General features: G+C 33.8%; 11 protein-coding genes, 4 long non-coding RNA genes, 1 other non-coding gene and 2 pseudogenes across 21 annotated transcripts in view; 8 read left to right on the top strand and 10 right to left on the bottom strand.

The window, feature by feature from the left end:
- Positions 1–3,367, bottom strand: part of LOC142527667 (Golgi SNAP receptor complex member 1-2-like) — a 3,798-nt gene extending 431 nt beyond the window's left edge. The window contains exons 1-5 of the mRNA XM_075632547.1: positions 3,048–3,367; positions 1,450–1,646; positions 826–915; positions 669–740; positions 1–29 (exon numbers count right to left, since the gene is read on the bottom strand). The exon at positions 1–29 is cut by the window's left edge and continues 101 nt beyond it. Of these exons, the coding sequence (XP_075488662.1) occupies positions 1–29; positions 669–740; positions 826–915; positions 1,450–1,646; positions 3,048–3,168 (509 nt within the window). The 5' untranslated portion in view covers positions 3,169–3,367. The remainder of the gene's footprint in view (positions 30–668; positions 741–825; positions 916–1,449; positions 1,647–3,047) is intronic.
- A 2,862-nt stretch (positions 3,368–6,229) lies between these two features.
- On the bottom strand, positions 6,230–8,843 carry LOC142527964 (pectinesterase 2-like). Its single transcript, XM_075632971.1, has 2 exons — positions 7,888–8,843; positions 6,230–7,081 (listed from the first exon to the last, which is right to left on the bottom strand). The coding sequence occupies exons 1-2, from the start codon at positions 8,747–8,749 to the stop codon at positions 6,393–6,395; spliced, it is 1,551 nt and encodes a 516-aa protein (XP_075489086.1). The 5' UTR covers positions 8,750–8,843; the 3' UTR covers positions 6,230–6,392.
- A 4,217-nt stretch (positions 8,844–13,060) lies between these two features.
- Positions 13,061–16,085, bottom strand: LOC142527691 (pectinesterase 2-like). Its single transcript, XM_075632582.1, has 2 exons — positions 15,184–16,085; positions 13,061–13,860 (listed from the first exon to the last, which is right to left on the bottom strand). The coding sequence occupies exons 1-2, from the start codon at positions 16,043–16,045 to the stop codon at positions 13,172–13,174; spliced, it is 1,551 nt and encodes a 516-aa protein (XP_075488697.1). The 5' UTR covers positions 16,046–16,085; the 3' UTR covers positions 13,061–13,171.
- A 9,533-nt stretch (positions 16,086–25,618) lies between these two features.
- LOC142527179 (uncharacterized) lies at positions 25,619–27,362 on the top strand. Of its 2 annotated transcripts, XR_012815411.1 has the most exons (3): positions 25,628–25,942; positions 26,744–26,784; positions 26,970–27,362. It is a non-coding gene; the product is annotated as an uncharacterized LOC142527179 (long non-coding RNA). The 2 variants fall into 2 exon arrangements; XR_012815412.1 differs by lacking the exon at positions 26,744–26,784 and having other exon boundaries at positions 25,619–25,942.
- A 597-nt stretch (positions 27,363–27,959) lies between these two features.
- Positions 27,960–28,938, top strand: LOC142526085 (3-phosphoshikimate 1-carboxyvinyltransferase 2-like; annotated as a pseudogene).
- Positions 28,939–31,377: 2,439 nt separating this feature from the next.
- LOC142527593 (UDP-glucuronate 4-epimerase 3-like) lies at positions 31,378–33,337 on the top strand. The gene has a single exon (XM_075632438.1). It carries the CDS (start codon positions 31,740–31,742, stop codon positions 33,036–33,038), a length of 1,299 nt encoding a protein of 432 aa, XP_075488553.1. The 5' UTR covers positions 31,378–31,739; the 3' UTR covers positions 33,039–33,337.
- A 1,809-nt stretch (positions 33,338–35,146) lies between these two features.
- On the bottom strand, positions 35,147–38,244 carry LOC142527521 (uncharacterized). Of its 2 annotated transcripts, none has more exons than XM_075632349.1 (7): positions 38,129–38,244; positions 37,080–37,446; positions 36,840–37,006; positions 36,683–36,763; positions 36,486–36,561; positions 36,309–36,401; positions 35,147–35,773 (listed from the first exon to the last, which is right to left on the bottom strand). In XM_075632349.1, exons 2-7 carry the CDS (start codon positions 37,429–37,431, stop codon positions 35,610–35,612), a joined length of 933 nt encoding a protein of 310 aa, XP_075488464.1. In that variant the 5' UTR covers positions 37,432–37,446; positions 38,129–38,244; the 3' UTR covers positions 35,147–35,609. The 2 variants fall into 2 exon arrangements, with proteins under 2 accessions (XP_075488464.1, XP_075488465.1); XM_075632350.1 differs by lacking the exon at positions 38,129–38,244 and adding an exon at positions 37,866–38,113.
- A 512-nt stretch (positions 38,245–38,756) lies between these two features.
- Positions 38,757–42,130, bottom strand: LOC142527578 (putative protein S-acyltransferase 14; annotated as a pseudogene).
- A 5,148-nt stretch (positions 42,131–47,278) lies between these two features.
- Positions 47,279–57,173, top strand: LOC142527848 (protein transport Sec1a-like). The gene is made up of 21 exons (XM_075632824.1): positions 47,279–47,455; positions 47,981–48,039; positions 49,662–49,743; positions 50,089–50,167; positions 51,229–51,279; positions 51,388–51,484; positions 51,593–51,625; positions 51,866–51,994; positions 52,495–52,686; positions 52,777–52,860; positions 52,930–53,028; positions 53,147–53,217; positions 53,717–53,813; positions 54,046–54,171; positions 54,261–54,356; positions 54,759–54,875; positions 55,002–55,079; positions 55,694–55,908; positions 56,066–56,156; positions 56,266–56,355; positions 56,861–57,173. The coding sequence occupies exons 1-21, from the start codon at positions 47,383–47,385 to the stop codon at positions 56,912–56,914; spliced, it is 2,013 nt and encodes a 670-aa protein (XP_075488939.1). The 5' UTR covers positions 47,279–47,382; the 3' UTR covers positions 56,915–57,173.
- A 460-nt stretch (positions 57,174–57,633) lies between these two features.
- On the bottom strand, positions 57,634–57,706 carry TRNAK-CUU (transfer RNA lysine (anticodon CUU)). Its single transcript has one exon. It is a non-coding gene; the product is annotated as a tRNA-Lys (tRNA).
- Positions 57,707–59,101: 1,395 nt separating this feature from the next.
- Positions 59,102–59,838, top strand: LOC142527800 (uncharacterized). Its single transcript, XR_012815533.1, has 2 exons — positions 59,102–59,178; positions 59,267–59,838. It is a non-coding gene; the product is annotated as an uncharacterized LOC142527800 (long non-coding RNA).
- LOC142527799 (proteasome subunit beta type-1-like) lies at positions 59,523–62,627 on the bottom strand. Its single transcript, XM_075632740.1, has 7 exons — positions 62,433–62,627; positions 62,239–62,346; positions 61,054–61,135; positions 60,667–60,796; positions 60,433–60,575; positions 60,258–60,344; positions 59,523–59,874 (listed from the first exon to the last, which is right to left on the bottom strand). Exons 1-7 carry the CDS (start codon positions 62,477–62,479, stop codon positions 59,800–59,802), a joined length of 672 nt encoding a protein of 223 aa, XP_075488855.1. The 5' UTR covers positions 62,480–62,627; the 3' UTR covers positions 59,523–59,799.
- A 13,617-nt stretch (positions 62,628–76,244) lies between these two features.
- LOC142527249 (protein DOWNY MILDEW RESISTANCE 6-like) lies at positions 76,245–79,757 on the top strand. Of its 2 annotated transcripts, none has more exons than XM_075631992.1 (5): positions 76,245–76,382; positions 77,041–77,366; positions 77,508–77,755; positions 78,319–78,643; positions 79,300–79,757. In XM_075631992.1, exons 2-5 carry the CDS (start codon positions 77,172–77,174, stop codon positions 79,540–79,542), a joined length of 1,011 nt encoding a protein of 336 aa, XP_075488107.1. In that variant the 5' UTR covers positions 76,245–76,382; positions 77,041–77,171; the 3' UTR covers positions 79,543–79,757. The 2 variants fall into 2 exon arrangements, with proteins under 2 accessions (XP_075488107.1, XP_075488106.1); XM_075631991.1 differs by having other exon boundaries at positions 76,251–76,386.
- A 5,077-nt stretch (positions 79,758–84,834) lies between these two features.
- Positions 84,835–86,942, bottom strand: LOC142527033 (uncharacterized). 2 transcript variants are annotated; one of them, XR_012815382.1, is made up of 5 exons: positions 86,730–86,942; positions 86,272–86,636; positions 86,102–86,176; positions 85,710–85,968; positions 84,835–85,430 (listed from the first exon to the last, which is right to left on the bottom strand). It is a non-coding gene; the product is annotated as an uncharacterized LOC142527033 (long non-coding RNA). The 2 variants fall into 2 exon arrangements; XR_012815381.1 differs by having other exon boundaries at positions 86,102–86,636.
- Positions 86,943–95,705: 8,763 nt separating this feature from the next.
- Positions 95,706–97,426, bottom strand: LOC142527034 (uncharacterized). Of its 2 annotated transcripts, XR_012815384.1 has the most exons (6): positions 97,334–97,426; positions 97,009–97,212; positions 96,643–96,782; positions 96,137–96,346; positions 95,927–96,077; positions 95,706–95,835 (listed from the first exon to the last, which is right to left on the bottom strand). It is a non-coding gene; the product is annotated as an uncharacterized LOC142527034 (long non-coding RNA). The 2 variants fall into 2 exon arrangements; XR_012815383.1 differs by having other exon boundaries at positions 95,721–96,077.
- Positions 97,427–98,363: 937 nt separating this feature from the next.
- Positions 98,364–100,039, top strand: LOC142528040 (uncharacterized). Its single transcript, XM_075633081.1, has 2 exons — positions 98,364–99,735; positions 99,906–100,039. The coding sequence occupies exons 1-2, from the start codon at positions 98,553–98,555 to the stop codon at positions 99,938–99,940; spliced, it is 1,218 nt and encodes a 405-aa protein (XP_075489196.1). The 5' UTR covers positions 98,364–98,552; the 3' UTR covers positions 99,941–100,039.
- A 5,234-nt stretch (positions 100,040–105,273) lies between these two features.
- On the bottom strand, positions 105,274–106,074 carry LOC142527795 (LOB domain-containing protein 19-like). Its single transcript, XM_075632735.1, has 2 exons — positions 105,754–106,074; positions 105,274–105,657 (listed from the first exon to the last, which is right to left on the bottom strand). The coding sequence occupies exons 1-2, from the start codon at positions 106,072–106,074 to the stop codon at positions 105,355–105,357; spliced, it is 624 nt and encodes a 207-aa protein (XP_075488850.1). The 3' UTR covers positions 105,274–105,354.
- A 17,602-nt stretch (positions 106,075–123,676) lies between these two features.
- On the top strand, positions 123,677–126,436 carry LOC142527364 (LOB domain-containing protein 30-like). Its single transcript, XM_075632141.1, has 2 exons — positions 123,677–124,138; positions 125,821–126,436. The coding sequence occupies exons 1-2, from the start codon at positions 123,788–123,790 to the stop codon at positions 126,223–126,225; spliced, it is 756 nt and encodes a 251-aa protein (XP_075488256.1). The 5' UTR covers positions 123,677–123,787; the 3' UTR covers positions 126,226–126,436.
- The last annotated feature ends 17,743 nt before the right edge of the window (positions 126,437–144,179 follow it).

Genomic DNA, 144,179 nt, shown 5'->3' with positions numbered 1-144,179 from the left:
GCTTGAGCTTGGTTAATCACATCATCTATCTGTAAGGGGGTAATGAAGAGTGTTTACGGGATAAAAGATGCATAGCCACGAGAAGCTGCAAAACTTACATAAAACCATGCAATTACAAAAAAAAAAAGGTAAACAAGGATTGTGATTTCAATCTTACAAAATCAGTCTTGCTAATAAAGAAAATAAAGAGTGGAGCATCGCGATTACTTACAAAAGAATTTTGAACTGCATAAAAAAGTGTAAATAATGTTTAATGCTATTATGCCTGATTCCGTCATGTAACAGTGCATTTGATTAAAAACAGTTCTATTGACAACAAGTTGGACAAAACCACGAGAATACACATCAATATATGGTAAGCTGCCAGCTCATGAAGTTATAATGCTGGTTGGCACTATTTCCATCCCAAATCAGAACAAAAGAGTTGGGCTTTCAAATGAAGAAAAGCATAAGAAGTCACTCCCAGATTAAAAAAAATGTAAAAACTCTTTGGTAAACTAATAGGTTCCCACAATGACATGGAATCCATAGCTGGCACTTGGTATATTAGCCTTCTATCAATGGTATAATTTGAATGATTACATCATCAACCTTGTTCGCTTGCCAATTCACACATTCTTCTGTGATATTTATCAAGACACTCTAGTCAATGAGCCTATAAGTCTTACATGAGATATGCTTCCATCTATGGCAGCTCTCTCCCGCAGTAACTGCATTCTTGGAGAATCGGTGTCATATGCCTGCACATAGTTAGCATTTAGCAAGAAGAGCACCAAGAAATTTTTGTTTTTTGTTTTACTCATAATTAGAATTTAATGCTCTCACCTTGTAGTCACTGATATCATCGTGGGCAAAACTAAGAAGCTCCACATGTTCCCTCGTCGAGTTAATATTTCCCTTGATGCGCCTAAATTCCTATATTAGTATTAGAAGTCAACTTAACCACGATAACAGATAAAAAAGATAGACCGCAAACAATACAAAAACTAACACAAGAAAAGCACACAAGGAAACATTTTGAAAAACCCAAGACACGATGGAAAAACAAAAGCCAAAAGGTCTGAAACACCTACACCAATTTTTTCAATCATTAGATTGTTTCTAATAACACATATAATCAAAAAGAGTGAATCAAAGAAGAGAAGAACAAAAGGTTTATACTTATCGCTCATGCAAGCAAATTTAAATTTTAAAGAAATGTCGCAACTTGCAAGTTAACGTGATCGAAACTTGAGAGTCAGCATTAACATCAAAACCTAGTTCCGTTTTTACCTTCATAGATGATATAATGAATAAAGTGGACAAATTTTTTGCTTGAGCTGTTCTATTGTTTTTCATTGTTTTGGTGGATAAGGAAATATAATTGAACTAAGAAACAAAATTTTCTGGCTTCTTCATCTGTGCAAGTAATAACATATTAGAAAAAAGATCATGAATCAAGTAAATAACCTGGGTAAAATCTTGTAGTATGTCTCTGTGTCTTGCTAGCTTTTGAGTAACTGAAGCAGTAGGCACAGCAGATGCAGCACATCGACTCATGGAATCATATATATCCTGTAGCTTCTCAAGTGATGACTGAATCTCCATTTCCACAGATTTCAAAGACCTGCTAGAACCAAGAGTTGGTGAACTGGGGTCGACATAGCCTGGAAAACATTACATCTCAAATACATGAGCACCCAAGTGAAAGTCATAAAATAAAACCAAAGGATTTATCAAGTTATCAATATTTCCAGACTATCCCAGGAGAGAGACCTTGCAATCATAACAATAATTTTATTTATAATGAAGGAAGAATGTTGGAATGTTTACTCGAATTATACTGCATGACCTGAAGCACTGTATAGATTACAAACTAACACAATATGATTTCAACAAATACTATAAAATAAATTGTGGTGGATGCCGAAGAACAACTGCTATAAGACCTGTTCAGAGATATTAATTATTAATATCATGATGTTCCTTACAAAACTTGACTTTTTAACCCAATTCACCTCAAGCAGGCTAAAGTATACTGAATGCCATGTCACTTGCTTTCTCGGATGTCTGCATAATATGGAGATAAAAGCATACAATGATCTGGTTCAAAAATGGGAACTCATTAGAAATACAGAGACAGAGTAGATTGTTGGTTTTCATCTTCAATCAGGCACATGCCAAAAGAACCAAAGACTGAGGTTGCACTTGGATGGAGGAAATTGAAAATATGGATTTAAAATCCATTTGATTGCTTGGATGAGTTCATGTTAAATATATTTCAAATCTACCACTTCCTTAATATATGTAAATGCAATGGTGATTGTGATGGATTTAAAAGTCGTTCAAGATGAGTGTAATTTCAAATCCCTCCCCAAAGAAATCTCTCCTTCCAACTCAAAACCTCTCATCCATGCGCAACCTAACCGATGATATGTCATATGAATAAACTGCAAAGATCCATATGCATGTGCCTTTTCTCAGAAGTATTTTCTCTAATTTTTGTAAATATGAGATTATAGAGAAAAACAACAAAACCCAACAACTAAACACGAAGCCTCCAGCACAAGATTCCTCTTCATATAAATCTCTTCCATCCAACTAGTTACAGCACATGTATAAAACAAAAGCGAGTTAGAGTATCAACACGGAGTTATTCAGATATTGATCCATGTTCTGCATGCTTCTGAGTCGATTAATAAGCCAAATTGTGGCATTATCGATACACACCACTCAAGTGACAAGACTCCTATTCACAAACTAATCAAAAAGTATATGACAAGTTTCACAATTAACTTCCAAATTATCCCTGAAAAATTGTTTAAAGCACTAATCACTCCCAATTACATCCAAAATTTACACGAAAAGCCATCCTAAAACAGCAACCAAAGCTTCTACACCTAAAATATAAAATATTGTCCCAAAATTAAAATAAAAATACAGGTTTTACAACAATAAACTTCTCATCATCATTGGCAAATATCGGTGCAGAGTAAAATTGCAAGAACGATGGATAAATAAAATGAGCATCACACCAAAATAATTGCTGGTGCAGACAAAATCAGTACCTCCTTGGGTCAACCGAGAGCCGAGCTTCGCATAGGAAGAGAGCTTCACATCGAGATCGCCTTCAAGTTTTCGCGCCTCTTTGCGGAGCTCTTCCCATCCCAACTCCTGCAACACGTCCATAATTGGATCCGCGGCAATCCAGATCTATACGGATCCGCCTCGCCTCGTTTCCCAACAGCTCCTCCACCTCACTCCTGTCCTGATTGCGATCCGAATCCGTCAGTTATTACAGTTGGATTCGCGGGATCCGATGATTCGGTGCTGCAATTGCTTTTTAAACACTCGAATCCGACACTCCTCCATTTCGGGAAACGCCTAGTCAGAATCGATCGGGTTTCTATTTTTGTGGGCTCAAATAACTGGGCCTTTTGGTTTATTTTTTGACAGTGAGCCCAAGGTTGTATATTCTAGATCAAACAATTTCAGTGAGGGTACACTAATAATCTCACGATATAATAATAAAATCTTATGATATAATTACTATTAATATCGTTCTACGGTATGTTGGTTATATTTTTAGCATTATTTTTTCGGTGACACCATTGAAATTGGTTGATATGTTTACGTTCACTGATTTGTATGATTTATCGGGTTTAGGCGTAAAATAATTTGATAAATTGTATTTTAATATAATGATATGTCGTTTACTTGATACATGGATCACTTTCATTATTATTATTTTTACTCGATGGAAAACAATGTATATATGTACGTCATAACTAACGGATAGTGGTTTCTTATATATAATATGGGACAAAATGAAAATGTCAAATTTTGTGAAAAGTAGCAATAGAATCATGTATGTTCCATTGCTAATTAGTAATATCGAGTAACTTTTTGTCTCATTCCTACTATTAGGCATCGTTCGGCATGCCTAATAACGGGTACTAAGAACACTTATCCGGGCACATTTTATCCTAACGAGGGTTTAGTTCGACTTATATAAAAGCTCTAAAATAGATCTAATGAGTATTATTGTATTGACCGTAATAATTGTCTGTCTTAAATAAAGCAATCGAAATGTGATATTTGAGCTGCTATGCGGTTTAAAATATTTGAAGTCTACCGTTGACACCAGCTATATCTTTTGATATAACATCAATTGTATGTTGGATGTCTAATTATGACATGTCTCACGTGAGTTAGACTTAAATTTTAATTTTGACATGACATCAGAGCTCAGACTCGTCATTATATGTTGGATGTCTAATTATGGGTCACCCGTTAATATCTTGTAAATTTCACGTTATATTTGTTCATTCTTGAACATAAGATGATATGTTTGATGTTTTACATCGATTGTATTTAATTTTATAAAAAGTTGTATATATAGATTTAGATAATCATCTCTCTTGAATTAATTTATGTGCAACTGAACAAGTTATAAGTTTGTACAAGTAAGAAGAGTCCTCGTATACACGACTCACAAACACTTCATGAATCTAAAAAAATTGTATAATTAGCTGGTTGATCAGAATTGTTTCCATTCCGTTGACGCGGTTTCCACTTAATGGTTAAGTTAAAGTCTAGGGATGCTAATTAGTACGTAATTAGCATAAGTATGGATCGTAATTAAGTAGTGTTGTACCATGCACCATATATTAATGGAGAAATCTTGTGCCAGCAAACCGCCGCCATGCAGCCAAAAGTCAAAAATGCATTTAATATACGATTTATTTCACTTTAATTGGACGAAATTTATAGGCTATTTATATTTTATATAAAAACTCATATGAAATCGTATTATAATTATCAATTTTGTGAGATAAATATTTAATTAGATTCGATTTATGAAAAAATATTTTTATTATTTGTAAATATTCTTTCATATCTTGTATCTTGAGGTTTGACGATCACTACAAGAAAAAAGGTCTTTTAAAACTGTTTTTAAAGCCCCTGTTGTTAAATGGTGCGCTCAAAGACAACGATTTTTTTCGGTTGTTGTAGCTACAATTTGCGACGGTTTATGAGACAACCGTCGCCTACAAACTTAGCGACGGATTTATGTAAAACCATCGCTATTTAGCGACAGATTAAGAAACCGGCGCCTACAAATGTAGCGACGGAATTAAGAAATCGTCGCTAAAATTACCAACAATTTGTTCATGAATTCCGTCGCTACCTTAGCGACGGGTACATCATGATTTCTGTCGCTAATATTTTCGGTAAAATAAAAAAATTTACTTTTAATAATTTAATAAATCTAAAAAAACTTACAATATTACTATGAAAACATAATTCCTACCAAAAATCAAAGAAAAAATTTACATTAAATCGAAACTAAAATCGTGTAAAAGAGAAAAATTTTAAGTGTTGTGAAGTGGTAAAATTGTGTAAGAGAGAAATTTTAAGTGTTGTGAGATGGAGGTAAGAAAATGGATTGAAAGAGGCTGTATTTATAGAAACTTTCGTGATGTTTATTTGTTTAAACCGTCGCAAATAGCGACGGTTAATGACAACACCGTCGCTAATTATGGCGGTTTTTTCAAAATTTAAATTTGCGACGGTTTGTCTTACGGCCGTCGCTATATTTAGCGACGATAAAACTATAACCGTCGCTAATATTAGCGACGAATGTAAGCCAAACCGTCACAATTTTGAAATAACGACGGTTTAGATTAAACTGTCGCCAAATTTAGCGATGGTTTTTGCTGAACCGTCGCTAAATATGTCTAAAAACATGCTAATAGAGCTCAAAGACAACAGTTCTATAAAACCGTTGTCATTGACCCTAAAAACCGTTGTCTTTTGCTTAAAAAACGCTCTACGACAACGGTTTTAACTAAAACCGTTGTTAAAAAGCGTTGTTGTAAAGGTGTTGTTGATTGCAAAATTTCTTGTAGTGGATGATTATCGATCTTATATGAATAATCTCATATTTTAGGAAAAGATGTATGTGGCTGTCGATGAATGTGTAATGGAAAAATGACTAGGTTCATAATGTTGATCTTTTAAATTCCATGTTTGATAAAGATAAAATTGCAGACAAGATTTGAAGAATATACATACGAAAATACTGCATATATCGTACTGTGAATTTGTCAGTTTGGTTGTGTGAAATGTGTTACCGTTTAGGTTGTGTGAATGGAGATATCCAAGAGAAAACAATCTCCATTGTTGAATAGAGTTCGATCAAAGTGAAGTCAAAGTCGATTGGTGTTCGCGAATATCTTCAAATGAGAAAAGGATTTTTATGTTGAATAAGTCACACAACCCGCCGGGTCAATTATGCGACTATCCCATTACAAATATCACATGCAGTGCAATCGCAGATCATCAATTTATTTCCTAAAATATTAGCGAAACTAAATCAAACGGAAAGCAACTATAAAATGTAACAAATATTAAAGACCCGAAGTGAATGGCACCCCAGTACCAGGTAACCAAGAATTCCCCGCAATAAAACTCCCAACGGTAAATTGAGATGCCACGGTCGCGCTAGTAATCACATGGTAACCCCCCCATTTCACCCGGTTCGCTGTAGATGAACCCGGACCCGTGTTCGCATACTCTCCGTAGTACAAAGTATCCAACGCGAAGTTCCCGTCCCACGGCAACCAACCTGCAGGGTCAATGAGACTATCCAAGAAAGTCTCCATGAACACCGTCCGAGAGTATTGTTGCCAGGGACGACCCAAATACGTCTGCACAGAGCTTTGCACTGGTTTAAGGTCCGAAGCAGCGGTGACCTGACATTTTTGGATGGACATCCCGGTGTTTTGGTTTGGATCACTCCGAGCCTGAGCTGTGATGGTATTTATCCTGTTTGGGGGATATCTTGGGTATAAATTGCAATTTTGGAACACTACGGCCGAGTTGCCGAATATAAAGTCCACGGTGCCATATACGTTGCATTCCTTGTAAAATTGTCGCTCGGAGTGGACATAGAGCGTGTCTTGATAGCCCTCGAAACTACATTCGTAGAATACGGAGAGGTCGGAACCGGACCGAAGTGCGACTGCTTGGTGGTTGCTGGCTCCGGCAGTGTTTCTGACTGTGATTCCTCGGGCGATGAAGCCAGCACCAATAACAGCTGCAAATTATTATAATTTGAAATTTTTATTAAAAAAGTAATCAATTAATAATCAATTAATTATTCATATCGCCATTTATCGATCGAAGTTAGGAACAACTTGACTCATTAGATGAGATAATAATGATTTATAATATGATAGATGATAATTAAATTGATCGATATGGAGAATTGGAATTTGAACCAAACACTGTATGAAAATAAGATAATAAGTAGTATCCTTCTTACAAATGACGAGGAGAGGAGTTCTTGGTTGTTACGTTATACACAAAAACTCTTGTAAAATCGTCTCACAACTCAATTTTGTAAGACATAAATCTTATTAATCTAATCCGTGAAAAAATATTTCTTTTCTCGAAAAATCTTATGGATATAAATCCGTTCTCACATAAATCATATTCCATGTTATATATGTGTGGAGAGATGATTTTTCCAACTAATTTAAATCAATAATTATATTAATTGATTTTTTCAATCTTTTTTTTTTGACCAAGAATATTAACTATTGGAGTGGAATGCGTTAAATTCCTTTAAACATTATAGGAACTCAAGAAATTGTAAAATAAGATTCAAAGTATCATTTAATTTTCTCAAAAAAAGTTTGATTTATATATCCATTTCGAAACTCATTTGAGTAAAGATCCACTGATTGTTTTTTATTTTTAATTAAAAGGATACAAAGTTATCAGTTCAATTCGATTAAATAAATATAACAATATATATAGTCTATTACTATACCAAATTTAATATGTGACTTACATATATGATATATATTTATCAAAACAAACATGACACTTGTGACTTACCGACAGTGGGCGAGTTGAAAGTGGTGCTCCCTCCTCCGACACTCCTACTTCCGGTGATGATCGTCTTTCCAATCCCATCCCCATACAGCATAATATTCTCTAAACCATTTCCAATATTCACATTTTCGTTATAAGTACCCTGCTTCACATATATCACGTATCTTCCACTTCCAGCCCAATTTCCAGCCGCAGAAATCGCCTCACCCACTGTCTTGTAGTCGCCAGAACCATCTTGAGCAACCACCACGTTTGCCTGAGGATTGGAGGCCTGCAGCAACTTCCGGTCACCAGGCTTCATCCAACCCGGGAAGCCTTTTTTATAACTCGGCTGCTGAAACCCTCCACCGACATTATTCAAGGCTAGCGTGTTGCTAAGCAACATACTAACGTTGTTCGAGATCAACGGGAGAACAAAATCCGTGACACCAAGTTCTACAAAGCCAGTTCTGCACGTATCGAGATTCGTCAGAGCGGTGCTGAGCCAAGTTTGCACATCATCAGAACTGCACTTCACGTTTGGATCAATAGTCTGGTTGAGCTTACGTATTGTGCTATGGTATAACTCGACGCAATCGGCCCAAGCAGTCTTTTCTCGTTTGTTGCGGCATTTTGGACCGAGCGATTTCAGGTTGTCTTGCGCAGCCATGCAGCGGTCTAGGGCGAGTTCTTTGGACAGTTTGAAGAAATCGGATTTGGATTTGATGGCTTTGTTAGGGTACTTGTGTGAAAAGTGGTATTCACAGGGTTGTGGATATGGAGTTTTGCTGCACCACGATTTGATTGTAGAATTATGGTGAATTGAAATGACTTGTGTGAAGAATAAAAACACAAAAAATTTGGTGATTTGAGATTTTGGTGCCATGGTTAGTTATTCAGTTTGGTGCAAGTTATTTTTATGTGATGGTTGGTTTATATAGGGATATAAGAACTTTGAAGCAAGTGGCATTTGTAGAAATGTTATGTTCTCTTGTCCATTAATAAAATCAACTGAGCAAGAAACATTTCAGGGAAAAAAAATGTACGGTGGGTGCTTATATTTATAATTAGGTGATACAACGCGTATTAATTGACGGAGTTCGCATTTTTATGGATAACAATTGTGAATAAACCTAGTGGAGAAGTATATATTCGGGTCGTGCTGCTTCATTTATCTCTTCTTTTTTTTTTTTTTTTTTCAGATTGCTTTTAATTTGACCAACATGATTTTATTTTATCCAAATGATGTGCCACATGGGAGAATCGGTGTCAAATAAACTATATTCGATAATTTTGTGGTTTTAGAGAAAAAAAAAAGAACCCAAAAAAATTCAATTTATTGTATGAAATCAAAAAAATTGACAAGTTACATGACTAAAACTCAAAACATGTCAACTTATGGGAAGAAAATTGCAATTTTCCCTCAAAGAAAATAAATTTTTTAAATGAGTAATTCATTAGAAGTACAACTTTTTTCTTCTTCTGTATATTCAAATTTATAGTGCATTCCATGTATTCGTTTAAACTAGACTTGGAGCATTTTTTAGTGTGCAAGACGGTATATTAATTAATTGTGCATCATTGTTTCATCCAACATTTGGATCGAGTTCTACAAATGATTAAACTTATAAATAATTATGTTATCTATATATTTTATGTAATATCATTCAATCCCAGAGCCAAAATGATGCCTGATATAGAGGTCGTAGCCATCAAAATTTAGAGTTTTCTCTTTCTGCGTTGTTTTATTCGGGGTGTGTATAATAATACACACGTATCGATAAATCATCTAGCATTTAGATCAAGTTCTATAATTGAATAAAATTAAAAATCATTATGTCATCCATATACTAATCCAATCCCGGAGCTAGAATGATGCATAATATATAGGTAGTACTCGTCAAAATTTAGAATTTTCTCTTTTTGTGTTGTTTTATTCTATGTGTGTATATAATAATATACATGTATCGATAAAGCATTCAACATTTAGATCAAGTTCGAAAAATGATTAAAATTAAAAATCATATATTATGTTATCCATATATTATAAGTAATATCATTAAATTACGGGGCCAAAATGATGCCTAATATAGAGGCCTTTATTCATCAAAATTTAGAATTTTCTCTTTCTGTGTTGTTTTATTCCTTGTGTGTATATAATAATATACATTTATCGATAAAAGAGTATGATATATAATTGTATCAATTGAGAAAAAATAATATTAAATTTAATTTACGTTCTAATTTGAGTTCCTAATTAGTGCGTTACTATATTTAAATTTCACAAAAACTTTTGTGAGACGATATCACGAGTTAATTTTATGACATTATATATTATCATGAAATATTGATATACGTGTACTGCAATAAATGATCACTTCAATTATTGTTTGCATTGATTATATCAATTCATTTAATTCAATTTTGAATAAGTGCAACATTCAGTATCACTCGTGAGATAAATCATTTAAAATTATATTTGGTGCTTAAACTCTGATTAATTTGTTGATATGATCTACAAGCATATGAAAACAACAAAGATTTCAGTTTACAATATATTTTTCATTACCAAGAGGCTACAATTTTTTTCCATATATTTTAAAAAATATCATTAATTTTTGGTATATTAACTGCCTATGAAATGTTATTATTATTATATATCTTAGTAGAACTTTATTATATGTATCTTAATAAAAGTTTAATATAAATATTTTTAATATTTTCAAAAATTAAATAAATTTATTAATCTAAATAATTGACAAAAAAAATTAATTTTAAAATAAATATTTATTTATTATTTAAAATTTTGATAAACAAATAATATATGATTTTTTAAATAATTTTTTTATTTTTTATTTATTAATAACAGTTTCACTTAAACAAAATAAATAAGTCAATTTAATGACAGAATATTGTTATCATCATTTGAGTGTTATCTCAAATGACATAAATATTTTGATATGATAACTTTTTATAATACTATTTAAAATTTAAATATATTCATTATATTATATTAATTATTTTAAATAATTATTCAAATATTAATACTTACTAATTGTAATCGTTAATTATATAAAACACACTCCGTGCATCGCACGGGTGAAATGCTAGTTTACTATTATAACTTAGCTTTAATAATTTCACATCCCCATTTAAATTTGTAATGAATTCATCAATGTATACCAAACATACCAAATCCACATAGCTAGGGCTTAGATCTTTCCCCAATCTAAAATTCATTATCTCGCCTTTTAACACGATAAAGTATAAACTGATCAGAGTTCATTTCGATATAGATTAATTGTTTTTGGAAAGAAAAATTTAACCAAACAATTGTGCTGATGTCTGGAAGAAGAAGTTCATTTATTTTTTATTTTTTGAAAACAATAATTATGGTTTTAAAATCCTATAGTTTTAAATCACAAGCATAAATAATCATATTTGTCGGAATTCTCATCTCCATACTATTATATTTTCATATTTCTTACTTATTTAACGATTACAGCCAATAAATTCAAAATATAATTTATTAATTGAAAATAATAACATAATTCAATTTTAAAACTATTAAAAATTTATATGGAATGAGTTATCTAATATAGAAAGAATAACACTGTTGTCGATAATTTTTGAATTATATTAATCTAAAATTTTCAAGTTCATAAATTACATGTAAGTAATAATGATTTAATTAATCATTTTTTCATTCTAAAATTCTATTTACGTAGCTTATTAATATTGTTTTATACATAAATTGCACCGATTACGTTTTTAGAAGGCATGTAAATATCAAAGCTTAAAAGGTGCAGTCGTAATTAGGTATTGAATATAATTAATTGTGTGTATTATAATAAGGTTGAAGGCATAGAGTTGGCTACTAACCAAAATCTGTTGCGGCACCATGTCCCGGTTAGCGAATCTTGTTCCCTGTGTAGTTTTCCCATGGACTCGACCTGCCACACATTATTCTTCTGTGCTGCAATAAAACACATGTGGAAGAAATCGCCTTTTGCATATATTCTTAGAGGAGCTACTCAAACCAGCACCCTTGATATATGCATGTGGTTGAAACAACAATTATCCAAGGAGGAGTTTGAGAATCTTGCGGTACACACGTGGGGCATCTGGAAAGAGAAACAGAATTTTATCCATGGAGATAGGAGCAAACCAATGGCTGAAAATATATGCTGGAGTTCCACAATGCTTTGTGAGTTCCGGAAGACTCGGAAATTAGTAAATTAAAATTGCTAATCAGTCGGTGGTGGCTAATTCTGAAATAAAGTGGACACCGCTAGGTAGATGCACCCTAAAGATGAATGTGGATGCAGCATTCAATGAGGATAAGCAACAGTACAGCGCTGGGGGATGATTCGGGACTCAATAGGCCGTTTGTTGCTAGCATTTGGAAAAAAAATCAATCAACCATTATCGGTATTGCGTGGTGAGCTTTTAGCAATATGGGAAGGAATCAAGCTTCTTTATGAAAAAGATTTCAAGATGTTCAAGTGGAATCAGACTCTCTGTTAGCAATGCAAGCAGTCACAGTCCATCAGGAGGATCTCAGCTACATTGGTTCTTGTGCGGCAGATATCAGAGCTCGAATTCAGGCACCTATTATCTCTGAATTAAGTCATGTTCGACGATCAGCTAATAAAGTAGCTCATTTTTTGGCTCATTTTGTTTTTTCTTCTCCCCCATCCTTTGTGTGGATGAATGGAGAATTTCTATCTTGGTTGGTTAATCTTGTAATTGATGATTCTTTGTAATAAAATTACGAGTTTTACCGTAAAAAAAAAAAAAGCGAATAACTTTCTTTCTTTTTAATTTTACAAGAAATCATATGAATAAACAAAGACACAAATAAAAAAAATTATAGTAATTAAACATTACAAGAAAGCCCATGTGGAGATAATCGCAAAGCCCATGTGGAGAATCATCATATTGAAAATATTTGATTTAAATTTTAAATAATAAAGAATTCCACACATATTTATGTAGAGATGTCAAAATTGGTTATACTCGTCGGGCAGATTTGTGTTACCATATAAAATAAGTGGGTTGATTGAAATTTTCTAACATGTCAAACTGGTTTTTACATGTATAATTTTATGATTGGTGTCATCCAACGTATCGTTAGTCATATTAAATTGATCATCGCCTGCTACGATCAAATAATATAAAGTTAAAGAAAATTAAATTCTTTATAATAATGCATTTTATTAAAATTCAAGAATACAATTGACTACAAATTTTGTGAAATAAAGAATCATAGAAACAACAATGTCGTCAAAATATATATGATAAATATTTAAAGACCAGAAGTGAATGGCACATTAGTCCCCGGCAACCAAGAGTTCCCAGCAATCAAATTCCCGACGGTGAATTTAGATGCCTCAGTCGCACTAGTGATCACGTGATAACCCTTCCATTTGATTCGATTGGCAGTGGATGAACCCGAACCCGTATTCGCATACTCTCCATAATACAAGGTATCCAAGGCAAAGTTCCCGTTCCACGGCATCCAACCCGCTGGGTCGATCAAACTGTCCAAGGAAGTCTTCATGAACACCGTGCGCGAGTATTTCTGCCACGGACGTCCCAAATAAGTCTTTACGGAGCTTTGAACCGGTTTAAGTTCTGAAGAAGCCGTGACCTGACAATTATGGATGGATATCCCGGTGTTTTGGTTCGGGTCGGTCCGACCTTGAGCCGTCACGGTATTTATCTTGTTCGGGGGTTTTCTTGGGTATAAGTTGCAATCTTGGAGTACCACAGCAGCGTTACCAAATATGAAGTCCACTGTTCCATATATGTCACATTCTTTATAAAACTGTCGTTCAGAGTGAACATAGAGTGTGTCTTGGTAGCCCTCGAAACCGCATTGATAGAATACAGAGAGATCCGACCCGGATCGGAGGGCGACCGCCTGGTGGTTTCCGGCTCCCGCAGTGTTTCTAAAGGTGATTCCTCGAGCAATAAATCCATCACCAGTGACAGCTGCCGATTAATATACCATAAAATTTTAAATTAAATTAAGTATTTTAACTCTAATAACATAATTAGCTAGCTAGTTCGAAGATATATATTTTTATTTTTAAATTTCAAAGGAGTTTGACAATGTATATTATTGATGGAGTATGTTGGTTAACTTGTACATATTATATTGGTCTTCTACTTGGGCAATATGTCTTCGTGTTACACAACTTACAAGGGGTATAGTTGGCTAATTGTCCACATGTAATTGTACTTTTTAACGAATCCTATTTCGAAGTCAGGTATTGTTATATTTTTTTAAATCCCGTCTGCATCATCAATACTTTTAAATGTATATCAAAGTCAATGCATACAAAAGCTGCCGCATTCTTCTTATATTCCATATATTGTCATCCATTTCCACGGATGACTCCAACCTGGCTATTTCCTTCCAATTTAAAATGTTTCTATAATTGATGCCAAATATTTATTAAGAAATATATATATAGAATCCACCCTCCGTATTATAAAATATAGATATAGTCATGTTACGTACATTTCCTTTAAAAATATATAAAATAGAGGAGACGAAATCTTAGTGATCATGTTCATCTAGATGTAAGAGATCTTTTTTTTTCTTCCTTTTAATTTAAATTATTAAGTAACTCTTTCAACCTTTTTACTTGACCAAGAAATTAAAGATTAGACTACGAACGTATATATGTTAATATCTAATTAATTCCCTTAAATACAAGGTACTAAGAACGTATATATATGTTAATATTAAAGCTCTGTTTGATAAGCATTTATAAAATGTTTTTACATAAATATTTTTCAAAAAATTATTGAATAACTCTTTCAACCTTTTTACTTGACCAAGAAATTAAAGATCAGACTAAAAACGTATGTATGTTAATATCTAATTAACTCCCTTCAATACAAGGTATTAAGAACGTATATATGTTAATATTAATGCTCTGTTTGATAAGCATTTATAAAATGTTTTTACATAAATATTTTTTAAAAAAAATTATAAAAAAAGTTTAAAAGTAGTTTTAAGAAAAAAAATATGTTTGGACAACTATTCTATAAAAATGTTTTCATAATTCAAAAAATTATAAAACAAAAAACAAAAAACACATCTCACTTATTCTTTACAAAGTATAGTTGGTGAACATGTTTTTTAAAAATATTTTTATATATTTTTTACAAAAATCTTGTCTGAACACATATTTTAATTTTTACATTTATAAAATACTAGGAAGGTTTTTAAAGTATTTGTAAACTCAAATTCGATTAATTAATTCATACGAGTAAATGGGATGCAAAATTAGTTATTGAACTTACCAACGGTGGCCGAGTTGAAGGTGGTGGTCCCTCCTCCGACGCTCTTACTGCCAGTGATGATCGTCTTCCCGATCCCATCCCCTAACAACATGATGTTCTTAAGTTTATTTCCAATATTCACATTTTCTGTATAAGTACCTTGCTTCACATATATCACATATCTTCCACTTCCGGACCCTTTTCCCGCCGCAGAAATGGCCTCGCCCACCGTCTTGTAGTTGCCAGAACCATCTTTAGCCACCACAACATTTGCCTTCGGGTTGGATGCCTGTAGCAACTTCCGGTCGCCAGTCCTCAACCATTTGGGGAACCCTTTTTTGTAATTCGGCTGCTGAAACCCTCCGCCGACATTATTCAACGCTAGTGTGTTACTGAGTAGCATGCTAACGTTGTTTGACATCATAGGAAAAACATAGTCGGCGACACCAAGCTCTACGAACCCGGCTCGGCATGTCTCGAGATTCGTCATGGCCGTGCTGAGCCATGTCTGGACATCATCAGGAGAGCATTTCACGTTTGGATCAACAGTCTGGTTGATTTTAAGTATGGTGCTCTCGTACAGTTCTACACAGTCAGCCCAAGCAGCCTTTTCGTGCTGGTTACGGCACTTTGTGCCGAGGGGTAGTAGGTTGTTTCGCGCAAGGGAGCAGCGGTCTAGGGCGAGTTCTTTCGACAGTTTGAAGAAGTCGGATTTGGATCTGATGGTTTTGTATTTGGGGTTGTGTGAAAAGAAGTATTCACACGGTTGCGGATGTGGTGTTTGGCTGCACCAAGATTTTATTGCTGAATCAGGGTCTACAGAAATGGATGATGAAATGAAGATAGAGAGAAGAAGAACGGTGAATAGGGTTTTTGATGCCATTGCTAGCTATGTTTTGTTTAGTTTCTTCCAGTAATGGGTGGTTTATATAGAGAGGAGGGATAGAACAACTTTGGAGTTGTTGGTATCGGATAAATGATTTTTGCTCGAAAATATATTATATGGTAAAACACATACAACTTTGACCAAAAAAATAAAGAAATTTTGAGTTATAAATTTATTAAAATATATTGACTTGCATGCATCATACACCAAAATCACAACACAGGGATTCACGTAAAAGCGGAAAAAAAAAACCCCTCCATTCGTAAAAAAATAATAATATTTGAAATTTTATCCTTTCGGATTAATATTGATTATCAGCACTTACTAACGTCATTTTTCAACTCTTTGTAAATGCAATGCTAAGGTTAATTCAGACCGTCGCACGTTGGCGTGAAGACATATGCTAAGACTCCAATCTTTTCTTTTCTTTTTTCAAATTGTTATATTTCTAAAAAAACTTCAATTATTTTTATTTAAGTGATCATTATTTCAAAAGGAACTAACAAAATTTATTTCTAATTTGGTTATGAAGAAAAACATTTTTTTCTAATTTCTATTAATTTATCGATTCTAGTATATTTGGTGTGGAGTTTTTGTCTAAATATTATGTCTTGTTCCTCAAAATACAAAACCCACGACTATAGCATGTTAATTCACGAGTCGTTCTTGTTGTTCTCGACTGTTTTAATTCTTGATAAGATTTTTATCATGCAATTGGGCAGCCGAAATAGTATCACGTAATTATTTGTATGAAGGTTGACTTGAAAAAAGAAATAAGGAATGGCGTGCACGAAACGCGCATTTGAAATATTCTCATTTTAAATTATTGAATTAATAACAAGTTTTTTATTTAATAGTATGAACATATTGCTGAACACACACATATGTACATGTTAAGATTGGACTTGGACCTAACTCAAATCTAAAATGTTAGCTCAAAAAGAGATTGTCCAAATGCATATATGGAATTCTAGGGATTTTATTCAACTAGAACGTGAAGTTTACAAGTGGTCCGACTATAACCAGAATGGGTTGACTTAAATATGTGCAATCCAATATAGAACAGTGAAACTTGAACTTTGCTATCCTATTAAAATTGGACTTAAACTCAACTCAACTCAACTCAACTCAAAAGCTAGTTCGGGAGATAATTGTCAAAATTCATATATGTGATTTCCAAATATTTTATCGACAACTAACAATATACATAGTCGATCAATACGAAAGTTTTAAATATCATTTGATTGGCTATTTTCACATAACACAGACGATTTTTTTAAAAATTGTGCTCGAATTTATTAACCAATATTCCATTAATTAATTCTGTACAGTTGAGTAGCTGGATCCTTTCGTCGAAGAAAACAGAGAATTTTATGGAATCGCTGTCCAAATCGTATACGTAATCCAACCAATTTTATTCTTCATTTCTCGTCTAAACTATGGATTTATGACAAATATAACCATAGAATCGTCTTATTTTTTAGTTTAATTCGTCCCAATTCAACTTTGTTGAAAAACGCGAGACAGGGGGAAAATACATATTTAAGGAGAACGACCCTCACCCTTCGTTACTTGGTTCAATTCATTCTAGATCCCTAGCTAACTCATCTCTACATTATACTTATATGTGACTTTTCATTAGTTTCTTTTTCTTTTTTTTGCCTAATTTGGGGACGTAGATTATGACGTATGGAACATATATAGATTAATTAGCTCACCAAGTCGAGACTTTTTTCCATTTCACTAACGCAGCAAACCACATAAATTAAGTTAAATTAGGTCTCATTAATAGTGAGTCCGCAGCATAATGTTTACTTTTTTATATATAAAAAACGTTCATGCCCTTAAATTTGGTAATAAGTTTATTTTGAGACGATCTCACGGATGTTTATCTCCAAGACGGATTAATCATATTCATATTTATAATAATAAGTAATATTTTTCATATAAAAAATAATATTTTTTCATGGATGACACAAAATGGAGATCTGGCTTATAAAATTAATTCGTAAAACCGTCTCATAAAAATGTTTATGTAATTTTGCATACCATTTTTGTCAATAATACGTTTCCATTGATTTGTAAATTTATAATAAGTAGAAGAATGCCACTTGTAAAGTTTTTGTTCCGTTTCTTTTAAAAGTGCCACGAAAATGGAGCAAGATGGACACGCATATGGTGGACATTAGAGAGTATGAGCCAACTACACGAGTGTCTCGTTTTGAACTTAATTTTTATAAAAAATTAAGTTTTGTATATACTTTCAAAAATATATATATAAATTTTAGTCTTCCCTTTACAGAGTATCTATCCTTTGGTATAAAAAAATATATGTGATCTCTATCTATCTTTGACCTTTGTATCTTTATCCTATCTTTATTTATTTTGCAATTTTAATTTTTTCTTATGAAATTTTGATATGACGTTAGATATGTTATTAATATCTAGTGTCATGTCAACATTTCTACGAGAAAATGACTAAGTTTACAAAAACTAGAAATGACAACTAAGTTTGAAAGTTGATTACGTAAATGACCAAAATTACAATGAGATCAACTGACAAGATATGTATAATTTTTAATTGTTGATTAGAAGTATGTTTGTTATAATATTTCTTTTACACTAAGTTTTGTTGATTGACAAATAAAAATATCGAGTTGTTTCTACATTCAACCGCTTATTATTTGTAATTACAAGTTTTCTGACTGTTGGATGAAGTTTAACCTCTCAAGAAACTAAAGGTGCATATCATCTGTTCTCTGACCATGCACAAGCATAACCATTATAGTCTAACCTTAATGGTCAGAAATGAACAAATCAGATTGGATACTGGAATTCAAGTCGTTCAATATATATCAGTTCAAGTATGATTATATAGTATCCTAACAACTCCCGAATGACAAAAAAAATTTCTAAATCGTCTCTGGTCTTATCAACTTTTCCAAAAGACGTGAGCTAAAAGTCGCAAAAGCAAAGAAATATTAAATGAGCATTTAATGTTATGCACGCTTACAGAAAGCGAAAAAGTCATTCTGTCGGGTAATAGTCCAGATGATCATTGAAAATCATTTTCGATCGTTGGAGCTTTTCAATAATAAATATACGGATTCTAGATTGAATAAACAAAGAGTTGAATCAAAATTATAAGTTTACATATTTCAAGTATTCTAAGCACACTAATGAAATCATACTTCAAGCTGCTCATTTATCAAATGCATATCATAACATATCATATCTTTCCAGAATCTTTTTGTGTTATCCTAATAAATCAAGTCGTTCAAGCTAACGTTTGGTTACTGTGTTTTGGTCTGGTGAACCGATGGCCATTCTTAAACACACATATATTGGAAAGTGGTCATTAAGAGTTTCAATTTAGTCAACGACAAGTCCTAGTTGAAGTGTGTTGTTACAATAAGTTGTAAAACCAATTTTTTTAGTGGATTTCTCCTAAATGGAAAAAGACGTGACATAAGAGTGTTTATTTCCAAACATTCATAAATATCTTTTTCACTTGCTTTACACACTTTACATTATTGCCAAACTTGAATTTAATCGTTACATGTTAACTGTTGTTTGCTTTGAATATATACCTTATCACTGGTCAAACCGGACCATTTTCGCATTAATTATTTTTAGTGGTCCAGTAAAACTAGTCGTTCAAGAATATTTGTCTTAACAACCTAAAACCTGATAGAACAGCTCGCTTTTAGGAAAATTTATTTTAAAAAAAGTTTATTTATCACTATAAAAATAAATCCAGATCCGTGGAATTCATATATTGAAATATTTCTGTCCTCCAGTTAAAAGGCTATTGGAAATAATTGGGGTCAATGGAAAAAATCCAGATTCGTGGAATTCGTATATTGGAATATTTCTGTCCTCCAGTTAAAAGGCTATTGGAAATAACTTGGATCGCGTTGACCGAGTCTTATTTTTATATCCATGTTCATATTACTTTTACCATGGTGATAAATTTTTGCATGAGCATGTTATTAAAGTTCTAAAATTCTAAGATTTTAAAGGTTTAAATCCTATTTTTTTATTGAATAAACATATAAATACAAAAAATAAAATTGGACAACTTTCGAATAAGGAACCGGATACGATTTATTGTCTGCAAGAATCCAATTCGGAAGAGTCAAAACCCGATACGACAGAAATATGATTAACGTTTCAAGGCTTATGAAATTCACAATTTCAACCTCTTCCAACTTTTTATAAAATTCAAGCCATAATTTTTATCCACGTAAATCGAATCATGTATCAAATATTGCGAATATAACGCCTAAACTATCATTATCCTTTGACATCCTAAGCTTCCAATTAGTAACATCCGAAGGTTAATTGAGGCTTATACTCTTAAAGGTTTAATTGCTTTTAGTTTTTTGTTTTCTTTTGAAAATTATATTTTGGTTGTCTGAATAATAACAAATAGTTTAAAAATTGACTTGACGGGGCACGATCTAAATTAAAGGTTTTGTACAATATTAATCGGTCATGCCATCGGAATTTACTCGCAGTATCTAGATAAATTTGACACACGGTGTAAGAGCCAAAAATTAAAGGATCCCACTTTTGTATAAATTTTGCATTTCTTAAAGATTAAAAATTGTGACATGCATGACCGATATTTAATGTAGAAAATATATGTTGAATGCTTAAAAAATATAACCGAAGAATTGATATATTTTCCGTTTTCCATTAATTATGCTGCATATATATATATGCATCACTAACACAATAATTTCGAAGGCATGCAATGTGCGTAACATTTAATTTCTGGCAAAATCTTCAAGTTTGACAAAATATATGCACTGAAATTGTAAGGACCGTGTATCGTATTATCGTAAATCCTATGGTGATTATCGATAATTCATGAATTTGTTATGTGATTATATATATCATGATAATGAAGTGAGAAAATAAATGTTGATATTGAAAAATCGTACTAGATATTGATTAATTAACAGAATTGAAGTTGTAAGAGCTCGAGTGAAGAAGCCGGACGCCGATACAATACAAGACCAATAGTTGGGACAGAACATCTGGCGCCCGAGCGGTAGAAGATGACCGCCCGAGCGCCAGTGCACCACAAGTTGGGTAATTGTACAGAGCGTATGGCGCCTGAGCGGTATAAAATGACCGCCCGAGCGCCAGTGTAGAATAAACTAGTGCTCGGACAGAACGTTCCGCGCCCGAGCGGTAGTTTTTGACCGCCCGAGCGCGGTGCAAGTGATACTCGAGGACAGAATGTCTCGCGCTCGGGCTGCGAGAATTCTACCGCCCGAGCGCGAATGCGGTGGAGATAAGAATAAGTTTTCTTCGTCATTTCTTTCAGCAACTTCGAGAGATAAGTTGGAAAATTGGTTTCTTTCGTACGAAATCACTTCGAAACGTTATCCAAACGCGAAACAAATTATATATTCGGAATATTCGCGTCGAGAGCTTCCTTTTGAGGTAAATTTTTCTAGTTTCAGCAGCTCTAAATATTAAAGTGCTGGAATATCATGTAATTGAAGTCGAGATTCCTATATGTTGTAGAATAACCAACAAGAAACTCATATTCGAAGTCGAAATTGAATTATATTATGATTTCGATTTGATATGAATTTTCAAAGTTTCAAAATATATTTGAAACTTATATTGATGATTTTGAATGATGTTATTGATTGGAATGAATATGTTATTGATGTAGATAGATTATTATACTGATATCTTCAAGCTACATCAACTCGAATGAAAAATTGAGGTATGTTGCGACCGGGTAACATACGACAGGTATCTGTATCATATGATATATGTTTGATTGATTTGATTGAGAAGATGTGTCTATATGCCTTATGTGATGACTTGGTGTGGCATACATGACATTATGATTGGAATATCGATGTATAAAATAAATATTTTGTTAACACACATCGGTTGATGCATACATCGATACATGACATGCACGTTGAGCTATGATCCTTGGATACCCTGATATGATTTGATTAGATTCTGGGGTTTGTGAACACAATGCTATGTTTGGTATTACATGACCCTTAAAGCATAGTCATTTGTGGCCCCGACGATTGATTGAGATTTGGGATTTGATGGCGCTTTGTCGATGCTATCATACGAGTATCCCTGATTGAGGCCGGTGTGCCAGCTTGAGCATTGATTTGATAGCGATTCGTTTGATCCTGACATGTGCTCAGTGGATGGGCATTTGACCTGATACCTCCACGACATACATGCATTGCATATCATATATCATCGTTTAGATATTTGTTGTATATATGATGGTTGTTCCATACGGAGCTTTGCTCACCCCCAAGGGGGGCTGTTGTTGTCTTTGTGTGTGGACAATGGCAGGTACTCCAGGATATCAGGAGACCAGAGATGGTGCTTCTGGAGGGAGTCACTGTTGAGTTGAGGTTTTATGCTTTGTTTCCCAGTATATATGTATACGTATCTATATACCGGGGCATGTCCCGAGGATATGAGTTGTTTGTATGTGATTTGGAATTGATTACGTGTGGGCATATTTTATGATATGAGATACAATACTATTTTTAGTATTCAAATAAAATGTTTTGAGCTCATTGTAAAGAAAATTTAAACTCGTTTTTCCGCTGTAATTAATTAACCCTAATCAGATTGTGTTGTAATAACGATTAGTAGCTAAGGACTCCTACAGAAATTGTCACGAACAGCTAAAATACAAGCAGATATCTTAATTTATATCATCAATGTTTTTCCTTGCTAAAACCATGCACGTTGAAGCAACAACACTTGTATAAATATATAAGTGGGGACTGGGGTGACTTTATGCCACTCTGTCCATTTGGGTGTTGGGAAAAATAGTCATATATTTGCATATTTTATTTACTTTGATTTGATTTGAAAAGTTTAACTGTTTAAGTTTCTTTAAAAAGAAAAGGAAGAAAGAAAAATATCAGTTCTGAGTTGAGATCTAGGAATAAACATCAAATCTAATTAAAAGACTAAAACCAATATGACCCAATAAATTTGGAATCACTCGAGTTTATCTGTCCCAATAATCGGAATTGTTTTTAATCCAAATCAAATTCTATTATCCATGTATAGAAATAAGAGAGGCACATCTCTTCACAATTAAAGGTTTCCACGACCACGTTTCATTAGAAATTCTCTATGTTTTGGTTTTGATGGAAGGATTTCAAATCCATTGATTTCGATTATAATTTTATTGTTAACTTGAAATGATAGACTAAATTTTAAATTTAAATATTGTTTAATTACACCTTAGTTATATAAAGTAGAATAGATTTCAAATGATATTATTATTGAGTGAATTTGAAATTCATTTTAATTAACATGAAGTACTATATAAATATGAAATTTGTATATTTGAGGTAGAGAAACAATGATATTTTTTAGATGGTGTAAAAGCCACTTAAATCAAGATCAGTCTAGTTATTTCATTTTTATAATTTATGTTTTCATGGTTTACATTTCTGCATTTCATTTACATTTTAATTGTATTGTAAATACATTTATATGACTTATCATATAGAATGGTTTTGAAAATATTTATACTATGAGACTTGTTGTTTACGATTATGTGATTGTTAAATAACGTCGGTGTCAATATGACTCGATCTCGGGTCTTGACAAACGCACTCAAACATTGCTCGTCATGTGAAAAGATTTGTGGCACAATAGCTCACTATTCAAAACTAACAATATTTGTTTGCCTTTGTTACCCATGGCTAAAACCACATACATCTCACAAACAAGAATCTCGGTCCAAACTGTGTGTTTATAGGATCGCCATCTGCAGCGGATGCTCTTCAATCAATGCCAAGCAAAGTTTCGACCATTTTACCTGGCACGAATCTACCTGAACCGACCCATCAAAACACTTCTCAACTTAATCCACAAAATACCCTTCAAATGACCACCCGATCCAAAACTAAAATCCAGAACCAAATTAATCATAAAAAATGCACAAACATACAACATGTGACAACAAAGGTCACTAGTGTTTTTTAAGCAAATTGACCCGTTTTCTAAGTTTTTATTTTTAAAAAAGATACTCATATTTTTTCATATAATAAAATTTTTAAATACTCGATATATCACCAAATAAATTTAAACTTTATAAGATTTAAATGTTATATGTGATACGTGCCCATCCAATTGTTGTTCACAAGTTTCAAGAAAAAAAGGTCTCAATGCGACGTTTTTTTTCCGATTATGCGGAATTGATGGATGCAATTGAATAAAGTTTTTGAGGCATTTATTATTACAGATCGAGGGATATAAAAATTAAATTGCCGAGTAAACTGGAAAAGCAATCGTAGGAGTATATTGTCGAGAGATATCTCACGACTCAATATTTTTAAGATGAATCGATTTAATTTTTAACCCGCAAAGTGCCCCTGCCACCTACTCACTCCACTACTACTCTTCTTCAACCTAATCTTTCTGGAAAATATAGAGTTGAATCGAAAATCCTGTTTGGTGATACCTCCGGAGATGCTCGGATTACGCGTATTGGATGATCCCATATTATGGATCAGGTTATAAGAAGTTTTTGGTCAATCCGATAATAGTCGGGCAAATGAATGCCCGAGACATCATCCTCCGGGTTACCAGAAGCCCGGGCTTCCAGACGAGTTCCCAGGTGATGGTTCTCTACCCGGGATACTTCGATAATAGCACCTCACTCGAGTTCACAAGTATGAGATAACTTATCTTGGTAATCATTAGTGTCAGAATCGCATGGATTTGACAAAGCAAAATGGATAGTTTGGCTTGTCAGAAAATAAGCTATGAGCTAGTTATCTTGCCATAATTAGTAAGTTGGCACTGAAAATAAGGTCATCATTGACTTTCTTTGTATAAATATCAGGTTTGTTTAAACATTAAGGCATTGATTCACATATATCTTGCCAACATCATTTATTTTCTAGAATATACACCATTTATGCATCATTTCTATTTGCTACATGCCTTTTTCTTCATTCATCGGCTGACTTTAGCATCCTAGTGGTCACGTCGGATATTTCTCCTGCGCCCATTCACGTGGTTATCTTCGTATTTGCAGGACTACACCAGTTTTTCTCAGGAGAAAAACCATCGGTTAGGACACATCCTTAATTATTTTTATAACCCGATCCGGTGAAATTGTGGACAAATCTTACACCCACTTTTACCTAGTCGCATCAATGTTAAATATACTTCTTCAAATAATTTCACCAACTTGTACGCCAATCGCAGGAAAACCTTTTTCATTTTCCCAGTTGCAGCCCATCAAAGATATCTCTGACACTGTTAAGTTACCGGGATCCAAATCGTTTTCTAACCGTATTTTACTAATTGCAGCTCTATCTGAGGTAATGTTCCGTGTTATTAATGATGTAATTGCCATCGTCTTTTTTTTTTTTGACGTCCATGTCTTTCTATTGTGATTGTTTAAGATCGTACAATTTTTTACTTTACATGGATATCTCTTGTTAAAATTGTTGCAGTGTGTGCCAGATTTAAGTTCTTTTATTAAAGTAGATTAATGTTTGAATAATATTAAGAAATTAACAGATAAATATTTTTATCCTCTGCAATGTGAAGCACATAGACACCTTATAAAGTTGATCCTGAAATTCTTGGTTCTAGCCTCTAGGGTGTCCAATATCTAAAAGTTAAGAGAGGGAGTGCTTGAACTTCCATTCGATCGATTGGCTCGCCCAGAGAATCTGGATATTACATCACTGTTTTTTTTAAAAAAATATTTTCAGATTTGTACTTGATGGGGTTCCTCGTATGAGAGAGAGGCCAATAGGCGATCTGGTGACAGGGCTTAAACAGCTTGGTGCGGAAGTTGATTGCTTCCTTGGAACAAACTGCCCCCCGATTCTTGTTGTTGCAAAGGTTGGTCTTCCTGGAGGAAAGGCGAGGCCTTCTTTCTTTCATTTATAGAACTCTTATGGCATAAATTCCATACTACATCAAGTTAAGATAACTCTCAACTACTTGCAGGTATCCTGTTTTATATAGAATTTTGTTTTCAAGAAACCTCCATGAAAATGGAATTTAATCACCTTAATTCAAAATATCACAAACCTTCTTGGAAATGCAGATTAAAAAAAAAAGATATTTTGTACATGAAATTTACATTTAAATGTTTAATCAACTTTGAATGGAAGAAAGAGGAAGTCTGATATTATTTTCTTCAGTTCAGAAGTACATATCAGTGAGATTCTTTTTTTTCTTGCCGAGCCCTGTCAACCAAAGCTTTTCCATTTTGTGATTATAGTATCACTCATTTAGCAGAGAAAAACACAAGGTAGTTGCTGAGATTGGAGTTTGTGGGCATCGTCTTTTAAGATGTAATCTACTCACAAGATCATCGATCTTGTGTTTCCAGCTTTGCTTTTAGCTTCTCTATGGTTCCTTCGCAAGAGTCTATCATTTATTTGTTATTGCATTTTAGTTAGAAGAAACATACTTGGAGGAGGATGCATTGCGACAGAACACTGGATTAAATATGCATCATAGTCTTATGGAGTGTTTGCAATAACTTCTGGTTTTAAATAGGTGACTACATTTATAGATTATATAAAAGAGAGGAAAAATCAATAGTTATTGATTGGGAAAAAAATTGAAAAGCTGAAATAATAAGTGGATAGTGTTTGATAAATAAATGATTATAATACTAACTTTTTACCAAAGTCATCTTCGTAGAAGTAGAGCCAGAATTTCATCAGCTTTTGGTTTCTGATCCATCAAGCAGAAGTCAACATATGATTTGCGCTTAAAAAACACTCAAAAGTGTTTTTTTCAAGACAAAAGCCAATAATAAACTTTTTTAGTGATTGCAAACACTCCAGAGTAAATCTGATTCTAGATTACATCTATTGACTATTTGCATTCCTTTTTTCAATCTTTCTTTGGGCAGGTGTAGCTCTCTGGGTCAATCAGTAGCCAATACTTAACTACTCTACTCATGGCAGCTCCATTGGGTCTAGTCGATGTGGAAATTGAAATCATCGACAAACTAATTTTTGTTCCTTACATGGGGAGATGACCCTTAAGTTGATGGAAAGGTTCGGTGTCTCTGTAGAGCACATTGATGACTGGGCCTGATTTTTGGTTGGAGGAGGCCAAATGTACAAGTCCGTCCCTCTATACTAATGTTTTTAAAGTTTAAGGAAACTTCTTTCTGTGGAATATAAAGGATGATTATTCGTTAGGTGATTAGGTCTCCAGGAAACGTGTATGTTGAAGGTGATGCCTCAAGCGCTAGTTCCTTCTTGGCTGGTGCTGCTGTTACTGGTAGAATTGTTGGTCATCTAGATAATATGAAAATAAATATATAAATGCAAACTAACAAGATAATTAATAAAGATTAATCATCATATTAATGCTAATAGGGATGCTCCTTGCACTCCTCTTTGGTTGTAGCACTTAATCCGCTCCCGAGGCCACTGCTACCATTCTCCCGTGGAGGCCGGCGGGCGGCGACAAACAGTGTGTGGTAGGTTAGTGGTTGATAGTGAGAAGGAGTGAGAACCAAAAGTTTAAAAAAAGAAAGTGGGGTGAGAACCGTGCCGCCTCGACCGCGTATCCACCGCCGTATAGTTTGACCGCCTAAAACAGTCGTCTCATGCGTAGTTGGCGCGGTCGAGGGCCGCCTACAGTCTAGACAACTGCCTCGACCGTCATTTAAAACACTGAATTCTCAAGTGACTTCCGTTGTACAATAGACTATATTATTAGAATTGATATATTTTTTAAATGGTATAGCAACCCAAAATGCCATATTTAAATCAATCATGTAGGCAGCTACATAGGACACGAAGGGCAACTGTTGCAATCAAGTTACCCCTTCTACCTATATCTCCAAGTTACAACTGAATCTAATATATGACCTTGGTTCTAATATCAAATGGAGGACCGTGCATATACAGCTGTACCAAAAATCGTGTTGGATGGCAACAATAGAATTTAAACATGTATATCGTACAGTAGCTCTAATATCATGCTTCTATTACTGTGCTATATAGACATAATATATTCGATTCTCAGTTAGCATTTTGTGAATGATGGGATGAATTTCAAACTGTTTCGACTTTTCATCAACTCCTCTCTTGTTTTACATATATTTTCTTCTTTAAAGGGACGTAAAATTTGCGGAGGTCCTCGAAAAAATGGGATCTGAAGTTACTTGGATGGAGAACAGTGTCACTGTTAAAGGTCCTCCGTGTTATTTTTCCGGAAGGAAGCATCTACGCACCATTGATAATTAACATCAATAAAATGCTAGATGTTGCCACGATTCTTGCTGTGGTAGCCCTTTTTGCTGATGGGACGACTACCGTAAGAGATGGTATTATAGCGTTTTTACTGAATTGTACTCTTCTTTTGAAACAACTTGAACATTTACCAATCCATTTGCAGTGGCAAGCTGGGGAGGGTCAGTCAAAGAGACTGAACGAATGATCGCCATATGAACAGAACTCAAAAAAGTTTGTTTCCACCGGTTATCCCTTCATTTTTTTTCAAGATTTTGAGCCACATCAACTGTATAAATACTACATTTTAATTTAAAAATTCATATATATATTTTAAAATCATCAGCCGTAAATTTTTACTCTAAATCAGTTGGGAGCAACAGTGGAAGAAGGGCCAGATTACTGTGTAATGACTCCTCCATTGAAATTAAACGTTACAGCCATCGACACATGTGATGATCAATGGCCACGGCCTTTTCACTTGCTGCCTGTGCTGATGATCCTGTTACTATTCGAGATCCAGGTTGCACTCCAAATACGTTCTCTGATTATTTCGGTCTCTCTGATTTTACCCAGAACCGAGCGGCATTTCTATGTTCACAACCGATAACACCTTATTATGAAGAGATTTAATTTCCAAATATAAGTTTTATAAAATTTTAATTTTAGAACAAAATTGCCTTTAAAAAAAGAAAAAAAATATATCATGTGTGAAATTTATCTTTTCTAAAACGTTTGGTATAAAGTATTAAAATATTAATTTTGACAAACCTCATAATTTGATAAAAAAAAAAATAAATAAATAAATAAGCATATATAGATGTGTTTGTGTGTAAATCAACTAAATAATTTTTTATTTTTTGAAAGAACGGTTCTTTTGTGAAACAGACTCACAAACTATTTTTATGAGATGAGTTAATTCGATCAATAACTAAACAAAAATAATATTTTTCATGAATCAGATACAATGAATTTTTTGTATATTTAACCTCAGCGAGGAAATGTGAATTCTTTTCACTTGGATTCACTAGACTTTTGTGTCCCCTTGAGCTAGAACTCAAATTAGACCTTTATTCCACCACCTACAACTACAACTACACCCCATGACCCCACCAGAAAGTTAAGGTACAAAATAACGAAGGAATCGTGAAAAGTGTCACTTGTCAATGTGATTAGGTGTGCATACAAAATAACTATATTATGATATTTTGTGTATAATTAGTTGAAACGTGTAATTCTTTTGTGCTTTCGAACTTTAGTATACTTACAAGTTTTCTGGTCCAATTTAAGGTGTGGCACATTTATTTGAAACTTCCTATGCTTGAAAGTCAAGTAAATTGATGCAAACGTAGATAGGAGTTTCATAGAAGCAAAGTACCTATGGACTTTTTATATTATTATTATTATTATTATTATTATTATTACTATAGTAGCCAACTTACTTTGAATACCAAAAAAACAAGAAATCAAATATGATGACCACACCGAACCAATATATTTTCGTAAGATGTAAAAACGAGAAATCGAGTGTAATACTAAATGAGTTATCACAAACAATTTGAGTTTGAATATGATGGTTTTAGAGCAATTTATCTTTATCGAAAATATCTAGGTATATTTTTCGATTTCATATCTAGAAACATGTGAAATATCTCCTTTATTGCAATTACAATAACAATTTAGCCACAAATTTAACCATCCCTGGCTGGCGTGATCCTTATTTATTTGTACAATGCAACAAGATATGAATCATAGTTATAATTTTATGATTTTTAAAGTATTTTTAAATTAATAAAAAAACAATAAATAATAATAAAGTAGACACTTCATCTCGTGTGAAGAGCCTCCGTGCGACCCACCATCTGTTTCCGCGTGCCAGATCCTCGCATCATCGGCCGCCATTGTACATGGCCTAATAGATGAAGAGTCTTATACAATCATCTTGCTATCATGGTTGATTTTTTGTTACACGGATATCACGAATTTTTATCTATGAGATGGGTCAACACTACCGATATTCACAATAAAATATAATACTCTTGGCATAAAAAAAAGTACTATTTTTTCATGAATGATCCAAATAAGATATCAGTCTCACAAAATACGATCCGTGAGATCGTCTCACACAAGTTTTTGTCAATCATAAAAATAAAATGACACAATGTCATCAATAATTTAAACAATCAATAAAAGAATTATTACGAAAACACCAAAAATATTTAAAAAGAATAAAATATCATCATAGTTATAAATATCCTAGTTAAAAAATTAATTTAATTAGTTATATAAAAAGAAATTTATAAGCGATTCTCTTTCTAGTGTGCGTGTGTGTATTTATATGCACGTATCTTGTCCATAGCATTATTAATATTGTTGTATAAAAGAATTACTAGTATTTATGGATCGGAAGGCCTAAATTTAAAGCCCTCTTCACTATTATTAAATAATAATAATCCTTTCACTTCCAAGTGTTTTTGGGAAAATATTATATTTAAGAAAATAAAAAATACAATTTGAATTCATGATTTTGTTTTTTTAGTGGAAATTGATGATTCTGGTCTACACAAAAATGTAAATAATTAAGAGTAGGTCTGACGATCTCGCGAATCTTTATCTGTGAGGCATGTCAATCATATCGATATTCACCATAAAAAGTAACATTCTTAACATAAAAAGTAATACTTTTTCATGGATGACTCAAATAAGAGATTTGTCTCACAAAATACAATATGTGAGAACGTCTCACACAAGTTTTTGCCAACAATTAAAGAAGGAAAATGATAACTAATTAATGGAGTAACTCACTAATCATGGTAATCTAATTTAACCAATTAATTAATGAATTACTTTCATATTGACTATTAACTATTATTATTATTATTATTATAATCCTCGTTACGAAAAGTCCACTCTTCCCTTAATCTCGTTTATATTTTCTTGAACATTATTATTTGTTTCCTCCATTAATCATTTTTTATTTAGTGTTTGATTATCTTATTGTTTATTTATTTATGTTTACGATGATAGTAAAATGGTAACTAAATAAAAACAGATAATTACACACCGACCCACAAATCTTTACACACTCTCCGATCGTCCATTTTTACTGGATTCACCAAGTTTCAAATCTTTATTCAACTGCAAAAATGACACCAGAGGCAAATGTGGAAGACCTCCATTATCAAAGGTTTGAAATTTTCACTCCTAGCAAGTAAACCAAGATTCCCTACCAATAAAGCATACAACTTCTCCACACCATTCTTTCAGGGGTTGTAATCCTCGATCTTCAACCCGGCATTTTATCAAACTTGAAGGAGGAAACAAAAAAAAAATCAAGTCTTTATTCAATTTGTTTCAATAAAATCAGGGGATAGGCTGCAAAAAAGGGAAGTTATAAATCTGCAGATTTTTTTGGTTGTTGGATTGCGTTGCAGATGAAGCACATTGACAGTGCCCCTTCCACACCAGGAAAGTTGAAGTCTTCGTATAACAAAGTGAGGCTTCATTCTTCTGTAGCCAAGCTCACATTATGGTCTTTCGTGTTTGTAGGATTGATCTTTTTATTCTTCTTTAGATCATCCTCTTCTTCATCATCAGCCACTATATTCTCAGATCTCTCAAGAAGATCCCTTAGAACAGGTTCTTATTATGGAGGCCCCGAATTCGAAAAAAGGGTCAGGGCCTCGGCTAAAATCAGGACCAAAAACGGGATTTCGGTGTTAGTTACAGGGGCTGCAGGCTTTGTGGGCACTCATGTCTCCTCCGCCCTTAAGCGGCGGGGCGACGGTGTTTTGGGGTTAGATAATTTCAATGGTTATTATGATATATCGCTTAAAAGGGCTAGACAAGCTCTTTTGGAGCGTTCCGGGGTGTACGTTGTGGAGGGTGATATTAATGATGTATCTTTGTTGAATAAGCTTTTTGACACTGTCCCTTTTACTCATGTCATGCATTTAGCCGCTCAGGCCGGTGTTAGATATGCCATGGAGAATCCTAGCTCATATGTGCGTAGCAATGTTGCCGGCCTGGTTAGCGTTCTTGAGGTTTGCAAGAATGCCAACCCTCAGCCGGCAATCGTGTGGGCTTCAAGTAGTTCTGTATATGGATTGAATACTAAGGTCCCATTTTCTGAGAGTGATAGAACTGACCGACCTGCGAGTCTGTATGCAGCGACTAAGAAGGCCGGTGAAGAGATTGTGCATATTTACAATCACATATATGGGCTGTCAATTACCGGATTGAGATTCTTTACGGTTTATGGACCATGGGGTAGGCCAGATATGGCTTACTTCTTTTTCACAAAAGATATTTTAAAGGGGAAGTCCATTCCAGTATTCGAGGGTGCTGATCATGGCACAGTAGCGAGGGATTTTACATACATCGATGACATTGTTAGGGGTTGTTTGGCTGCTTTAGATACTTCGGGGAAGAGCACTGGCAGCGGCGGTAAGAAGAAAGGGCCGGCTCAACTACGGGTGTACAATTTGGGTAACACGTCTCCCGTGCCAGTTTCTGATCTTGTGAGTATTTTGGAGAGATTGCTTAAAGTTAAGGCGAAGAGGTTGGTTATGAAGTTACCAAGGAATGGTGACGTGCAATTTACACATGCCAACATAAGCTTGGCCCAAAAAGAGCTTGGATATAAGCCCGTAACAGATTTGCAGACAGGGTTGAAGAAATTTGTTCGATGGTACCTCAGCTATTACGTTGATGGGAAGAAGAGTGCTCAGTAACACAATTCTTTCGACTGTCTGGAGGATCACTCGATTCTTGATTCTTACTATTGCTTCAGCTTACCCCTGTGTGTCACCCATTATCTTGTTTCCCCGAATCTTGATTGTGCGTATAAGGAGAAGGTAAGTATCCCACAAATCTTGAATTGGGTGGTTTGCTGCATCAAAGAATGGATCGACTTTTTTGAGTCGTGGGATTTTAACTTGCGTATTTTTATCATCATATTGTACAATTATTGACTGAACGATTTGCTGATTCATGATCATGTTTTCATCTTATTAAATTAAATTTGAATTAATAGTTTGGCTACGACTCTCCGGCGTGTCAGCTTAGTTATCCTCATCAAGCCACTTGCGTTATGTCTAGCTTCCCAACTGGTAGACGTTTCCTTTTCCCCCATATCAATGAAGAAGGGACGACATGTTCAACTATTTATTCTTCAATACAAGCTCTATGTAGTTCAAGAAACAGATTTGGCATTCTGACTTTTGGCTCGTGTCACTGTGGCAAACATTTGGAGGCTCTGAATTGCATACTTGGGTTATCAATCTAGAATATCATTCACTTGCATGCTTCGTTACTTCTTTAGCATTAATATGTATCATCCTTGTTTATTGTTTGAGAAACACCATTTGTATTCGACCCTCTGTTTCCCATTAATTGTGGATGATGTTTGTTCTTATTTAGTACCGAAACGAGTCACACGGAGTTGATCACAACTTAACAAGGGATTCTCTAATCAGCACTTGGCTTAAAAGTTTTTGAGAACTTAGTGATCATGTAAGGAAGCTGTTTTTTGGCGGAATCTAGTTAGAGCTGTGACCATTTTAACACTTGTTTACTGCGGTAATCGTAAAGGAGATCGATCATGAGATTCTTCCGGAATCGTGCTGTGCAGTTGGTTTTGGAAGCATATCCTTGTAGCTCAAGGCGGCGAAAGGTATAGAGTAATTGAAGATGGCTGTGAAATGAACACCTAAAAATTCCCTTTTTCTACTACAAATCAAAGTTTTCCATGATTATTTCGATATGATTATACCAAATAATCTTATATTGATCGCAAAAGAAAAATGAAATGCACAAAAACCATTGATGAGTATTTGACATAATTTTCTCTTAGAGACTAAAGTCTGCTTGTTCAAAAAATATATATAACAAAAAGATTAAAACGTTAAAACTGTTAAAAGAAATAAAATTCTCAAAAAATTTCACAATAATATTGACGCTTATATATTTTAGTAATGTAAATTGTTAAATTTTGTTTTTATTCAATATCTTTGATTTTTTTTGTTTTGATATTTTTTTTTATTAAATCTACTATATTCACCGAATGTTTTATTTAACATCAATGCTCTACTACTTAACTGACACGAATAAAACTTATATTACACATTAAAATATACATAAACAAAAAATAAGTATAAACGACAAATTTTTTTTTCTAATTTTTAAGTATTGAATATTGTTTATAGAATTTTAATGTGGATAATATGACTTTTCTTCTCGTCACATGTATTACATATGAGAGAATTAACGACAAATAAATTATATTCACTATATTTAGTAGTTTCAAATTAAAAAAGAACAAAAAAATTCAATTTAATGTATCAGATTATAACAAATTACATTATTAAAACTCAAAACAAAACAACTTTCAGGACTAATTTCAAATCAAGCTAACTTACGAGACTAAAACTACAGTTTTGGCTAATTGGATAAAGTAAATTAAAACTAAAATTGATTATCAACACATTTGGGGACCTTCTAAAAAATGCCTCATAAAAATATAAATATATTGGATGTAGTGATGTCATTAGAGTGAAAAACAGCATGGCATAATAGCTCTTGAACAGATGGCCCAGCCTGCCATCTGGAAGGACGACGTTAGCGACAATAAAACCATTAACCACATCAGATGCATTTGGTTAAAATTGCATAAACCTCTCCACTTTAAGGAAAATTGCCTTTGGCTACACATGTCAGTGACTCAGAAGGACACTTGGCTTTTGAAATTTCCAATGATTTCAAGACGCTGAAATAACGAGCAAGCATACAGATAACAGACTAAAGTAAAAAACACGACCCAACTGTGAATTGCAATTGGTAGTATCCGGTCAAGGTAAATTAGCTTGCAATATTTATCGGTGCATTAAGTGCAATATTCATGGAATGTTTATCTCATATCATATCATAAATTATGTGCCCTTGGAGTGGTACCCCTCAATTTACAGTACACTTCTCAAACATCAGAAGATGGAGAAATTTCAAGTTATCCTTAAAGCACTATCCCCGACGATGCATCTAAAGGTGCCCTTGGAGTGGTACCCCAGGGATATCATCTCATTTCCCCAGAAGATGCTACACCAGTATGAAATAGATTGGGGAGTGAACTAGTAATGAAGGGTTGCTACATTGAAGGGTAGAAGGAAAAGACGGATGCTACACCAATAAAACTTTGCCTCTATAAATGAGTATTTCGAGGTGATCATGCTGCTGGTACTGAAATCAGAACAACACAAATTTGCTTTTATAAACTTATAGCCAATCGAACATGTACATGGGAGATGATTTTATTCAATATTAATGGTGAAAACTTTTTTGGGCCTCGCCCTAGAAGACTGGACTTGGAAGTTGTGATCAAAACTTTGTTCACCGTTGCTTTCATAATGCCCTTTGAATGGATCAAGAAATCCTCCCCAAGTCGCCTTCGGACCATGCTGGTTACCACTAGTCCCTAGATTGGATCAAAATGTTGCAAGATTGAGTTCATTTAAAACTGGTATTAAGTTTGCCACGGTAGCAGCCAAAACAGAATTTCAAAGTTAGCAAACATAACCATTTCTCAGAAAAGGGAGAAGAAAGGAAGCATTTCCCGCCCTGCTTGACAAAATTGCACTAGTATAGCACACAATCATATCATAGCTTAAAGACCCTTAGTTTCAAGTTAAAATATTACAACTATATCAAGACTCTGGAAGCCTAGACCCTACCGTAATGCTTATTTCATTTCAAGGGAACTGAAACAACAGTAATATCAAACAAGGTTGTCCGAAACCAATTGAAACAGATCAACTTCTGCTAGTCATTATAAAATATATTGATGGTCTTCAGGGAATTATCAATCCCAAAAATACAAAAGGTAGTTATATTTGCAACTTTCGCCATGGCTTTGTCACTCATAAATTGACTGGCGGGATCACATAAGCTTGATTTCAAGTTAAGTTCATATACTACTCCGACCGAGAAGAAGTAAAGAAAACTGATCTAACCTGTACCCCCAAGGAAATCAAATCCATCATTACTACCATGCAAATTCCTCTCAGCATCGTCTTTCCATGCTTGTTCAAAGCCAGCAAGCTCGTCTGAAATAAGGTAAAAAATGATTTCTCACAAAATAAGGAAAAGGGAAACTCTGTGTATTGCCTATAATTTTCCAACAGACATACCTTGATTTAAGTTGTGCAGTGTCTGTATCTTCTCCACCTTACCATCTGAATCAAGTGTCCGTGTGATTGAATGCCCCTATCAGGAAAACATACTCTATTGTCAACAAAAGGAAAAACTTAAAAGAATAAATATAAAATTTTCAATATACTTAATCTTCCACGCTCTCATCAAGAAGCAAGCATTAACTCATCGGCACCTTGTTATTAATTCCCCTTGAAATCCTATGTGTGGCAAGACCAGTTGTTCGATCAGCTTGTTTGATCTCTTCCACTGTTACCTGTTTGATAAATAAATACAATATCAAAACAAGAAACTTGACGGCTTACTAATCGGAAAGGGATCAAACTACTTACTCCATCATTTCCTATCCTACGGGTGGTCATTGCGGTGCTATACTCTCCATTTATACCACCATAAGTCACCCTCTGGAAGCTGACACTCTGAGTGCGGGGTTGAGTTTCTAGTTTGTCACGACGACCGATCTTTTGTGAGACGTGTTTGCCGTTGCTTTTTTCATGGTCTGTCGGATTGGATATCTTATTCTAAGCAAACATATTCCACATGAAATGATAGAAGAAATAGAAATATTTTACCATTGACTTGATCCTCTGGATGCTCAACAATCGGGTTCCTATTCACATGAGCAGCATGAGTACTACTATCATGACCATAACCATTTTGTTCTAACACACTTTCATCATCATCAACAACATCGAGCTCCTCAATTACTGGTCCACTTAGTCTGCTTCTATGCTGCACATTGCCAGTAGTAGGGGTACTAAACATGCTAGGACCAAACGAGGTACCGAATGAATGAGTGAAGAATGGATCATCAAAAGGATCTCTTCCCCCAAATATGCTAGGAAAGCCCCCAGGAAAACCAAAATCATCAAAGGGGCTACTTGGTCTACTGAAATTGTTTCTGACTTGTCGTCGCCTCTGCATTTTGCTTCCAATTCCCTATGTGCGTTAGATTTAAACCAAAAATAAAGTTAATGCAAATACATATCACTCAAGAATATTTCTTCTCGTTTAATAGGTGTGGGCCACAAAAAAAACATCGAACTCATAACAAAGAGAAATGTCGGGCAGCATACAAACATCTCCGGAAGAATTATTCAAATCAAGAATGATGCCAATCCGAGTATTCCCAACCATTAGCACAAAATTTACAAACAACGACAACGCAATGAACTCTGATTCCAGATACACATGAATCTACCCAGGAAATAACACAACATTGACACCGAAAATAAATAACCAAAGATCATACACAATCGATTTTTTTCCTGGAAAAAATTCGTGCTCATGAAATAACCAAGTGATCTCCCTGAACACAAAAAAAATATTGAATTTGAGTATCAGCCACGAGAAGGTACCTACTTAGCTATATTCAATTCAGCACCGCAAAAAATGATAATAACATTAAAATCGAGATAAGATTTCGTTGGTTGAACATGCGAATCTTTTTTAATTTTTCGCAATTATATCCCAACTATCCTGCTACCATCGAAGGATGTAAATAGTCACCCAAAATTATTGGCTTTTGATTAAAATTCTTGCAAAATGAACATTTGCTAAGATATCAAAGAGCAAAAACTTGAAAATTCTATAATCGATGACGGATAACCGTGCACGATACCTTCTCCTCCGTTTTCGGGAAATTTCGCGAAACCTAAGGAAGAAAAATATAGTAGACCGATGAAGAATATAAAAAGGACACGGAGAGTGAATGTGTGGTGCACGTTTCGGGGAAGCTTTAGTTCACCTTTTTCTGGTTATTTATTTAATTATTATAAAAACAAATCAAATTTATTATACATTATTTTTATGTCAAGAAATTATTGGACGTGGAAATTTCATGGCGGGCAGAAGGATATGTTAATTAAAGTATAAAACACTAAATACAACAATCGAAAGTTCTAGTTTCAAAAAAGAATAAAATTATCATATTTATATTATTATTATTAAATATGAGACTCTTATAATAACTACATTAAAAAATATCAAAATATTTATTTTCATAACTATCGTTATTATTTTACTAAAAACATCCTCAAATTACTCTAGATTTTACATAAAAAAAATTCTAAACAAAACTTCTATTTTAAATCGAACTACTCTTCTAAATTTAAAATAATTTAGTATTAATTGTTTAATATTATTTGATCAAATTAAAAATAATAATAACATATACAATTGCTTCTTTTATTAATATTTTAGAATTTATAATTTTGGCCTGACGTAAGATCGAATGAAAAACGGCTAGAAAAGAAGGAAGGGTGGAAGATCACATGAAAAGCATAAGATGAGATACACTAAAATTACACGTCGGTGAGGCTTAATCTACAACTCTAAAGAATACAAGGCTTCCAGTAAGTAGGTATGCTACAACACGAAGCTCTGTACATCCTCAAATCATCTCCAATACACGAAATTTTCTACATGAATCCTTTGGACATCGTACACATGGAAGGATGAAATTATGATGTCTTCTGAAACGAGACGACATGCAATAATCTCATCGCTCATTGTCATAATTCTTGCGAATCTAGATCAGGGCTTGACGGGTATTCAAGACCTTGGAGAGATGTCATCCAGTCGCAGATCTTCTTCTGAGTAAGCAGGGATAAACCAGTAGCTCTTGTTCATCCCAAAGACCTGGTACATAATTGTTGAAAAACAAGTATTTGGAATCACGTTTCATGTTATTAACATTATGTAGTAATTTTGTATACAATTTTATTGCAATTCAGCTATAGGTAAAATTTCACCATAACAAAATCGGCTCCACGTAAAAATTTCACCATATTCGTACTAACACGATTTCATTGACATCTATTTCAAACTAAAAAAGGTGAATAAGGCTTAGACATTTCGTCGTGGAAATAAAACTTTATAATTAAATCTCTTAAATTCTTTGTATGATCGTATTCATTCAACAATAATAAAATATCATAAAAGGTATGCCTGAACGAGAGGGGACCAAATAAAAAGTGGCATAACTCATGATCCTTGTGTCTTTATTTCCCTATGTTAAACTAGAGAAATATAGTGTCCAACAATTCAGAAACCATCGTAAAGCAAGAGGTGGGTATCCTTAACAAATGTAGGTATTGAGAGAAATTTCAATTATCATTCAAATTATTGCTTCGGCTAATGAAAAAATGACAGTAGAAAATCTAGAAAGAATATGGTCCCAACCTGTTCAAAGTTTCTTTTTCGTCCAAGATCATAGCGCCATCTGGGGTTTCTCTTCTTTTCGTATGCCTTAAATAAGACAAGAAGAATCGGTTCAGTAAATATTTTCTTTGTAAAAAGACCAAAATCACACTAAAAGGAGCGTTGAACTGGGAAATATAAAAAAATTGCGACATCCAAAATACGAATAGGTTTTAAACTCCTAAGTCCTAACACGGAAATTTGATGTACGGTGAGAAAATTTGGACTTTTTCCAGGTCAATCCCATTAAAAGCATGAAAGGCATCACTTATTATGTCATAGACTATATGAAAACTAAAGAAAAAGTTATACCTCAATGGTCGTGGTATTGGCAGCCACCAATGATATGTGCATAATCAGAAATCCAAAAACACTTAAAGCAAATGCCAAATTTAACACTGCAAGAGCCGGAGAAATTATTGGTGGTGTATAGAGAAGTCAACCGTACAATGGAAAAGAAGCATGTGATCTAACCAAAGGCAAGAAAAGTTGTTGCAAGTGTTCCTGGAGTCCCAGGGACCTCTCCCTCGCCGAAGAATGCAACAAAATCTGGCAATAATGATAAAGTTACAAGAGTGGTTTCCAGGAACGTATAAAACTGCATCACAAGGAGAAATTATCAGAAACTAACATCATTTTCTGATCAGCATGTTTTTAAATACAAAACATGAAAAAAAATCTTAAGGATCAAGATACATACATTTTACAACGCAATTAATAGCATCCATCAGGGAATCTTGCTACTTATTATAAGATGGATTTTGTTCCCACTAAATTACCACCATGTTGCAATGAATCAACATTTACAAAATACTACATTATCCACAGAATATAATTATACCACAATAAAACATTTTGTTAAGAGTTCATTAGTGCTTATACAAAAAATCAACAAGACCAACAAAAACCAACCAGTATGGTTTTACAAATTTTTCACGTACCAGAAAGAGAAGAAAATACTTGTAGTTCAATGCCCCTACGCAATTCACAACCCATACACAATGATGGTCCATTTTCAAGACACACCTCCCACCTAAATAAAAAGTTCGATGACTCATTACTTTCGAACAAAAACAACATCGTGCAATTACTCTGAAAAATAATGATTGACGGAACTCACAAACAGAGCAGTGATGGCAACGAGGTGGTTTTAACTGGTTGCAGTTCCTACAATAACGAACTTCCTGGTTGTCTGAGTTGGTTGGAAATTCTGTTGTGGTCAACGGGTCAGTAACTCCTCTTTCTTCGTCCATTGCTGGCCTCCAATTTGAAGGCACGCTACCGGGGTCCGTGAAAACAACCGAAAAATAACACCATAATAGCATCATTAACTGCATGAGCAACACATAACATCAATTTGCTAACCATTCAGTTTGACTACATTATTTCTCCATACAACTATCCAGCTAAAATATAGCATTCTAGAAAATGGAAAACCATATCTGGAGCTAAGAAATTGTCACGGGAATGGTCAACAATGGGAATCATCATGCTACAGAACACAACTCATGTAATACGATAGCAGTCCATTTATTCGAAGAAGATAGAAAATAGAAGGTTAGCTAACATGCCTTTCTTCAGTTTCCTTTTTAAGTGAACTATGCAGCGAACATTGAAATTAAAAAAACAGACCTTCCGCCAGGTGTGCCAGTAAATCAAATTATAACTGATGATCGATCAAAAGTGTTGCCTTTAAGTCTTCAATTAAAAAGATTTCACAACTAACTCAAACCATGAAAACACCTACGGCCTACCCCTGGTCCAAACCTTTTAGAGCATGATTCATACTATAATATTACACATAAAATCAAATCAATTTGAGTTTTCCACATTCCAGGGCTCAATTCAATTTGAGGAACGAAACTAATACTCCAGAAAACTTAAAACACAAATGCAAGCAAATAAATAAAATTTCCCAGTAGATTAAGGATAGGCAGATACAGATTAATACCGAGTTTAGAAGCGTGATAATGGAAATTACCAGGAAATGGAACAAGAGTAGGACGGCCAAAGCAAGCAGCGAATTGAGGCCACCGGCAGCGAGAGCTGGCCCGTAGTTTGTGATTACTACGGCGTAATATGAAACTCCAACGACGCCGAGAACCAAAATTATCATGATTGACCCCAGACCTCGAAGAGCCGTACAAAACTTGAACACGTTCCACGCCATCACTACACCAGATCTATGCATAATAATATTATATTATATTGATGGAATATACAAAAATCAAAGCATAAAGATAACGAGAGGAAAAACCGAGCTTCTGAATTTTGACTATGGTGTGTATAGAAAAGTAATTAGGGTTTATGGATCCTGCGAGGGGAGTGTAGCGTAGCTATGGAGGTACCATGGTGAAAACGGAAAAGGAAGAAACTGTAGAGAGAGGACTACAATTACACTTTTAGTTTGTCTGGGGTAAAATTGAAAATCTCGTATATTCATCTATTATGTATCGGCAAAAACTTGTGTGAGACGATCTCACAGATCGTATTTTGTGAGACGGATCTCTTATTTGAGTCATCTATGAAAAAATATTAATTTTTTATGCTAAGAGTATTAATTTTTATTGTGAATATCGATAGGGTTACCTCGTCTCACCAGAGACATACTCTTATATATATCATATCAATAGTTTATGGGTTCTCACAGTCATTAAGCATTAAGAAAGTTAAAAAAATGAATTTCTCACTTGACTCCTACTTCATAGATTTTTTAACAGGTATTTAATGATGTGCGTCGATAATTAGGGGTATCAAAATGACACGATTCGTCAACCCAACACGACCCAACACGAAAAAAATCAGGTTCGGGTTGGGGTTTTTCCGGTTCGGGTTGGGTTCGGATTCGGTGGATTCGGGTTAGTGCCATGTTATGCGGGTTTCGGGTTGGGTCGGGTTGGGTCGGAGGTTGACCTATTACCTATATTTTTATATATTGTATGTTTGAACAAAATTTATAGTATATTTATATGATAATATTTTATCATTTAATATTTATTTTGCATATTTTTATTTTTTTAACAATTGTTTATTTGATTTAGTAAATATACTTTTAATTTTCTACGATTAAAATTTCAAATTTAAATCGAAATTTTGTTATTATTTGTTTAAATTAAAATATTATTATTATTTTTTATTTTTTTTAATTTGTTTCATTGATTTTTTTAAAAATATTTAAAAAAATAAAATAAAATTCGGGTTAGGCGGGTTAGACGGGTTGAGTCGGGTTATACGGGTTCGTGTTCGGATTAGGGATTTTCGGGTTGCTTCGGATTCGGGTTGAAAAAAAATAAAAAAAAATTCGCGGGTTGACCCGAAACCCGACCCACCCAACCCAACCCACCCGATTGACACCCTTACGTCGATTGGTAAAATAATAGAAAAAATAACATAAAACATAACAACTGGACTATACTTTTTGGAAAACAAACTAAAAATTTTGGGACGAATTCAAAAATATATATAAAATTTATATTTGAGATGGAGGGGGTAAGGGTGCAATCGTCGAGCTCGAGTGCTATACTACTCAAGTTCAAGTCGAAAAAATTTAAAATATTCGAAATCGAGCTTGACTCGAGCATTAATTTTCAATTTCGAGCTTCATTCGAATTTTCGAGCTCGAAAAAACTCGATTTCGATTTTATTTTATTTTAAAATAAATAATTAATAAATATATATATAAGTAAATATGTATATATATATATATATATATATGTATATATATATATATAAGGGGAATTTACTAAGCTTGATGCTAGTTACGGGCTCGCCTTATAAGGGAATATTAGAATTTTATCGTTTTTAGAATTAATAAATTTTCATTTTGTCTACCTAAGCTTATTAATTATTTTATAATTTAGCGTAGTGAAAGTTTATTTTTTATATTAAATTAACAGAATGAAGATAAGAAATAGAGATCATTTTGTATGCTCTAAAGTACGAGTATAAATGAATCGAGTTGGTTTACGAGTTTTTCGAGTCGATTTGATAAATATTTGATTCATATTTAAAATTATCGAACTTGAGTCGAACCCTAACATGTTTGAACCTTTTTTTTCGAGCCGAACTGGAACTACAATTATTTTGTTCGATTGTTCGCGAGTCGCTTGCGAGTCTTATTACTTTTTTAATATAATGATATAATAAATATATATACATTTTGAACATTTTGGACATTTCGAACTTTCAATCAAAGTTCTTGAATCTTAATATCTGAGCAATAGTTCAGATAGTTTACGAATATTTCGAGCCGATATCGAGCCAAAATGATTGAAAACTGAGCCAAGTTCGAATTTGATATACTTAATTTGATCCGAACTCGAACCATAATTATTTAATATTATTCGGTCTGATTGGATTCATTTCTATATATCCCTACTTTGGAAGATAAATTAAGGCATAGTTTGGTATACATGATAGAATAAACATGTGATATATAATATAAGGATAAGTTAAGGATAAATAAGATGTATGATATTATATTTAATGTTTGGTATGATTTTAATAAGAGTGATTAAATTTATATATTAGATTGTAATGACAAAATTAACATTATCATAATAAACTTTATAATTTCAAAGTTGTTGCTTGAGTTCATATTTTTTATCTGTTCATGCGCCGAAAGTGCTTGCATGATTTATTTATTTTTATCTAATTTTATATATTATATAATATGATAATTGAGCCATTGATTTTGTGAGTTAAGTCAAATATCAATTTTTAAGGTTAATCGAGTGATATTAATAATTTTAATAATATTTATAAAAATTATTTATATAATTATCTCGAATTCATTTATATAATTATCATATTATATAATATACAAAAAATAAATAAAAATATTTATTTGATTTTAGTTTCTACTTACTAGCATAGATTTATAAAAATTATTTATAAATTGAGGATAATTAAGTCATTTGTAGTGTATTTTATCATTAAATTAAAATTATCACACTTAATAGAAGATACATTTTATCATTCTAAAAAATTATTTATCAAGGGCCCATGATATTATCATGGACTTTTTAAAAAGGTACCAAAATGGGATAAGGAGGATTATTTATCAATCCCTCTCTTATCACATGTACCAAACTATGCGGTATAACGTGAAAATTAATCAAAATTATTTGGTATAAAGGGTTAGATGGATGACCACTTCAAAATTGCAATTATCATTCCTATTTTTAAATAATTTATTATTTATTTATTTGATAATTTATCCAACAAAAATAAAAACCGCTCACAAAATTAGACAATGTTTTTTAAATTAAATAAATAAATATTTTTGACAACAATCCCCGATAACTTGAAAAAAATTAAGGAAAAAAATAAAAGAAGCCTAGAATCCCATTAAAAAAAAGAATAATTAAAATAAAAAGAAAAAATTCATGTCAAATTCAAAATACTTATAAGGTATGCTTAAAATACACTCAAAATAAGTGATATTTCATATTCATCACAAAATTAAAGCTCCCCTCCAAATCAAATATTTTCGTCAAAATGCAATCTTATAGCAGTCCTCTAAAAAAAACTTGTGTTCCTGAAATATATAACGGCATTTGTTCAAATTTGATACACAGAAATGACTCAATACGAGGCATTGAGCATTCTGTTTTTAAGTGCATACATAAGTATTAATTTAATGACATATATGTACCATATAATAGATCACTAAAAAATATTACTTTTATGTCAAAAACATTTATTTTTACTTAAAGTGTTAATCAAATTGACTCATCTTAAATATATAAATCCGTGAGTCTATTTCATACGAGACATACTCATAATAAATAACGTCAATATTTTTAAGTTGATTGATATCTTATGAAAAAGCCCATCAAGATCAGGCCCAAATCGGATTTTGGACTTCCGGCTCATTCCTAGCCAAGGCCCATGTGTCCTCTTATAAATATCAGGTATGAGTGTCTAATTCGGGATTCACTATATTGACTTTCAGCAGCACCCTTAGCTGCTCTCTCACTTTATTCGCAGTATCTGACTTGAGCATCGGAGGGGCTACGTCAGGACACCCTCTTGGCTCCCTTCTAACGGTCTCCTTCGTGATTTCAAGCCTAGAGTAAATTCGAGATCTGCATTTGGACTGCTATCACTTGCTGGAACCAGACCCTAAAATTTCTAGTGAGTATCACTTGGCGCCGTCTATGAGAAGTTTGAGCTGATACGTAGAGATGCTAAGCCGGAGAGGAAGCAGAAAAACTAATTCAGTGTCATCGTGTCCTCAATTAAGACCCGAACAGCCTCTTCTTGAGGAGACGGGACGTGAACAACCTCGTCCTGAGACGAGAGCCGAAGAACCTCGTCCTGAGACGAGGGCCGAACAACTTCGTCCCGGTGAGAATGTGGGGAACTTGACCTTTGAACAATTGGGTCAACTCATTAACAAGACAGTAGACGAGACCACGAAGAGGAACCAAGAACATATGTTTGCTGAAGAATATGCCACTCGCCAGGAACCAGAGGAGAATGTAGATGGCCGTCAGAGCAGGGTTGAAGAGACGCGACCCCTCCCAAGTGGGGAGAATCCAGAGATGGAGGAGATGTAGAGGGAGATAAGAATGTTGAGACAGCAATTGGGAAACAGAGCTCCAGCGCCCAAGAAAGAGAGTTCTTTTTTCCCCGCAATTTTGGAGGAAGGACTTCCCTCAAGTTTTCGACAGTCAAGCGTGGGAGAGTATGATGGGCGTACTGACCCAGAAGAATACTTGAGAAGATTTGAGAATGCAACTTTGTTACATCAATATTCAGGTGGTGTTAGGTGCAAGGTGTTCATGTGGACGTTGATGAGATCAGCCCGACAATGTTTTAATATGCTGCAGCCCAACTCCATACGGTCTTTCGAGGAATTTTCCACTGCTTTCTTGCATCGATTTGCTAGCAGCAAGAGGTATCAGAAAAATTACCTAAGCATGTTCGTGATGAAGCAACAAAAAACTGAAACTTTGCGAGAATTTATCCAGCATTTCAACAATGCAGCGCTGGAGATACCAGCGGCTACCCCGACATCATGATAAGTGTCTTTACCCAAGGACTGAGAGGAGGTGAATTCTTCAAATCGCTGGTTAAGAAACCTTCATTGAGCTATGATGATTTTTAGCTCGGGCAGAAAAGTATGTAAATCTAGAAGGTGCCCAATGACACAAGAGAATGAAGCGTATCTGACTTGAGCGTCAGAGGGGTTACGTCGGGACAAGCTCCCGGCTCCATTCTAACGGTCTTCATCGTGATTTCAGGCCTAAAGTAAAATCGAGGTCTGCATTCGAACTGCTATCACCTCCTAAAACCGGACCATAAATTTTCTAGTGAGTATCATTGATATTATCCTCGAAATAAATGTGCCCGCATTTAATTAAAGATATAGTAACCGATATATCACAAAGAGCTTTTATAAAACTTATTTTGTGACTGATGTAGTCAAAATTTATAGAAAATTAAAAGAGGGAGGGGCAATGTAGAGAGGTGCAATAGTATAAGGGCTAAGATGCAATATTTCTTGAACTGCACCGTTGGAGCAAAACATGCTTCCCCACAAACATAACGACCTTCTCCCTTCAAAAACGCGCTACCTTCCTCAATCTGTCTCTCTTTCGGTCCAGGAAACAGGGCATTTTCGAAATCGTAGATTTCATCTCCGGCACCTGAAAGCGGTCATATAGAATGTCATTTTCGGATTCTGAAACCTCCTCCCACGGCGGAGAGTACAAGACTTTCCGCCAAATTAGCCGTGATCGTAAGCCCCTCCCTTCTTCCTTCATATTTGGACTAGATTTTCGCTCTGTGTTCATTGATATATTTGTAAATTATGATGTCCGGTGCTGTTATGACTCATGCCCGTGCTTTTTACTCTGTCAGTGTATTTACTTCGTGTGTTTTTGTATGAGACAGATTTTTGAGTTCTAAAACAGGGTCAATGAAAGTTTTCGTATTAGGCCAGGTAGATGGGGATTTCTGTTTAGAAGACGTGGAGATAGTGTTTTCATGAATCATGACTTAATCACCAATCAGTTTGGCTAGCTAACACAGTTTTGATCATGAGAAGCTTTAAGGAGATGTTAATCGCATCAGTGGGTACCCATTTTGCTGGGAAAAATGGTTGAAACGAATGCCAATTATAATTTTGTATGTTTATTTGTAATCGAACGCTTTATCTAATTTTCAAGAGCATGCCTGCGTGGCAGTGGTGAATGTTTGATTAAGAAGGTTACATGAGACTAGTTAGTATCGTAATTGGTACTTTTGGTCTGAATCTTTGAAGGTTTATTGTATGAAATGCTCCAAACATCAAAATCTGGAGATTCAAGATCATCATGGAAGGTATGTTTTATCTCACATCATGTTACGTTTCTTTTGGAGGAAACCTTTTAATCCGCATTTCGTGCTAAGATACTTTTATGTCGCTCTATCGGTTCTCTTATTTATTGTAACTCGTTTCCAGAGACGAATGAAAAGCCATTATATGCGTAACTGGTTTAAGAGAACTAGAACTCATGAATAATCTGCATAATTTGAAGTTAACGAGCTTCTAAGCCAAATTCTTGGGGAACCCAAAATCTGCTGCGTATAGACATTGTTTTGACTGTGATACGTTTCTTTGATCAGAGTGTCTTGAAATAATTTAGGGGGAATATAATTTCTACCTTCTATCTCAAGAGAATTATGCATTGAAGACATAGAATCGGGCCAACAAAATTATGGAAATGAAGGTTACAGAGTTAGTTAATCAATTCGCACGCATAGATCATGTATGGCCACACAAATAGAGCTTTATACCATACCAAGTTATCAATCATATTTTTTCCTCATCTACAGACCATTGTTTCTTTTTTAACTGTATCACCTATAAATAGAAATGGACTACAAAATTCTGTTTTTAGACTTCAGCCCAATGAAAATTTTCAAGCTTGTTTCGAATGTTTCTTTCACAAAGTACACTACGATCTGATTAGAAAAGTGGATTGATCCAAATTTTTATCAGTTTGTACTCTTGTTTCACTTACTGATAACCTGTATTCACATAACTGATCAATCTTAGAGATTCTAAATGATGCAACCCGGGCGAAATGGACGAGTCGGGTCGGGAACTCTGCCGAGTTTACTATCAAAATGTTGAAGGAAATATGAGCTAGACGCCTGGCTTGAATCTCGCAACTTATTGATCCGATTTATGATATCTGTGAACAGAAAAGTAACCACGTGAATGGGCGCCGGAGGGGTGTCCGGTGTGACCACTCCGATGCTTAAGTCAGTGGGTTACTCAAGCAATAAAACCAATGTAGCCAAGTGATGGCTGTGTGATTGGTGTATATTAAATGAGAGTATTAAATGTGTGAATTAATATCTGAATGAGGGGTAAATGCAAGTAAAGAACCTGGTATTTATAGTAGAGGATACAATGATGACCTCGTTTTCTGTGTGTGAGCATTAATTATAATAGGGTGGCTGATTATACCCTATTGTTCTGACATGTCAAATCGCACACTTGTCACATCCAGACTACTTGATTTACCGACCACTTGCATTGGTGTCAGAGACAGGTCGGCTATACACACTGTTTATCGGCTGCATTAAATACTTCACTCATATCGAGGTGACCGAGCAGAATGCCTCTCAAGTTAACTACAGAAGAGCTCGGGTCTTCAATATCTTGGGGGAGTCATGTCCCGGGTGGTTCAATGGCTTCAGATATAAATCCATTTTATCATGCTATTGGCCTGAGAATATCTCATCCTGGCCCGGGCACTAACCATGGATATGCTCCATGGCCCGGAAAGTCCTGGGGCTTATCCCTGACCCGACGTTTCGGGGCATCATCACTAAACATGATCAATTGCGAACTTAAGATTTTACTACAAGTGAAAATTTTTATCACTATTATCTTCTTTTCTGTGCCCTTTTGCTTTTTAAGATGCTCAACTTAACCACAGGATTGTGTTCAGGTACTCATCATGGATAAAGTTACAGTAAAAGTGATGTCACACTCGTGCAAAATGGCAGATATTACAGACCAAGGAGTTTCATGTAAGCATTCATACATTGCCGTTGTATATGGAAAGATGCAGATTCACTTTTATTCAGTATGACACTATTATTTGCTAGGGATTTTCTACTTTATTTTTGCATCTATATATTTCAAGATCTTTCACCACAAAGTTTCACTACACTTTTTTCGAAATTAAATATGAATTCCTAATTTTTTTTTATACAAATTGGTTAGCCAATCTACATTGGCTAACTTCTCTTATGTTATATACTTATATTTTTGGTATAATGTTTCAAAACACATATTTCAGTTGCTCGAAAACTCCATTATCAGTGTTCAAGTTCTTATCATTACAATTTGACGTACTCGTTTCTCTTTATCAGTGGTGGAAGACCTTTATAGACGGCGACAACCTTTGCCTTCAATGGATGCCATATATTTCATTCAACCTTCAAAAGAAAAGTATGCTTCTCTTTTAAGTATTTTCTTCTTTCACAGGAATTACTTTGGCATGATGGGAAAATTGGTTATATTTATCTCATCATAGTATCTTAGAGAATTTCAGAATAACTTTCAATTGTTTATTGCGAGTAACAGTAATCTTAAATCATGTTATCAACATTCCCATGCCAGGTATAACCATAAACAAAGTATTACTGGCCCTCACTGCATATTCTTCTACGGTTATACTTGGACTATCTATTGTATGTACCATCTAAATGTCTCAAACTTACTGAGGTTCAAATGGTTGGATTTTTTACTTAACTCAAAAGTTACAAAATGGATTTTAGTAGTAATTTTTCAAATGTTTGTAACTTTTTAAATGTTTGAGTATATTTTTTGAATGTTGATGCAACATGTAGCATAAATTGAAATTGTGGAATGGTGAGTGAAAAAGATGAAATAAAATCAGCATTATTGAAAAATGTAGAGAGAGAAAGTGTGTGATAATTATAGCTTGAAATGGATTTAGAATGTGAGACACTGATTTGACTGAAAATTTGAAACAATATCTTTGAGTTAAATTTTTGAAGGCATAGATAAAATGATGAATTTTGAGTTGATTTAATGGAATTGGATTGGAGAGGTAGAACGAACAAAGCCAAAGGTTTTTTTATGGATAATAATTATGTTTTCTTTTCCAAATCGCCTAGAAGATGATGGAAATTCAAACTTCCATTTTAATTTATTTTTAATTTTTAATATGTGAGTTAATCTTCTTTGTGTTTCCATTAAATGCTGCATTAAGTATGAAGATGTTACTGTCCTTTATTCGTGTCCAGTAGTAGACCCACTCAGAAATATTATGCTAGATAAAAAACAATTACTTGTCATCTAGTTCAGTTAGTGCTAGAATACTTTTGAGGCTGATTTTATTTTCCTCCTTATTTTCTTATTGGAGTAAAACTTAAATTTACTCCTTTTACCTTGTTCACAGTGTTGCCTCTTTTAATTAATATTTTATTCAGAATGACTTGGCAGAGAATGCATGAACTGATTATTAATCCTTGAATACTTTACAGTGTTATAATGTTCTTGTCTGACATGTCCGGTAGAGAACCTTTATACAAGAAGTACGCAATCAAAATTTTATTCCACTTATTTTTTTTTTATTTCCTGCCTATCTGGTGCTGATGAGACTTGGAATTTCCTGTCTTGTACCGGTAATATTTGTGCTGCAGAGCATATGTATACTTCAGTTCATCTGTGCCAAAAGAACTTGTTGCTCGCGTCAAGAATGACACTAGTGTTTTACCACGTATCGGTGCATTAAGAGAGGTTGGCATCTCCCAAGTTTTGTCATCAAATATCTCTACTAATCTCATCTTCGTTATGGATAACTAGAGTAATTTTAACAAATCGTCTGTTCTTCGGAAAATTTTGCAGATGAATTTGGAGTACTTCTCCGTAGACGGTCAGGTATTCGTAATTCATTCCATTTTGCCCATTTTTATCATGTCTACTCAAGAGTATTTAAGAGTAAAAACAAGAAGCAGCGTAATTAGGCTTCACTTCATCTGCAACTTAGCATGGCTCAGTGAAAAAGGTCTTCCATGCTAAATAATTCTACCTAGTCATATTTTTGTGATTTTCTAAATTTTTCTTTTGAGAATAATCAATATTGTAATTGGTTGCTAAGTATGCGCGTTCTATTTGCAGGGATTCATCACGGATCATGAAATGGCCCTAGAAGAACTTTATGGTGACGATTCTGGAAATTCTCGCAGATTTGATGCATGCTTGAATGTAATGGCAACAAGAATTGCTACGGTTTTTGCATCATTAAAGGTACCAACAGAAACATCAGCGTGCTTTACTAGATCCTTCAACGTACCTCCTTGGAAATTTAGAAAATTCCATTTTGCTTATATTCTTTCACCATCTCAATTTCTCATAGGAGAGTTAAGTGCTATAAATTTAACTATTACCAATACCAACGGAGAGATGGGAGTTCATATGTACCATATAATCTTTTGTAGGTATAAAAATAGTTTAAGTTTATTGACCTGCCAGTGTTTTGGCAATAGTATACAGTTACTATTACTAGTTTGTAGAGATTAACTGTGCACACAATTTGTTAGTGGAATAGTTTTACACAATTTCCAGATCACCTGATCTTGAATCATGGTGTTGTGCTACTTAGGGGAGAACAAAAAGAATCACAAGGAAAACCAAAGGTAAAGAACGTAAAAGGACAAGAAATATGTCAAAAATTGTTGAAATGATATTGAGTGCATGTTCATCATTTGTTTTTTTATCTCATGCGAGACTATCCTTTTCAATTTCAGGAATATCCTTTTGTGAGATATAAAGCTGCCAAGGGACTTGAAGATTCCATGATGACCAAGTCTCGTGACTTAGTTCCTACTAAGCTTGCTGCAGTAATTTGGAACAACATATCGATGTATAAATCTTCAATCCCCAACTTTCCTCAAACAGAAACGTGTGAATTACTTATAGTGGACAGATCAGTTGATCAGGTGTCACTATTTATCTGCTTAAAACCAGGCAATACATTTATGTTTATAATTTTTTTCCTATCGAAGTAATCGATGGAACTGTTGTTTCAGATTGCTCCTATAATTCATGAATGGACCTATGATGCTATGTGTCATGATCTGCTTGACCTAGATGGAAATAAATACGTGCATGAGGTAACTATTTTTGTACACAAATTTCATTGATGCCTGGGGACTTTTTTCAATGCATATAATGTATGCAAGGTTCCAAGCAAATCAGGTGGTCAGCCTGAAAGAAAGGAAGTCCTTTTGGAAGATCACGACCCTGTCTGGCTTGAGCTCCGTCATGTTCACATAGCAGAGGTGCTATCTTTTACTTCAAATTTTTATGTCCAGTCTCATGAAAGTTTAATATACAAATTATCCTTTCAACTACTCATTATTCGTGTGTCGATGGGCTTTATCAAATTGAAATTTTCAGGCCAGTGAGCGGTTACATGAAAAAATGTCAAATTTTGTTTCAAAGAACAAAGCAGCACAATTACAACAGAGGTTTGTGATGTTAAATGCGTGTGCATTTTTTTTGCCATGATATGTTAGTATGAAAATGTTTTCTTAGTCTTGAAGTCAAAGCAGAAAGTGAGTGAGACTTTGGAATCACATAGTCACTATTGGATTTTTTCATGTTTTTGAAATGCTGCTTCTGTAGAGTGGGATTTTGATGATGAATGGCATAATCATTAACGAAATAGAATTCGAAACTTAATTTAATGGAAAATCAGGACAACAAATATAAAATACTTGAGATTCTTATAGACAAAAAACTACGTGTAAAACTTGGGTTGAAACCAATCTATCACAATCCAGATCTGAAAAGTTTATTACGCTTAATTTTCTTGCATACTTTTATCGGATCAGCTTCGGTCAATGTCATTTCAGCAAGATAAATAAGATATTATAAGTTAGATTTTAATTTATTATACTTTAAAATTTTGGCCTTATATCTGTTATAATTTTTCAACATCTAATTCTCAAGTCTGCTTGTGCGTAGAGATGGGGGTGAGTTATCCACTAGAGATCTGCAGAAAATGGTTCAGTCATTGCCGCAGTATAATGAACAGATGGAGAAACTCTCTCTCCATGTCGAGGTTTGCTTCTCCTTCAAAGATGAACTCGGAATACTCTTGCTAATCAATTTAATGTGTACTTCATGTGACCTGAGACACAACTTGAACCTTGAAAGTTTTTTACTCTTAAAGAAGCAGGAAATATTGGGCAAATTTACCTTATGATTTCACCTTTACACCATGTCGCCACGATAGATAGACAGAATTCTGATGTTTTTCTTCTGATGACTCCAATTCTGCATCATTCTATCAGATTGCTGGGAAACTTAATAAAATTATCAGAGACTCGGGCCTTCGAGACCTTGGACAACTTGAACAAGATCTTATATTTGGAGATGCAGGAACGAAGGAAGTGATTAATTTTCTACGAACAAAGCAGGTGATTTTTACCATCTGTACCCAGCAATCCTTCAAGCCACTACATTCTTGGTTCACCTCTATCAAAATAATGATTTGTTTCACTTGCAGGAAGGAATGTGTGAGAATAAATTGAGGCTCATGATGATGTATGCTTCTGTATATCCAGAAAAGTTCGAGGGTGACAAAGCATTAAAACTGATGCAGGTTCTTCTTTCAGAGATAATTTACATTTGTATACCTTGAACTTGCATATAAACTTTTGAACAGGTGTCAATGACACAGATTCTACTGATTAAAATTTTAGACTAATATGGATTTCATTTCTTTTCTCATGATATTATAAATATTGAGCTGATTCTTGACTTTTTTGAAACTACTTAAAGATGATAATGAATTAAGTATTAAAAACTATCTTTTTAAGAAATACTTTCCATCAATTTGGGCACATGTGGAAGCCTGACTCAACCACTTAACCTCGTAGTAAAATTAATGAAGTCCATGCCTTGAAGTTGCCTTAGAGCAAAGTTGGATGTTGATTTGTCGAGCTTGGAGGGGAATTTTGTTCCCTGGGTAAATTTTATATCAAGAAAACTTTTGTTTCTTCAGTTGGCAAAATTATCATGTGAGGACATGAAGGCCGTGAAAAATATGAAATTGCTTGAAGGAACAGATGCAAAAAAGACTTCACATGGGACTTTCTCTCTGAAGTTTGATTCGGCAAAGGTAATTCCTTTCACTAGACAACTGCATATAGCTACTAGACAACTGCATATAGCTACTGGTGAACCATGGCATCATTCTATAAATGAGGCCTATCCCTGATAGTCTCTAGTTTTGTTTGCTTATTAGAGGAAGCAAGCAGCAAGAAAGGATCGAACCGGAGAGGACGAGACATGGGCACTTTCTCGCTTTTATCCCGTCATAGAGGTTTCGTTTAACATCACAGTACATGCTGCTTGAGTTTGAATAGAAAATATATACAGAATATTTAGAATCTGCAATGAATTGTACTGTGAAAATTATCATAATTTTTGTGCTATCAGTTTCGTGAGAGTGTGACTGCATGTGTTGGTGCTGTCATAACCATGATGGGGTGGGAAAATTCCATGATTTTTAGAAAGTGTTTACCTTAATAATTGTTTTCTTCCAATAACATCTTGACATTGTTATTATGCTAATCTTTTCTCAGAAATTTGTTGTCATACTATTTTGTGACTTCATGAGTAATGATGAAAATATTCCTAGCATTTTTCACCCGTTTTATATGCAGAAATGACACCATCCAACATCTAAGTAGACACAATTCAACACCACATTAAATGACTGAATAAACTTCCACTAAAAGAAGTGGAGAGTTCACCTGAAAATAGATGTTATTTGAATGCAAGTAGCCTCAGATTCCTGACCTGATAATGACTAACTACATAATGCATCATAATCAATTATATATCCCACCACAATCATGGTAGCTTTCAAAATCCTTCGCTTATTTGCGGGTGTTAAACAAATGGAGTGTTTTGATTCGGTTTTTTTTTTTCCAGGAATTAATTGAACAGTTGAGTAAAGGAGAATTGCCAAAGGATGAGTTCCAATGCATGAATAGTCCTAGTCCTCCAGGTAATGGGAAAGAACGGGCTAGTGTAGCTTCACAAGCAGCATCAGCTAGAACAGGTCAATCTACTGCTCCACACTCCATGAGATCAAGACGAACTGCAACATGGGCCCGACCTCGCTCATCCGATGATGGATATTCAAGGTAAACCACTTTTAATTTTCTGGTGATTCTAAAATATTGGTTTGTCTCGGAGGATAATTCTTGCTCATCTGAGTTCTTATTTAGATCTATATCATACTTTTGCACCATTCAGAAACAATCCACTCTTTTGATTTTCTTCTATGATATGGTTTCCCAGTGACTCGGTTTTGAGAAATGCATCTGGTGACTTCAAGAAGATGGGACAGCGCATTTTCGTATTCATAATTGGCGGGGCAACTAGATCTGAGGTAAAACCTCTGTTTTTTTTTCGTTTTTTCTTTCTTTAGGTGCTATTTCAGCTTTTAGTTTTGCAGTGTAGGATTTATGCGGATGACTTTGTTTCTGTTTTGTATTCAGCTGAGGGTATGCCATAAACTTACAACAAAATTAAAGAGAGAAGTAGTCCTTGGAACAACTAGTATGGATGATCCACCTCAATATATTACGGTAAACATTGCATTCCCCACATTCTATTTCTTTTCATTAGTCCTTTTAGGCTCAAACTGTCAGCAATAACACAAATTTTATTGCAAAGCAAATATGCATGAGTTAAAGTTTGATAGAAGGACAGTTGGGAAAATAAATAACCGATTTGATACCGTCAGTGCAGTTCTACCTTCCTAAGGGATTAGAGCTTTACAAGGAAGTATTTCGAGTGAACATCTGATATTTAGGTGGCAAGAATCAAACTGTAGTTATTTTAAAATTTTTTTTTCCCGTTGCTTGTTTTATGCAAGAGATAGTAGAAGCAGTTTGTTAACGTTTTTGTTTTCAAGGGGAAAAAAATCGGTATTCACATGTTTTTCTTGATCATGATACCTTGGATTGAGATGTCATTCCATTATCCAACATCAGAACCGTGAATTTGAAATGTCATCTGCAACTTATTTACATTATCAAATATTTAGATGAATTGTAATTCTAAAATTTACACTCTCGTGTTGTTCTACAGAAACTTAAACTCTTGTCAGAAAAGGAACTTTCTATAGATGCCATTAGAATTTGAAGGGTCATTAAGCACTTGCAAGACGTAGATTTCGTAAAGAACAGCAGATTCATCCAATTTGCACCACTACCATGGCATTTCAAATCAACGGTTGATGCTATAGTGCGGATCAGGCACCCTGGTGCTGCCATTATTCATGGTCTCCTGTTTCGTGCATTTGTAAACCTAACTTGTTCCGAAAACAATGATCATGATGTAATCTGTATACGAAACAGCCAAATGGTTGGCTCGATGAGTGTTTTTTATTGTTCCTGCTCAACATGTTTTTAAGGAGAAATCCAAACGGGTATTGAAATTTAGAATTGAATTCCTATTTATGCACTGTTTTTTCTATGGGTAATTGATGTAGTAAATAAATTTAGAATTGAATTCCCATTTATGCACTGTTTTTTCTATGGGTAATTGATGTAGTAAATCTTAGTTTCTCTTTAATTGAATATGTTATTTATCGATGCATCTATGAAGAATACCTTTGAGTGTTTCACAATACGCTAGCAAGTCTATATTCATTACATGTTTAACAAACTGGATATAGATTTTTTGATGCCACAATTATGTGTCGTCATGTATAATAAATATATAAATACATACATATTAGGGAGAAAAAGAAAAGGAAAAAAAAAAGAAAAGGAAAAAAAAAAAGAAAAGGAAACCTGATTCAAAGCAAGGCGCAGCTTCGAAACGCGATTACATTACATTTTCCAAGATAACGAAAAAAGCGCCCACCGTGGGGCTCGAACCCACGACCACAAGGTTAAGAGCCTTGCGCTCTACCAACTGAGCTAGACGGGCAGCTGCAGCTCGTACCCTAGCAAAGTATTTTAAATACGTTATATGTTTATCAATCTTTTTGTAAAAAATATTGGCCATGTTCATAGCAACAAAATGATATTTGATGTCGTTAATGGATTTCTCCTATAATTTTGTCATATTCCTTATTTTGTGTTTGCGTTTTTGAGCTATTTCGAAAGAGTTAGAACTTACGACCGAATCGAAACCTACAATGTCTGTTTAAAAGAGTCGGATCATTTCACATTTCGCACGATCACGTACCTGGCACGTCCCGCAATTTTCGTGAGAAACAGTTATATATGTACCATTACTCATAATAACATTGATGATGATAAATTGGGTGCTGTGAATAAGAGGCTTGTACGAAGAGTTTATTTTAAAAAATAATATACTTCGTTATATTTTCACTAATTTGTGTAATTAACATACCCAACTAGCTTCCTTTATATAGAAAACAACTTTAATGATAAAATTGTTAAGAAACTACCACAAAACTCCGGTTTGTTTCAACCTATCCGTGCAGGCTGCACGGGCAATGAACGGCCCGGATCACTCCACATGAGTGATCCGGGCCCACCTCCCTGTAAAAAAAAAAAAAAAATTGGCTCGAAAAAATTCGAGCCGTTGAATCGACCTCTGCAGGCAGTGCCCGCAGAGATAGGGTCGACCGAACCCAAAACTCCGCCAGCATCGTCCGCTAATGCTGAAAGAAGATACCACGCGTGTCATGTTCATTAAAAACAACCTGCATCGTGTCCGTTTGTAATGGTTTGTCTATAAATGTCATTTTCATCCATTGAAACTTCAGAATGAGATAATTTTATATAAAAAAAAAAAATTCGTGACATGTATGTTTTTCGTGGAATCAATAATCGAAGTGTTAAGAAGATTTTCATCACGCATATATTAAGTATTATCTTATGTTTTTAAAATTGTCATCATCACATTATATTTAGAAATTTTATAGTTAGTAATATTTACTATTTCACTTTTTAAAATATTAATTAATACTTTGTTAACAATTATTTATTTTTTGTTTCATGATGACTGTAAATTGAGTTCTAGAAGTTCCAGGGTTCTTCGATTACAAGAGACATGAATCTCGAATGTATTTTATTCTGAAACTGTTGATGTATAATACGAGTTAAACGTTCAGATAATCTTAGTTAGATGTATCTTGAGAATAGTGTAAACAACCGTGTTTTGACGTACTTAATTTACATCGAGGTCTATGTACAGTGTTGCTTTGGGTTTTTTGATAATCATCTTATTTACTGCTTTTGTTGAGTGGCAACAGATCGTTCAAATAATCTTATTTGGATGTTGTATCTTGAAAGAGTTTGATTTTTATAGCCAATTTTTGTCAAAAATCAAACGTGGATCGACAAAAAAAATTTTGCGGAAACAAATAAAAGTGAGCGGCTTTAAAAAGCTGTAGCATCTGCTGCATAGCGGGGACGGACCTGCAAATTGTGGAGTTTTGCGGTAGTCCACTGGGTACATTAATTTTGGGGGGAAAAAAAGAAATTAAATTAATTATTAAAGAAAACCCTGTGATAGAGGCATTTGCTGTCACTCTAATCGGGTTCCCTTCCATGAAGAATTGGACCTCGCAATCACTAGCCAACAGGGTTTCTATTTTTCTACCCTTTTTTTTTCTTCGCTGCAATTCCTGGTATGACCAACTTTAACTCGAGATTTTCAAGTGACCTAGCGATGGCCAAAAAAACTGATTTTTCAGGTTGGTGGCACAGATAAAATCAACAAACCAAAATATTTAAGGAGAAAGAGATGTCAAGACTCTGTTGCACACGACTCATTGTAAATAGCGCACGACTTTCCAATAAAAATGGGTAGGAGCCAATCAGCACTTATCTATCACATGTACCTTGTATTAAAAGTTTAAACACTAATTACTGCAAATATAGCAAAAGTTCCATTAAAGGACGCACTTCACTAAGGCGACAAGTACATACAGAATCCAAGAAAGCGTAAATTATGCAGCAATGACCCTCCTCAAGTGAGGGTATCCCAAGCATTTTCAATCTCCCGTTTCAGGTTACAGCATGGACGTGAGTAGCAGGAATGCGGACTTAATCTTTCCTGAGTTCCAAGTATTCACGTCGTATGCCTGCAGCATTTAAAATGACTATTTCCAGCTTGTCTCCCTGCAAAGCCACATTAGCAAGTTCAGAAGTGTGGAGGGGAACTGTTGACCCTCTTTTTTTTTATATAGACAACAAATGAACATCGGAAACCCTTGAAGCTCATAGGACAGAAAAGACTTGATAATCCCTACTCAAAAATGGCAAACAGATTCACATGATAACAGAAAAGCCACTTCCAACTACCTTCCAAACAATGACGCAACTAATTAACTTTGTTTTTGTTATTTACTGGGTCATCTAAATTTGATTCAATGTTTACTGCACCACGACCCTCTGTTTCTATTACTGACGAATAAAGAATGTGCACGAAAATTCACTCATTAATAGTTAAGTTCCTATTCTCGCCAAGCAGATCAGCGACAGAGCAATGGAAACAAGCCTACCGTATATATGTCCCTCTCTGTTGCTGATGCAAAACAAGTTTTCACCAAGTCAATGGCTTCAGACTCCGAAAGCGGAGTAACCGCATCCTGTAGTAACCATTTTTTTTTTAAATTTGAAGATAAAGAAAAAAAAGATCCACAAGAATGCTGAAACAAACTATCATCAAAATCACACCTTTGCTGGTAATAAAAGAGGACTGGGAGACTTCAGTTGGTTGTCCAGAAATGGTGTTATAAGGGTGGAACCAGAACCTTGGGAACTATATCCAACCCTTTCATAAGATCCAACAGCATCATACGTAAAGACACAGCCCTTTCCTTCAGGATTTCAGGAAGATTGAAAGAAATGGACATTGAATCAGTATAAAGACTGAGATAATGACCCAAGTGAAATAAGATTAAGACTAACCTTCATGGTCAAGGCCACCCAAGACATTGAAAGCATAGTACGGGAAGAAACGTTTGTAGTACAGGGTATTAGAGAGCAACTGAGCCATTGCAGGGCAGCTCATTTGCTTGCTATGTTGGTGCTGATAAATCTATAAGTCAAATAATGATTATCAAAGTTCAAAGATAGCAGGCCAAAAACTCTCTGTTAAATAACATCTAACTCGTCTTAAATCTTAAAAAAGTTCTGATTACTTATCCAACCATACATGATGTCTCACCATGCCCCCATAATTAAGATGCGTACTTTTGCCCTCTTTGGGAGTTTATTATTATTATACTTGATAAATGTACCATAAATTAACAATAAATTCAAAATTTAAACACACGAAACAATTCAATAACTCACCAGGTGTCTAGCTTCCAAAACCTTTTGCAGAGCTCTGACATCTGCTTGAAAGCCAGAAGAGGCCATAAAAGATTTGTCTGCCCTGCATCGTAAGAAACAAAAAGCATATGTTACTGGAGAAATAAGATATCTACTTTGCAAGCATCACTGAAAAAATAAACAAACATGTAAGCATTGAGATCGCCGTGTATTGATAAATATAAGAAAGTTGGATATGATATCCTATTGAATTATAAAAGTAAAAGAAACACTCTCCGCGTTTAGGTGCAGAAATATTGTTCCATCATGGAACCTCCTTGTGAAGGCTCCATGATAAAGGAATTACACAGAGATTAAATGACTAGTACTTGATACATTGAAATTACACAGAGATTAAATGACTAGTACTTGATACATTGAATGTCAAATCATTGTGTTTATATATATGGTCTTTAAAAGCCCACAGGTTGTCTGTCAACGAAGGGCTGAGTATCAGGTCCTGTCCTCCAAATGAATCACGTGCTTCAACTGTGAAGGCTTATCAAGATGCCATTTGAGTGCACTAAAACTTCGAGATATAAATCAGAAATTAAATGCTAGGTAATAATAATTTATTTTCACAAAGTAAGTTTTCTTCATATATTTAGATTATAGCACATCATCCCTTAGGGATATCAATTCAGTAAAATGCAACCCTCACTTTGCGCTGTGTCCGTGACTCCGTTGCACAACATTGCGCTTTCAATTCTTAATTAATATGCTTTCATACAGATAATAAATAGCAAGGCCGCAGAGAGTATTTTCCATATCTTTAAAAGAACAAACAGTAAGTATATGTGCATAATAAGTATCTAGGTTAGTAGAACAAAACAAAAAACAAAAGCCAAATTAAACTAGACCGCGTGCATGGTGTGCATCATCCGTATTATTTGTAGGATAAAATGAACATCTTTCTACTATTTATCTATTAAGCTATCTTCAAACCGGACTAAGACATCTTCTAAACAAAATAGTTCAGCATAATGACCTTCACCAAATAGGCTTCATGTTAGAAATTAAAGCCTTCTAACAAACGGATCTAATAGAGCACAAAATCATTATATAAAGGTAAAACTCGTATCTTTTTACTATGAGCTTCAAGTAAAGCTTCTCAGCAGAAACAATCGTAGCCTCAAATCAATTAAATAAGCAGAAAACTGTACTTACAGCTGAATAATTTTGGAGTAATCGCGCGTAAGAATGTTGTAGCCAGTGGACATTCGAGTATCGGCCGCAATCACACAGTAATCAGCGCCGGCAATCGCAACACACGTCCTGTACAAAGCAATCAAGATACACAGAACATTAGCATCGAAAGCAAAGGTGGGTTTCTCGAAAAACTGAACTAGGATTTTAATCACCCTCCATTGTTGTCGTACGGAGACCAATTCGCTCGCTGCTTCGTCATGCCGATTTCGGAATAATCAGAGAGACGCGAAGATTGATGTGAATCGAACTGTTCGAATCGAATCGACGTTTTGAGCTATGGCACCCCAATGTCTTTCTTCTCAAGAAACAGTAAGTTGGCTATGTGGGCCTGACATCTGTTGTTGGGCTCCAGAAAACCGATTTTCCAATCGGTCTGGAGTATTCGTAAACCAAGTAAGCTGGGCCTATATCACACTTGCCAGAATTTCAATTCAGAATTAAGAAATAATTTTATTTATTTATTTTCTCTCATTAAAATCACTGCTTTTTATTCTTTCCTCCTCAAATTTGTGTCCAGGCAGGTCTCCGCTATTTAGTTAAAATTATTATATATATATATATATATATATATATATATATTAACTGTTAAAATATTACCCACCCGGCTAACCGGATCTTGAGTAAGTCTCTTGTGAGACGATCTCACGAATCTTTATCTGTGAAAGACAGAGCAACCCTACCGATATGTACAATAAAGTAATACTCTTAGCATAAAAAGTAATAATATCTATCTCACAAAATACGATTCGTGAGACCGCTCACACAAATTTTTGCCCCGGATCCTATTCGAGTAATATCATTTTTTTAGTTGCATACACACGCAAACGCAGACATCCAACTGTGTATTATATACACGTATAATACCTGCCTAAGCGTGGTGATTTACTTATAATAATAATAAGAGGATGGTTGATGACATGGTTTCAAACGTGGAACTTTATGATTAAATTTTCGAACCTCGAGTCAATGTTTAATCTTTTAAATACTACACGTACGTTTAATGTACTTGATTGATAACTATCAAATCATTTGTTAAATGTCACAAGAAATTTATATTATATTATATAACACAAAAATTCATCTTATTTTCTGGCTGAAATTGATCAACAACTTGAATGAATTCATAAAAAATATTGATTTTAGCATAAAATTAAAGTATTATTTTTTTCATTTTGAATATGAATCAGGTTGACATGATTAATTGACATAAATCGTTGATATCATCTCACAAAAAACATATTTATTATAAAACGTGTATAAAAAAATGTTTAGGCGTGTTCAACTCCATGTCGACGCAGAATTATCTGGGTAATACATGCACATCTTGGTTTTAATGAAGATTGAAATTATCAAAGGAATATAATCTTGATTGTGAAATTCAGGCAATTTTTGAAGAAAAATACTTTTTTGATAGCGTTTTTTTGGGGGTTGTAGTCGATGGAATTAGTGATTCCTCACAAGAAAATTTAAAATTTTATTCTTATTTTAAAAAATTTGAGACCCAATTAACTTTTATTCTTAAAATCAACATTTTCGAGTCCACATCACTACGTTGTCATCTTGACTGGATCTTGATAAAACTCTAATCACTTTCTTTAAGTATTTTTTGAAAATTATTCAAATCCCATGTTAATGTAGATTCGAAATTTTAATTTGATTGTTTTAAAAAAATGTTAAAAAAATTGTTGAGAAAAAATTGAAGTTAATAGCGATGGCCTGGATATAATTAATCTAAAAATTTGGGGCGGTCTGATTATTTTCTGAAACTTGAGGGATGGTATCGTAATTAACCATTTGCCATTTTATTTGTGGGACGTCGAGCAATGAAGTCAAATTCTGTCATGTCTCTCCATCATGACGCCCATGCGTCATCATAGCTATGACGTTGTGCCCAATAATTTAATTCAGGAATATTTTTTAAATTATTATTTTTCATAAATCTCCACGTCAATTTGAGGTGTATTTAGATGACTACAGAACTTTGCATGATTTCTAACAATTTGGTGCATTTATTATCAATCAACAAGTATATATTAATTTTTTGATGTCAGATTTTTTTAAATTCTAGTTTATATTAAAATTCTAATAATATTTTATAAAATGTGTGATATAATCATTTTAAAATTTAAAAATTATAGATTAAATAAGAGTATGTCTCTTGTGAGACGGTCTCACGAATCTTTATCTGTGAGACGGGTCAATCTTATCGATATTCACAATAAAAAGTAATACTCTTAGTATAAAAAGTAATATTTTTTCATGGATGACCCAAATAAGATATTTTTCTCATAAAATAAGACCCGTGAGACCATCTCACACAAATTTTTGTCATTAAATGAAAGCAATATTTTATTGGGAAATGTTAGAAATAAAGACGAGAGTATATTTTGGTATATCAAAAGATAGACAATGACATCGCTATTAATTTCCATTCAAATTTAGACAAAATAACTCTTGAAAATGAATGCTTTTGAATTGATTGCTCTAGAAACATTTGGAATTTTAATTCATTTGGTGGCTTTTGTCTTTTTTTTACTTATAATACACTGAACACCTACTTCAATCACAAAACAAGTCATTTTATTTTAATCATATATAAAAATGTAAGTTTGACAAAAATTACTCATAAAAAATCCAAGCACGGCAAGTAACTCTGTGCATTTTTAGCCTTTAAGTCGTGGGTTGGATCAAAATATAATGCTGACTACGAGGATTATCATCAGTATTTATCTTTTTAAATCGTGATAATATTACCTTCATTTTATTTTCATTTCAAATTTTTTAGGAGTTATAATTGTAATACCCATGTCAAATTTAAATAAAAATACTCGATTTTTATATAATAAAACATCATAAAAATATATTTTAATAACTTTATTTAAAACTGATAAAAAATTTAAAAGTATTGAGTTTTCTTTATCTATATTACTAAATTTTTAGACTAGTATAGAATTCCTAAAAACATGAAAAATCATTGATTTGATCATTTTATGATTTAGTCAATTCTATTTCACATCTTATTAAAATAATTTAAGAGTGGGTCTTATGTGAGACCGTATCACGGATCTTAATCTGTGAGACGGATCAACCCTACCCATATTCAAAATAAAAAGTAATACTCTTAGCAGAAAAAATAATATTCTTAACAGAAAAAGTAATACTTTTTCATGGATGATCCAAATAAGAGATCATCTCACAAATACGACCCGTCACACAAGTTTTTGCCATAATTTAATAATCATAATATTATTTATCATTTTATCAACCCAACTAAATGAATTCTGACAGATGAGGAGCTACTTGGTTTATTTCATCCTATCCATATGGGCATTGCCCCTATGGGTAGGATGGATGATCAAGATTTGCCCATGCATATTTTTAGATCGGTTGTCATAGTACCCAAATCGAACCGAGAGACCGGGGCCATAGTATAGTACCCAAATCGAACCGAGAGACCGGGGCCATAGTGCACTATGATATGTAGTTTAGCCCTACCCAGCTCACTAATGAAGAAAACAATACATATTTGCGCAGAGCTTGCTTTTGGTGTCACGGTGAATTTTTTACAATATCAACAATACCCCTCTAAAATTATAAAATTACTCTATTTTCATTTAATAAAAAATATTATAAAAATATATTTTAGGATATTTATATATTCTTTTATCACTATTATATCCACTTTCCAAACTTTTAAAACTGTTAAAATATATTCTTTAAACTTTGTTTAAACTTTTGAATTTCTAAATGATTATATAATTTTTATATAAAAAATATTATAAGAAATCATTAAATTAAAAAAACAAAAAAAAATTATCACATATAAACGTGCAAATAGGGATGGCAATGAGCAGGGGCGGGGGCAGGTTTGCCATTTCCATTCCCATCCCCGAATTCTATCCCCACCCCCATACCCGCCGCAATCCCCGCTTTTTCGGGTTCGGGGAATCCCCAAACCCGAAACTTCGGGGATTAACTTCTCATCCCCGCCCCCTATCCCCGTTTCAAAAATATTAATATGGCAAGACGATGACGAATTCCGAAATTTTCTCAAACCAAACTTATTATTTTCTATTATTATTATAGATAATATTAATATCAATATAAATATTAATAATAATAAGATTATTAATATTTTAAAAAATAATAATATTATTATATTATTAATATTAATTATACTATTATTTTATTATTATTATTATTTTCGGGGCGGTTTCGGGGATTTCGGGGATGAGGATAATAATCCCATACCCGCCCCGAATTACATTGGGGATTTGAAAAAATCCCCGAACCCGAATCTGAACCCGAAAAAATCGGGGATCCCCATCCCCGTTTCGGGTTTTCCCCGCGGGGCCCAAACCCGTGAGGAAAGTTGACATCCCTACGTGCAAAGGTAGTTAGTATTAAATATAGGAAAAGTGAATACAAAATCATATTATCTATATTTTTATACTATAAAGAAGCCTTAGAATAATTGCCTTATTAAGATCACTTCAAAATTGCAATTATCACCCTTATTTTTAAATAATTATCTATTCGATAACATCCAACAAAAATAAAGTTCACAAAAGTACGCAATATATTTTCATGATTAATTAAATATTTTAGATAATTATCAGCATAACTTGAAAAAAAATTAAGAAAAAAGTCAACAGGCCCGTAAATCAGGAACAATAAAAATAAATTACAAAAAAAAGATGATATCAAATTTCAAATTTTCCTATTAAAAAATATTAAAAATGAAAAATAATTATATAATTATAAATATATATGTATATGTGTGAACAGTTTGCATGCATGTATCAAAATCACATGAGCCCACTAATAATAAATTAGAATAATAAATATGCCCAAGTACATGTTCCAAGAGTTTATAAAGAAACAAATCACATCAGCCCACTAATAATAAATTATAATTTTTAATTTTGATAAAAGTTTAAATAATTTGTTCGTTAATTAAAATTAGGACAAAACTGAGACACGCAGATGATAAGAAACAAAAAAAGTTACAATAAAATAAGTGTTTAAAAGTGAAAATACTAAGTAAACATTGTAGATTTTTTAAAAATTTTAATATGGTTAAATTTTATTTGAAACAATAATGTTAAATTATTTTTTTACCAATATGGTTAATTTTTAAAGTATAGATATATATAATTTGTTTTCTTAGAAGTCTAACATATTTATCTCTATATTATAGAAATCTAATCACATTGTAAAAAGTTTTATATTTGACTTTTAAAAACACGAAATTTAAAATAAATCAAATTTATATAAAGTTTGTTTTTTTCTATTTTGATTTTTTAGCAGTGATGTCGACGCGATTGCCCACCGAGGGGACGCACCATTATTGAATATTTCAAAGTCGCACACGCGTTTTTTGAATATTTTGAATCCACTGACCAATTCTCAGCACCAATTTTTTCAACAGAAAACAAAGCGTGATTGCAGGAAATTTCATGTTTTAATCATTTTAATTTATTTATATATATACACAAGTGAACTCGAACAACCGAGAACTAAGTAACAATAATGGGTCGTCATAGCGACTGCGACATCCTCCTGTGGTATGTTTAAGTAATCAGATGACGGTGAGTCTATTTTTAGTAAAAATTTATATCATAATTTAAACGTTAAAATCTGATTATATATTATAAATATATAATGTATTCGACATAAAAAACACTACAAGAAAAATGATTTTCCGCAGCACGTCATCAACAGCGTGCATTAAACGCACGCTGCGAATACTACTTTTCACAGCGTGCACCCATATGTGCGCCGTTAATAGTATTGCACTTGATACTATTAACGGCGTGCATTAAAAGCACGCTGCGGATATTACTATTGACGGCGTGCATTAAAAGCACGCTGCGAATAGTAACTTGATACTATTAACGGCGTGCATTAAAAGCACGCTGCGGATATTATTATGAACGGCGTGCATTAAAAGCACGCTGCGGATAGTAATATCTGCAGCTTGCATTTATGTGTGCTGTTAATAAATTATATAAATGACAGCGCACAATAAAGGCACGTCGTTAATAAGGCGTGCAAGTTTATGTGTGCTGCAAAAAGTAAATCATTTTTTTTAAAAAAAAAATCGTGTTCAAACATTAACGGCGTACATTAATCGTACGTCGTCAATAGTATTATTCACGGCATGCATATTATAAGCACGCTGCGGAAAATGAGTTCGAATTTTAACGTAGCAACTGCTTTAGTAAAACCGTCGCTAAAGTTAAAATTGCGACGATTTTAAGGCCACATTTAGCGACGGTTTACAAGAAACTGTGGCCGATTGAAGGCCACATTTACCGTCGTCGATTTAAATCGGCGACGATTAATAATTAACCGTCGCTAATAGACTTACATCGACGACCGTTTAGTAACAAACCGTCGCTAAAAAATCGTAAATTCTCTATTTATTCCCGATCTCCGTTCCATTTTTTTTCACAACACTTAAAATTTTTCTCTACTTACATGATTTTAGTTTCGATTTAAATACCTGTTTTTGTTTCAATTTTTGGTTAATTTTTTAATTGTTAATTAAGATCGTGAGTATTTTTTAATTGTTAATTAAGATCATGAGTATTATTATTATAGTTGTATTGTATTTTTATAAAAATGTATTAAATATAAAAGCAAATTTTTTTTTAAATTTACGCAAAATTTAGCGACTGTTTTGGAACTGTCGCGAAATTATAACACCGTCGCTAAATTTTAAGACCGTCGCTAAATTAGCGACGGTTTGCCCCGTCGCCCGTTTGCGACGGTTGTGTCGAAACCGTTGCTAATATTTTTTGTTTAATGACTATTAACGGCGTACTTGTGCACGCTGCCAATAGTTTAACTATCAATAGCATACTCTGCACGTCGTTATTAGACTAAACCGCAGCGTAAATCGCACGCCGCCAATAGTGTCAAACTTAAGACGGCTTTCAACTTTACAGTGTGCGTCGCAGCGTGCCTTTCCGCGGCGCATATTGCACGTTGCGGAAACCCATTTTTTTGTAGTGAAAGGCTGTAAATGTTGATTGATTAATTTATTTATAATTATTGAAGCAGACAACACGTAATGGGATGACGACGGGAGTTGGGTCCCTGGCGCCCCCTGCCCAGTTGTTGGCCGTAGTTCTTTAAGTTTAATCATTACACCGAGGCCTTCTACCACTTTCTCAATTTACACCATTTGATATATTTTAATTGCTTCTCCTAAATGCCGACATCATTTTTGAAAGCAGGATTTGTTTATGAGATTTTGCATGGATACACCTTTTAATTTGTTTTTTTTTTAAAATAAATAAATTCCGTCGTGTTAAAATAAGCAATTGATATTCCTACAACTATTATTATAAATTAAAGTACATCACTTTTGATGCATCTAATCATCATTTAAATATAGAAAATTATATTTAAAACAATTATTTGAAATATAAATGTATATTATACATAAACAAATAAGCATAGATTATATACATATAATGCATGTACTATATCACTAATGAAAATAATAGAAATGAACATATACAATGCGTATGTGAAACACATTTTATTATGTTCTTTTTAGCCTATCATTGAATGAGTTTAGGGTGGTATTGAGTCTGATTTTTACATTTTTACTCATTATTTATGCATATTATTCATTCCTCGTATGTTTCGGGTTTGTTTGTAGATAATGAGATATATTAAAAAGAAATCATCGGCTAAAAGTGCAAGCATAGTGCACTAGGACATGTAGTTTAGTCAGTCCAGTGCGTTAATGATGAAAACAATATATATTTTGCGCAGAGCTTGCATGCGTTAGGGCGGGGAAAATCGACCGCCCTAACATGCTTGAATGAAGAAAAAAGATATTATATGCGACCAAGTCGAGTTAGGGTTGGTATTTTTGCCCACAAGCAAAGAAAAGAAGGAGAGCATGGGAACTCAACCGAAGAGCATGAACTTCATAAGTGTTTTCTTTTTTATCTAACATTTGTTCTTTGATTTCTTTTTGAAGATTGAATTTGAGTTTTAAGCACACTTGATAATGTCATGGTGCTTTTATTTTATCTTTGAAGCGTAATCAACTTCGAAGTAATTTTATATGTTAAAATTGAGACTGACATGAGATTTTATAACGAAATAGGTAACATAATTCATTGATCTACAATATATGAGGTTTAGTACATGTTGATAGTCATAAACCGAAAATCGAAAACTAGAATATTTCAAGGTTCGTGCAATTTTAATTGTTAAATAACACAAGACTGTTTGGTTGTTGCATTTTGTTAACTATTTATATTAATATAGCTCGATCGAGTATATTGATAGATTAAGAAATTTCGTCAAAAGTATGGCTAAGAATTGAAATTCAATTATTATAGAAGATTCAAAGATAGGTGAACCAATGTTCTAGCAATTGTTTGTTTATTATTTTCAATCTAAATATTTATATTGTGTTTTTTTCATCCTTTTTACATTATTAATTTTATTTTATTAATTATATCAATTATTGATTTAATTAACTAAAGAATTTGGTTTGAGGTAAATTTGTTTAATCAATCTCTATGGAATCGATCCTCTTACTTTGTACACTATATTAACTTGACTCATATAATTGCGGGTCATTCGAACTTAAAGGATCAATTTTATTGAAGAAATTATAGTACAAGAAAAGTTTGATCAACAAATTTTTAACTTGAAAAGGTAGGGAAGAAGATAAGTTGGAAGAGAAACTTTGAATATGGATTTGAATGAATAATTGATATTTTTAAAAATTTTAAAAAATATTCACAAACATACCAAAAAATAATTCTATAAAAGTTTAATTTTAATAATATAAATAAATATGTTTGGACAAATCATTGAAGGTTTTGAAGGTGTATTTGAGAATAATAAACATGGACCGACTTAGAATTATTAAATATTAAAATATGATTTTAAAATTAAATATCAACACTCAACACTTTTAAACATCTTAGAAACAATCAAACAATATATTTTTGACATTTAATAATCAATTCTAAAAAATTTATCAAATAGTTTTTTCCCCATATTTATAATCTTTCAACTTATAATTAATATGTTTTGAAATTTCCCCACTCCAAACCCAACCCCAAGTTTTATTTAAAATAACTTAAAACTTGTTTTAAAAAACTAATACGCTGGTTAGACACATAAAGGGGTTCACGACTTCTGCATCTCATCGATTATTGTCAAATAATTTTAGGATATGTGAGGATTAGTGGTGCATATGAGCCAATTCGATCTCGAATATCATATTATTAGAGATCGATTCCATTTAAATTTTGTCTATTTTACAACTCGGTCGAGTAATTTATTTCAAGCTCGATCTTGACTCGTGTATATATCGAGTTACTCGAGCTAAAGAAGCTCGAAAGTCTGAATTCTGGTATATTGATTAGAACTTGAGCACGGATTTGGGCACGTAGTGACAAAAATATCTCATATATATATATAGTTAGTACTCGAGTACAAATAATTGAACTTGAACTTGACTCGAGCTCGGTCAAATCAAGGTCAAGTTTAGTTTTTAACGAGTTGCTAACGGAGTTACTTGTGAGTAACTTTACTAACTTTCATCCCTAGTCTGTATTGAGAAATATGAAGCTATGATTCATTTGATTGTTTGAGTGAATTTATGTTAGGTGAATTTTAAATCCAACTCTTTGTTAGTGTACGCAGATGTAACAGAAATTGTTGATGTGTCATTTCAAATGTATCCTTCCTAATTAAATTTTTATGTCCAAGTGAAATCTTATATCCAAACATATATTTTAAATAGTCATTTGCCTCCTCAAATACTACATGTCGCGTTATTTTTTATTTATTTAAAAAAACATGTAATGATCCTAGTTCAGTTATTAATAAAATATCATTTAAATATAAGAAAACATCATTGCTTAAGCTAAGGGCATCCACAATGGGTGTTAAATGGGTGTTATAACACTCATCTATCACCCACTCTTTAATGTGAGTGGATGTTAATGAGAGAGGGTGTGGGGCGTTCAAACAACTGAACGCCCCTGTGTCAGTTTTTTTTTTTTTAAAAAAATTGGATAATTAGCGACGATTTTTTATTAGCTACGGATTTTCAAAAACCGTCGCTGATTTGCTTACACACGGGACCAACGTGTTTTTTGAATTATTTTAATTTGGTTTTCAAATTTTGAATTTCGGTTTTTTTAAAAAAAAATTACTTTTTTTTAATTTTCATTCAAATTTTTTTTTTAAAATTTTGACTTTCAAGTTTTTTTAAAAAAAAATTAATTTTTATTTGTAAATCATTGTATATATTTTATTTTTTTATTTTTTATTTTAAATATTTAATTAATGAATTTGAATGTTTAAAAGAATGTGGGTAAAAGAGATATATTGTTATAATGAGTATGTGGCAGTGAGACCCATAAATAATGAGTTTGAATGTTAAAAGGAACGTGGTTAAAAGAGATATGTTGTTATAATGATTATGTGACAGTGAACCCCATGTTTTTTGATAAGTTGGTGGGTGTTTGCGGATGCTCTAAGTAAAATAATTATCCACCATCTAGTTCTGAACCACCGAAAAGCCCGCAATTCGGAACCTCCGAACCAGTTCAGAGATTCCAATCCAGTCATCAGTTGAGGTGTCGAGTCAAGTTTGACACCCAGACCATGCACCAGTCTAGACCTTCCAAACTCAATATGCTAGCAAGATGCTGATGTACATTATACGTCGGAGGTAGGTTCTCAGCTTCCGAACCTAGTTCTTAACTTCCGAACTCAATCAATAAATAGGCCACCTGAGTTTCATTTCAAGGCACACCAAGTATAAATACTCCTCTATTCTAGTGCTATTATAGGCTTTTCCAACTGTTTTTAAAGGTTATAAGAGTTGCGAAACGCTCTCGGAGTAGTCATAAACTCCGAGATCGAGTAGCGAGACTATCGTTCCCTAAAAGTTGACTATGGACGAAGGTATGATGAAGAACTTTATTTATAATTGGGGGATAATGGTTAAGTTATAAAAATGATTGGAGAATAATTAATGTTCTTGATTATAATTTTGGGCTTGGAGCGTAGGCAGTCCATACTGCAGTAGAAGTACATAAGTACTGATTGAGATATCCAGCTGAGTATGTATTGTTATATGTTACATTTTTACTTGTCATTTGTCATTATATTTATGCAGCATTTGCACAATTTTGAGCTTGAGTATCCCTTGAGATAAGACTTAATCTAGTAAGGGTTAGCCAGCTCTATTTTTGGACGATCGAGTATCGGAAGCCATCCACTAATGCTACGGGAAAAAGTGCTACAGTGATCCAAGACATTTCAGGTCCAAGATCTTGATTGAGTGTGGAAACCATCAACTGATTCGATGGAACAACGTGCTACAAATTCAGGCTCCTCCGGATTGAGTATGAGTTTTAAGTTTGATCTTTAATCACCAGGTTCATGATTCATGCATGCGCATATAGATTTGTATACACATAATACTCTTAGCATAAAAAATAATATTTTTTTATGGATGACCCAAATAATATATCTGTCTCACTAAATATGATCCATGAGATCGTCTCACACGATTTTTGTTATCAAACTAACAATGTCTTGTAAAAAAAATTGTTTTCTTTGTCGAATTAAATTAAATACACTCAATATCTTGCTTGGCCCACTAAAGATCCACTTGTACCCATCTTCTGGATTCTTCAACACGGGTGTTTGCTAATGGTAAGTGTATCTTAACAATTCAAATACATTTTCTAAAAATTTGTTGACTAATTTTATTTTATAATTTTCCCTATAATATTTATCAGTCCATTTCTACACACGTATTTACAAATATATTTTATAATAAATATTATTTTCTTAAAATATTAAAAAAATCACAAAAACGTATGTAACTTTCACGAATTTTAATTTTTATCAAGTTTTTTAAAATTTAATTTAACAATGAATAGTTTTTTTTATAAATATTATTTTCATAAAAAAATACAAAAAGTATGTTTCATGATTTTTAATTTTTATTATTTTTTAAAAATTTAGTTTAGAAAAATATTAAATACACTAATGTTTTAAAAAATCGATTTGAAAAAGAAAATCAAAAAATTATAAAATGATAAAAAAAAAGGAATTTGAATTAAAAAATTTAAATTCACAAATTTTTAAAAAATATGTAATTAAGAAACTAAAATTTTAATATATTAATCGTTGGTTTCTAAAAAAAAATTAAAAATTATTTATATGATATCAAATATTTCGTCAATATTACACCAAGTTTTATACACACTGTAGTATCATCAATGAGGATCCAAGTAATTATGCGTATAATCATATATATCAAACATTTTGGTGCTACATTATTTTGTGGTAAAAAAATGATTTTTTATAATACGAGCAATAGGATCATTAGAAAAATTAAAATTATAGATAAAAATAAAATAATTATTTTAATATTATATCTCAATTATATTAGATATAATTTTACTAAAATAAGTTTTATGATAATTTTTTCCAATTAAAAATTAAATATTTTTGAAATTTGAGAGTATCGAAAAAACATATTACGATCTTAGCAAAAACTTGTATGAGACGGTCTCACGGGTCGTATTTTGTGAGATAGATATCTATTTGGGTCATCCATAAAAAAATATTACTTTTTATGCTAAGAGTATTACTTTTTATTTTGAATATCGGTAAGGTTGATCCGTCTCACATATAAATATTCGTGAGTTCGTCTCACAAGAGACCTACTGTAAGATCTTTTTCTAAGCCATTCAACCTTAATAATATAGTATTTATTATAGTATACAGATAATTAAATTAATCGTTTTAAAAAGTCTCTTTCTAAAGTAATTTTTCATATAATTTAATTTTTAATTAGGTACATATTTTTTTATATATATTTAAAGATATATATATTTTTTTTTCGGGTAGAGATTTTTAATTTTGAAACATACATATACGTTGGTTTCTAAAAAAATTAAAAATCATTTATCAGACAACAAATTCAATAAAACACACAAAATAAGAATATTAAATAATCATGTCAAAATTCCAAAAGAATCCTGTGTAGCTAAGATTATTAGATTTTTTGTGAGACGAATCAATCATATTTATATTGGCAAAAACTTGTGTGAGACGGTCTTACGAGTCGTATTTTTTGAGACAGATCTTTAGTTTGGGTCATCCATGAAAAATTATTACTTTTTATGCTAAGAATATTACTTTTTATTGTGAATATCGGTAGGGTTGACCCGTCTCACAGATTAGGATCCGTGAGACGGTCTCACATTAGACCCACTCATCTATATTATAATAATAAATAATATTTTTAATATAAAAAATATACTTTTTCATACATAAAATCCACCTCAGAGATAAGAATCATGAGACCGACTTTGTAGATTCAGATAACCAACCAAATTGAGCCATATCAAAACATGAATTGTAATAATTTTTTGTTTTGAATTTGTATACAACCACTGTCTACGTAAAGAAATTTATTAATGAAACGAAAAAACAAATAATTAAATACATTATATCATCATATTCAACGAACCGTGTTAAAACAATTCAGATATGCTTTCAAATAATCCGATTCAATATTGATGTTTGATTTATTTCAGTTCGTTTTCAATTAAACCAAACTAATTTTTTTTTGAAGGACAAACCAAACTAATTCTAATGCATTGAAAATTGTTCCGAAAGTATTTTTCTTGTGAATGATTCAAGAATAATTTGGTTAAACTTTCATTTTGAAAATTAACTTTCAAATATATATTTGAATTATTTTTCCAAAATTTAATTTTGAACAAGATTATTTTTAAAAAATTTATTATTGTCACACCGCCTGACATCGATGCAGGTCGGTGACGTAAGTAATGCTCTGCGTGTTGACGTAAGAAAGGGAAACCTGGTGATGTCGATGATTTGATTCATGACAGAGAGATGGTTTCATGTCAGATTTTATTTCTTGTCAAATTTTTTTATTTATATAAAAAAATTGGTTTCTTGTTAGCCGCTGTCTATTTATTTTAGACGCATCGAAATGTTTGCTTCTCGCAACAAAGTTGACAGCCAATAGTAATTGCTTATTTGGAGCCGGAAAAATAGTGGGTCAGATTCCTTTTTTTTTTTCGTTGTTCCCTTGTTGAATCTTTTGAATTTTTTGTTTGCTTAATCTGGATATATTATTTGGCTTCTTGGTGATTTATTTTAGGACCCAAACGCTGAGTGTTACTAATGTGATTGAACAAATTGAAATATTTATCAGGGAAACTTTAATTTTTTGTTTTCGGTTATTTCTCTTGATTGCAAAGGAAATGGTTATGGGATTCTTCGTAGTTAATAAAGTCGAGTTTTTCCTAAATCATTATGCTTTAGATTCATTCAGAAGAGAAATTTGAGGTCTTCTTCAGCTTTTTCTCAAGTCTTTTGGATATATTAATTAATTTTGAGATTCAATTCCTGAAACTCTGGCTTATTTATGACTTTGGAATGGGAGCCAAATGCAACCCATGCTATTTTAGAGAAAGTAAGAAATGGTTTGCTGTCAATTTTGGTGCCTGAATTGAGAAGAATGATATTCAAAATCATTCTAAAAGATGGCTCGAATTCGTAGAATTTTTCCACTGGGCATTGGCGGTATATGATTTTGATAAAACATGCTGATGAAATCATAGAATTAAATTTGAAAGAGAATCTCCGAACTAATAATTTTTCAGTCTGTAACTGATGGAAAAGTAATTTATGTACTCATGAACTGTTTAGGCACCGTTCACTGTGGGGAAGCAGAGGAATATGTGAAAGATCCAGTGGTCGGTCCTGCATTCCCTCTCTTGGTGACCCTTAAATCCCTTGGCGTCGAAGAAGGCTACCCTTCTGGTGAGGGGACTGTTTCCATGGAAACAAAAGTCATCAGCGGCATTCACTTCTCCAGCCTTCCCTCTAACTACATCCGTTCCGAACATGAGAGGCCGAGGTTGTCTGAAGTTATGGAATGCGAAAATGTTCCCGTCATCGACTTTGGATGTGAAGATAAAAGCTTAATAATCAAACAAATAGGCCAAGCCTGTCAAGAATATGGCTTCTTCCAGGTTCCTTAATGTCATTTCCCGCTGAATCTGCCCCTTGTTTATGGACTAGATTATATACTGTTACTAAGTGCCTGATTTCATATGCTATGGCTTATTGGCGAAATTTTTACGTATCATCCTTCTGTGAATGTGTGGTATCAGGTGATCAATCATGGAGTACCCAAGGAATCTGTGGATAGAATCCTAGAGGTGGGTCATGAATTTTTTAGTTTACCAGTGGAAGAGAAGATGAAATTATACTCCGACGATCCTTCCAAAACTATGAGACTGTCTACAAGTTTTAATGTGAAAAAGGAGACGGTTCATAACTGGAGGGACTATCTCAGGCTTCACTGTTATCCCTTGGATAAATATGTTCCCGAGTGGCCTTCGCTTCCCTCTTCTTTCAAGTGAGAAAAATGCTAACTCTTACTCGACTTTTGGTCTATATTTAATCACTACCATATTATCCGTCGCATGGAACATTCTATTAATAATTGCAGTCAAGAATACTATGAAAATCGATTGTCCGAAAAACATTTAATTTTCGTCGAACAGAAGAAGAGATGAATATAGTTAAAATTCTTGTAATAGTTGATTCTATGCTTTGAGAATTGAAATCGATCTGTAACTCACAAGTGTTGGTTGGACAGGGCCAATATATGGTACAAGACAGTTTGAAACTCGAGTTTAGCTCGATACCACGTGTTTTGACCAGATCTTCACGTGTTTCTTGTTGCTCGAGTGCTTGCAAGTTACTACTTAAGATAGAAAGAAAGTAGCATATTTTCTTGTATCTTGTTTAAAAGATTTTAGGTTATTTATTTTGATGACCATTTTATGATAACCATGCAAGGAAGGTAACCAATCTTTTCCATAATTGTAACTTGGCGTCTACAACTGAGCAGCTTCTATTCATTATGTTGTTTGATGGTAGAAAAACACTAAATTACCAAACTTTGTATTCTGGTAGGGATGTTGTAAGCGGTTATTGCAAGGATGTTCGACAACTTGGATTGAGGTTGCAGGAAGCTATATCGGAGAGCCTAGGTTTAGATAAAGATAACCTGAAGAACATATTAGGAGAACAAGGTCAACATATGGCCCTGAATTATTATCCGGCCTGCCCTGAACCGGAGCTGACATATGGATTACCGGCCCATACAGATCCAAATGCCCTCACCATTCTCCTTCAAGATTTGCAAGTAGCTGGGCTTCAAGTCCTTAAAAATGGAAAATGGTTGGCAATAAAACCCCACCCCGATGCTTTTGTCATCAACATTGGCGATCAACTTCAGGTAAACCTTGATTCAAAGTTATAGTTTTTGTAGATTACGAATACGAGAATATTGTTTTGAACAACTGAATCGTATAATTTACAGGAGAATAATAATTGTAGCTTATGCCATATGCAAAAATCCCAACATTATGCTTAAGCCACTATATTACAATCTAAAACATTTGAATTACACTAGCCGCTAGCTATAGTTTCTAATAGAATAATGGCCCTTGCCCGACATTAAATATATGTATAGAAAACTGATGGAATGCAAGATACTACTTTCTGTTGGTTTTGTAGATCACCGCTGATATTTTTTCTTCGCCTTATGAATTTAATAATGAAGACAATACTGTTAGATATTGATACAATTTTTCCAAATCACTGGAAATTGAATATGAACTTGTCACTTCCCCACATGTTCAAAAGCTTCAAATGACAGATCTTACATGCAAATCCCTATTTGACTCAAATTAAGATTCCTTCGGACTCTTGGATTCTCAATGGACACCCAAAAGCCATAGTAGTAAAGGGCACTTTACCTTAGAGTAGTGGTCAGAATGAGTAAAAATGCAACCCTCGTAGTAATGTGATGGTTGGAAGTGTGGACTACATATAACACTGATATTGAAGTTTATAATTTGAATGGTTCTTATCATCAATCAATTCATGCAGGCGCTGAGTAACGGAAAGTACAAAAGTGTTTGGCATCGAGCCGTGGTGAATGCGGCTGTACCAAGACTCTCAGTAGCCTCCTTCCTCTGTCCATGCGATAGTTCAACCATTAGTGTGCCAAAATCACTTGCAAGCCCAGGGGAGCCAACCATTTATCGAGATTTCACATACGCTGAGTATTACAAGAAATTCTGGAGCAGGAACTTGGATCAGGAACACTGCTTGGAACTTTTCAAGAAATAGCCTCATCTTTCATTTCTTGGATTACGATGCGAAGCCAACTTGCTAGCTTGCCTTCGGACCCATTAGACTATGGGTTGGGATGTTTTCGATAACTGGCTCTCCATTTTGCTGTGTTTTGGTTTGTTCAATAAGCAGCACAGTTAGTTTTTTGCAGTGTTGATCTCTCCACTATCTGAAAGATTCCTTTTGTAAATCTATGAAAATTTTCAAATTCATCGCTCAAACAAAAGGGTCTAGAATATTACGATTTGGAAATCAGATCGAGTTCAATCTAATTTTTTATTAAAAAAATTTCATGAATAAATATAGTTAGATAAAAGTTTACATTCCAAAATATTTGAACTTCTCTACAAACTTTTTTTGCTACTAGCTGTCATCATAGTAAATATGATATCCAATTCTGACATCGTAGTAAGTTTCACATGGAAACAACTGATACAAGCAATGTAATAAAAGGTTAAATTTGCGAAATAAATTATCTATATCCGTGTCAATTTTCTTGAACTTTTTTGTTGCGAGCAGTTCAAATGGAATGAACCCTGCATGACGTACCTAGTAGTCGAGCTCTCACGATCCTCGAAAGGTCTTCTTAAACCACTTGATCAAACTTCTAATAGTCGTCTTGGCAAACCAAGTAATGGAGAAAATCTTAATTTTGATCCTATATGTATATTCATTCGCGATTTTGGTATTCAAAATTGAAAATTTCAGTTTTAGCCCGTAAATTTTGGCATTCAGTGGAAGATACTTATATCGATGTAAGAAATAACAACGTAGAGGAAAAGATGACAGAGATTCTCTACAATGACACTGTAGACCAATTGAAAAGGATGTAACACAGGCTGTAAGACTAATATTTGACGATATAACATATCAAAATCACATAAGAACATGGATAACCAAAATTATAAGATCTCTGAGCGATTATAATTCTTTAAGCATTTTTCTGCGACGCTAGTGAATATATACAACATATGATGCGATTTGTTATATTTTTTTAACAAATTTTTTTAATTACAAAATATTTCTCAAATATCTCAATAATGCAGGAAATACAAGAGTGACCGTTGAGTTTTTTTTTTAAAAAAGTTATTTTAGTGAGAAATGTGATCGATAAGATTTTGGAATTGTACATATATTAATTTATGCAAAATTAATTAGTGATGCAACTCTGTGAAGTCACCCTTGTACTGTCATAATTCATCGATATTATTTTAGAGTATTATCCCATATAAATAATGAAATAAACTTAGTCAATGAAATGAGCAGTCATCCTTTGACTTGACGATTTATATAACCAAGTCTTATTTAACGCAAACACAGACAAAAATAAGTAATATATTAGTTCTGCTGACATCGAGTCTAACTAAGCAAATTGTTATCCCAGTTGACAAAAAGGGATAGTCGAAAAATCCACCAAGGCCTCCAATGAAAATTTAACATGGTTTTATGTGGCAATTAAGAATGAGCAAAACCGAAAAATATAAGGTTGTATTTGGATCGATGAGTTTGAAAGATAGGAATTTCAATTCGTTATAATATATTCATTTGTTTGTTTAGAAAAAATAATGAACAATGTATTTTAAATTCCAAAATTTTTTTTAAGTTATTACGATATATTTCAAATCCTCCCAAAAGAAAAATAAATATATTAACAATATTTGTGGCCTGTGCACATTATTTTTAAGTTGGGAAAAAGGAAGAACAATACGGAAATCTTGGACAAATATCTTACAACAGAAGGATACATTCTTAAACTATACAAGAAATTACAAAAACAAAGGACAAAAAAACTATACAATATATCTTATGCAATTACATTATCTTGGTAACCCTCCAAGTATAGTGATTTTTCTTGGATCAAATCCTCTCTCCATATCCTTTTGTTTGCATCAATAAATTCTTCAATTATCTTATTTAAACCTTCGCGTTTAGAATATCCATTATCTTCACTATCCACTTCATACCCACATTGACATGTATCATAATTTGAATATTCATTTGTTTATGCACCATTTATGCAAACACGATCATAAATAGTTATAGAATTTTGACAATCACGCGGGGGAGATAATCCGTTTTCCCCATTATTATGGCCGATTTCATCATGTAGAGCGGCGAAGGAGATTATGAGCTCGTTTTCCACCGGATATTTTTCTTGCTGAATTCTCGCGGCTTCATCTTCTGAAACCATATTCTTGTAGTCCAAGAGTAGTAACGGAGGGATACATGTTGGTCCCACGTGCGGAATTTTGAGATAATAAAACCCGAAAATAAAGAATAAAATGGACACCGAGATTTACGTGGAAAACCGCTAAAAATTATTAGGGTAAAAACCACGGGCAAGAAGAAAAGATTTCCACTATAATATTTTATGGTGTACAACTCACTCATTGTGTTTCCAAAGAGAACACACACTCTCTTAATACAGGAGAACAAAACACCTCACAAATATTATAGAACTAAGCACTCAAATGCTTATAAGATGAGAGAAAACTCGAAGAAGGGATGATTTCAGAGTGAAGGAATAGAGCTCTATTTATAGAACTTTCTGTCAGTGTGAAAACGCGTAAAAAACGTGTTTTCTCCTCCGAAAATTTCCGTGAACTTTCTTGCAGCTAACTTTCTTTGACTATTCTGCCGACATTTCTCCTACTTGGAGATTTGATTGAAAATCAAACACATCTCCACACATCCTTTCAATCTTGTCATTCCCTGCTGCTTACATTTCCGCTAGGCCACTTGAGGATCTACACCACTCAAACTTATCAGTGTTCACTGGCTTGGTCAGAAAATCAGCTATGTTATCTTTTGTATGGATTTTCTGCATATCCACACTTCCTTCTTCTACTACTTCTCGCACAAAGTGAAATTGGACTCCAATGTGTTTCGTCCTGGAATGAAAGGCTGGATTTCTTGCGATGTGCATGGCACTCTGACTATCACAAAACAAAGGAACATTCTCTTGTTTGTGTCTGATCTCCTCCAATAACCTTTTAATCCATATTGCCTCCTTGCAAGCTTGAGTAGCTGGCATGTATTCTGCCTCTGTTGTAGATAACGCCACAACTGTCTGTAGTTTTGAAACCCAGCTTACTGCTTCCCCTGCAAGTGTAAACACATAACCAGTAGTAGATTTTCTCTTATCAGGATTACCTGCATAATCTGAATCGACATAGCCCATGAGTGTAAAATCTGATCCTCCATAACATAATGCAGCATTCGAGGTACCCTTAATGTATCTATGGATCCTCTTAACCGTGCTCCAATGCTCTCGTCCAGGATTCGCCATATACCGACTAACTGCTCCCACTACTTGAGCAATGTCCGGTCTTGTACAGATCATGGCGAACATCAAACTTCCCAATGCTGATGCATATGGTACTCAAGACATCTCCATCCTCTCTGCTTCACTGCAAGGACACATCTCAGAGGATAACCTGAAGTTAACAGAAAGAGGGGTCGAAATTGGCTTACTATCTTGCATGTTGAAGCGTTGCAAGATTTTCTTCAAATAATTTTTCTGGGAAAGCCAAATCTGTCTGTTACTTCTATCTCGGTGAACTTGCATCCCTAGAATCTTGTTTGCTGGTCCCAAGTCCTTCATATCAACAGCAGGGATCATTTGTTGGTCCCACTTGCGGAATTTTGAGATAATAAAACCCGAAAATAAAGAATAAAATGGACACTGAGATTTACATGGAAAACCCCTAAAAATTATTAGGGTAAAAATCTCGGGCAAGATGAAAAAATTTCCACTATAATATTTTATGGTGTACAACTCACTCACTGTGTTTCCAAAGAGAACACACACTCTCTTAATACAGGAGAACAAAACACATCACAAATATTATAGAACTAAGCACTCAAATGCTTATAAGATGAGAGAAAACTCGAAGAAGGGATGATTTCAGAATGAAGGAATAGAGCTCTATTTATAGAACTTCCTGTCAGTGTGAAAACGCGTATAAAAACGCGTTTTCTCCTCCGAAAATTTCCGTGAACTTTCTTGCAGCTAACTTTTTTTGACTATTCTGCCGACAATACATTCATCACCCATTTCGTCGAATATGATACTTCTGTGGATCAATATGTTTTCATCAACATGACGATCATCCCATGGTGTTGAGATTGTAGGAACCATGTTATCGAGATTTAACTTTTGGGATGGATAAAAAAATGGGAATGATGAGATTTCAGAGATTATGAAACTCGAAAGTTCATCGAGTGGCGAGGATGAATCGGGATGTTCTTTAATGGCGGGATTGTTGGTATGAAACATGAAGATCAAGATGATGGCGAGAAAGATCATTACGGCAGTAGGATTTGGTTTTGTGAAATTTTGAGGTTGATTTGGACATAAAAAGTTAATGAAGAAGATGAACAAGTTCATGATTTTGAAGTAAAAGATCATGAGAAATGCCACTTTAGCTCCTTTGACTATATTCATCTAGGCTTCCTCCAAAGTGTTGTGAATACGAGACTCCTTTGAGCTTCTTGTAGTCGTTTTTTCCCTTAAAAAATAATGGTTTTCGGGCATGTAATATGTACGTGTCATGTATGTAGGATGTCAACTTTTCGCACAGATTTGGGCTCCGCAGAGAAAACACAAAACAGGGACGAGGATCCCCGATTTTTTCGGGTTTGAATTTGGGTTCGGGTCGAGTATGAGATTATTATCCTCATCCCCGAAGCTTTCCAGAAAATAATATCAATAATAATATTATTAGTATTAATAATATAATAATAATATTTTTTTAATGAATCGAGTCGGGTAAAAATTCGATCACAAAAGTTCAATGGGAGTTCTTCAAACAAATAACATAAATTATCAAACTATAATATATCATTACCATATCATAATCCTTATCTAATTCTCTTCATATCTTTTACTATTTTATCGATTCATCCATGACATCACAATAAATAATCCCTGTGCAACCTGGAGGAAGGTCATCACGAGAATTGAGAAGAGTCGAGGGGGAATTTTAAACTTATGGACCATTCGCGATATTATTTTCTTATGGAAAAAAGGTTGATGTTATTATTCCAATTGAAATTGATGAATATAACTTCTTGTTATTACAAAAAAAAAAAAAAATTGTTCTATTGAAAAAACTCCCAAGCAACGTGTTTTATAAACTGATTTAATCATGAAATGGCGTCATGATGAAATTTTTCTGACAAAAAAACTTTAAAACACACGATAAACAAAAAACTGAACACTGTGGATGGAAAAGATAATCTTGATATACCAACAAATGTCTAAAGAATTCTATTGACTAACTAGACAATCCTAACCTAATGATCAAATTAGCGTATCAAATCCAAAAATACAATAGAGAAGTCCTCAAGATTTGTGTTATACACATGAAACAGTAGAGCCATAAACCAAAGGGAATCAGCGGAATAAGACATAGGTGAATCAAATAGGAAATTTGACAAACTATGCACATAAACCTTACTGATGGCTAATGCTAAAATGTTATTCAGGGACGATAAATCCAGCTCGTTTCAACTCATATGAATAACCGACTTATTCAGTACCGCTTACAGGTGGGCTAAAAGGGGGCATTAGTGGTTTGCATTGCGGTAGACACCGTTGGAGGAGTTGTTGGCACTGGAATTGGCATTGTCTTTGGAGTTTGGTTTTCATTCATAGAAGAGAGGATCTCTTTTGGGGTTTCCGCCAGAGTTTCGCAAACATTATGTGTCTTGGAACTCCATACTTTTCAAATTTTGATCCTGAAAATTGAAAGAAGCAATGTTCGTTGAAAATGATGAAAGGGGAGAGAGGGGCTTCCTCAGAGGCGACGTTTGTATGTGTTGCGTGTTGGTTGCAATGCTGGATTGCTGTTTTACAGGGCCGCTGGACATGTTTTTCTTGCCTGTGACAATAATTCATGGCAGATGATTTATAAACAGTTTCAAACTTAAATTAGATGCAAGTGAGCTGTGCTGTGAGAGCATAATAATGAGCAAATGGTTTTAAGATGCAGCTCAAATAGTTTGAATTGTACAGCAATCCAAGCCATATTTCTGTCGATATACTACTACATAAGCAGCCATATAGAATGACGGGTAACTATTGCTGCTCATTATCCTTCCAACTATAAATGCATAAGATATAAAACGTTACAAATAGAAAAGTTTAATGATGTTTTTACCAGAAGAATGAACCATAAGACCACTGTGGTGATGGCTTGGGGAACCCTGCTGCTTCGCATTGTTATTCTTTGACAAAGAATGAGAACCGACTTTCTCCACAAGCATATTTTGCAACATTGACCCTCCCAAGAAAATATCTCATCAGCCGCACCTCCTGTTGATGTTCTAGAATTCTTGTCCACACTTTTTGATGGACTGTCTTGACCCAAAAATCGCTTCTTGATCTGTTATCAATTGTCCCTGTAGTTTCTTTTGATCCTAATGTAACAAAAATAAGTAGGAAATTTCATATTTTAGCATATACATTCTGTAAAAGCGCACAGTCATGGCATTGATGTCATGTAAAAAGCGCACACAGTCATGGCATTGATGTCATATGTTAAGTATATACCCTCTGCCTTTGACGCTCTTGTTCTTTCAAGTGCTTTATGTCACAGTACTGTTCAATCATGGATACAAGGCCAACCTAAACAAAATAAATATCAATAAACTATTGACTACAGCACAATACAATGCCAAAACTCGGTTCCTCTTTCCATCATATAAGACACTGGTGCTTACTACATCATATAAGAACTCAATTCCTCTTTCCATCTCCCAGGCTTTTGCATTTGATTTCAGCGTCTCCATCATTCCTTAAGATAGCATAGTTAAAAAAGATACGAAGAAACTGCCGAAATTTTTTCAATATTTGAACCATCGAAACATCATTTATAACTTGATGCTGGCATATAAGCAGCATTGAACATAATTTGTCAGTACCTGTTCTATCATAGAACCTTCAATTAAACACATTTTTCCCTACATTAATTGCTAAGCTTGAAAATAAACCATGTACCTGAAATTTTATTGACAAGTGTACGAGCTTTTTCAGCACGCTTTAGCACGAGATGTGTACCTCTCCCAGCGTTATATCGATTTTCATCCTATGTATGAAATACAATTGAAATGAAAAAAAAAATACAAATAATGTAGGTAATGAACCAACACTCAGACAAAAAAGTTATGTTATAACCGACCCTATTATATTCTTCCAGCCAGCATTCCTCATCACAAGCAGCCAACCAATTTTTAACCTTTTCGAGGATCTCTTTCCTACTGAAAGCTTCCTCTTCGGGCTAAGAAATCTGAACCTCCAGCTGTTCTGAAAGATATGATGTATTGATTGCCTCTGCAAGATGGTAATAATTCGGACATTTACTTCTTAGTAATATTTTGCGACGGTACCAGGTCACTGTTGTAAGGACCGTGTATCGTGTTATCGTAAATCCTGTGTGATTATCGATAATTCATGAAATTGATATGTGATTATGTATTTGATGTATATTATGACAAGGAAATTGAGAAAATGAATATTGAATATGAATTGACGTTGTAAGAGCTCGATTGGAGAGGCCGGACGCCAATTTAGTACAAACATAAATAATTGCACAGAACGAGTGGCGCCCGGGCGGTAGAAAATGACCGCCCGAGCGCCAAGGTAGAAATTTTGAGTGTTCGGACAGAACACTTCGCGCCCGAGCGGTAGTTTGTGACCGCCCGAGCGCGGAGCAAGTGGCATTTGGACAGAACATGCCGCGCCCGAGCGGTAATTTTTGACCGCCCGAGCGCGGTGCATGTGAAACTCGGGGGCAGAACTTCTCGCGCTCGGGCGCGAGAATTCTACCGCTCGAGCGCCGAAGCGGTGAGTTGATAAGAACAATTCTTTCATTCATTTTCTTCATTTCATTTCAGAGACTTCGAGAGAATACGAGGGAATTTAAATTTCTTTCGTCCAAATCGACTTCAAAACGCTGTCTAAACGCGAAACAAATTATATATTTGTGATCGTCGCGTCGAGAGCTTCTGACTGAGGTAATTTTCTTCTAGTTCCAGCCGCTCGAAATATCAAAGTGCTGGAATAGCATGTATTTGAAGTTGAATTTCTGATATGTAGTAAAATAACCGACAAGAAACTTGTATTCAAAGTCGGAATTGAATTATGATATGAATTTGATTTGATATGAATTTTTGAAGTTTCAAATGATATTTGAAACTCATATTAATGATTTTGGAGTATGTTATTGATTGGAATGAGTATGTTATTGATGTAGATAAAGTGTAATATCAATATCTTCAGGCTACATCAACTGGAAACGAAGAATTGAGGTATGTTGCGACCGGGTAACATACGACAGGTATCTGTATTATATGATATATGTCGGATTGATTTGATTGATTGGAATGAGATTATGTGTCTATATGCCTTATTTGTTGATTTATGTGGCATACATGACATTGAGATTGAGATATCGATGTATAAAATAAATGTTTTGTTAACACACATCATTTTATGCATACATCGATACATGACCTGCACGTTGAGCTATGATCCTTGGATACCCTGATATGATTTGATTGGCTTCCGGGGTTTGTGAACACAATCGCTATGCCGGTATTATATGACCCATAAAGCATAGACAATTGTGGACCCATATGATTGGATATGAGATTTGGGACTTGATGGCGCTTTGCCGACGCTATCATACGAGTATCCCATATTGGCCGGTGTGCCAGCTCGAGCATTGATTTGATAGCAGTTCGATTGATTCTGACATGTGCTCAGTGGATGGGCATTTGACCCGATACCTCCACGACATACATGCATTGTATACCATATATCATTGCTTAGATATCTGTGGTATATATGATTGGTTGTTCCATACGGAGCTTTGCTTACCCCCAAGGGGGGCTGTTGTTGTCTTTGTGTGTGGACAATGGCAGGTACTCCAGGATATCAGGAGACCGGAGAGAGTACTTCTGGAGGGAGCCACAGCTTGGGCTGAGGTTTTATATTTTGTCTTGTTCCCAGTATATATGTATATGTATCTATATACCGGGGCATGTCCCGAGAATGTGAGTTGTTTGTATATGATAGATTTTGATTTCGTGTGGGCATGTTTATGACGTGAGATTAAATACTATTTTTAGTATTCAAATAAAATGATTTGGGCTCATTGTAAAGAAAATTTAAACTCGTTTTCCGCTGTAATTAATTAACCCTAATCAGATTGCATTGTAATAACTGATTAGGAGCTAAGGGCCCCACACAGAGTGGTATCAGAGCATAGCTGGGAATGCTCGATTGAGTTTTGTGTACACTTGAATAGGCACAAATGAATTGTGCGCTTGTGTTTGAATTATTTGTATTACTTGCTCCTACTTGATTTGATTCGAGTAAGTATCTGATGAGATTGATGATATGAGATGATGAGATTATGAAATTGTGATATTCATCTTTTGATTTGTAGATGGATCCCACAAATGAAACTGCGAGTAGCAGTACTAAGAGGATTGTTGGGCAATTTGAAGGATTGTCCATGGATGTAGTGATGGCTCGATTCCAGAATCTGAAACCACCGAGGTTCTTTGGCACTGAGAGTGCTGAAAGAGCTGAGGCCTGGCTAATGGATATCGAGCACCTGTTTAATATTGTTGAGTATTCTAAGGCTCGGAGACTGAAACTTGCTTTGTATCAGCTGAAAGACCGAGCTAAATCTTGGTGGGAAGCCGCTGAGATTGGACTGAAGGAAGCCGGGATTGAAGTCACATGGGATGTCTTCAAGGCCCAGTTTTTGGAGCAGTATTCTCCTCCATCTTATTATACTGCACAGGAGAATGAATTTAATAATCTGCAGCAGGGAACGATGTCTGTTGCAGAGTATGCTTCGAAGTTTTCTACTTTACTGAAGTATGCACCTCACGTAGCTGGGAATGCGAGGGCAAAATATAACAGGTTTGTAAATGGATTACATCCTGCTTTATATACTTATGTTGTTTCTGGATTGCCTACCAGCTACGCAGAGGCAGTTGAACGAGCCAAGGCAGCCGAGGCTGGACTTAGGAGAGGAGGTCCACAATATACTCCTCCACCTCCGGTGTCAGCTCAGCAGCCTACTTTGAGGCCGAGAGGTAAGAAGTTTAAGAAGACCGGTTCTGTTTCTTCATCTTCTTCGAGCTCTAGTGGATCACAGCGAGGGAGTCCTGTGATTGCACCCTATTGTAGCCATTGTGGGGGTAAACATACTATCGAGCAGTGTCGAGGTATGTTTGGTACTTGTTATCAATGTGGGCAGGAAGGCCATTTCTCTCGAGTATGTCCGAACAGGGGTACGACTTCTGCTCAACCCCAGCCAGGATTTAGAGGTGGCCCTGGTATGACGAGACCTACTGTTCCTGTTCCATCATTTCAGCAGTCGAGTATCCCACGATATCGAGGACCGGGTGGTCAGAGTACCCAAGTTCCTCCTCAAGTGAGAGTGTATGCCATGACTGAGGATCAGGCGAGAGAAGCTCCTGGAGGCGTGATTGCAGGTATTTGCACGCTTTGCGATTATCCTGCACGTGTTTTATTTGATACATGAGCATCTCATTCATTCATATCTCATGCATTTGTTGCATCTCACGATATTGAGTGTATCCCGTTGTATGACACTTTGTCGATAGCCACGCCAGCAGGGAAGATTATTTTGTCTGAAAAAGTTGTGCATAATTGTGTATTAATATATGAGGATAATGTGATGTTCTTGAATTTGATTGTCCTCCCAATGCACGACTTTGATTGTATTGTTGGCATGGATATCTTGATGACGAATCGAGCTACTGTTGATTGTTGTCATGGAGTGGTTCGATTTCGACCGATTGATGGACCCAAGTGGAATTTTTATGGCAAGGGTTCCCAAGCCAAAATTTCATTGGTATCTTCCTTGGAAATGTCCCGATTGTTGACTAGCGGAGATGAAGATTATCTTATCTACGCTATTGATATTTCGAAGAAGAAGTCTTCTTTATCTGAGATTCCTGTTGCGAAAGAATTCCCATATGTATTTCCCGATGAGATTCCTGATTTTCCTCCTCATCGAGAAGTTGAGTTTAGTATTGATCTTGTGCCGGGGATTGCGCCTATTTCGAAAGCTCCTTATCGCATGGCACCATTGGAATTGAAAGAATTGAAAGAACAATTACAGGATCTTCTCGATAAGGGATATATTCGACCGAGTGTATCACCTTGGGGAGCTCCAGTTTTATTTGTTCGAAAGAAAGATGGTACGATGCGAATGTGTATTGATTATAGGCAATTGAATCGGGCTACTGTGAAAAACAAGTACCCACTTCCTCGTATTGATGATTTGTTTGATCAGCTTCAAGGTACTTCTGTATACTCGAAGATTGATCTTCGTTCTGGGTATCATCAAGTACGAGTTCGAGACGAAGATGTGCCCAAAACTGCTTTTCGTACGAGGTATGGCCACTATGAATTTCTGGTTATGCCTTTCGGTCTTACGAATGCTCCTGCTATTTTTATGGACTTAATGAATCGTGTCTTCCGAGATTATCTGGACCGATTCGTTATTGTATTTATCGATGATATTCTTGTATATTCGAAATCGAAAAAGGAGCATGCTGAACATTTGAGACTGGTACTTCAAACTCTTCGTACTAGTCCTTTATATGCCAAATTGTCCAAATGTGAATTTTGGATGGACATAGTGGTATTTTTGGGCCACGTCATTTCAAGACATGGCATATCTGTTGATCCTGCTAAGGTCGAAGCTGTATTGAATTGGCCGAGACCTACGAATGTTCCTGAGATCCGTAGCTTCATGGGTTTGGCTGGATATTATCGTCGTTTTATTGAAGGATTTTCGAAAATAGCTAAACCTATTACTCAACTGACATAGAAGAATCAGCGATTCATTTGGTCAGATGAATGTGAAGCTAGTTTTCTTGAATTGAAGACGAGATTGACCACAACACCTGTGCTTACTATTCCCTCAGGTACCGGAGGATTTGTGGTATGTACAGATGCGTCTGGTAAAGGTTTGGGCTATGTTTTGATGCAACATGGAAAAGTGGTTGCTTATGCATCTCGTCAATTGAAATCTCATGAAACACGTTATCCTGTTCATGATCTCGAATTGGCCGCCATTGTGTTTGCTCTGAAAATTTGGCGCCATTATTTGTACGGAGAAAAGTTTGTTATATATTCGGACCATAAGAGTCTGAAATATCTGTTTTCTCAATCTGATTTGAATATGAGGCAACACAGGTGGATGGATCTCTTGAAGGACTTTGATTGTGAGATTCAATATCACCCTGGATCGGTGAATGTTACTGCGGATGCCCTTAGTCGGAAAGTTTATGATTCTGTTTTAACTTCTGTTTGTGTCGCCAAGGTACATGAGGATATTTGTACTTCTGGCTGGACTTTTCACTCGAATTGGAATTCTGTTACTGTCTCAGCATTGCAAATTGAGCCGAATTTGATATCGAAGATACGAAAGGCCCAACGAAGCGATGCTCAGATCCAAAAGTCGAAAGAACTGGTATCGGCAGGACATCAATCTGGATTCCAGATTTCTTCTGATGGTTCTTTACGACTTAATGGTCGGCTGGTAGTCCCTAATGATTCTGATTTGAAATCTGCTCTTCTTCGTGAAGCACATTGTAGCAAATACAGTATTCACCCTGGAGGTTGGAAGATGTATTTGACATTGAGACCTCAATTCTGGTGGAAACGTATGAAGAAGGACATTGCTGAGTTTATTTCGAAATGTCTTGTCTGCCAGCAAGTAAAAGCCGAGAGAATGAAACAGGGAGGATTGCTCCATAGTCTTGAAATCCCGAAATGGAATTGGGAACATATCGCTATGGATTTTGTGACTTATTTACCTCGTTCGCCCAAGGGCTGTGATGCTATTTGGGTGATTATTGATCGGCTTTCGAAATCTGCGCATTTTATTCCGTATGAACGGACTTATCCTTATAAGAGAATGGCCCGTTTATACATTGAGAATGTTGTGAGACTGCACGGTGTGCCAGTCTCGATTGTATCTGATCGTGATCCCAGATTTGCTTCTAAATTCTGGGGTAGTTTTCAGGAAGCGATGGGTACGCGTTTGGCTATGAGTACTGCTTATCATCCTCAAACTGATGGCCAGACCGAGCGTACGATTCAGACTCTAGAGGATATGTTGCGTGCGATTGTGATGGACTTCAGAATGGGATGGCAAGATGCCTTACCATTGGTCGAATTTTCTTATAATAATAGCTTTCAGACAAGTATCGGTATGGCACCGTTTGAAGCTCTATATGGGAGACGATGTAGATCACCATTATTCTGGGATGAGATTGGTGAGAGACAATTGACTGGACCTGAAATGATACAGGAAATGAACGATAAGGTTCAGTTGATTCGGCAGCGGATGAAAGCTGCTCAGGATCGTCAAACGAGTTATGCGAATAAACGAAGACGACCCTTGGAATTCCATAAAGGTGAAAGAGTATTTTTGAAAATATCTCCCTTTAGAGGCACTGTTCGATTTGGCATGCGAGGGAAATTATCTCCTCGTTATGTTGGTCCATACGAGATTCTGGATCGAGTTGGTGATCTTGCGTATCGATTGGCATTGCCACCAGCTCTATCTACTATTCATGATGTGTTTCATGTTTCTATGCTGAGGAAATATGAACCCGATCCATCACATGTACTTGCACCTGACGAGGTTGAACTGTATCCTTCTCTTTCCTATGTCGAACAACCTGTTCGTATTATGGATCGAAAGGAAAAGATATTGAGAAATAAATCGATTCCCCTAGTACGAGTGCAATGGACACGACATGGTGTTGAAGAGTCGACGTGGGAATTGGAGAGCAAAATGCGAGATTCATATCCGCATTTATTTGATGCTAATCCATCTGTTCCATTGTATTCGATTTATTCTGATCCTTTTACTGATTTTAGCTTTGATATGTACTATAACTGGTGACATATGTATGTTTGCCAATTTTATGTATATAGAGATGTTTGAGATTTCGAGGACGAAATCTTTTAAGAGGGGGAGAAATGTAAGGACCGTGTATCGTGTTATCGTAAATCCTGTGTGATTATCGATAATTCATGAAATTGATATGTGATTATGTATTTGATGTATATTATGACAAGGAAATTGAGAAAATGAATATTGAATATGAATTGACATTGTAAGAGCTCGATTGGAGAGGCCGGACGCCAATTTAGTACAAACATAAATAATTGCACAGAACGAGTGGCGCCCGGGCGGTAGAAAATGACCGCCCGAGCGCCAAGGTAGAAATTTTGAGTGTTCGGACAGAACACTTCGCGCCCGAGCGGTAGTTTGTGACCGCCCGAGCGCGGAGCAAGTGGCATTTGGACAGAACATGCCGCGCCCGAGCGGTAATTTTTGACCGCCCGAGCGCGGTGCATGTGAAACTCGGGGGCAGAACCTCTCGCGCTCGGGCGCGAGAATTCTACCGCCCGAGCGCCGAAGCGGTGAGTTGATAAGAACAATTCTTTCATTCATTTTCTTCATTTCATTTCAGAGACTTCGAGAGAATACGAGGGAATTTAAATTTCTTTCGTCCAAATCGACTTCAAAACGCTGTCTAAACGCGAAACAAATTATATATTTGTGATCGTCGTGCGAGAGCTTCTGACTGAGGTAATTTTCTTCCAGTTCCAGCAGCTCGAAATATCAAAGTGCTGGAATAGCATGTATTTGAAGTTGAATTTCTGATATGTAGTAGAATAACCGACAAGAAACTTGTATTCAAAGTCGGAATTGAATTATGATATGAATTTGATTTGATATGAATTTTTGAAGTTTCAAATGATATTTGAAACTCATATTAATGATTTTGGAGTATGTTATTGATTGGAATGAGTATGTTATTGATGTAGATAAAGTGTAATATCAATATCTTCAGGCTACATCAACTGGAAACGAAGAATTGAGGTATGTTGCGACCGGGTAACATACGACATGTATCTGTATTATATGATATATGTCGGATTGATTTGATTGATTGGAATGAGATTATGTGTCTATATGCCTTATTTGTTGATTTATGTGGCATACATGACATTGAGATTGAGATATCGATGTATAAAATAAATGTTTTGTTAACACACATCATTTTATGCATACATCGATACATGACCTGCACGTTGAGCTATGATCCTTGGATACCCTGATATGATTTGATTGGCTTCCGGGGTTTGTGAACACAATCGCTATGCCGGTATTATATGACCCGTAAAGCATAGACAATTGTGGCCCCATATGATTGGATATGAGATTTGGGACTTGATGGCGCTTTGCCGACGCTATCATACGAGTATCCCATATTGGCCGGTGTGCCAGCTCGAGCATTGATTTGATAGCGATTCGATTGATTCTGACATGTGCTCAGTGGATGGACATTTGACCCGATACCTCCACGACATACATGCATTGCATACCATATATCATTGCTTAGATATCTGTGGTATATATGATTGGTTGTTCCATACGGAGCTTTGCTCACCCCCAAGGGGGGCTGTTGTTGTCTTTGTGTGTGGACAATGGCAGGTACTCCAGGATATCAGGAGACCGGAGAGAGTACTTCTGGAGGGAGCCACAGCTTGGGCTGAGGTTTTATGTTTTGTCTTGTTCCCAGTATATATGTATATGTATCTATATACCGGGGCATGTCCCGAGAATGTGAGTTGTTTGTATATGATAGATTTTGATTTCGTGTGGGCATGTTTATGACGTGAGATTAAATACTATTTTTAGTATTCAAATAAAATGATTTGGGCTCATTGTAAAGAAAATTTAAACTCGTTTTCCGCTGTAATTAATTAACCCTAATCAGATTGCATTGTAATAACGATTAGGAGCTAAGGACCCCACAACTGTAAACATGGCCAGACCTAGGAATCTCGAAGCGAGATGAGGCAGAAATGGGAGCGGGAGCTCACAATTTGAAAAACGACACAATTTAATTTTTATCAGTTGGGATGGACCATGGGGAGAGGGAAGACTGCTCCACCATTGTCCAGAACAAGTCCCTATGTTAGAGGCTTGACACCTTCCTTTCCAGACAAAAACACGCCTCCATTTCCTATGTAAAAGAAGAGCAGAAGCAGCGCCCGACTCTATCGCTTCCACTTAAAGATCTGTTGTGTATTGTGCTTCAACAGCCATGTGTGTTCCTCTCTACATATTTACTCTAAAACCTCCCTCTTTTCGGAAAGGACCTCTTTCATTTTACTTAATTTCATTTCTTCCAATCTTGTTACTTCTCTGAACACAAGAATTATTGCATATGTACTATATAATTGCCATATGCCATTGATTGAGCACTTATTTAAGCAGAAAAAGTGGCAAAATACAATGTTGATGAACTCCAAAGATAGAGTGTTCTGTTATTTCATCTTCTGAGGCAGCAACAGTAATCGTCACATTTTGGAATCTTTGTTGCTCCTCGTGTGGTGTATCCATAAGATTCCACAGCTCTACCATGGTCATCGCAAGAGTTTGAAACTGAAAAAGAGTTAAAATAAGAAAAAGTAGATAAGAAAGTTCACTAGAAAATGGTATACCTTTTGCATGCGCTGCAACTTGGCATCCTTGAGCCTGTGAATTGTAGCAGACAATCTCTCGACCGTATTAACATTTATGCTTTTCATGTCACATGAATCCTCCAAAGTTGGATGACTATCTCGAATTTTTAATTTGTAGTCCATCCCAAGCACCAAGCAAAGAGAGTTGAGAACATTCAATTGGCCGAGCACATGTTTTAGGCGTTCACTCTGCGTATAGAAAAAATCATGCCCAAATATGGTAGTAACTAAAGAACTATCAAACAAGATGAAACTTGTATTTATTAACACACACATACCAAGCCTTCAATTTTTGTTTACGCTGCTTGATTAACCGAAAAGAAAATCTTTGTTTTTCAAATTAAAACCCAAATCTTTCGTATAATTTTGGAAATAGCATAGTTCTGGCATATCCATAGTACTACCATTTTTACTTTTTTTTTTTTTGCAAAATTAATGTCAATATAAACAAAATTAACAGAAGTGAACAAATGCAAGAAACGAACCTTCTCTTTCTACAACAAACACAACTGATTTTGTAAATCATCTAAGCTTTTCAGTGATAAATCACCCTCATCAATGATCACTTTACTCTCCATGGATCCAGAAAGCTCCTTACAGATGATATTTATTCGTTTCAAAACCTCTGCAAATTGACCCTTCCTCTCGTTTTCTTTTTAATATCTTCAAGTTGACGCATTATGTCCGGAAGCCTTTTTTTCAAACTCCAAAAACTCTGGTTAAAACAGAAAACTTGGTATCATTTATAATTCAAATATCTTCACCCAGTCAAAGATGGTAGCATTTTATGATTCACACAAAGTTATCACATACTGTGCGATTCCCAGAACTCCTAGAACTCTTTTCCTTACCTTCGATATATGAACTGGTTGCTCTCCCAATGTAGCAGAAATGTCTACAACTTGTGCCTCTGAGTCGGCAAGTGATTGTCTCATCTGAGCTCGACAATGGCTTGCTTGATCCACTTTTCTCCGATACACTCCAAACACTTGTTCAAGTTCAAAAAGTATTTGGTCCCTTTCGTTATCAGGCTCTCCAATTCCATCCCACATTTTCTGATTCCACAAAACAATTCTTTTGTGTATGAAGACTTTATGTTCGCGTAATAAGCCAACTTTTTTGAATTCACCGAAGAGAAATAAATAAATAAATAACACTGAGATAGTGTGAGATCACCTGCAGCTCAGATAAAAGAGAACCACAAATTGTTTCCATTTGTGAAGGCTGATCCATGAGGTGGTTATTATTGCAAAGACAACTGCACCAGAAGTAGTACACAGAAGAAAAGCACCATGAGTATATTGGGGGTGCATGAAGTTTTGAACCAAGAACACCAAAAACACTAAAGTACTAGAAAGATGGCCAAATATTACTACTAAGCAGTAGATCATCTAACTTCTATAGTTGAAATGAATAAGTTTGAATCACATAAAGATCAATCAAATAACACCGTCAACTTAGAAATATATAAATTCAAGAACCAATCCAACCTGTTCACATTTAAAAGGCAAACACAGTAGTGGTAAATTTTCTCCTGTTACTTCGATTTATACTTTGTGACATGAAGGTGAGAAATAAATAACAGAATATCCATTCTATTATACCAAACAAATTCACCAATCTCATTCAGAACTACTAGTAGTGCTGGCATGCGCATTAGTTTATTAATTAGTCAAAATATTTTGTCAACCAATTAAAGATTGGGCAACTGTTTGATCAATCTTTTAAGTTTTATGTGGGTTAAGATATACATAAAATAAATTATAAATTAATTAAAAATAAGATTTGTTTTTTTAACATATCAACCTACCAAATATAGGTACTATAATAGCCACGTTCTTAATAATAGAGTAGGAAATAACCAAAATCCTCAACCACACCCAACAGAGAATGCTCAGCTGTAGAAATACACTTCAAGACATATGAAACTCAACTGATGTACAGAAAATCAAAAGGAAAAAAGAAAAACAGCCCTTATGAAATCGGCCAATCATACGAGATAAAAGAAACAGAGTAGCACCAGAGACCAACCTTCAACTTTTAAATCACACAGTCCCAACTACGCCAACCAAAAAACGTGTTTTGAATACTTAGTCAATAGAGCAACTTAGTTTTCAATACTTAGTCAACAGCATTAGTTAGCAATGGCATAAAAGGCTTGATACACTCTGTACACAAACACTTTTCTTTTGAGATCAATAAAATACGTTGGAGAGCAGTTGCAGTGCGATTCAATTCATACGCACATTAACATGGTATCAGAGCAATTTTTTCAATTTTGATGCGTATGCAGGTTGGGAGCTCTGCTATTGATCTGCTATTGAGTGATTCAAATCTGAACTTGCATAAATTTGAAGAATCTCGCATACATTGAATTTTTTTTTGCTCGAAGATCATGGCGAATCCAATCTCCACCTTCAGCTTCAACGATCCGTTATATTTGCATCCATCTGATGCTCCTGGTACGTCTCTAGTTGCTGATCCATTGATTGGAGCTGAAAATTACAGTGTTTGGAGCAGAGCAATGAAAATTGCACTTCATGCGAAAAATAAGCTTGGATTCATTAATGGCACTTGTAGCAAACCAGCTCCGAATTCTCCTACGTTATATCAGTGGGAACGATGTAATGCAGTGGTGTTGCCTTGGATATTTTCTTCGGTTTCTAAAGAAATTTTCTGTGGACTTGTTTACGCAAGTGACGCATCAAGTGTTTGGGCAGATCTTAAGGAACGATTCGATAAAATTTGTGGTTCTCGAATCTATACAATTCATCGGGACATTGTTCGGTTATCCCAGGGATCAGTCACTGTTTCCATTTATTTCTCGAAGCTCAAGCAGCTGTGGGATGAGCTAGCTTCGTTAATTGCTTCTCCATCTTGTGATTGTCCCAATTCCAGAGCATATGTTGAACATGAGCAACAACAGCGCTTAATTCAATTTCTCATGGGGCTGAATGATAGTTATAGTTCAGTTAGAAGTCAAATCCTCTTGATGCAACCACTCCCATCGGTTAGCCATGCATATTCACTTGTCTGTCGAGAAGAAGCACATCGAAATGTACTGGTCTTCCAACCCATTGCAGATGCCCCCACAACAGCATTCTATTCTTCATCCTCCAAGTATTCAGAGACTATCAAGTGTGATCACTGCTCTGTACTAGGACATACAAAAAGCAATTGTTTTCGCTTGATTGGTTATCCTCCGGGGCATAAGCTACACAGAAACTTTCCTCAAAACAAGAGTTTTAAGCCTCCTTCAAAGAATGCACGACTAGTTGCTCACACCTCTATCAGTGATGCGCCAACACCTCCTGTTAGTTCACAGTCTACTCCACCATCTTCCGCACATTTTACCCCAACTCAATATGCAAAACTTCTGAGCCTCATTGAGAATTCAACTATCAACTCTCCACCATCAGCAAACTTAGCAGGTATGGCTACCAGCTTAATGTCTTTCTCGGCCACTAACGAATGGATATTGGACAGTGGTGCAAATGCTCATATTTCAGGTACCTCTGCTGGACTTCAAAATCCTCAACCATGCCTTTCTTCCGCTGGATCAGTTAATCTACCAAATGGTAATTCTATTCCCATTACTTCTACTGGTTCTATTCAGCTATCCTCATCTCACACATTATCAAAAGTGCTCCATGTCCCCACATTCAAATTTAATCTTCTATCCATTTCCCAATTCACCAAAGATAATCAATGCTGTGTTGTGTTATATCCATCCTTTTGTTTATTTCAGGAAATCTTGACTGGGAAGATAATGGGGATTGGTAGACTCAGAGATGGCTTATATTACCTTGCAAGTCCCACCCTATCTGCTGATAATCCATCATGTACTCCCATTACCATCCCTTCGAAACATATAGCTGCTTGTCATATCTCATCTCATTTGAATAATAACATTGATCTTTGGCACAAAAGATTTGGCCATATGTCTGTTACTCGTTTACAATATTTGCCATTCATATCCCAACACAAACTTACACACCACTGCAATATATGTCCCCTTGCCAAACAGACTCGAAGTTCGTTTCCTGTGGTTACGAGACATTCATCGCCTCACTGTTTTCACCTTGTGCACATGGACATATGGGGTCCCTATCGTGTACCCACTCATGAAGGTGCCAAATATTTTTTAACCCTCGTAGATGATTTTTCGAGGTGTACATGGGTATTCTTGATGCATTTCAAATCTGACACTCCCCGAATCCTAAAACAATTCTTTGCTTTTGTTTCCACTCAATTTCAAACTCCAGTTAAGAATGTTAGGACAGACAATGGTTCTGAATTTTTCAATTCTGAGTGTCATGATCTGTTCAATTCTCTTGGCATCCTCCATCAGAGTTCATGTCCGTATACACCCCAACAAAACGGACTTGTTGAACGCAAGCACCGACATATACTCAATGTTGCTAGAGCCATTAAATTTCAAGCTTCAATTCCTGACATCCATTGGGGTGAGTGTATTTTACACGCTGCTTATTTGATAAATCGTACCCCTACTCCTCTACTTGAAAACAAAACACCATATAAAGTTCTTTTCAAGAAAGCCCCAACATTGACCATATTAAAGTGTTTGGTTGCCTCTGTTATGCCACCAACCTTCGTCCCACACATAAATTTGATGTTCGAGCTCATTCTTACATCTTTCTTGGTTTTCCACCTCATCAAAAGGGATTTAAACTCCTTGATCCTTCTAGCAACCGCTTCACAGTGTCCCGGGATGTCATTTTTCATGAGGACATATTTCCGTTTGCTACCATAACCCAATCTTCGAATGTTTTTTCTCCTTGGCCCTCACTGCATTCTGCTGATCATGATGATGATGCCTTAATTACACCTTTGCTTGTTCCTTCTCCCACCCCTCCATCTCAGAATTCCCCTCCAATTCATCACAAACGACCTTCCCGACAGTCAAGACCACCAATATGGACAAAGGATTTTATCTGTTCTACTGTAAATACTTCTTCACCAAACCCACAATATCACTTATCCCAATACCTTGGTTATAATCATGTTTCTCCTTCTCGCCAATCATTTCTTGCCTCAATTTCCCAACTCTCCGAACCAACTTCTTATAAAGAAGCCTCCACTGATCCACGTTGGACAAAGGCTAAGGAAGTTGAAATTTAAGCCCTTGAGGCTAACAAAACATGGGCAATTGTACCTCTTCCTACGGGCAAGAAGCCTATCGGTTGTCGTTGGATTTATAAGATTAAGTACAATGCCGATGGGACTATCAACAAATTCAAAGCTCGGCTTATTGCCAAAGGCTATACTCAACAATATGGCATTGATTATCATGACACATTTTCTCCAGTTGCAAAAATCGCATATGTCCGCTGTCTTTTGTCTCTTGCTGCTGCCAATAATTGGCCTTTATTACAAATGGATGTGACCAACGCCTTTCTACAAGGAGACCTTACAGAGGACATCTACGTGTCCATTCCTCCAGGTTTTGAACATTCCAACAAAAGAAACCATGCTTGCAAACTACTGAAATCCTTGTACGGTTTGAAGCAAGCCTCGCGACAATGGAACTCAAAATTCTGTTCTGTGATGCTCCAACATGGTTTTATTCAGTCTGTACATGATCATTCACTTTTCATTAAGCGCCAAGCTGCCCTTATTACCATTCTATTAGTTTATGTCGATGACATCGTTATATCAGGGAATGATTCCACTTCTATTGAAGCATTGAAGACTTATCTTCACTCCCAATTTGCGATTAAAGATTTGGGAACTCTCAAATATTTCTTAGGACTTGAAGTGGCTAAATCAAAACATGGGATATGTCTCAACCAGCGCAAATATGCCCTTGAGTTAATTTCTGATGTTGGCATGGCTAGTTGTAAGCCTTATTCTACTCCTATGGAACAACATCTCAAGTTAACCACACCTGCATTTGACCAAAGCTTTGCTTCTACATGCACTTCTCCAATTCCTGACTCGGCTATAGCTGATCCTACTGTGTATCAGCGACTTATTGGACGCCTCATTTATCTCACAATCACTCGTCCAGACATTTGTTTTGCTGTGCACTACCTTAGTCAATTCATGCAAGCCCCCAAGACTTCCCACTTGCGTGCTGCTGAAAGGATCGTTGGCTACATTAAAGGATCACCGGGCATGGGTATTTTCTTCTCCTCTTCTTGTGATTTTCGTCTCTACGCCTACTGTGATTCAGATTGGGCTTCCTGCCCCATGAGCCGCAAATCTGTTTCTGGTTATATTGTTACACTTGGTGGCTCACCAATTTCCTGGAAGTCAAAGAAACAGAACACTATCTCTCGATCTTCGGCAGAGGCTGAATATAGGTCCATGGCTTCCACAACATGTGAAATTGTGTGGTTACGCGGCCTCCTCAGTGACATGGGACTTCAATTTGATTCTCCCACTTTACTTCACTGTGACAATCAAGCCGCCATTCACATCGCTGCCAATCCTTTATATCATGAACGCACTAAACATATTGATATTGATTGTCATTTCATCCGTGAGAAGATTCAGGATCACACCATTGCCACATCACATATTTCAACTCACGTTCAACATGCCGATATCTTCACTAAGGCTTTGGGTTCTGATCAGCATCATGTCTTAGTCTCCAAGCTCGGCATGCTGAACTTACTCCGAGCTTGAGGGGGGATGTCACACAGTACCAACTACGCCAACCAAAAAACGTGTTTTGAATACTTAGTCAATAGAGCAACTTAGTTTTCAATACTTAGTCAACAGCATTAGTTAGCAATGGTATAAAAGGCTTGATACACTCTGTACACAAACACATTTCTTTTGAGATCAATAAAATACGTTGGAGAGCAGTTGCAGTGCGATCCAATTCATACGCACATTAACATTAAACAAGATAGGCGATTTCTGGCAATCTCAAAGAATCAAGTAATCGGCGCGAAAAAATTATTTCTTATTCATTTAAGAATTTTTGAACAGCATGCAATATTTACTCGTGTTCACAGACATACTCGTATCAATCGCCTTCAAGTTCAAGCATAGCACCAAGGTAATACTCACCCCTTGTTTCAGAAAAGCAATAATGAAACGCGTAAACAACGCAAAGACTCGACGAACCGGGAACTTTTTATACTTACTCAGTTAAAGGGCAAACCAAAAAAAGAAAGAAAAACACAATGCCATTTCATGATCATCCTTTTCTTCAGCCGAGATTATTTTATAAACCGAACCTCAAATTCAAGAAGTTTAATTTGATCACTGTCGCTGGAGGATAAAATCATAAAATGATGCGGTTTTTCGAGTGTGGAACTTTTGTAGAAAGATCGAAACGGTTCAAGAACCATCAAAAGGAAAAGTTGGCGTAACGCATAATTTGATTATACCGGCTGGGCATTGATTAAGAAATTATTCTCTCGGGGTTCATTTTTTTGAAATTCAAAAAAAGATTTTTCTTCCCTATTCGGTCTTCCTTGTTTATTTATTATCTTGTTTTAAATAAAAATCACTTGAATTAGATACTACTAATATGTGTCTGAGCATGAATATACGTGTGGAAAAGTTAAGATGGTATCAAACCAATCGATCGATATAAGTTAGATAGGTCATTCAGTTAATTTTTATATGTGAAATTAGAGTTTTTTGTTATGGTAAATACTTATTTTTTTGAGAAATTAGGCTCCTAATATATTTTCATTTTTTTAAAAAAAATTAAGAATACTGATGTGTAAATGATACTACATACATCAGCATCGTGTTGTTACTATATCGTTGTCATATTGAGAAAAAATCTAAAATTAAAAAAAAAAGAACGAACTAAAACTGCTAAAATTTAATAATATAGATGACCAAAATCACAAAACCAGAAATACATAAGATTATGATTTTCCATTTTTGTTACACGCGTATATATCAAAATGAGTACACTTTAAACTCAGTGTTGCATGTTATGGGTTTTGCTTTATTAAGTTTTCAAATTGAGATTTGGTGCACTAACTTTGATTTTTTTTGGCTTTCAATCATAATTCATCGGAGTGCTGGTGAAAATGCTAACATGACATTGAAAAATAATTGCCAGAAATTTATACATATCTAATATATCGTAAAAACCGAACCAAATAAGACATGATTTATAGAGTATTTAAATACATTTATTTAAAACAATTTATAAACTGATATATTTTATAAGTTGTACTGCAAGCTTATAAATTGTATGATTTAAAGTGTGTTTGACTAAATTTAGCTAAAACAATTTATATTGTTTGTGAGAGCTTATAAATTTTGTCAATCATTTCCTCAAACACCTCTCGTTTTTACGATCTCACATATCAAATCCTTTTCATTATATATAGTCCTGCATGATGATCCCCAAGAAGCAACCTCCGGCCGTGAGTTCTCCCGGAGCTATCTTCTTTGTCTTCCATAACAAATATTTCGCCATATGTCCTCGCGTGATGGTCATCACTCCAAAAAATCAGCTATTCAATCAAAGCTCGAATTATAAACTTCAATTGAAAATTAAAAGAAAATTAAAAACCACTAAGCTCGGTTCTGAGCTCAAATTTTTACCACTCAAATCGAATGCTAAATAAACATGTGCAATATTACAATGAATCAGTTAATAGAAACATAATAAATACAAAATTAAATGTCTACCTCCTTGTTTTTTTAATTATAATCATTACATTATATATGTAATGTTTATACACTTGCCCACTTTATATATATATATATATATATATATATATATATTAGATTGACAAAAAAATGAAAGAAATGGACACAATTAATGAATAACATATTAAGATATTTTATATATACACACTTATATCAATTTTATTGCACCTTACACTAGTTCCCTTTTTCGATAATAGTTTTTAGAATTTAATTATGTCCGTTATTTTAGATTTTTCAAATATGTAGTTTTTGGTTTTACGGATATCAACTTTTATGATTATTCACACTCAACTAGACGACTCTTCTTTATCTAAAATTTAATTCATAATATTAAATTCTTGTCAAAATTTTAGACAACAGCCAGGGTGCAGCTATGATTATAATTAAATCTTAGGGCAACTCGATCGCAACCAAAATAATTTTTTTGGTTTAGATTATATATATAGAGGAGTACAAGATGCACACAAAACGTAGCTTGACAACATCTGGAAAGAGCTGCGGAATGCATTCTTTTCTACTGCAATTTAAATTAAGTTATAAATTCATTTCGAACATGGAGGCCTAAATCTAACTCCTGGAAAGTGTCTCGCAACATATTCCCGAGCAAGCGAATGTAGATCGTCACCCTCGTCGATGAAGTCGTGTTGATCGTGGAAACTAACTATTTCCATCGACATTTCTTCGTGCTGAGACATATTGAACCGTGATGTTTGAACAAGTTCCGACGAAGATTGAATGTTGGATGGCGAAAGACTAGGAAGTGGAAGAGGAACCAGCAATGACGAACGTTGTAGGGTTGATATACGAGCTTGGATGTATGCCAACTCTGCCTGTAAATTTACCACCTGCATTATATATACAAAATAATTATTGACAACTTATCATTATCTAGCTTTCAAAAATTTCTGAAACTTTGTCTATATAGACCAAGTAGAATGTACCTGCTGTTGAAGTGAGAAGATATGGCCAACACAGCCATAAACAGGGTCCCTAACCCTAGCCAGCGCCTCATAACAAAGCGTGATCACCGCATCAAACCGACGGTGTGGCGGGACTCTGAGCAGCAATTTCGAGGCGTTGCTAGCACCAAACACCCTGTGAACCGCCGCAAAGTGGGCGGTGCCTTGGTCTGAGTCAAAATACGGTGCAAAAATGCAACCCTTCAAGCATTTCCTCCTCAGAAACTTGCAAGCACCGCAAGGCCCACCGCCGGCACCACCTCCAGTGCTTTGATCACCGCCGCCGCCGCCACAAATGTTCATTTGTCTTTTGGGTTGTGAGAACATATGATTTGTTTGTCTCAAATTACTTTATGGGGTGCTAAAACACATTTCACATAGTACAAAAGAGAGGGTTTCATGTATATATGCATCTCTCATTTGAATATATTTAAGTTTTAGGACGGGGAAGTTGATAACTTTTGCGAATATATAAAATAATGGAGGTCGCTTGATTTGGCGGTGGGTCAATTGACAGAGACGGACTTGAGAGGTTTAGCAGGCGAGCTGCGTAAATAGTTCAAATCCAAGCCAAAATTCATTTTATAATAAAATATGATGTACACTCTTCATAATTTATTATTTAGAAATTATACTTTATTGTTTACCCATTTATTATATTTTATCTATATACTATCTGTAATTGTTGACGTCTTCAGTGGTTTGATTCTATGATCTCAATAAGTATTTATGAAACACAAAAAATTTTGTAGACTATTTTACGAATCATTTTTGTTTGAAAAGTATTTTATTTGAATCATTTGTAAAAACATATTATTTTTTATGACAAAAAAATAATATTTTTATTGTAAATATTGGTATGATTGACTCGTCTCACGAAGAAAAATTTGTGAGACCATCTCACAAAAGACATACTATTTATGAAAATATCTGGTTCATTTAGATAAATAATAAATATATTTTATTCATAACTTTAATAAATAATCTATTTAAAAATTTTAAAATTCACATATCATCTTTACAAATCAAATATTTCATACAAATTATATTATACTTATCAAAATAATAATTAAAAAATGTAACAAAATTTTATGAATCAACTCGATCTATTAATGATCATGATTTATACACGCATCAATCATTATTTTACATAGACATCTCATGCACGTGTGCATCGTCCGTTAGTAAATATAAAAAGTAAGTCACATGTAATAGGTCTCACGAAAACGTATCGATCCACTTTTTACATATAATAAAAAGCCATATTTTTATTATAAAAAATAATATTTTTTTTATTAATCAATCGAATCGAAAATTCATCTCATAAAATTAATTATTCGAAACAATCTAAATTTTGTTTTTGTAAAATATAAAAAAAAAATCTTAAAGCCCAAAGATGGCGGCACATTTCGCAAAATACAGTATTATTCATTATAACGTTCTTTTAACCCACAATCCACGAGGATATATTAGATATTTATATATCAGTGGTTTATTTAATTGATAAAAACTTGTACAAGATGGTCTCACTGATTGTATTTTATGAGACAGATCTCTTATTTTGGGTCACACATGAAAAATAATTATTTTTTATACTAAGAGTATTATTTTTTATTGTGAATATCGGTAAGAATGATCCGTCTCACAAATAAAGATTCACGAGAGACCTACTCTATTTAATTAGTGTCATACTAACGTGAGAGTTAGGGTATTTCAAACAGAATGAAGGTTTGAACTTATTGAGATATATGAATATCATATGCTATTATTTCTTAAAATACAAAAAGGAATTTTGTAATTAAATTGCAACTTTTATAATCTAAAACTAATTGAGTTTTGAAAAGTGCAAGTGTTGCGTGAAGCACACACATAGAGACAATCAGAGTCAATTCTTTCATTCAACCGACGAAGCGTGGGAGTCACACGTGGGACAAACATCCCATCTTTTCAGCAAAAATCTTCAGCTCTCTCTTTTCCTTTTGTCACTTCCATCAGTCCCATAGTGAGAAAAAGGAAGATCAGTCTTTTCCCAACCTCGGGTAAACTAGTTTTAGGCTTCTATTCATTTTTTTGCCCCTTTTGGGTAATTAAATTTTTATCCTTTTTATATTATATTAAAAAAAAAAAAAAACTAGCCTGATTTTTCTTTTAAGAAAAGACAAAATTGAATTTTGCACCTCATCGACATATTTTCTCAACTTTTAGCATGCATTAATAATCACCAACGGGATACAATCGAGAAATAAGAGATATATTATATATTTATTACAACTAGACTAGAATTAAATTTAAAAATGCGTTGGATGTTGCGAAAATGAGTAAAGGCATGTTTTTAACAAGAAGATGAATGTGAAAATAAAATATTTTCTTTTATTTTGTAGATAATAAAGTAATTTTGAGAAGAAACATAATCTTGCGGCATATTTTAATAAGAGTAGGTCTATTGTGAGACGATCTCACGAATCTTTATTTGTGAGACATGTCACCTTACCGATATTCACAATAAAAAGTAATACTTTTACATAAAAAGTAATATTTTTTCATGAATGACCAAAATAAAAGATTCCTCTCACAATATACGATCCGTGAGACCGTCTCACACAAATTTTTGTTTTTAAATAATAAGTCACAAAGGGATAAAAGCTGAAAGAGCTTTTGAAAACATAATGCATTACTTTTTTTATTTCAAAACATGTTAAAATATATATATAAAAAATCTTTTGAAATAGTTTCACGAGTCAATTTTATAAGATGAATATCCAACTCGACTAGATTTATAAAAATGAGTAGGTCTCTCTTGTGAGACGATCTAACAAATCTTTATCTGTGAGACGGGTCAACTCTATCCATATTCACAATATAAAGTAATACGCATGAAACGTAACATTTTTTTCATGGACGTCTCAAATAAGAGATCTGTTTCACAAAATACGATCCGTGAGACCGTTTCACACAAGTTTTTGTCTATAAAAATATATTATATTTTATGTAAAAAAATATTATTTTAAACATAAATCAGGTAAATATTTACAAAAATATTTTAAAATCACATATAAAATCCATTTTAAATTTTAATTCTCAATCACGTTCTTTTTTTTCCATCCAACCATCCGATTTGATTGAAGGCAACAACCTTGTCATACACAAAATCAATTGCTCTGATACTTTGAATTAATTGATTGACAACATCAACATATTTAAACAGGCGCGTGACAGTGTTTACATTATCATCCTAATTTCGAGTAGGGAACTGATTTATTAAACAAGACATTTTTTCCAAATAAACTTTATAAATAAAATTATTAGTTGCTATCCGAGTATTTTCTCTTTCTTCTCAATTTATTTTTTTTAGCTTTTTCTTTTTTAAAAAAAATAGTCAAGTTTGAAAATCGTTTTACTACAAACACACAATTCTCTTGAGACGATATCATAAATTAATTTTTTGAGTGAAACATTCTATATGTGTTACATGTAAAATAGTATTACTTTATATAAAAAATATTATTTTTTATTATAAATACGAAGATAATTGACACAACTTACGAATAAAGATAGGTTACCGACTTATCATATACCAGATGATAGATTGACAGAGTTATTTTCCCGAGGTTAATAGAATGTGATTAGCCGATGATGCTAATTCTTTTTGTCCAATTACCATATTAATGATTTACTGATTCCTTGGACTATTTAAGACTTCAAAATCAGTTTTAACCATTGGATTTGACACGGATTCAATTGGAACCACAATTTTTTATTCAAGAAATTTGCATCAATCTTTCAAAATATAATTCTGCTGATAATTGTGGATATAGTTAATTGAATCAACCTACACTTGTATTTAAGTGTGCTGCAATGAAATTGGTCAATGGAGAAATTAATGCTTCGGAGTGGGTTAGGCATCCATAGCCCAGCTGATCTTCCTGCACACTAATCGATGTTTGAAAAACAAATCAACGCACACGTGGGCTGTCCAATCAGGCCCACTTTGATTTAACGGATCCAGTCAAGTTTCCTTTCATCCCACAAAATATCCAATCAATTTTTTTTCCCCTTGTAGTTTTGAATATATATATGAAATTTTGTTTATTTGATCTTTTATGTTTCCCATTGCGATTTTGATAATCTATGTTAAGAAATTTCAAGCTTAGTTTTGTATGTTCTAATTTTTGATAATTTTAATAAAAAAAATTTTGTGAGTGCTGATGTGATACTATATACATAAACATCATATTGATATCACGTCAGCGTCACTTAAAAAAAATTATAAAAAAATAAAAGACTAATAATGAAATTTGACGACGGAGAATCTAAAATTACAAAGAGAAAAGTGTACAAGATCACATATAAATTTAAAGCCGTTGCACAAATTTCTCCACTAGCCGGAGATCAATGAAGAGTGGTCAGTACTCAGTTTCCAGCCTATTTCTGCAAGTCTCTTAGGCTTTGGATACTTTGACCAACTAGCATCTTACTCATAATTTACATTATTGTAAATTTAATAAAATAAAATATAGATATATTGTTTCAACTAAAAAATTTGATGAATATATGAAAATTTTAGTTATCGTTTATACATAAAAACAAGTTAGTTTGGGGACAACTTGTGTGAAACCGACGTGCAATATATTACGAAAGTTTAACTATATAAAGAATTTAGCATTGGACCTCGAGTTCAATTTATCGATTTTTCAAGCCACTTGACAATCTCAATTTTTTTAGTATCGGTCGATATCAAGTTTATTATTTCAATAATACTAAGTTTTGAACCATTAATTTATGATTAAAAAAATATTATCGAAAAATAATTTAAATAACATAAACAATAAAATATTTATAATTCAAGCTCAAGCACTCGATCCGACCCACTATTATTCGAACTCAACTCTCAGTAGATGTTAAGCTTTTTGAAATCAACCAAAATCTAGTTTTGATTGAATCGCTCAAAAGCTGCAAGTGAAATATCTAAGCCCCTCCTGTTAATTCAATGCTCCCCCAAGGATATCACCCTCAATTTATGGCAAAAGTAATTCTGTCCATTTACGCTAGCTGTGTATATATGTTCCCAAAGACATCGTCGAATTTACCCTAGCTCCGTGATACTAGCGCAATCGAAACGAACGTGTTTACGACAATAATTTTGAGAGGACATATTATTTCAATTTCCCGGACCTCAAAGAAATAGCACCGATATTGAAATTATTGGGTATGCTCTTCATGTTTTGCATTGAATTGCTTTGAACACAAGGTTAAGCATGAGTATAACTTGGAAATGACGCCCACCTCATTTTTTTTAGTTCTTTAATAGTTTTAAAAAAATTAAAACAAAATTTTAATGTGAACGGCTGACATTGAACTCCACACTTCCATTCTCTGCCACAACCCATACGCAACCGGCACCTCCACCGAGCAACACCACCTCTGCCTCCCGCAGCCAAGAGAATCTCCCTCCCCGGAATCGCCGCCTCTCGAGATCTACCACCACCATATATCATTGTCTGCACCACCCGAGATCTACCACCACCGAGAAACTCAGGCGCCACCAGAACCTATCGAAATCTACCACAACCATATATCCCTCACCAAAATCGTCGAGACTCCCTAAATCTACAACCATCATCATCGTCTGCAACTCCGATCCACGTCAGGGCCAAGAGAAAGAGGCGATTGGGTGGAGAGTGCAGTGTGGCCTGTGGTGCTGTGCGCGGTGGTGTGGCGGTGGCCTGGTGGTATTGTGTGTGGGAGTGCTGGTGGTGGTGGCGTGATGGAGGAAGCCTCTACAAATTCTATGGACACTTTAGTGCTGTGTTAGAGAGAAGTTAAACATAAATTTTTTAAAAAATCCAGCTAGCCGCCACATAACCTGCCACATGGGCAGACGTCCATGGTCGCTCACTAAATGGTGAGCAGGGTATAATCAATAAATATATATATATATATACACAAATTTATGGACATGCTGTTTAATGGGCCCTCCCGTTTTCAAATATATATAATAAATATACACACACATATTAGCAATTAGAAAATTTGATTTCTCAACACACTAAAAAACTACGAAAGGAATTAGAAAAAAATTCGGGAAGAGCAAAAACCAAATTATAAAATGCTAAAGAATTAGATTCTATGAGCATAAGAACTATCTTAATTACAATTATAAAAACTAGATCAAGCTGTAATTTAATATAAACACTTGGAAAATATATTATTTTATATTTTTCTGTAGATTAGTCGACCGCATCTACTTTTAAGCAGAAAAATAAAATTATTATAGCTTTCATGATTAGCATGGTTGAATTAATTTTGACTGACCCTTTTTTTAGTTCAAAGCATCCCCATAAATAATTTTTAATTACACAAGCAATACATGATTATCAGAAAACTTCATTAAATATCTTTCTTTTTTTAATTTTTAGAAAAGTCATTTGTAGGACCGAGTGTTTAACGCTTTACCAAAAGCTATAGCTAGTAGTAATGGTGCAACTCAAATCTTTTAAACTGCACAACAGCTCAAGCACCACGGTTCGATCGCTCTACCAAGTAAGGACAATTATTGCACTCAACGCCATTATTGCAAAAGGTCCTCTTTTCTTTCTTTTATTATTAAAATGCTCCTCTTGTTTCTGAATATTCTATATTTGACAAAGCAACCCAACAAATTTTTTAAGATAAGATTATAGACGATAAGTTATCCTATGATGGGGTGACATCCTGTAATTTTTAACACACTAGTATTTCACCTTATTAAAAATTAGTGAAAATGAATAAATATTTAAATTGCAAAAATACTATAATTATAAAAAATAAAGATAAAAACTATTTTTCGGTAATCTTAAAAAAAATTATTAAATACTACGCATGTCGATTAATTTTTTTGTCTAATAATCACTATCATATCTCAAAATTTTAGATTGTGTTAGTATAAGGCAATGACATAATGTTTATCGTGTTTAATGTAATGATGTTGACCATCAACCTTAATACATATTTAATTCTTTAATTTTCGAGAAGCTATATATTATTATTATTTAACATGTGATAAAAAAATATTTTTAAATCACATTCAATAAAATTAATGAGAAATATTTTTTCAAAAATTCAGTAATTTCGTCTAAATTTACATCCACAAAGAATTTTGTGACATGACACGTGTTTGACACATTTGAATGATAACAATAATTATTTCATCAATATCTTTATCCAAATGGGTTGTGATTTTATTTATAAAATCTATTCATAATATACACAACAGCCTATTATTCCGAAAGAAAAATGAAACACGTGATCATAAGTAAATTATATATAAATCAGAAAAATTATTTAATTAACATTTATTATGTGTATTCCAAAATAATGTCAATAAAATTTTTAAGGTGTCTTCTAATAAGATCCTTACTTTCTTTAAAATTGGTTTAATCATTTCCATTACGGAAAGTTTTATACTATCATGTATCCGTGAACTTTGTAATATAGAAGAAAATTATCATATTAGTAATACGTAATAATTAAAATTTTGTACAAATAGATGAATAATATTTTTTACTTCTCGATTATGAAAGACAGATCTCAAAGTGTCTTGTTGTTCTCGTTGTTTCCATATGTAGGTAGTTCATAACAACGAACAAATCTAAATTTAAACGAACATTACATCTTGAAATGATTCAACTCATATATGCTGCTGAAAAGAAGAGTCATTTCAAAATTCAATTTTGGAGTAGATAAACTTAGTAAAATAAATAAAATAAATTTGGTTTCTAATATAATATGCAATATTGCATTATTTATAATTTTAAATTCAAATAAGACATCCCAAAGGACGATAATTATATATTTGATGATTTTGACATAATTATATCATTCATTAACTCTTTCAAATTATGAAAATCTCGAATTGCATGCGTTGAGTGTCAAAAATTTCTGATTATTGAGGGTAATATACATGTTTATTGAGAGTAATTTAATGTCCATTTGAAACTCTTTTGAATCTATCTTTTTAATTTTTTTGTGCTCTCTTATTTGAATTTTTAAGAACACAATTCAACATATATAATATACATATGGTTTTGGAAGAAAATTACAACGCATTAATTCTTTCAAATTAAGCTAATTTCGGAATAATATGCATTTGAGATAAAAAAAAATTATGATTATTAAATTGTAAATTAATGTTCATTGGAAAACCTTGTTGTAGTGATAACTTTTAACACTCAACCAAATTTATTTTTAGAAAAATTAAATAAACTAATTAAATATTGCATTTCTTTTTTAGTAAGTAATTTGAGCAGAAATTACTTAAAATATAAAAATTTATTTTTGAATGATTTACTAATGAGTGATATTGAACATTGCAATCATTTGTATTTTAAATTTATTTATACAGTTTTTAATTAAATTGATTGATATAGTCAATGCAAAATTTTTAATATAATTTATGTTTTCAATAGAATTTAGTTTTAATTTGAGTAAAAAAATAAAAAAAACATATAATACATAAATTACATTTGAATTAATATAAAAATTAATTAAATTCAAAATTGAATTAAATGAATTGATATAATCAATGCAAACAATAATTGAAATGATCATTTATTGCAGTACACATATATCAATATTCATAATAAATTTTTTCTATTTTAGAAATGACATTTTTGCGGGAAATTACTATTTTTCGCAAAAACTCTGCTTTTATATCTATTCTAGTATTTAACCCGTGCGATGCACGGGATGATATTATTAAAAATTAGTAAAAAATGAATAGATATTTAAATTGAAAAAATAATATAATTATGAAAAAATAAAAATAGAAACTTTATTTTCGCTAATTTTAAAAAACTTTCTTAAATACATAGATTAATTTTTTGGCTAATAATCACTATCATATATCAAAATTTTAGATTGTGTTAGCCCAAGTCAATGACATGATACTTACCGTATTTAGTGTATTGATGTCGACCACCAACCTTAATACTTATTTAATTCTTTAATTTTTCGAGAAGCTATATATTATTATTTTTTAACATGTGATAAAAAAAATTTTAAATCACATTCAAATAAAATTAATGAGAAATACTTTTTTAAAAATTCAGTAATTTCGTCTAAATCCACATTCACAAACAATTTTGTGACATGACACATGTTTGACATAATTGAATGATAAGAATAATTGTTTCATCAATATCTTTATCCAAATGAGTTGTGATTTTATCTACAAAATCACTTCATAATATACACAACAGCCTATTATTCCGAAAGAAAAATGAAAATGTGATATAAGTAAATTATGTATAAATCAGAAAAGTTATTTTATTAACATTTACTATGTGTATTCCAAAACAACGTCAATAAATTTTATAAGGTGTCTTCTAATAAGATGCGTACTTTCTTTAGAATTGGTTTAATCATTTCTATTACGGGACATTTTATACTATCATGTATCTGTAAATTTTGTAATATAGAAGAAAATTATCACATTAGTAATACGTAATAATTAAAATTTTGTACAAATAGAAGAATAATATTTTTTACTTCTCGATCATGAAAGACATATTTCAAACTTGATGTCTCGTTGTTTCCATATGTAGACAGTTCATAAAAACGAACAAATCTAAATTTAAACGAACATTACATCTTGGAAGGAATTCAACTCATATATGATGCTGAAAGAAAAGTCATTTCAGAATTCAAATTCGGAGTAGATATATTTAGTAAGATAAATAGAATAAAATTGGTTTATAATATAATATGCAATATTACATTATTTATAATTTAAAATTCAAATAAGACATCCCAAAGAACAAAAATTATACATTGGATATTTTTGACAGAATTATATCATACATTAACTATTTCAAATTATGTAAATCTCGAATTGCATGCATTGGGTGTTAAATATATATGATTATAGAGGGTAATATACATGTTTATTGAGAGTAATTCAATGTCCATTTGAAACTCATTTGAATCTATCTTTTTAAATTTTCTTGTGCTCTCTTATTTGAATTTTTAAGAAGACAATTCAAAATATACAATATACATATAGTTTTGGAAGAAAAATACAATGCATTAATTCTTTCAAATTAAAGTAATTTCGAAATAATATGCATTTGAGATTTAAAAAAAATTATGATTATTAAATGATAATTTAATTTTTCATTGGAAAAATTTGTTATGGTGATAACTTTTAACACTCAACCAATTTTTATTTAGAAAAATTAAATAAAATAATTAAATATTATATTTCTTTTTTAGTAAGTAATTTGGGCAGGAAATACTTAAAATAGCAAAATGTGTTTTTGAATGATTTACCTCATGAGTGATACTGAACATTGCAATCATTTGTATTTTAAATTTATTTGTAGTGTTTTTAGTTAAATTGATTGATATAATCAATACAAATATTTTAATATAGTTTACGTTTTCAATATATTTTAGTTTCAATTCGAGTAAAAAAAAAACATATAATACATGCATTGGATGTCAAACATCTTTGATTATTGAAGATAGTATACATGTTTATTGAGGATAATTTAATGTCCATTTGAAATTCTTCTGAATCTATCTCTTTTAATTTTCTTGGGCTTTCTTATTTGAATTTTTAAGAAGACAATTCAAGATATATAATATACATATGGTTTTCGAAGAAAACTACAATGCATTAATTCTTTCAAATTAAGGTAATCTCGAAATAATATGCATTTGAGATCAAATATATCATAGTAACACAAAATCATACTACAAATTAAATTGATTGATATAATCAATGCAAATTTTTTTAATGTAATTTATGTTTTCAATAGAGTTTAGTATCAATTTGAATAATAAATAAATAAATATATATATATATATATATATATATATATATATATATATAACACATCAATTATATTTGAATTAATATAAAAATGAATTAAATTCGAATTTGAATTAAATGAATTGATATAATAAATGCAAGCAATAATTGAAGTTATCATTTATTGCAGTACACGTATTTCAATATTCATGATATAACTTTCCTTTTTTAGAAATGACATTTTGGCTGGAAATTACTATTTTTGGCAAAAACTCTGTTTTTATATATATATAGATTTCATTCACTAAAACTCAGGAAAGTGCGTATATATATATGCTGCATTCCTAAATTAATTTTGTAGTATAATCATTCATAAGTTTTCACCAGTATCTTATGTCACGCTAGCATTTTTGGATTTTATATCAATATTTTCTCATATGACATCAGCACTTCGGCGAAATATGACTGAAATAAAACAAAAAAAACAAAAAAACAAAGTTACTGCACCAAAATAAAACTTTGATAATTTAGTGAACCAAAACCCATAATTGAAAAAAGTTATTTTCCATATATATGTTTATATATAATAAACACATATATAGAAATAATAGAATTTTCAACTATAATTATTATTTGAAAGAAAGGACTTGACTGAATCAAATATTATAGATAAAATTTAATAATTTTAATAATCAAGTTATTATTTTTATGGAAGTCGAAAAAAATTGATTATAACAGAAGTATAATTGTGATTATTTATAATCACGATAATGATAATTTAATTTTTTCTTAGAGGAAACGTCAAAACCATGTGTTTTTCCAAGTAAATGTTAGTCCGAACATGCATATCATATTTGGAACATTGAAATACGAGATATATTTCTCGAATTTTTACATATATTTCTTTTTTAAGTAAAAATTGGTCGCCTCTAAATTTCTGATGGATGTTTGTATACTGTGGAACAGTAGATTTTTATATTGATCACCTTATTTATAAAGAAATATACCTAATTAATCAAACGAAAATTTATAAAACCTTTTAATTTCTTAATACCCATCAATATTAACTCCATCCTTGTTTTATTTGTGCAAAACGATAATTATGTCAAATATATATATATATATATATATATATATATATTATAAAATTTATGTGAGTTTTCACATTTGTAGTCATTTTTATTTATGATTGTTCCCAGATGTTTGGTCATGATACTTATCAAAATGAACAAATTTATAAAATAAAATCTTAACGGGATATTTTAGACGAGAATTGCTGATATTAATGGACATATATATCAAAGTTATATATATTACTGTCATATTTTGAAAGTTCTCGCAAAAAAAAGTACTATAAAAAGAATAACTATCGCATTAATTTTTTTTTAAAATAATATGAGATAAATACGTAATTAAATGTGAAGTATTTTGTTTTTTTAAAAAAATTTAATTTGATGTCATTTGAAAATATAGACTACATTTAAGTGTCTACATTGGTTACATCATTTATTTCATTATAACTACTCTCTACTATATTAAATAAAATATAAATTTTCATACGATAATATATTTTCCAATTTCCTAAAAGATTGTCGTCGTGAATTTTGATATATTGCTTATTCGTAAATTGATATTATTATTATAATTAAAATAAAAATATTTTTTAAAATTTTCTAAAAAGTAATTAAAATTTTTAATCAAAATTTATTATTTTGATAAAAGACAAAAAATTTACATTTTTGAAAAATATTTGTTTATTGTTTAAAATTTTGGTAAACAAAATAATATATGATTTTTAGATATATTTTGTTATTTTTTATTAGTAACAATTTCACTAACTCAAGATAAATAAGTCAATTTAACGACAGAAGATTTTTATTCCCTTTTAAGCATTATCTGAAATGATATAAATATTTTTGATTTATTAATTTTTTGTAATAATATTTAAAATTTAAATATATGCATTATATTATATAAAAATTAATAAAATTTCAAATATTAATACTTAATAATTTTAATAATTAATTACATAAAATAACATGATTTAAGCATGAGCTCAAATCATATAAATATTTTATATATAATAAATATTTGTAATAATATTTAAAATTTAAATATATTAATTATATCATATAAATAATTTTAATAAATTTTCAAATGTTAATACTTCATATTTTTAATAATTAATTACATATAATAACACTTAATGCATGACACATGTAAAATACTAGTATAAATAATAAAGGACTGGGTGCTTTTAAATTCACCAAACTTGTAATGTATGGAATTTGGAATTTGTTAGGAACATAAACGCGTTTAAAGGAGGATATATAAACGCTTTCGCGAATAAAAGAGCAACAATAGCTTGTTCTTGAAATTTTAAAAAATGAATCAATCATCGAGAAATTAAATCGAGTTTAATTCTAAAATCAAGCGGAAGAAACTCAAAATAATCCATCTAAAAACCAATAAATATTCTGTTAAGCATTTAAAAATATGCAAGTTGAAATAATAAAAACGATTTGGTTGAAGCATTTCATCAAATACATGATATGCAATATTTTAGTATTTGAAAAGTATATAAAATATTTCGACGATGCATATTAAAAACAATATAAAATCTTAAAAACAATATAAATAATTAAATTCAATAAATTAAGAAACACAATTTTTTTTATAGATGTCCGAAAATAAAACTCATATGTCACTCATTCTTCCATTGAAGTATGATTCACTATAATACTTTGATTTATACAATCATTTGTACAAACCTATTTCGATTTAAGACATATCCCTTGTCTAATCGAAAATTTTAGTCTCGATTGTATATTGCAACCTCATAATTCGCATAATGTTTGATGTCTCTTATGTCAACACTACAAACACAATCTTTTAATATCTCTGTGTGAAAATTATCACTCAACTATTCTTGAAACTCAACTCTCTTTTGTGTTAGTGATTGTGTACGTGTTAGATAAAATTAATCTATTACAATGTACATACTATCAAATGCATAATCAGACACTCATTAAAGTACTATATCTATTTGGACTTCTTTTCTTAGGTATGCTCTCATTCTAGCTTGTTTTTATTTTATATAGGTTGTCCGTGATTTGAATCACCATCAAAGCTTGTTGTTTGATCTTCAAAGTATAGTATTTATGACCTCTAAAAATGATTTGAACATTTAAAACAAGAATTTGACCATTTAAAAAAGATTTGTACTGTTTCTGACATTGAAACGATCATATTTGAGTTTCTGTCTACTTTTTGATATCGGACTGGCGGCTAGACTTTTGGAGCGGTTCGGTCGAATTTGAGCGGCTCGACTTCCAGACCAGAGAGGTTGGATTTGAGCTGCTGGATTTTGAGTAAAGTCTATATAGTTTCTTCTCTTGGTTATAACTCTTGTTTCGTCAATCTTTTTATTATATTTTCATATAATCAGAAATCATTCAATGTCAACTATATATGAGAGAGATATGCTCGAAATACCAGAACTGGTTAAAAAAATAGTCTGATGAATGCTAAAAGTCTTCTGATCTGATTCGGTGATTATAGGCCTTGATACTCTGATTTCCAGGCAATGTGGTGAAAATAAAAGGTGTAGTTCTTTATCTTACTTTCCGAGGAATAAAAAATAACCTAATTTAGAGTTCATACGAGAGATATATGCCTAAAACACTGGCACTGCTCATAACTAGCCATTTGTTGTATCCACGACTTCCAGCTGGACATTGCGGCATCCGATTAGCATAGATAACATCCATATTAAGCTCTGGTCATTTGAATCATGACTTTTTGAAATATGAGCAAAAAACCAGAGCTGGTCAATTCTAGTCGTTTGGTGTATCCATGACTTCCTGCTTGATCTTGAAACCACTATTTCTTCTAGATAGTGGTTTTTGTCATCTTAATGCAAAATACGACATGTGAGACCATCTCACACAAGTTTTTGTCATCTTAATGCTACCTTAAACTATTTGGCACACAAAATTAAAAACAATCAACACATTTCAAGAAAAAGGTAAATTGCCTATTCCACGATCATAGATATCAGATTGTTATAACCTAATTTCGGGGGAAAAAAATTAGAATTTATTATAGAATAAAAACAAAATGCCTATATTAATCTTCTAAATTTTTTTGAATCAATTATAGTCTAACTATTTCTCTACTATCAATTTTGATCATTTTACTCATAATTATGTAATTAAATAATTAATATATTAAATTGTTATAACTGTGTGGTTAAAAAAATCCTTGTGATATTCACATATGTTTAATAATGTAATTATAAAAAATTAACAATGATATTAGCAATTTAATTATATAATATTGAAAAAAAATACTAAAATTGATTATCAAAATATAGTTACATAACCATAATTGATTTAATAAAGAATAGATGATTAAAAATATCACAACTACCTATAACACTAAAATTGATATTTTATTTAACTAGAATAAATATGCAAAGGCAGAAGTCGAAGTTGTGAAGGCAATTAAATAATTCATTCATCCAAATGTTAAATTTTGAAATAATAAAATGATGTAACAAAAATCAGCAACAGTGAGTAACGGCGCCACCACCGCGCCGTCCGGTTGCTGTCTAAAGGTTGGGGGTGAAGACGAAGCAATGACAGGATGGCCTATCTTGTCCCATCGTTAACACTGGCATTCCATTCATTAAATATTCTTTATTAGCTATTATTACATGCTAAAGTAATTAGTAAATATTAATTATATGTACTCTTATGCCAATATTTAAATTAAAAATAAATAATATCTTGTATAACGGAAATTGTCCATGTGATCTATAGAACTATTCGTACTGGAAAAATACTGATGTATATTCCAATTTCAATTTTAATTTAATATATATATATATATATATATGAGGTCATCAATGTTCCTCTTCCGTTACATGTGACATCATTTAAACTAGCTGTTTGCCTTGTGCTTTGAAGTTTGAACCAGGAACAATCATCTTTGACTTTCACATTTTTATCTACAAATCACGTTTCATTTTTAAATATTTTAATAGAATATTATTTTACGAGTTAAATGTATTAAAATATGTATTTTCATCTACAGTTATTTACTTTTTATTCTGCCCCTACCCAAAATTTCATTGTCATCCATCTATAATAAGAGTATATTTGAATCATCCTATCACGATAACACTAAATATCAACGGAAATTGACTTTTTTTTTCCCAACTAAATAATTCAATTTTAGGTTTTTGTTCATTTTGATTTGAGTATACTAATTTTAAATTTTTGGCTATTTTGGTCAAACTGATGTGTGACAACAGATAAATAAACAATTTTCGATATCTCGTCCACGTTCAGGCGAGATAGGATTTAAAAAATTTAATTTTCCAAATATTAATTAAGATAATATTTTTTTGCTATCAGAACAATATCCTCAAAATAAAATATTTTATATAAACAAAAAATTTCAATGGGTGTTAATTTTAAATTATAATTTTGAAATATTGTAGAACCGAACATTTGTCGTATTACCAAAAATTATAACTGGTGGTAACAATACAACTCAAATCTTTTTAAATCGAACATCAGCTGAAACACCACGTTTCAATTGTTCTACCTAGCAGAGATAATTATTGCATCCAACAATCTTCTCTCAAAAATTTTATTTCTTGCAATCAATGAGAATTGAACTCATGTCCTTGATTCCGATATCAATTGTATGACATAGAACTTGTTATTTTACCAAAAGCTATAAATACTTAACACTTCAGAAAGCAATAAAATTGGTATCGAGTGAGAATAATGGGCTCGGCTCATGTAACCATCATAAGGGCTCAGCTGTCCGAGCTCTTTACATTTGTGAAATGCTTCCTAAGGTGAAATCAGTCCGGGTTCTTAGGAGAGTATTGGTCCTTAGCCTTTACTTAATTGTATAGTACATGGGCCAACCCAATTTAATGGATGGGCTCGGGTCTATATGCGGTTAGGGTCAGATTCAGGTCGGCTATCCTTATCCTTCACGACCAAATGCCGACATAAATTAAGGATATAAATGTGCAATTTTAGTAATTATCTGCTTGAGATTATTAACGATGATTGTTGAATGATCACCATTCATTTTCTATCTTCAATTCAATATTATCAATTTGGTATAGCAGAAATTGCAAGTTGTAACCTCAAATGGAAAAAAAGAAAAAGAAATTATGTTCATACGACAATGTTATGTTCTACTTTTTATTGAAGTTAAAATGGGGTTGGACCGGTTGGTATTGCCCCTTCTTTGTCTTAAAATTTTCAAATATATAGAGACTGGTTCTACTACAAACTATGTGATGTACTTTGTGAATACATTGTTTAAATACTAAAAAATAATACCCAACTAATTAAAAAGGTTAGTTTTTAAGATATACAATACCAAACTCACGTTTCTCCCTTATATGTTACAAGGAAAATAATTTTTTTGGTCTAGTATAGCTTATCAAATTTTGGATTTTTTTAGTCCATTAATTCGTAAAAATTTTGTTTTGTTGCTTTAATCTTAAATTTTTCTAGATATTTTGGTTTAACCATTGATATGACGCTAGACACGTCATAGTTTTTGGTGTCATGTCAACATTCCGACAAAATATGACTAAAAGCAAAAAAAAAAAAAAAAGAACAAAATTATTGAATCAAAACCAAACTTTAAATAATCAGTGGCTATTTTGGTACAACTGTGTGTGTGTATATATATATATATACACACCCGATGCTACAAAATTATATGGGTATGCAGTCATATCTATAGAAGTAATTGTATATAGTGGTATAACAATGACGTGTCATTAATGTGGTCATGAGTTCAGTCTGTGCGTTTTGGAGACCGACTAAAACATGTGTTTCCATAGGCGAAATTCACGATCTAAAGGCAGATAAATAGAAAGGCAGGTGGCTCTCTCGCATGTTTGCTTCACGCAAGCATCTAATGGGGTTTGCTTCATCGCGTGGCTTCTAAGTCTTCATTTAGTGTTTAAAATCCCCTCTTCCCAAAAACAGCATATACCACCAAACCCTAATTAAATCCAACTAAATTTAATTTATATACACTCCCAAATCCCATCTCTTTCTTCATCAGCCCGTGTTCTCGGAAGATCAACTGCCCTTTTCAAAAAAACCCTAACCATGTTATCATTTAATTGCTGTGACAGTTTTCGTTGATCAGTTGGTGTTTGGGATCACATAGTCTTGCAAGATGAGTACAGAAAATATTCCTAGCAGTAGCACGGCAGCAGGGGGTGGAGGAAGCAGCGGAGGAGGGGGTGGAGGTGGCGGCGGCTGTGGACCTTGTGGAGCATGCAAGTTCTTGAGGAGGAAGTGCGTGGCAGGGTGCATATTTGCGCCATATTTCGACTCGGAGCAAGGGGCGGCTCATTTTGCGGCGGTGCACAAGGTGTTTGGCGCCAGTAATGTGTCGAAGCTACTGCATCGCATCCCGGTACACAAGCGGCTCGACTCGGTTATTACCATTTGTTACGAGGCTCAAGCCCGGCTCCGGGACCCTGTTTTTGGCTGTGTTGCTCATATCTTTGCTCTTCAACAACAGGTAATTCACTATAGATTAAATCATCAAACGATTCACAAAAATTCGATCTTTTTCACGAAACAACTGTACAATTAATCCTGCTAGGTAGCTTGGTTAAAATGACAGTCAAAATTTTGTTAGTACTAGGAAGATTGACGATGAGTACCATGAACAGTTAATAGCTTTCTTAGTGCTTGGTTTATTCTTAAAGATCTGACTCATCGGAGTTGGTGAACTAAATACAACCCTTGAGTTCTCTCTTCTTCAGTTTCATGTCTTCTACCGTTCTACTCCTAAATCTCCTACCCTTCAAAATCGCATTAATATTTAATCCAAATCTCTTATTTTTACTCAATTACAACGATTTTTCTAGCTATAAACACCGAGAGTCAGTAAAGTTTTCTCCATCTGGATCTGGACAAGTATTATAATAAAATTATATCGAAAATCTTTTGAAGGTATATATGGGTTTCTTGGATAAAATAGTGTCGATTCTTAAATGACTTGTTAACTTCTAAAGGTTAATCACCTAATCTAGTCTCTTTTTTTTTTCTTTTTTGCAAACAACATCGGAAATTTAAAAATTGGGATTTGAGTTTGATTATTGAGTTGTCATTGAGTAACTCCTAAGTTTTGAGTTGGTTGCATCTTAAATTTTCTTCAGCCATTTAGAGAATACTTTTCAATTTCAAACAATTTGTTTAGAACGATTCTAATATTTAAGCCACACATCCATTTCTACATATATACATCTCCAAAATTATTTCATATCTTAACATATAATATATGTAAAACAAGGACTAAAATATGGGGTGCTTTTTTTTTGTACTACGTAGTTTTTCTTTGTTCGTACTCACAGATCGATGTTAGAATATTATGTAGGGTTTGTGGTATTGTGGACCATGATGTGGTGCATGGGGGGAACAGTTACGTGCTTTGCTGAAATCAAGAAACCTGATTCTGGTTGATTAACTTGTAATGTGGTGGCGTCTGTTACAGTGTGTGTGTGTGTGTTCACATATATATAATTATAATTATATTATATTTGCTGTTATTAAGGAATTGGTCGGGAGTTTTTGTGTAACGCTTAGGGAAGAGCTGGGTTCCTTTGTCCAAATATTGCAGCTTTTTGGGTAATGCTGTTATTTCCTGAAGTGTTAAACTTCATTTTTTATTAATCTTCTTGATCAACAGATTCTCAACATAATATTAATATACGAATCTTTTCTTAAATAAATATAATGGTTTTTAGATTTTTGAATTTGGAAGCGACGAGTACCTCTGCTCGTTTTAGTGAAATTTGGCATTTTTTTTCAAAACGGATTTTACTTTATTCCAGTACGTTTTTATAATATATTAATTTGCCACTGTAACAATATTTAAAATGATCTTCACGTACAGTAGATTGTTTCAACTCTCTGTCCAGTTGCTTTAAACAGAAGCCATGCATGTCTCCTCACTTTATTTTGCTTGTTTTCACAAGCAATTGTCTAATATTTTCAAATTTTTGATTATATTTTATGCATGTTATATTATTTATCTTCATGTATATATATACAATTATTTATACAAAACTGATTTTTTTGTAGTTCGAGTCTACGGAAAAAAATATGTTGCCAAAATAAATCCGAGCAGTTCATTGATATTTATCGTATTTAATTTCACATATTCAAATAAATATTAATTGTTTCCGACATTTACAGGTGGTGATCTTACAAGCGGAACTCTCCTACCTGCAAGCGCACCTAGCCACCCTCGAGCTCCCAGCTCCACCACCGCAGCCACCTCCGCTTCTCTTGCCTCCAGCTCTCTCTATATCGGACTTACCCACATCTTCAATAGCCTCTGCAACATACGACTTATCCTCGCTATTCGATCCAACGATGATGAACCCATGGAATTCCCTCCAACAGCAGCGGCAGCAGATCGGCCTACGTCAGTTTTCATCCGCCGCCATTGGATCATCTCCGGAGCTACCTTCATCTGACTTCGCCGCTGGAGGAGTCGGGGATCTTCAAGAAGTAGCTCGTGAGTTCCTTAATAGACATGCAAATCCGACAATAACTTGCAGAAACCATGCCTCAACTATGCCACCACAGCCCAGATAAAATTAATAATTTTAAAAAAACTGACTCCAATATCAGATTATTAACTTTATTAGCAGACCTTGATCTTCGAGAGAATTAATTTCTTTTTGTGTCTCTTTCTGCATGATGGCCGAGAGAGATCGATTTATGGATCTTAATTTCTGCTAGTACTAGTATGTACGTATATTTTTCTTGTTTATTAAACCCTTTTGCATGTCTAATAGGATTTTACTTAACCTCGTTCTTTGATATTTTGCTCTCTTAAAAATAAAAATTATGCATGAAATTTTAATAAATATAAAATGAGGCTATTACAATGCTTTGCATATCTTTGGGATTAGAGTAGATTTTCCTTTAAATTTTTTCAGGTTCTATCGCATATATAATTAAGTCCCCGTGCCTTGTCAAATCGTTCAAAAATACTATATTTAAAATTGTAAATATATGTATCTAACTAATCAACTAATAAACTTTATTAAAAAAAATCTACTAATAAATTCAGTCAATTAAAATGTTTCATTGAGGCCAAACTTCAATTACATACAGCTCAGTTTATAATTTGGATTTACTATAGCCTATTTTAAGCCTATAGAGCTGTTAAAATGAGAGAGATTTGCCTAGCATCACATAATAGGTTGATTAGGGTGATAATTTGTCCGTATGTCCAAATGACGTCCCGCCACACCTAACATAAATAAAAACTGGCTAGACCCGCTAGATTGATTGCACCACCCTCCAAATAGGCGAATTGAGTCGACAATTTTCCAACGTCTCGCCAAATGACAAGTTGTCACAATTTGCGAACTAGCCCGCTCCACTAGCCTGTTTTGACAGCTCTAATGCAGATCATATTAATGAATTTGTTGATTAAGTAGTTTGCATTACCTTATATTAATTACTATTGTTATTTTAAAAGTAAACGGCCCAATAACAATGCATGACGCGTAAGAGCCCAACAGTGAAAATATTTAGTCCTTTGAGCGCGTGCTTTCAAAACACAGGCCTGTTAATACAACGGGACTGGAGTCCCTAAATCTGCGACCACTGTTCAAGGAGCCTTCGGTTCAAGTTCAATCCCTGCTTGGGATTCACAGAATCTCGAAATTATTTCGAGTTTCCCCCAACTATTATCCAGTTATAATTGTATGTAACCAATTTGATTTCCAATAATTTTATAAATATAATTATAATTATATAGTAAAACTTCTATAAATTAATATCTCTCTAATATGATATAATTTATAAGTTTCGACTCGAGCCAATGTGCTAAATTAATAATTTTGATAAATCGGCTTCTTCTTCTCCTTCTTTTTATACAGTGAATTTTATTTAATCAATCAATATAATGAATGTTATTTAATAATTAAAAACGTTGAAGCACCTCACTCAAAATCAAATCTTTACATCTAAGCACGAGTTTAAACATCACTAGCTATATTAGTTACCAAAGGAATCGGGATTAATTAACACGAGATACACTTCTAGGTTGTGGTTCCAAGTATTGTTATATAAATGTCCATTTCCATTGAATTGTTGGGTTTTCTGACCTATCGACTATAAAATCAAAACGAAATTGAACTTAAATTATGTTTTTTTTCTCAGAAGACATGGATGACCTAAATAAGAGATCCGTCTCATAAAATATGATCCGTGAGACTGTCTCACACAAATTTTTGCCAAAAAAGATTGACATGATATTACGTAATTGCAATTTGCAGTAGTCAATGTAACAATATATTATTGTTTGTTCGACTATAAAAATTTTTCAAGGTGGTTCGCTATTTATATGGACTGTTTTTGTGCAACTATATATATTTATGAATTTCCGGTTTTAAAAAATATAAAAACGAAACCGAAAGTTCACATATCCTAAAAGTTTCTTTAATCTTTGAATTTAAAAAAATATATCATATCCGACATTTATTGCATTGACTCTAATCACTCAATGGGTTTACATGTGAAGACAAATTAAACCTAATCCATCTTCTCTTTCTCGGTTTAATTTTCTTTATTTATATATATATATATATATATATATATATATATATTACGATATTTTTGTGACTATGTGTGTATATTTATTTATAATTAAATACCCACAAAATGATATAATTAATACAGTACTAAACTATTTTTTATTCGGCTATTTTATGATTTCTATCATTTGTTGACTCCTATAAATCAATACTTTAAAGATGTAAGGATTTATTAAAAAAAGTTGAAAACTGGTTAGTGATGATCAATTAGTACAAATGTAGATCTAGTCTATCACAACAATGTCGGAAAAAAGATTTGAAATTTAAAAATATTATTCACTTTTCAAAGTGACTTTATTATTGATCATCAAACGTCCTCTGATAATTAAATCGAGCAGAAGTTGAAATAATAAATTCTCGATCGTGCAGAAGTTTCGGAATTGTACAAATAGGTAGGATCCTTTGATTTTCGTTCGAAATAATTTAAAGTATCTGGTTCAAATATACGTTATTAATTAATGGCCTTGAACTATGTGGTACTATTTTCACCTGCGGGAATGGACTATTGTGATTTGGCATAGCCAGTCATCCTCTCAAATGAAAATATATGTAATTTTATATGATTTTTTTTCGAAAAATATAAATTTTGTGCTTTCCAAAATTACAATACAATCATATGAGCTTCACAACAAACTTAAAAAAAAAAAAAAAAAAAACCCGACTTAAATAGCATTAGATTTGGTTCATATAACAATAATTGAATTTGCTCAGAGAGTAACTGAAATATAAAGTTTGAACGGTTTAAAATTTTTAAGTTGTAATATCATTATCATCGATAAAATATCAAATATTTGATCCTACAATAATTAAGCATCTTTAACTCAAAGAGGCACACAAAACCGCTGGATCTGCCAATCCAACAAGGGATAAACCGTTGACATTTTTCACCATTAATACCTTACGGGAAAGATAAAGGGACATATAACCCTTATAATAACAGAAGAAGAAGAAGAAGACTCACAATAAATTACCAATTAATTAAATCTAGTAGGTGGAGAGATGACTAAAATGATTCCAAATCAATCACTATCCATCACGTGTTGACCTCTATTTTGGTCGGCCCTTGTTTTGCCATTACACATGACAAGTGTATTTAATTAATCCCAAGTTGTAACCCTAGCACGGATTGGTCTTCAACCAAAAGGATAAGTACATGGGGAGCAACAATTTCATTTCAAGCCCCCTTAATTCGACCAAATGCGACTTCCAATAAAGTTAGAAGAACGTGGCCAGTTATATACATACATGGTTGTTTCATACATTCGTTTGTGACAAGTTCGGTGGCGAGGTTTTGGAGTTATTGGTTATGGTGATCGATCGAGTTCAAGCACAATTAAATCTAGGAGACCTAAATTTGAGATTTTATCTTGGATATTACAGTTGATCATAGCTACTCGAAGAAAAATCTAATATGTTTCGAGTAATCAAATGTAGGTGAAATGAAAGCAATACAATATTGTGATTTTTAAATATATTCGAGTTCGAGTCCTATACTAATGACAAGAATAAAAATTCTTGCTATGGATTCCAAGCATTAGTTGCACATCACATGAAAGCAATAGTGTCGTTTTTAGTGGTCCACATTCGCGCTATTGATTAGCTTAATAAATTTTTAAATAGGGATAGAGGTGATTTGAAGATAAGCATTACAATTAACCCTTGTCGCACAAGTCCCAAAGTTTCTTTTAGTTAAAAAATTGTCATGTTCTTTTCCTACAATTTTTTTTTTAAATTCTATTTAAAGTGAATGCCATAAAAATGTTCCATCGAGGCATGGATATCGAGTAGGACCGATTATTTTTAATGACCCGCATTACGTATCTATATATATGTATCTATATATAAAAGTACGTATGAAGGGAATGAAATCATGTGCTCCATATTGTGTTAAATAATATATATATATATATATATATAGATGGAGTATGGATTTCATCCAAACAAAGGGTTTGAGAATGATTGCTATTACCTAAAATGTGTAGATAAATTATGAGGAGTAGGTATCTTGTGAGACGATCTCACGAATCTTTATCTGTGAGATAGGTCAACCTTACTGATATTTACAATAAAAAGTAATACTCTTAACATAAAAAATAAAAAAAATTATGGATAACCAAAATAAGATATATCTCTCACAAAATACGACTCGTGAGACCGTCTCACACAAGTTTTTGCTAATTATGAGATATAAATGAGTTGAACCGAGTAAAAATATTATATATTTCTTAAATGTAAGTTCGAACTTGAATTTTTCTTTATCTGACCTAAAACATGAATATGTTATATTTTGAGCTTGATTTGGGTTTGACTAAGAGTTTTAATCCGAATCCTCTTCTTCATCATGTCCAAACTTAATTATCGAGATTTATTAATCAATTCATACTTGAACCTGGGCTAGAGGCGCCTCTAGCACACGTATTTTATTTATATTTATAAAATATTAATTGAATTTCGCAATTTAATTGGATAAAAGAAAGGGAGTAGTATAATTTATGAGAAATTAAAGAATAAGGAGTGGGCAAGTAAGTTCACTAGAAAATTATTTCTAATACATTAATTATTAATAATGTTTCAAGTACAATTTACGTACCAAGAAAATCAATCAACTACTTTTGCATTTAAACTAAGAGTATAAACTAATCGAAATCAGTCGAATATTAGTAAATATTTAATGTTCAAATTAAATATATTCGAGCTTGATTCACAACTCGAAAAATTTAATTTTTTGGCTCGAATTTGGCTCAGAATGTTCGAACTTATCCGCAACTTGTTCGAATTAGCGTTCAAAGCTAGTAATATCTGAAAGGATCCAAATGTATATAATATAATATATGAAATATAACTATAATAATAAAATATTAAGATTTGTGAGTTATCGAAAAATAATATTTACTGAAGTTCGAATTTTTTTAGAAAAAAAAAGTTTCGATTTTGGATAAATTCAATAACTTGGAACGTTTACTGAGCTAATACTACCCCAAATTTTGTCTTTCAATTTAGCGACGCATAAAAAAGGGTTAGGCCGTCAAAAGGGAGTGTACAACTAGGTCTGCGCCCCATGACTCGTTGACCTGAGATAAATATCTTTAACTTCCCTAGAAATGAAAATAATAAACTAATTAAGGGTAAAAGGAGTTTCATTGATGTTTCAATTTGTTAATTATCGACCACTAATCATCCGCATAATTTTTTTTTTTCAGATGTCTTACATAATACCTATATTAGTTCATTGACTATATATTGACTTATATATATATATTATAAATTTAATTTTTAAGCCTATTATTCAAAATTTTGATGGCAAATAAGTTATATATTTACAATATATCGAAATAGACATTATTTTTCAAGATTTATTATTATGAAATAAAGAAAAGTAATTGGCAGAAAAGACAAAATAGATAGCAATAATTAGTGGTGTGTGGTGCCAGGGAAGTAGCTAGAGAGAAGATACATAGATCGCCCTTCAGACACGGGCTGCACCCCTCTGGCCTCCGTTGTGTTTTGTGAATTTTTGGACCTATTTACTCCAATTCCCAATGATTCCCATATGCATTGTTCCCTAATTTTTCGATAATACGGTGAAATTTATCATCTATTAAATATCATATTTAAAATAAGAAAATGAAAACAATATTTTTCTAGCATCTCAATTTCTTGTCGTTTTGTCCTCTTTGAACTACAAAACGACATCTCTTCCTCATGATCATGCCAGCAGACCCACATAAAATAAGAGGGGAATGGTCAAAGGCATGAGTAATTACCATCTCTGGTCTCATATTGACTTTGGATACATCTCTCCCCCACCAATTAATTTTGATATGTTTTCAGTTTAATGTTGGACTGCAACTCCACCTAATTCGAACAAATTGATCATTGCGCATGTGCATGTATGTGGGTGAAGTCAGTATTCAGAAATATCTGGAGTTGAGAGCTGACTACATCGTCTTGTTATTGTAATTGATACAATAAGTTTAATAATTTAAAAATATAAAATAAAAAGTGTAAAGAAAACAAAGGAACAAGTACTGTATTTGATATTCAATACATTTAAAATCATGGAGAAAAAATGAAATTGTGTTTTTCGATTCTTCTTAAAATCAAACTCATTTATTATTAAATCATTATCAAAATTTTCAACCAAATCTCATTCGAGTGGATTACTATATAATATGATAAAAACTATTTTTCCATCTTGTTACGAAGAGTTGTTTTAGCAAGTTCCATAGCTGAAAATGTTCGTTCCGTTGTTGATGTAATAGCGGTAAGAGTTAAAAAAGATGAATCAACATACCAATTAAATAAAATATATTGGATTTAAACGATGTAACTATGACGTATATAATTTTTGAACTTTAACAAATTAGAAAATTATCTGTCAATCAAATTGTAGGTTTCTGACTTATTTGTCTCACTAAAATTCAACATAATTCAGAAATAGTTGATAAATACTAAAATCTTTCATGACCAGCAACATTAAATTTATAGTGATCCAATTGAATTATCAAGTGGGCAAAGTACGAGATGAGTGACCCTCTGAGAAGTTTCTCGTAGTGCGTGTGAGTGATTACATAAGCACGTTGAAAATATCCGTGTTGGTACAGTGGAGACGATTGTTGAATCTGAGGAGTTACAAAATGGTTTAGAGCCGACCTATCTTAGTACGGTGTAGTTCGGGAACGAACCAAGCAGAAGGTGGTGGGCATGTGAAGCTCAAGGCCGAAGAGTTTAGGGAGTGATCGCTGGTACCATGAGGTTGCATGGACATGCAATGAGCAATTCTCGACAGGCTTCTAGATAAAGAAAATATAAATGAACCGATCTCAAACCAGAATAAGAGAGATTCCAAAACTGTTCAGGTATGAGATTGTACAATCGAGAAAGACTTAAGAGATATGATAAATACTACTTGTATCAAAAACAAGTTGCATCTTTTTTCGGGACATCATAACTTAAAAATTCTAATTAGTTACATATTCACCATTCGAGTTTGTGGGCGCATGGTTATTCATTCGTTTGCGTCTAATTAGATTAAGCTACGTAGACGGTAGCATAGCATGTAATTGTTTTCAGTTGAGAGGATTATTTTGTTGGAAAATTAATTGAAGATTCAGTTCTTGAATTTAATTAAATAATCATAAATTCTCAAATATTTGGGATGTTCCGTTGACTTTGTTTGGTTATTCCCAATCCTAGCTAGCTAGCTCAATAGTTAGGTTGTGCAGCTAGCCAATGGGATTCGGGCATCAAACCAACCAGCCCTATTAAATAAACAAATATATTTATGACTCCGCCGGGAATATAATTTAACATCTAGAATTAAAATAAATTTCGAATCCATGATACATGACACTTTTAAAAAAAATTACATTACATCTCTTCATATAAAATTATATTTATTATCATTTAGTGCCATATTTGTACATTAATTTGCAATATATTACACTTAGATGCTAAAAAATCATTGCATCTTTTGTTATCAATTAGTAAAGGTTTACGATGACTTCTATTACAAACATGTCGTGAACAGCGAGTCATGGAAGAGGCGGTGGACATGTTAATAGTTATAATATATTATGTGATACGGTTTATGGATTTTTTTTATAAAAGACAAGTCAACTTGATCCAAATCTGAAATGAAAAATAATACTTTTTAATGTATCAACTGTGAAAAACATATCATAAAATTAATTTGTGAGACAGTGTCATGAGATTTTTTGTTATTAATAAGATAATAATAATAATATGATATGTGTATATATTATATTGATATTAATCTAACAGTTAAGGGATAATTGTACACCGGTTTATTTTATCTCTCTTCGATAGATAATATTACTCTAAGTTTAATTTCTTCTAATTATTAACTTTTTCTAATGATACCAAAAGAATATGTCAACCACCAACACTATAAAATTATATTATTTTGGATTTTATAAAAATTTGTCTGAAGGTTTGGGCATAAATACGCACAATTAATCTACAATCGAACAACTTAATTTTATTAGTAGCAACATAATATAATAGTGTGAAAGGAATTTTATTCCTTGATATATTTTTCTTTTTTATCTTTAATATTTTGTCCTTTCTAGACATGAGGATAATCTCGAAATTGATGATATGATCTCTTATAAATTCAATATGTGATATAAGACTATATTTTGATATGACTCGTAATATCTTTAAGATATGATATCACAATATCTTTAAGATATTATCCTTGTTTTAAAAAGAGTTTGTTTCCTAATGAAGTTGGTTTTTCTATGTTAAATAGGACTCAAAGGAGAAGAAACAAAAGTGTGAGAGAGTGACGATACAGAAGCAAAAACTTTCGGAGAGACAGAGATGCATTTGTACGAAGAAAAGGTTTTCTGATTGAAGCCATCTCGTGATTGATAACTTGTTGCTGTGAAGTGCTGCCAATATCCGAAGACAACACCTAATCACCGTGTTGATTAGTGTGTGGAGTTTTGAAGATTTTTTTCACTTCTCAGTTGATGCATCCTATGTATTTTGGTTATACGGTTTGTTAGAGGTTTAGGATGCAATTTGTTACTCGCCTTAATAAGGGAGTTGTTTTATTCTTTCACTAGTATTGGTTTTTGTAAACTTACAAGTTTTTCTAGTGAACTATTTTGCCCTGAGGCACCGCACAAGTATTTTATACTTGTGCATAATTTACATCTCGTATCTCGTATTATTATCATTATTCCAGCTACGTGTAGGTGTGTTAAAATCATAATTTCCGCTGCATGTTGTCGTGGGTATTACAACACCTACGCACAACACCTACATTCTGATACACACAACACTCACTCTCAACTCACACATACACTGTGAAAACAGAACTTTCAATTGGTATCAGAGCTTCCACTTGACGCTACTAAGTGAGATCCTGTTTTGTTTTGTTTTCAGAGTGAAAAGAAATTATGGAAGGATCAACAAATACTGTTTTTAGGCCTCCCGTGTTGGATGGATCAAACTATGCATTGTGGAAAGTAAAGATGAGGGTTTTTATTAAATCCATTGAAGAAAGAGCTTGGCAACGTGTACTTGATGGTTGGAGTCCACCAAAACTCGAGGATGCTGATGGAGACACACGGCTCAAACCTGAAAGTACATGGACTGTCGATGAAGTGTAAACTTCAAACTTTAATTCCAAGGCTCTCAATGCTATATTTTCATCTGTTGACACAAGGATGTTTAATTTAATCACCACTTGTGTATGCGCCAAAGATGCTTGGGAGATACTCCAGAAGCACTGTGAAGGATCCGCAAGTGTGCGTAAAACTAGGCTAAGGATGGTGACATCAAAGTTCGAAAGTTTGAGAATGGAGGACAAGGAGTCTATTCTTGAGTATGACTGCCGGTTGAGACAACTCTCAAATGAATCACATGGCCTAGGAGATCCCATACCAAATGAAAGATTGGTGAACAATGTTCTAAGATCTCTTCCTGAGAGATTCAATGTCAAAGTTTGCGCTATTGAAGAATCTAAAGACACTTCAACGATCAACTTGGATGAACTAATGAGTTCTCTCAGAACTTTTGAGATGAATCTTGATCTACAAAGGAAGGATAAAGGGAAGACAATAGCCTTTGAAGCCTCAACCGAATCTTATGATGAAATCCTTCAAATATCTAAAGAGGTGGATAAGTCTGATTTAGGTGAAGAATCGATCTCTCTGTTTACTAAGAAATTTGGTGATTACTTGAAGACTATGAGAGAAAAGAAGAAAATTGGACAAAAATCTGAACTGCCCAATAACACCACTTTTGCAAAAGCTCAAAAGTTTACTCCTATGAAAGGACAGTTTCGACCAAAAACCGAAGTGCAAATCCAATCTAATGTCAGAAACCTGGACTCGGTGCAATGTAGAGAGTGTTCGGGATATGGACACTATGCCAATGAGTGTGCCAATCGACTTAGGAAAAACAAAGGCATGAATGTCACCCTGAGTGATGAAGAGTCTGATGATGATCAAGGATCAAGTGAATCTGAAAATCACACATCGTTATCTTCTGTGATTAAGGAAAAACGCTCAATGCAAATCAATCCTTTGGGTGTTTCCTCAGGTGTTGTAATACCTGGCCGCAACACCTCTTCGAATTCAGTATGTCTTAAATCTACAACCCTTGCGGAAGCAAGTCAGTCTGAAACTCAAGAGGTAGATGATGATGAAGTCACTCTAGAAAGTGTGCAGACGATGTACGAAGAATTATATGAAGACTGGATCAAAAGAACTAAAGGAAATGCAATTCTCTCCAAAGAGAATGCTGAGTTAAAGTCACAAATTTCACGACTTGAAGTAATCTTAAGCAAGAAAGATTTGGAATTATGCAAAGTCAAAGAGGAACTTGGAGAAGCAACTCAGATTCTTGCCAAGATGAATTCAAGTTCATCCAAACTTGATTCACTTTTGATGATTGGACAAAATGAACAAAGCTGGACTTGGTTATCCGAACAGTCTGTTCGAAATTGGAGAATCTTCCAATACTGAGAGAAAACCAACTATTTTTGTCAAAGGAAGTGTTGAAACCTCAAATGCTACACAAACCGAAAAGGTGCTCCATCTAAAAGGCAAATATCTACCAAGAAGTCCAAATCCAGAAAACGCCACTTTATCTGCCACTATTGTTTTAGACCTGGTCATATCAAACCCTACTGCTTTAAACTGAGAGATGATTACAAGAGATGGGAATCAGAACAGGTGTTGCCACAGGTGTTGTATAACACCCGACGCAACACTGCCAACAGAAAACCGACGGTAAAAAGGGTTTGGGTACCAAAGGCTAAGATTCAATGTTCCGTTATTTATACTTCATTAAAGACTAACATTGCAGGAATATGGTACTTTGACAGTGGCTGTTCGCGCCACATGACAGGTTCTAAAGACCATTTGATTGACTATGTTGAACTGAGGAGTGGTCATGTGACATATGGTGGTGGTGCTAAAGGAAGAATTGCTGGCAAAGGAACCTTGAATGTTGATGGACTGCCTAATCTACACAATGTGCTTTATGTCGAAGGGATTAACTCAAACTTAATAAGCATAAGTCAACTTTGTGATGACGGTTTGCATGTTAAGTTTGATAAAGACAATTGTGAAGTGTTTGATAATTCTAATACTCGTATTTTGACAGGTACAAGGTCTGCTGATAATTGCTATCAACTTGGAGAAGACTTAGTATGCAATCATTCAAAAGTAAGTGAACTAAACTTGTGGCATCAAAAATTGGGACATGCAAACTTCAAGACATTAAAGAATCTTGGTAAGTACGATGCTGTGAGAGGTATGCCTAATTTATCCTCTGGAATTCCGTATGTTTGTGGTGCATGTCAAAAGGGTAAGCAAACACGTGTTCCCCATCAAGTGTTGCAACACTTTGGGACAACACGGTGTCTTGAACTCTTGCACATGGATCTTATGGGTCCAATGAAGTGGAAAGTCTTGGAGGTAAGAAGTATTCATGCATTTGTGTGGATGATTTCTCTCGCTTTACTTGGGTAAGATTTCTTAGAGAAAAATCCGATACATTTGATGTTTTCAAGAAATTACATGCCAAGATTACTAATCTACATAATCTGAGGGTTGGTAAGATAAGGACTGACCATGGTAAAGAATTTGAAAACTCACACTTTATATCATTTTGTGAAAAGAGAGGGATAACTCATGAATTTTCGGCCCCTAAGACTCCTCAACAAAATGGAATAGCCGAAAGGAAGAATAGGACACTGCAAGAAATGGCTAGGGTCATGTTAAGTTCAAAGAATATTTCAAAGAGATTTTGGGCCGAGGCTTTGAACACAGCATGTCATATTTCAAATCGTGTGTACTTAAGGAGTGATTCTACTATGACATCCTATGAAATCATCATGGGAAAGAGACCGAACCTTAAGTATTTTCATGTCTTTGGGTGTGTATGTTATGTTTTGAATGACCGAGACCATCTTGCAAAGTTTGACTCTAAAAGTGTCAAATGTTTATTCGTTGGTTATTCATCTAATAGTCGTGCCTATCGCGTGTATAATCTGAGAACAAGAACGACTATGGAGTCTATTAACGTTGTTTTTGATGATCTTGCAGATCTAACGGGAAAAACAATCGAGGATGATATTGATGGGCTGCTGAACGAAAGTGAGACACTGCCTAACACAGATGTTGCACCCGGTGTTGTAACACCAGAGACAACACCTGCACTGGCAGAATCAAATGATGAACTAGGAAAGTATACTGAGAATGATGACAGTGTAACCAATGAAGAGATTGATATTCCCAGCAAGGTTCAGAAAATCATCCATCATCTCAGATCATTGGAGAAACATTTGGAGGAATGCAAACGAGAAGAAAGGAGAAGGTAGACTATCGCAAAATGATGGGACTAGTATGCATGAATTCCGTATACTCTCAAGTAAGTCACTCTTGTTTTGTTTCACTCATGGAACCCAAAAATATAAATGAAGCCTTAAAAGATGAATTTTGGGTTGATGCAATGCATGAGGAACTTGAACAATTTGTTAGGAATGATGTGTGGGATTTGGTTCCCAGACCCGATAATGTGAATGTTATTGGAACCAAATGGATCTTTAAAAACAAAACTGATGAATCTGGAATTGTTGTGAGAAATAAAGCTAGGCTAGTGGCTCAAGGGTATACTCAAATTGAAGGAATTGATTTTGATGAAACGTTTGCCCCTGTTGCCCGAATTGAATCGGTTAGACTTTTACTTGCTATTGCATGTTATATGGACATAAAATTATATCAAATGGATGTGAAAAGTGCCTTTTTGAATGGCATCTTGAAAGAAGAAGCTTATGTAAGCCAACCTAAAGGATTTGAAGATCCACACCACCCGAACCATGTCTACAAGTTGAAGAAAGCACTCTATGGACTTAAACAAGCTCCAAGAGCATGGTATAGAAGGCTTACTGAATATTTGCTTGACTTAGGCTTCAAAAGAGGTGAGGTTGATAAAACCATTTTTATTCAAAAATCGAAGCATGATATTCTTGTGTGTCAAATTTATGTGGATGACATCATTTTTGGTGCTTCTTCTCAAAAGCATGTTGATGAATTTGCTAAATGCATGTCTACCACATTTGAAATGAGCATGGTAGGAGAATTAAGTTTCTTTCTTGGATTGCAAATTAAACAAATGCATGATGGTATTTTTCTATGTCAATCCAAGTATGCCAAGAATTTGGTGAAGAAATTCTCTACTGAGAACACTAAGCACATGAAAACACCAATGGGGTCGACTGAAAAATTGTCCAAAGACGATGTTGCGGCAGGTGTTGACAACACCCAGTATCGCAGCATCATAGGCAGTCTTCTTTACTTAAGTGCAAGTCGTCCCGATATCATGTTTAGTGTTTGTTTGTGTGCTAGGTACCAGGCTGATCCTAAAGTCACTCATCTAAAGGCTGTCAAAAGAATTTTGCGATATATATCTGGAACAGTTGACTTAGGTTTATGGTACACCAAAGAAACAAACACCAATTTAGTGGGCTTTAGTGATGCTGACTGGGCTGGAAACTTAGATGATAGGAAAAGTACCACGGGTGGGTGTTTTTATCTTGGTAACAATTTGGTGTCATGGTATAGTAAAAAGCAAAATTGTGTATCTCTGTCCACTGCTGAATCTGAATATGTTGCAGCTGCTAGCTGTTGTTCACAACTTTTGTGGATGAATCAAATGATTAAAGACTATGGTTTCAACAGTGACACCTTAATTGTATACTGTGACAATTCAAGTGCAATTGATATTTCAAAAAATCCAGTACAACACTCTCGAACGAAACACATAGACATTAGACATCATTTTATTCGAGATTTGGTTGATAAGGGTACAATTCGAATGGAATTTGTTGGAACTGAGAACCAACTGGCTGATATCTTTACAAAACCATTGGATTTTGAGAGATTTTCCAATCTTAAGAAGTCTCTCAGCTTGTGTACACAATGATCACTCACGGATGTTGTCCTCGGTGTTACAACACCTGTGGACAACACCCAGCATGCATGTGCATTTTATTTTTAGGATGCTAGACATATTGCATACATCCTGCTTTGTGTGAAGCCTGTACAAATGTAGGATACTGAATGGCGTGCTCTCAGTTGTGAATCAAACTTTCCATCAATATTCTCCAAAGAATGGTGTGTGCTCAATCTAAGTCATAAAGCTGTTGAGGATGATCGTGTACCACATGATCTTGTCCAATGTAGATAATGACTTAGAAAATTCTTGAGCAATATGGTGAAAAATAGAAAAGAGAATAAAATAGAACAAAAAAATGTTTAGAAGAAAATGGAAAAAAGCTACCTAGAGGAGTCCAATGAAGACCGTTCTTCTAGTGTGGGAGCTACCACTTCTAAGTCAAAATACAGATGGAAAAAGCTACCTAGAGGAGTCCTATGAATACCGTTCTTCTAGAGTGGGAGCTACCATGTCTGAATTAAAAATGTTCAAGAAAGTTTGAGTCCAACTTGTGAGTGTTGCCAAGAGGTGTTGCCAACACCTGAGTACAGACTGATCACTGTTTAATCACATGTGTGTGTATTTCATTTCTTTGATCATATTTTAGGCATAAACTTAGGTCATTCATACTGTTGTTTTGTGAATTCATCATGTCCAGTGGGCTACCAGTTTTTGATTCATGAAATTCGAAGAACACCCTAACCAACGTAATTTTGAAATATCTTGATTGCTAATTGTTTGTGGGGTTAATTCGATCTATTGCTGACTGGTTACTTGAAATAATAAGTACACTGGTTCAGAAAGTTACCGTTGGGTGAGAGTAAAAATTGAGTTGAAAAGGTGCTGAAGTTGCGGTTCAACAGAATGTTACCGTTAGAGAGGTGTGCTTAAATATTTAGGGATAAATAAGGAACAACTTTACGGCTTACTATTTTCCCTCATATTCTAAAATCTCTCCTACCCTAACTATTTGTTTTCTTTTTCGCGCAAAAGTATCTGTGTTCTTCGTAAATTTCTGTCTTTTTCGAACTTTCCTACTTTGCTATTCTCTATTTCGCAGATGGCTGGCTTTGATCCTCAAGACATTAGGAGTGAAATGGCTGCGAGCATGGGCGACAAATCACCTGACACAACACCCACATCCGCAACCGATGTTGTGGGCATGGAAATTGTGGGTGTACCAGAAGAACCAATCCCGCTGGAAATGATCGCTCCTGGTGAACCTGGGAACGAAATCACTGTCGAGAATCCCCCAAATTTTGAGGCCGTGAATAGAGCCTTTCCCCCTGCTCCTATGCGCCGTAAGTCAAAGAGACAAGCAGGGTTCGATCCTGACTTTGTCCCTACCAAGAAACCAAGGACATCCACCGTCCCATTTATTCTGGACCCTGATTTCTCATCTGGAGACGACTCCAATGATGATGATTTTGAGTTGGTGGCTCGCCCCAAACCAACTGTTGCTGCTAAGGAATCTGGTTCTACTTCTGGTAGTCAAAAGCCAAACCCATTCACGGATTCTCATGAAGCTGCAGAAGAACAATCTCCTGGTGAACCTGAAGATGATGAACAATCTTTGGCAGAGTTTCTTGCTCAGCTCAAAGAAGATAAGGCCGCCCGAAAACAAATGGCTAAGGAGAATGAACCCGACTCAGAAATGATGAAGGAATTCGAGCAAAACCGGCCTGGTGCCTCTGATGACTCCTCCTCATCGTCTGTATCTGACTTTGAATCTGAGGAACAAGGTGATGATGCATCTGAGGACATTGACTCTGAATCTAGCGAGTCTTCTGAAGATGACGCTACTGATGTTGCTGCCGGTGTTGAGGTGGATGTTGACAACACCGAGCACAACATTGACTCTGCTGACTATGATGTGAGTAAGTCTTTTTCCCCCAAATTTTATTCTGAGGATGCCTTGGCATTATGGCCGCTGTTTGTTCAGATAGAGTTGGTTGAGGAGAAAAATATTGATGTCACTGCCTATGGGAAATACAACCTGGTTGAGTTTCTCAAAAACAGAAAGTTGCTATCCACAGTCACCACTGTTATGCCCTACTGTCGCCGTGTGGTGTTAGAATTCTACTGTAATCTTCTGCGCAGTGTTGGACATGAGGAATCGGTGAAGTATGGGAGAGTGTTTGTTCGGGATCATATCTACAAGTTCTCCCCGTCGGTGATCAATGAATTCTACAACACTCCGGATCTTGAGGAAGCTGACGAGGATCTTGACATACATGCTGTCACCTTTGTGCTCACTGGAGGTGTGATCCAAGTATTCCCCGACTATCCCAAGAAGCTGAGCGCTGCTAATCTCACGTCCTTCTACTCTGTCCTACATAAGACCTCCATTTGGAATTGGACCCCGTCAACAAATTCCACCACTGTGACCAGATCTCAAGCCCTGGTTTTGTTTAATATTGGCACTGGAAGGGCCTTTAATTTTGGGAGGTTGGTGTTCAGGACAGCATTACAATATGCTGAAGGGGACTTCAAGAAGACTAAGCTACCATATCCCTCACTGATCTATGGGATCTTGGAGTCTCAAGGGTTCATTAGGGACATTGATGAAGATCTCTGCCTTGTTAGAGACTCCCTGAAGATTTCTCCTGTGTATTTTAAAGGCAACAGACAGATTGATCTGCCGTGGGTGATTTCCAGTGTTGCTCCGGATGTTGGCAACACTGATGATACAACATCTGAACATGTGCCTGAGACAGCTGAACAGCCACCTACAGATGTTCCTCCTACTGGTTATGTCACACTGTCTATCTCCTACATTCAAGCTCAGATTGCCTATGGTCGACAACAGATTGAAAATGCCAAGAAAACCATTGAACATTATGAAAATCAAGTGGCTGACTATGAGCTTCTGCTGGGTGAAAGTGTCCATTCTGGACAAAAAGGGGGAGTAGATATGTAGATACAGATATAGCTGGAACCAGTGGAGCAAAAATGGCTGATGATGATGGCAGTAATGAAGGATAATGAGATTTTGAGTTTTTTTTCTCTCTTGATGGTTTTAGTATTTTAGTAGTCCTTTTATTCTCTCTGATCTTTGTTCCTCCTGATTAATGAACTATTTCGGTGTTATGATCTGAATGTTGCAACATCTAACATACAACACCTGTGTGAATTGTATTTTTCATCAGGGGAAGGCTTAACGGTAGAATTCAGGGGGGAGTCAACTAAAGTTGGCTGAGTCACTGATTTGCTAACTCAGGGGGAGCTGAGATGTACAACCATTTTTGGGTTGTTTTGTCCAGAAAGGCAAAAAAGGGGAGATTGAAAGGAATTTTATTCCTTGATATATTTTCCTTTTTTATCTTTAATATTTTGCCTTTCTAGACATGAGGATAATCTCGAAATTGATGATATGATCTCTTATAAATTCAATATGTGATATAAGACTATATTTTGATATGACTCGTAATATCTTTAAGATATTATCCTTGTTTTAAAAAGAGTTTGTTTCCTAATGAAATTGGTTTTTCTATGTTAAATAGGACTCAAAGGAGAAGAAACAAAAGTGTGAGAGAGTGACGATACAGAGCAAAAACTTTCGGAGAGACAAAGATGCATTTGTACGAAGAAAAGGTTTTCTGATTGAAGCCATCTCGTGATTGATAACTTGTTGCTGTGAAGTGCTGCCAACATCCGAAGACAACACCTAATCACCGTGTTGATTAGTGTGTGGAGTTTTGAAGATTTTTTTCACTTCTCAGTTGATGCATCCTATGTATTTTGGTTATACGGTTTGTTAGAGGTTTAGGATGCAATTTGTTACTCGCCTTAATAAGGGAGTTGTTTTATTCTTTCACTAGTATTGGTTTTTGTAAACTTACAAGTTTTTCTAGTGAACTATTTTGCCCTGAGGCACCGCACAAGTATTTTATACTTGTGCATAATTTACATCTCGTATCTCGTATTATTATCATTATTCCAGCTACGTGTAGGTGTGTT

This window comes from Primulina tabacum, chromosome 15 (genome assembly GCF_025594145.1).
Source record: "Primulina tabacum isolate GXHZ01 chromosome 15, ASM2559414v2, whole genome shotgun sequence".
Classification (NCBI taxonomy): Eukaryota; Viridiplantae; Streptophyta; class Magnoliopsida; order Lamiales; family Gesneriaceae; genus Primulina; species Primulina tabacum.
This window is presented reverse-complemented; position numbering and strand designations above follow the sequence as displayed.

Excerpts from the sequence above, each read along its gene's own strand:
- LOC142527799 (XM_075632740.1), bottom strand. The coding sequence starts at position 62,479 with ATGACGAAGCAGCGAGCGAATTGGTCTCCGTACGACAACAATGGAGG. Across the intron at positions 62,347-62,432 it reads CCGTACGACAACAATGGAGG|GACGTGTGTTGCGATTGCCG; the intron begins GTGATTAAAATC and ends TGCTTTGTACAG. Across the intron at positions 59,875-60,257 it reads CAGAGAGGGACATATATACG|GGAGACAAGCTGGAAATAGT; the intron begins GTAGGCTTGTTT and ends GTGGCTTTGCAG.
- LOC142527249 (XM_075631992.1), top strand. The coding sequence starts at position 77,172 with ATGGAAACAAAAGTCATCAGCGGCATTCACTTCTCCAGCCTTCCCTCT. Across the intron at positions 77,367-77,507 it reads AAGAATATGGCTTCTTCCAG|GTGATCAATCATGGAGTACC; the intron begins GTTCCTTAATGT and ends GTGTGGTATCAG. Across the intron at positions 78,644-79,299 it reads ACATTGGCGATCAACTTCAG|GCGCTGAGTAACGGAAAGTA; the intron begins GTAAACCTTGAT and ends CAATTCATGCAG.
- LOC142527521 (XM_075632349.1), bottom strand. The coding sequence starts at position 37,431 with ATGCAGAGGCGACGACAAGTCAGAAACAATTTCAGTAGACCAAGTAGC. Across the intron at positions 36,562-36,682 it reads CAAGGGGAATTAATAACAAG|GGGCATTCAATCACACGGAC; the intron begins GTGCCGATGAGT and ends TTTTCCTGATAG. Across the intron at positions 36,402-36,485 it reads ACTGCACAACTTAAATCAAG|ACGAGCTTGCTGGCTTTGAA; the intron begins GTATGTCTGTTG and ends ACCTTATTTCAG.
- LOC142527848 (XM_075632824.1), top strand. The coding sequence starts at position 47,383 with ATGTCATTTTCGGATTCTGAAACCTCCTCCCACGGCGGAGAGTACAAG. Across the intron at positions 55,080-55,693 it reads GCTTTTATCCCGTCATAGAG|GAATTAATTGAACAGTTGAG; the intron begins GTTTCGTTTAAC and ends TTTTTTTTCCAG. Across the intron at positions 55,909-56,065 it reads TCCGATGATGGATATTCAAG|TGACTCGGTTTTGAGAAATG; the intron begins GTAAACCACTTT and ends ATGGTTTCCCAG.
- LOC142527691 (XM_075632582.1), bottom strand. The coding sequence starts at position 16,045 with ATGGCATCAAAAACCCTATTCACCGTTCTTCTTCTCTCTATCTTCATT. Across the intron at positions 13,861-15,183 it reads CTTCAACTCGGCCACCGTTG|CTGTCACTGGTGATGGATTT; the intron begins GTAAGTTCAATA and ends ATTAATCGGCAG.
- LOC142527593 (XM_075632438.1), top strand. The coding sequence starts at position 31,740 with ATGAAGCACATTGACAGTGCCCCTTCCACACCAGGAAAGTTGAAGTCT.
- LOC142528040 (XM_075633081.1), top strand. The coding sequence starts at position 98,553 with ATGGCGAATCCAATCTCCACCTTCAGCTTCAACGATCCGTTATATTTG. Across the intron at positions 99,736-99,905 it reads ATCAGTTAATCTACCAAATG|GAAATCTTGACTGGGAAGAT; the intron begins GTAATTCTATTC and ends TGTTTATTTCAG.
- LOC142527364 (XM_075632141.1), top strand. The coding sequence starts at position 123,788 with ATGAGTACAGAAAATATTCCTAGCAGTAGCACGGCAGCAGGGGGTGGA. Across the intron at positions 124,139-125,820 it reads TCTTTGCTCTTCAACAACAG|GTGGTGATCTTACAAGCGGA; the intron begins GTAATTCACTAT and ends CGACATTTACAG.
- LOC142527795 (XM_075632735.1), bottom strand. The coding sequence starts at position 106,074 with ATGAACATTTGTGGCGGCGGCGGCGGTGATCAAAGCACTGGAGGTGGT. Across the intron at positions 105,658-105,753 it reads TCTTCTCACTTCAACAGCAG|GTGGTAAATTTACAGGCAGA; the intron begins GTACATTCTACT and ends TATATAATGCAG.
- LOC142527964 (XM_075632971.1), bottom strand. The coding sequence starts at position 8,749 with ATGGCACCAAAATCTCAAATCACCAAATTTTTTGTGTTTTTATTCTTC. Across the intron at positions 7,082-7,887 it reads TTTCAACTCGCCCACTGTCG|CTGTTATTGGTGCTGGCTTC; the intron begins GTAAGTCACAAG and ends AATAATTTGCAG.